Source organism: Apium graveolens, chromosome 3, assembly GCF_009905375.1.
Source record: "Apium graveolens cultivar Ventura chromosome 3, ASM990537v1, whole genome shotgun sequence".
Lineage (NCBI taxonomy): Eukaryota > Viridiplantae > Streptophyta > Magnoliopsida > Apiales > Apiaceae > Apium > Apium graveolens.
The window spans coordinates 19,488,612-19,632,790 of NC_133649.1; the positions used below are offsets into that span (position 1 = coordinate 19,488,612).

Below are 144,179 nucleotides of genomic sequence, written 5' to 3' on the forward strand. Positions count from 1 at the left end.
CTTATTATGTTGCACCTGAAGTACTACGCAAACGTTATAGTCAAGCAGCAGATATCTGGAGTGCCGGAGTGATCATATACATTCTTCTAAGTGGGGTGCCTCCATTTTGGGCTGGTGAGGCATATTTATCTAAATTTTACAAAATGTATGTATTACTGTTCATGGCACTTTAACAGAGTAGCATATGAACGCCTTCTTGTTTTCAACATCTACAGAAACTGAGCAAGATATATTTGAAGAGGTTCTGCGTGGTGATCTTGACTTTTCTTCTGATCCGTGGCCTAAGATATCTGACAGTGCAAAAGATTTGGTTAGGAGAATGCTAGTTAGAGACCCCAAAAGGCGGATGACTGCTCATGAAGCATTGTGTGAGTTATTAATATTTAATCTTTTTACATTTTATTTACCTATCAAGCTGTGGAACTAGTATAGGTCCGTGTCAATATTCGCGTTTCTAAAAGTGATTGCTATTGTTACATGAAGTCTCTTATAGGTTGATTCAGAGTCCTTTGATTATGCGACTCCTTTTATTAAACAGTGATCATTTTAAGCTGTTAGGATGGTTATATGACTTAACAGCAATCTTACGTCTGGCTCTCTGGCTATATAACCAGAGTGACTGGAGAAAAGAAGAGATTACAGACCTCTTAGAGCCTATATAAATCTCATGCTCTCTCTACTATTTATTAGAATCTTGAGTTGAGAAAATTGAGTTGATTATAGTCAGGAGCCTCATCTTCTTCCTATCTGTTGCATGCAACTGGGCTTCGTTCTAACTAGAATTTTTGTTGATCTGTGCCAATCAGATTAGTAATAATATAGTATATTTGCAGTTTGATATTCAAAATTTATACCCCTATGCTATATTTTAGAAGGAATGTACAGCGAATGTTAATTAGTATATTGTATCCTCTGCAGGCCATCCTTGGGTGCGGGTTGATGGTGTGGCACCTGATAAGCCTCTTGACTCGGCAGTCTTAAGTCGCTTGACTCAGTTTTCTGCTATGAATAAGCTTAAAAAGATGGTTCTCAGAGTAAGTTTTGGATGCTGTTTTTAACCACCGTAATATAACAAAAACTTAATAATGAGTGACATTTGCACTACTACTTTAAGATCTTCAATTTTTAACATCCATAACTTCTTAAAGATTCAGCTTAAATGTCATTATATATTTTTAAATATTTTTTGCTAAGCATATTTTTTTTTAATTTCGTTTGATCACAGCTGCAAACTATTATTGCTAAGCATATATTTTTTTTAATTTTGTTTGATCATAGTTGTAAACTATTATGGTGCTTATACGATCTTTACTTTAACATCATTGTTTTGTTTGCAGGTCATCGCAGAGACGCTCTCACCAGAAGAAATTGCTGGTCTAAAAGAAATGTTTAAAATGATAGACACAGACGATAGTGGCCAAATTACTTTTGATGAACTCAAGGTTGGACTGAAGAAGTTCGGAGCTAATCTTAAAGAGTCTGAGATTTATGATCTAATGCATGCTGTAAGTATCACATCTAGAAAATTCTTCCATCGTTCTTAAACTAAACAATTCCCACTCGTCAATTTATTTGTAACTCAATTTTAATTACTCTGGATATCGAAAAATTGTCATGAAAAGAAAGCATATATTTCTGCTGTATTGAAAACATAAAATAGTTCTTTTGGCAGCTGATATATTTTCAGACAGCAGTATTCTTGGCATTAATTTATCCTACATTGATCCTTCCTTTTTAGTGTGCTTACACATAATTATGCTTGAATCGATGACCAGTATTCACTCGAATGTTACACAGTCTTTTAGATTAAGTAGTGTGTACATAAACACTGGGTTTTTTTTAGTTCAAATAGAGTTTTATGACTTAAAAGTTGAGTTCAGCACATGAAAGTGTTTGAGGATAGATAGGGAAAGAACTATGGTGTACTTCTTTACATTTGCAACACAAGTATCAGTTATTTTAGGCTTAAAATGCTTTTTCGTATATAGGCTGATGTCGACAACAATGGCACTATTGATTATGGGGAGTTTATAGCTGCAACCTTGCATCTGAATAAAGTTGAGAAAGAAGATCATCTCTTTGCTGCTTTTTCGTACTTTGATAAAGATGGCAGTGGTTACATTACCCAAGATGAGCTCCAACAAGCTTGTGAGGAGTTTGGCATTGATAACACTCAATTGGATGAAATGATCAAAGAAGCTGATCAGAACAATGTAAGTGCTTCAATCATCTGGCACAATTCCACTTCATATATTTTTGTTATTCTTTTTAATCAATACGTATCCTTCATATGAACACTGAAGCTGAACAACCTAACCCTTGCCGTTTAAATAAATGAATTTGAACTACTAAAAGACTGCTTCTTTATATATTATTCGATTGTCCTTATTGCCTCGATACTGGACTACTTTATAAGAAAGAGGGATGCCATTTCATTGGATGTATATAAGATCTGGTACTGATATAACTTGCACTTGCTTTTCATATCTTTCAGGATGGCAGAATAGATTACAATGAGTTTGTGGCAATGATGCAGAAAGGAGACAATGATATGGGTAAAAGACGACAGAGTAATTTTAGCATGGGATTCAGGGAGGCTCTACCTGTCTGCTGACATAAGGACGATAACAATGTTTCTTTTTAATAATTCTTTGCTATAATTTACACGAATTCACTAGGGTTGAGAATCGCAGCATTGTCGTATGATAGCAGATGCCAAAACGCTTGCCAGGTTGAGAGTTGAATAGCATAGGTAATTACATTGTTGGTTTGTGTCTGGACAGATTGCACAATACCATGTTACATTGATAATTTATTGTATAACTGTGAAGAAAAGTCCATTTGTTGCTCTCTCCCCCTCCCTCCCCCCTCTCTCTCTCCTCCATGGTCCATGCACAAATGTTAAAGGAACAAAACGCTTGAGCTACGTTTTTGTTTCCTTCTGGAAGACTATCAAGCAATTCCAGATATTTACCTATGCTCTGCAATCTGCAGCTCAACAAATATGATTCTTTTTTATTAAAAATAATAATAAAGATAATTTACATGGCTTAAACCTAGATATGATGATGATAGAATTCTGAGCATCTCCACTAGCCTCTTTATATTGGCTCTTAAATTGAAATTTGAAGAGGATGGTAGTTTTACTTGCTCCAACAAGCTCCAGTGGGCTATAAATTGATCCGGATTATTCGATATCTCGGCTTATATCTGACTCGAAAATATAATACACGTCTTATATTCGTTTTATAAATGATCCAAATATGGTGGAAAAATTAAGTTCGGATAAAATATGATTCCGGATATGAGCACTCATATACCCGCTCAAATTAGGTCTCATATTATTTTATATAAAATGATCCTACCCGAATATCCAAATATGATTAATGGCTCATGTTCGATTCGACCCTATATGTAAATATATTTTCAACCCATTATATTTGTAAGTAAATAATCATTTAGAATTCTTTATATCTTATATAAGTTTTAATTTCCTATAAAATATGACTTTTATAGTTATTATTTTTATAGTATTATATTTATTTTATACCAATAATCATGTGAATAGTTGAAATAAAAACGATACTTAATGTTAGTGGATCATATTTGACTCATATCCGGTTGATCATAAACTACCCGGTTAGAAAATGTAAACTACCCGGTTAGAAAATGAAAATACGGCACCGGCTCATATTCGGTTTGGATCCGGTCCTCATATACCCTGGATCAGTGTATCCAAATAATATGATCCCGGACCCAAATCTGCACACACTAAAAGCAAAATGATACGATACTTGAGCACGGGGGTGTCCGGTTCTACCGATTCATTTTACAGCCCTATCCTAGTCACTCTTAAATTCACATTCACTAAATTTATCTTCTCTCTTTTCGATTTTAAGAGCTGCTAGTCACTCTTGTCTTGACTAATATTATATAATAAATTTATATGCAAACTTTCACTCTCCATCCACTTTCCTTTGTATTTTTATAGACATATCTTACTTTTAATAATATGAAATAAAATAAACAGTTAATATAAGAAATATTGTTGGAGTTGAGCCTACATTAAATCACTAATAGCCAGTATTAATAATCTTTATTAATGAGTGGAATGAAAAAAATTCATTAATAAAATTTCGAAATACAAAAGAGTATATCTTCCAATCACCAAGTTCATTATCTAAGCGAAAGGCACGCAAGTTGCCTCCGGACGTTTAGACAATAAAAACTTAATGTATGAAATAAATAACCCACAAAAAATGCCTCGTTAAAACCTCGCAATAATAAAATCCTGTGGGAAAAAAACTCAGGGAGGAAAAAGAGAGTGCCCTCTATAACTCACATTTATACAAAATTAATCTATTGTCTTCCGATAACTGCAAGAAACTCTCGTATCATCATTCTGAAACTAAACTGTTATGTGCTTCAAGATCCCTTGTTAAATTATTGAGACATAAAGTCTGAAAAAGAACCAAATTACACTCTTCCAATTATCGTGAAAATAAGAACAAAATGAAACAAGAAAAATTTATTAAAAAATAAAAGTGAATCTACATATAATACGATACTAAAAATAAAATAAGATCTAACCAAACGATATATTTGGTTAGACACAAATTCCCATAATAGGAAACAATCAGTCATTAAAGACTCATAAAACCAATAAATGGTCAAAAGCCATCATATATGGCACTCCCGTATTGGCACAGAAAAGTCATCTGACATGACACATCATTCGATAAATTGAGTTTTGTAGTCCATTTATTTTAAAATATATGCCCCTTAAACTTTTTAAAATCATAATAAAGGCACAATTTGAAAAATATTTCTTAAAAAATTATCAATTAAAAAACTGGAACTGAAAAAATTAGCTCCATCCAATTCAAAAACCAATATAATTAAAAGACGTTAATTAATAAAATATAAAGTTTTATTTAAAAAAAGTTAACTCCTTTAATATGAACATTAAAGAAATAATAACTACTATCCTATTAAAATCTAAAAAATCAATTGACATAAATTTTCCTAAAAATGAATGTAGCCAAGAAACTTTTATAAATTAAAATCAATTAAGGAAATTTTTTAATCCTAATTAATAACACATTAAAAGCATATAAACACATCAGTTACCAAAATAAAGAGAAATTATTATAAAAATATGAAACTTCCACTAATAAAAGCTACATTAAGGCACAAATATATATAAGGTAAATATATCTACATTTACATACACTAGAGTATTAAAAGTAATTAAACCACATAAAAGTCACTCAATAATTTGAAAGCAAAATTCAAATTATGTAAACCTTAATATAAATTAAAAGACAATAAATGTATCATTTAACATAATGTCAATCGTAACTGAAAATTAAATGCATTTAAATTTCATAACAAAAATCATAATTGCTCTCAAAAAAATAATACGAAAACCTAAGAATTTGAGTTACAATTGTTAAACAAAACATGATAGAAAAATACAGAAAAATAAAGTGTTTGTAATCAAACGGATAATGACATATAAAACAAATAACAGTCATCTTACAATAAGGCCAAAATCAATAATAAAATCTCCATAATCATCACGAACGTTGAGAAACAAAACTGATATTCAAGGGTCAAGGATGTACATTATTTTTAACAAATATGTAACAAATATAATCTATTAGCAGTTACGAATGATAAAAAGAAATAAGAAATGGAGATCTATACTATTTACGAAAAAATTAAGATAAATTCGCAACAAAACAATTTGGAGGGCAGTAAAACCTCACTAAAAATAGAAGATCTAAACTAGAGAAAGGAGAAAAAGGAAATCTATGATATTCCATAATATTATATAGCTAAATGGAGAACGTAATATATTTATAGTCGATTATAAATATTATTTTAATTTCATACCTGATCTGTGCATTACATACAAGATGCTACCTGTAATTTAAGATCACCACGAATGAATGTTGATCTTAGAGCCAAATATAAAGCAAAAATGGCTGGAATGGATGTTCCAATTGCTAAACCTATATATTCCATTTTCCACCATTGCGAAGTTAAAAGGCGGCGTGTACTGTTCATAATCTTCGTTGTTCTCGCCGGTAGGTGATGATCCCGATATCACGGCGATCGTTTTGCACGTGTCAGCGTCTCCGTCGTCTGTCACAGTAACTGCTTTTAAGTGTTATTTTAGTTTCACTTATTTTTTGTTCCACTACCTTTTGATTTCACTTTTTATGATTCATGTTATAACTTCTAAGTATATTATTTTATCATTTTTGATTCATATATGAATTATAACTCTGTATGTATTATTTTTACCTGTTTTTCATTATTAATAAATGAAACATATTTTTAAGTGGTACTTTGTGTTATGCCCAAAAATTGGTATAAACATTATTCGGGTCAAAATCAGATAGAATGGTTAAAATTGAGATATGTATGCCTAAAATGAAAGAGAAGATAAGGCAGGTTTCCTTTTTATGGATATAATTGGGCCCTTTGAATAGGGGAAGACGCGCCCTTTAAATAGGGGAAGACGCGCCCTATGTTTATGAAAGATGGTTGGATGTATATATTCTGTAGATGTTGAAGGCGCGCCCTCACAAAATGAGGGAGGCGCGCCCTGTTGCTGGATAATAGACTTTGAATAATTCATCATAAGTTGGCCCATAAACCTGTGGAAGGTACGAGGGTGCGCCCTAAGAAGAAGGATAGTTTGGACAAGGTTTTAGCATGGTTACTTGGACGGATTCTTTGGATGATTCAAGGAATAAGGAGATTATTATTACTAATGTATTTGTTGCAGGTACTCTATTGAAGAACTCCTTCCTGTAATGCAACCACAGAAAGGCGGTGTCCGTGGTCAGAGACCTCCAAGGGTATGCCTGGACAGAAGGCCTCTTCATGTAGTCAATGAGTGTCCTCATTGGGGATGTGGGGTGAATACTGGTGTGTGTTTTGGGAGCTCTATCTCTGTAGTCCTTGTTGGGAGACTTCGGAGTATCCTACACTTTGCACCCAAAAGCTTGGGATCACTTGTCCTGTAATCTGGTAGGGGCTCCTTATCCCGGGGATAAGGATGCGTCCAATATTTGGGGTGAACCACGGCTAAACCTGCGTCCACGAATTAGAGAAATAACTGGTAGTGTGGGGTTATACTTGGCCAGGGAGATGCCTTATCCGTGAAGTCTCGAAGCCATGGACGAGCCTTGGACCTTTGTGGTTGGGCCTCATCGGCGGACTTTTCTAAAGCTAGTAGAAGACGGTTTCTAGTAGGTTTCCTACTGGGCCTCAGGACAAGAGATCTAAGCCCATTAAGTTTCTTGTTCCCCAAGAACTATGTTGGCTTGATTATAGGGATACGTAGGCAAATTGTAAGGGGTCAGAAGCGAGAGCGCAAAGAAGCCACCATTAACGCTAAACAATCTCAGCCACCAATAATCACAAACACCCAACACTGTTCGTAAAATCGGAGGATCACTGTTCACGTTTTCCAGCGAAGAACCATCGTCACATATCTTGTTTCCAGCTACGAACCTCAAACTTTGTTGCTCCCAAATTCCTCCGTAAACACTTTTTTTGACTTATTTTTTGGTTCCGCCAGATTTTGATTTCACCTTTTATGATTCATATTATAACTCTAAGTGTATTATTTTTACTCTTTTTTATTCTTATATGACTTATAATTCTATGTGTATTATTTTTACCCATTTTTAAATTTTATAAGCCATACTTTTTTATTATTTTTATAGGTTTGAATCTTATTTTTATATATATTTTAAAATAAATAAGTTCATAAATTGGCCAAACTAAATAGATTCCGAAAAGTATAAATCACGACAAAGTAAATAGGTCATGTGTTTAAATTGGAATATTTTTTAATTTGTTGGTGGAATTTTATTTTAATAAAATGATACAAATATTATAGAAACTGTATTTTGGTTTCACCCTTAGAAAATAATAAAAAATTTTAAACCGTGATACGATTGCAATTCTATTTTCTTAGAACTCTAAATTATTTCTTGATAGGGTACTTGATTTCATCTTAGCACGATTACGCCGTATTTTGGTTTCACCCATAGATTTCCCTTTCATTTAGAGTTTTATGTTATTTTTTAACAAAGTATAGATTGTGGGAATTATATTATAATTACGATATTCCTATTTTCCGCAGAATTTGTTTTTATTGTTTATTAAAATAATAAAATGGAATCATTTATACATTGTGATTATTAATTAACAAGGGAACCATCTTTTAAGTGGTACTTTGATTTCACCCGTTTTCGATTTTACGAACTTTTGATTTCACCTTTTTTTAAATCTTACGATAGCTCTAAATATACCATTTTTTATTCCTCTATGACTTATAATTCTATATGTAATATTTTATCCATTTTTTGATTCTTATATACCCATATTTATATTATTTTATATAAACAAAATCGTATGTATATTTTAATTTCTAGATTCATACCTATAAAATTCTATTTTAGCACCAAATGCAGATTTGTATATACAAAAATAATATTTATTAGGAAAAAAATATGTGATCGCAATTTATATAAAAACACAAATCCAGCTAATAATAAGAAATTTAATATGCAATTACTTAGTAATGTTGATTTAATATTTTGTTAAATATCAGTAAATCGTGTTGCTCTATACTTGGCTAAAGTTTCGATATAAATGTTCGTTATATCTTTTTGAACAACAGATATATAATAACGTTTGAGTTTGTTGTTCTAAAAACATTTGAGTTAATGAAAATTATATATAATTTAAAAATTAAAATTGTAATAATCGTACAATTTTATTTATTATATATTTTAATAATAATTTAGAATAAATTTTTATAATTACTATTTAAAATTGTTATTTTTATACGGGTTATCAACTAGTTTTATATAAAAAAAATTTGCCAGAAAAGGTCGAATTCCATTAATATCGTAAATCATTCGACAACACATTATTAAACTCTAAGTGGACATCTCCTACCCTCCAACTAGATCAGCTATTGAATAACTATACCTCGCTAAATAGTGAGCTACCTTATTCGCGGACCGTTTAACAAATCTAAACATAATGTTTTTGTGCACTAAACTTGCAAGGATATTACGGCATTCCTCTATCACCCTCCCTAGATAAGAGTAGCAGACAAAAGAACTTCGAATAGCCTGGACCACTTGCAAGCAATCGGATTCGACAACAACATCAACTCTCCATGTTTCTTTCACCCAGCTTAAAGCTTCATTAATCCCAATGGCCTCAGCTAGTTCAGGACTAGGATTTCCTCTCCTGCACTTTGATCTTGCTTCAAGTAGTGCTCCTTCATGAATCCGGATTACTAAAGCATGGCTGAAACAGTTTAGATATTCGAAAATTGTTGTTTCACTATTAACCTTAACACTATTTATCACAAGAGGTTGCCAGTGTTCACTTCCGTCCTCATGGGTCATGTAACCCATAAAACAATCAAATGTGTTATCTTGAACACCCTTCCACTGGTTAAGGATCGAGAAAGATGACTCTACCACTTCAGAGGGCTCCAAACTATAATGGTTCCAAACTAGATCATTCCGGCTTTTCCACAACATCCAACAAAAAATGGCGATAATACGAACCTCTTCTCTTCTTTGTTGTTGAAAAACTAAATGAAGCCAGTCAACAAAAGAATAATAATCGCCAGTAATTGAGAGGATGCTAAGTTTATCCCAACAGGAGGCAACAAAAGAATACGAAACTAGAGAATGCAGAATTGTTTCAGAGCATATATGACATGCTGGACAAGCATCATTCACCTGGACCATTTTAGCTCTCAGCATGTCCTTTGTTGGTAAGCAATTAGCGGATGCTCGCCAAAGAAAATTCTTAACTTTAGGAGGAATTTTCAAGTTCCACAGGGTACGCCAAAAGCCAGAATTTGCTTGAGTGTCAATGCTTGGTTTATTCTCCTGAATTAACATGTACGCACTCTTGACTGAATACTTTCCAAGTTTTTCGCGTCGCCAGTACCAAGAGTCATTGACTTCAGAGTTCAGAGGAGTAGAAAGGATAATATTGGTGTATCGACTTTCAAAAACATCGAGAACTAAATCTACATCCCGCTGTCCACTTTCAGGATCTAGAATAGATGAGACCATTTGATTTTGCAGAGTTGCATTGTTAGAATGGACATAAAGGTCAGTGTCTGAAGGCAACCAAGGGTCTTCCGATATCTTAATACTTGCACCATTACCAACTCTACAGCCAATACCTTGTCTCAAGAGGGGCTGCGATTCAAAGACGCTACGCCATATAAAACTAGGATTTCGGCCAAGCTTGGCATGCAGAAATGACCCTTGAGGATAATAACGAGCCTTGAAAACTTTACTGACCAAGCGATCTGGATATGAAAGCAAGCGCCATCCCCGGTTGCCTAACAAGGCTTTATTAAAATCTCTAAGGCTTCTAAATCCCATGCCACCGGCAGATTTTCTCTTACACATATTTCCCCAACTCATCCAGTGGATACATCTCTCTTTATTCGAACTGCTTCTCCACCAATATTTGCACATTACTCTCTCCAGATCTTGGCATAAATTGAGAGGTAAATGAAATACTGACATAGCATAATTGGGAAGAGTTTGCGCTACTATTTTTAAGATAATTTCTTTACCACCTTCGGACAGAGTTTTCTTGTCCCAGCCTTCAATTCGATCTTTCAACTTATCCTTCAAGTAGCCCAAAAGAGACGACTTTTAGCTTCCAATTATATTGGGCAGACCCAGATAAGTGTTATTCTCATTTGCTTCCTTTAGATTGAGTTGATGGCACAGATTATTTCGAACAGAAGCAATTGCATTTTTACTGAAAAAAGCTGATGACTTGTCAAATTTAATATGTGGCCAGAAGCACTTTCATACCTTTTAAGCACTTGCAAAACTTGATTTGCACTGTTTGCATTAGCTTTATAGAAAATATAGGAGTCATCTGCAAAAAATATATGAGAGATGGGGGGCTAGCCAAGCTACTTTTATACCTGATATCTTCTTCTGATGTTCATAATCATGAAGTAAAGTAGTGAGTCCCTCTGTGCATATCAGAAATAAATAAGAGGAGAGGGGGTCTCCTTGCCTGAGACCCCTATTTGGAATAATTGGACCAACTCTTCTGCCAGCATGAGAAATTTGATAGGTAACTGAAGAGATGCAGCTCATGAACAAAGATATAACTCTGCTATCGAATCCCAACTTCTCTAAAACAGCTTCCAAAAATCTCCACTCGACCATATGCTTTAGACATATCCAATTTTAAGGCCATCTAACTTTCCTTTCCCTTATCCTTCCGCTTCATATAATGCATAACTTCAAAAGCTATCATTATATTGTTTGTAATCAGCCTACCGGGGATGAAGGCAATAATTAAGTCAATAATTTGCTTCAGCTGGTTTGCCAATACTTTAGAGATGACCTTATATACTACATTGCACAACGAGATAGGACGAAGGTCTGTCATGAAGATCGGATTCCGTTTTTTCGGAATAAGAGCAATATTGGTAGGCTTGAGCTGGTCATCAAGAACTCCGGTTGTAAAAAACTGTCGCACTATCTCCACAATATCACCTTTTACTATTTTCCAGCACTTTTGATAGAATCCCGGGCTCATTCTATCAGGGCCTGGAGATTTGTCAGGGTGCATATTAAATAAGGCCGCTTTGACTTCCTCTTCGGAGACCTCTGCTAGCAACATATTGTTTTAATCCTGAGTCACTTTACGTTTCATACAGTTAGTAACATTGTCACAGTCAGAACTTGACGCTGCAAATAACTGATTAAAATAGTTCATCATTAGTGACTCCAGACCTGATCCCCACTCCATCAAATTACCATGATTGTCCTGCAGAGAGGAGATTTGATTCGCTCTTCTTCTGTTCTTTGTTGCAGCATGAAAGAACTTGCTATTCTGGTCACCTTCCTTTAACCAGAGTTGTTTTGATATTTGCCTCTAGAAAACTTCATATTGAGCATATGCTTCCGAGAGTTTCTTATTCTCTTTTCTAACGGTTGCAATAGAATATTCATCTCTTCTACCTTTGAGATCTTTTAAAATACTTTTGCTTTGATTTATGCGTTTTTTAAAGTTGCCAGTAACTTCATGACCCTATGCTGACAGAACCTTATAGCATTGTGAAAGTTTTTCATAAAAATCACGATTAGAGTATTTATACCAAACATCAGCCACCAATTGATAACACATAGGCTCTCTTAGCCAGGCATTCTCAAATATGAAGCTTTTCTTATAAGAACCTTGGACTACGACTTGAGGCTCTAACCATAGTGGACTATGATCAGATGTAGACACTTATAAGTTCGTAAGCTTAGCATCCTTAAACATGTTGAAAAAAGAAGGACTGACAAGAGCTCTGTCAAGGCGCACCTCAATAAAATTTCCTGCATCAATCTTTCGTTCCCAAGTGAACTGATAGCCGCGTAGAGGCATGTCAATTAAATCACAATCAGCTAACACATCTCTAAAGTCTTGCAACAACTGTTGTGGGTAAGGCCTCCCACCTCTCTTGTCATCCTGAGAAAGAACATTGTTCATATCTCCAATTAAGCACCATGGGAGGGTATTCAGATTGGTAAGGCATCTTATCAAATCCCAAGTCTCTTCACGCTTTGATCCATCTGGCTCACCGTATATCCCGGTTAGTCTAAAATATGACCTTCCTTCGTAAGCAAATCCACATCAATGTGGTTTTTACTAAAAGATCTCAGACTTATTTCCTCCTTATGCCTCCATAACAAAGCTATTCCTCCACTATGGCCTTGCGAATCTACCACGATCACTCCTTTGAATCCTAATGAATTCCTAACTCTTTCAGCAGTATTTTTCTTACAGAGGGTTTCACACAAGAAAACGTAGTTGGGTTTCTTTTGGAGTACGACCTCCTTTAGGAATTTTAAAGCCCACGGGGTCCCAAGCCCATGATAATTCCAACTTAAAATACTCATAATACTAGGCGAGCACTCACGTGAGTACCCGCCTCTTCTCCATTTTTTGGACTGTGGTTTGTAATTGGGCTTTCTTTAGGTGAATCCTGATTCTCAGTTGCATCTGTTTCCATCATTATCACATTATTTGGGCCCATTGGATTGTTTGGGTCAGTATTATCTTCAGTTCTACGTTTTTTATTTTCAGTAACTACTTTCCTTATACTTCCTAATCCAGATATAGTTGATATCTCATTTGAATGCCTTATCCCTGAATTCCCGCCTGCAGTTGGAATTTGAAAATGATTCCCTCCAAAGATTACTCCCTGATTAACTGCCTCCTGATTAGGTGGAGTAAAATGTGGATCGTGATTGCGATCACCGACACTGCTCTGTGACTGATACCCGCCTGAATTCCAAGTACCGCCTTCAGTTCCGTTACGAAGCCATTTGGCTCCAATAGGCTTGATCTGCCTCTTGAATGGAGCTCTCATCCAATCTCCGTATGGTTTCATTATTTCACATTCTGGAGTTACAAAAAGGCGTTTGCAGAATCTCTCAGAATGGCCTAGCACGCCACAAATAAAATAAAAAGTGGGAACATTCTCGTATTTGAAGTTGATTCAAAAGCAGTCATCTCCCCTTCGAGCCTTCATTCTGCGTTTGAGAGGTTTTGTGACATCAACTGTAACGCGGACTCGAAGAAAATCTCTCCATACTCCCACAAAGTTGCTTGGACATGATGTTACAAACCTTCTAATATAGTTGCCCACCTCCCTGCCTACTCGTTATGTCATGAACACTGCCTTCAAGTCGTGGATTTGCACCCATAAATCCATATGATTTAAATCAACACATCTGGGATTTTCACCTTCCTTCAAGCGAACCATAACCAAAGCTCTCTTGTTGAATGACCACGGGCACCCATCCATTACTCTTTTAATGTCAATTTCATGATAGAATTGAAACAAAAAAGATTGGTTTCAAGATCTTTTATATAAACTCATATTCCCGGTTTCCAGAGTGTTGCTAAAGTTTGCTGCATGGGTTGGAAATATGTGTTCCCTTCAGTCAGAAATCTCCCCATGACACACAGCTTTGCATCAAAGCCATAGAATAATTGATCAGTACCCAAACCTTCATCTCCTTCCACTACCAATCCTCCTTCCTCATCCTCTTCCAATGAAACGTTGATCATAGCACGAACCAGATCGCTTGTAGAATCCATGCTATGACACCAGTAGAATGATAGATATTAGAAGTATAAACTTATATTAACGAGTGACAAAGGACATACGACATTCACACCATGTCAACAGACAAGACTAATAAAAAGAATAAGACTTCAAATCTCATAAAACCCAAGGACTGATCTCATTAGACACATGAAGAGGTAATACTTCTATACTAATAATATAGTTTTATATTATATTTAAGAGTGAATAAGACAGGGATTTACTTTTGTCTCCGCTCGTTTGATTTTATGGTAAACCCGTATAATTTATACACCTAGAACAAATATCGTGTTTTGTTGAGTGTGTGTTGTATATCGACGTTTTATGTTTATGTTTTTATCGAGAAACGGAGGTGAAGCCATCACCGATGATGGTGGTGGCGGTACTGTAATGTTCAGAGACTGGGGAAAAGAGAATTAAGGCGAGAGAGAGACCAGAAAATTATTTTCGGTTCGTATTTGAAAAAATGGGTAGGGCGAAAAGATAGATCGGGGACTGCAAGTAGTATTTCGAGGAAGAAATCGAGTTTTGGGAGGTTGCCGGAATATGGCCAGCGGCAACCTGACGGCGGTGAAGATCAGCGGCATCCATGGCTGCAGGTGGCAGAAGGTTGAAGAAGATGATAATGTCTAGAGGTTGAAGATGCTTAGTATTTGAGTGTATTTTGATATTTAAAATGGGGAGTATTTCGGGCTGAATTTGGACAAACGGGTTGGGTAGATTGATAGATCGGGTAACGGTGAGTAGAACTACGAAGATTTTTTTTTGTTTCGAGCTTGCCGGAATTTGACTGGTAGGAGGCCGGACAGTGATGTCACCGGAAGTAGTCATGATTGTTGGTGGTGGAAGGTTGGAGAAGATGATGGGTATTTTGGGTGTATTAATGTAACAGATTTTATTCATTCAATTTAATTGCTAATGTCATAATTGTTGGAGTAATTTTGGTATATATTTAAAGAGGGAGTTACAAAAATAGAATCTATTTAATTAATTCTTAGATATTTTTATTGAGTGTCTTGATTAAAGACTTTTATGGGTGGCCTATTTGAGGACATAATTTTGGCATTTTAGAGGAAATCTTGTGTCAATTATTGGGCTTATTTTGTGTCAATTTACCGGGCTTGTTTTGTACCAGTTATTTGGCTTGTTTTATGCCAATTTATTGGGCTGCTTGTGTCTAACTAATATTTTGGTTGGATTTTATGTTATTATTATGTATTATATATTTGTATTTGTTTTATAATTTTAATAATCATTTTTTAATATATTTTTTTTGTCTCTTTGGTTTTATTCTCAGAATGGTAAGAAATTTAATGGGGGTTCTCATATCAGATTTAAAGTTCAATTATCAACCAAGTTCTCGGATTAAAAGATAATGTTGAAGATATGCGAGATTGTCCGCACAACTATGAGACTCTAGTTTATACTTAATTTTGTATAATATATTTTTAATGAGTACTCTTTTTCCTAACCTGAGTTTTTTTCCACTGGATTTTACTCTTGAGGGGTTTTAATGAGGCCTATATGATCGAACATTGAAGCGATATTGTCTAAATTTCTGGGAGCACTTATTTATTTTTCGGTTAGATGATATAGTTTGATAAATGAAGGAAATTATGTCCATCCCGATCATATTCTTGAATTTTATCAATTAAAATATTTATATTTCTGTGAAGAAGAAATGAATAAGGAAACTGCTGAAGATGCTCTTACGAAGGCACGTACACAACATAATTTAGCTTTTGAACTCTTCCTAATTATCACCTTAAAAAGAATAGCATGATTAAAATTAAGAGTTTGAACACTTGCAAATAATCACCATTAATCAGGGCGACTTTGAATTACATAATGGCGTAACAAGCATCCACTATTTTTAATTGGCATTAATATAAACCTGGCCCCCCATGTGATCCAATTCAAACACTTTGTACCTTATAAATCCTACGTGATTTATAATTAGCTTAGTTACAAAAGATAATGATTATGAAAATTCAAAATTCAATTTAGCTTCATATCATGATATAAGAACAGTACATACTGAGAAATAAAATAAGCAGTGAAATGAAATTAAAAAAGAAAAAAAAAAGGCATAGGTGCATGTTCCGACACTCCCACTACCAGTTTGTATGTCGTATTAAGCACGTCCTAAGATTATCATATCTTTCTTTCTTTACACTTGCTTGCGTTTAATAGTTATAATTATTTTAATTAACGACTACGACACGCTATAAATTAGAGGAGATATTATGTAATTATACAATTTTATACTTTCCTAAAACGACAAACAAATCCAGTGTGATCTCTTAACATGTACTGCTCCCTCGTTCTCATTACATACTAGATAGTATACACACGGACATTAAAAAAGAGTGCAATCAAGGGGTGAAAATAAAAAAATTGGATGGATATTAAAAAAGAGTGTAATCAAGGCGGGGAAAATAAAAAAAATGGGTGGAAGGGTGAGATTAATTAATATTTAATATATAAAATGGGTGTATTATAGAAAGATAGTGGGTTATGGATATAAGTGAGTGTAATTAATTTTCATATTACAAAATTTTACTATTTTTGATATGTAAGCATAGAGTGAGTACTAATTAACTCTGCAACATTATTAAATTCATTTTATATCGGTATTCAAATTGGTTCCTAAATATCACTTGTCTTGGTTTGTTTGACTACAACTCATATAAATTCCTTCAATCACATCTATCTTTCTAAAAGGGGTGTATTCAATAAGATTAAAAAAAATGCATTCTTGAAATAAAAAGTTATTCAATTTGGATTTTAAAAAATATTTTAAAATCTAATGATATTCAACAAATATTAGAAAAAGTTTTTTAAAATCTAAGTATATTCAATTTAGATTTTAAAAAAATTTATTGAAATCTTGCAGTATTTAATTTAGATTTTTAAAAATTTATCAAAATCTGATTGTATTCAAAATTTCGTTAATATTTTTTATTTGAAAAAGTGGTGAATTTTGATGGATTTGCTAGTTCTTTTTTAATCTTTTAAAATATTTATAAAATACATGAGATTTTGAAGAATTCCCGGAAAACTTCACAAAATCAGCAAGACTCTGCAAGATTTTTTATTAACTCCGTCAAAATTCAGGAACAAGTAAAATCAACGAAAATCTTTTAAAATCAATGGATTATTATCAATCCTTTAAAATCTGAAATGAATACACTCAAATTGTCAAGTAACCATTATCTAGACCCGACAATTTTGAACACTACATGACTTACACGACACGAAAATTTAATATTTTTATTTGTCTTTTCAGTACACGACACGAAAATACACGAACACAGAATTACACGACCGAGATTTAGTGTTGATTTTGTGTTTTTCCTTCGATTACACGACACAACACGAAGTATACGACATATATTAATATTATAATTAAATATTAATATTTATAATGAATATATGTATATTTATAATAGATATATGCATATTTATTTTAAAAATAATTACTTAATTTTATAATATGTATATAAATGTGATCTAATATATATTTTTAATATATTTCGTAAAAATTTTAACTAAACATCTTATATTTTTATTTATTTATTTATTTTAATTAGTATTAATATTCAGTTTTACATGAAAAACACGACATGAAGCGACACGAAACGAAAGTACAGGAACCATAAACATGTCGGTTTTGTATTTGACCTTCAAGTACACGAAACATGAAAATGCACGACACGAAAAAATTGCTAAATCTATCTAGGGTTGTAAACGAATCGAGCTGATAGTTAGGTTCGACTCGACTCGACTCGTTTAACTCGACTCGACTCGTTAAGTAATCGAACTCGAGTTCAAACAAGAAAATATGTCCGTAAAGCTTATCGAGTCGATTCGAGTTTTACAAGTGGTTGACTGGAACTCGACTTGAGATCGACTCGACTCGTTAAACTCAACTCGATAAGCAATTTGCATAAAAAAAATCTAAATATATACATGAGCATGCTCTATTCTAAATATATACAACATTATTTTATTTGGGTTGGGTTTTGTTTGGATTCTAATTGTGAAAAAAGACCCAAAAAAAATTAATGACCAACTCGAACTCGACTCGAACTCGATCCAACACGAAAAGTTCGTGAACAACTCGAATTCAACTCGGTTGTTAACGAACTCGAATTCGAACATTAAAATCTGATACTTAAAGTTTTCGAACTTGACTCGACTCGTTAAGAAAAAATTCGAACTCGACTCAACTCGTTTTGTTTACTGCCTAAATCTATCATTATCACAACAGTTGGACCAAATTTTAATATCCAATGTTAAACCTCAAACACTACTCTTAATAAAATATCAGTATCAATTTAAAGTTTTGTTGCTGTATAATTTCAATACGGGGCAACCGCTTGACAAAAAAAAGTACGTGGCAACCGCAAAAAATACTGGTAAAAAAACAACCCCCATGATGCATGCAATTAGTAACAGAACGGTGGTTGCACATGACAGCTTGTACCGGAATACACCCAGTCGTGGGTGGGACCCTCTCACACGTTTCTTGGTCGTGCCATGTAGGATGACCCCAACTACGTTATTATCTTTAAAAACTGTTTTTTTTCTATGACTAAATAAATTAGAAATTCTAAATATTAATTAAACCACCCTAACATTGAAAATATAGAAATATAAATAAAATGTATTGTACACTAGCATAATCACAATTTGGTGATAAAAACCCCACATTTGCCAGTTCATCCGCTCCCTTGGAAAGCTTGTCCCTTTTGTAAGTCTCTGTCACTATTTCTATTTCAATTTCAATTTCAATTTTAAAGTGCTTGTGTTTGAATACTCAATTACATCTACTAATTCTTGGCATCAACTTGATCAAACTCTAACTTGATATCTATTTACAAAGGTACCAGAATTGTTCTCTTGTTTATACTAGTAATTATAAGTAACTGCTACTTACTTTCTTCAGTTTCATTCCTTTTCTTGTTCATTATAATACTGTCTGATCTTTGTGTTTTATTGATACTTTTTGTGTTATTGTCTATGTTTTTTTTTCTGTTTTTAGTTGAATTGTATGCTATGTTATGTGTTTGATCTAAATTGTTTCATACTTTCCCATTGTTTTCTTGATCAAATGTAGGAAAATCTTGCCACCCTTTTCAAATCTTGTTTGTTTTCCTGATATTAATTTCTACATTGTATTTGTGATTAGATAGAATACCAGTAAATCACTGATATTTGTACAAGTGTAGTTAGTAATTAGGCTATTGGTTTTGTGATAATTTCTTGATTGAATTACTGAATCCTGTATTAAGGTTTGTCGTTTTTGTGTTTGTTTTTTAAGATACACTGATGGAGTCTGTTAACGGGGTTCGGTTAGAGGATCAAACTGATGTAAGTGAGAAAAATAATGTGGAAGAATCAGTAGTGGATTTTAAGAAAGAGGAAGATGGTAAAAAAGTTTGTAGTGAAGAAGGATCGTTGGAGAGTGTAACAATTGTTGAGCAAGTCAGTAATGTATCTGTAGGGGATGTTGAATCTAACAAGACCCTTACTGGAAGTGCATTGTCAAAGGCCAGTAAGGCTCCTGGCGATAACAATTCAAAGAACAGCAAAGTTTCCAAGGATAGGATTGAAGTGAAAGGATCAACAGTATCAATGAGTAAGGGAAAACCAAAACTGACCCAGAGTCAATCCTTTACTGCTAATGGACTTCGTAAAGAAGGTATGAGTAATAGCACTGATGGGCTATCTCGGAGATCCAGTGCCAAAAATTCTCAAACAAATGGATCAAAAGTTGAGGCTACCTTATTTAATGGAAAAACTACTTTAGTCACCTGCAAGAATCCTGCAAGTAGGCGAGCATCCACGGGACTAAACTCAAAGGAAGCAAACGCAAATGGTGCAAATGGTGGTGGGGCTTCTTCTAGGCGAAGTACTTTAGCATCTATGCCCAATGTTAGTCATTTCCTCGATCTGTTGCCGGTGTTTTATTTACTTTAAAGTTTTTTGTTCTTTACATGGTTTCATTGATGTTTGGTGATAACAGTCCGGTAGGAATGTGGAGACAAATGGAGCTCCAAGATGCCCTCCATCCGAAGGCTTTCTGTAAGTGGCAACATATACCAATGTGTTTTTAACCCTTACACTAGTAACAGGAGTGCAGACCTCAAAATTTCATGTTACTTGTCTATTATGGTGATTCTGTAATTGATTTCTTGAATTTTATTGCATTTGTAGCCCAGTTGATCAACCACCAAAACCTACTAAAGCTGCCCTGCTGTCTGCAGAGGATGATGACTCCCGTTCTGCTACTTCATCGTACTTTACTTTATCATAAGACTTCCACTTCACATCTTGATACTCATATCAGGCATATGCCTTTTCTTGTGCTACTCATAATGTCTCTTGTACTACTATTAGGATCCTCACTCCTCGCGGAACTAGCAGGAGCAGTGCCTCTGGATTTTCATTTCGATTGGATGAGCGTGCTGAAAAGAGAAGAGAGGTAAATACTTCTGATCTATTCGCCATATAAACCTGTTTTGTTGTCATTTGTAGATAGAGCAGATCGATATTGTGACTTTTTTCTTACAGTTCTATTCAAAGATTGAAGAAAAGATACATGCAAAGGAAGTGGAAAAGAGCACCTTGCAAGAAAAATCTAAGGTTCTTGTATTGGCAATATAAATGGCTCAATACTTGCTTCTTTAAATACTTTTGATCTTAGTACTCTGTTAGATTTCAAGTTACTCATTCGTTTTGTGGGATTCATTGTAGGAAAGCCAGGAGGCTGAAATTAAAAGATTGAGGAAGAGCTTGACTTTCAAAGCCACTCCTATGCCAAGTTTCTATAAAGAACCTCCTCCTAAAGTTGAACTAAAGAAGGTGAACATTTCCCTGTCTCTGTAATTACTAACTAATACTAGTTGAATTTCTGTGTGTGTCTCTGTCTTTTGTAATATGAGTGATGTAGTCGGACTCCTCGTTCACTTTTATACAGTTCGATACACAACTATTGATACTTGAATTGAAGAAACTAATATCCCAGAGCATTGGAAGCTTTTTGTGTCATTTATATGCTCTTAATTGATAAGACTAGACTGTAATTCTCTATTCTAAAATTAAAAATACTTTCGAGACTTTTAATTTAATGTTGATCAGCATCAAGCTTCACAGATGTACACAATCAGAAATTTTGGCAAATACAATGAACACTGCTATATGGTGTTTCCTCTTTGAAAGGAAATACACTGATACTTTGAATTTATGACAGAGAGCTGCATAACACCGTCTAAATTATAGGTTGTGTTGCAAATAATTTCGGCCTCTTATTTCCATTCAGCTTCTTATATCCTTACGACGAGTAACTTTTGTGGTGTTTCCATTAATCTTTTTAGACGCCAACAACGCGTGCTAAATCTCCAAAGCTTGGAAGGAACAAGAGTGTCACTGGTGGACTAGTTAACTCTTTGGAAGTAAGTGGTTCAGGTCCTAGCCACCAAGAACAGGACAGGTCTCCCAAGCTTAGTCAGGCAAATAATTGTAAGGATGTTTCTGTATCAAAGAAGTTGCTTAGGAAATCCTTTTCTAGTCTTCCAGTCTCTAAAACTGGGGAAAAGCCTGCCAAGTTGAGACAGAAGCCTACAAACGAGAAAGATCAAGCAGTACTTGTCGAAGAAAGCAATAAACAGCCCTCCAACCCCTCCGGAGATAAGGATTGTTCAGATGTTGGAACTGAAGAGAATCCTGTTCAGGACAATGACTCATTCATGAACTCCTCCAATCCAGAGATGATGCCGCATGCTGAATTAACAGTTGGTTGTTAAGAAATATGCTTTGGATAATTTAAAACTTGTACTTTGTAGGTGTTCTGAATTTCAAGCTCGGGTTCTTTGTGCATAATTTTGTTTATATAATTGTTGTGAAAGCTATGCAATCATATCTGCACAGTTCTTGTGAAAAATGGTGCACATTTTCTGTACTACATATTTCTTGTAATTGTGTGAATGAATATATTGTTTGGTAAAGCAAAGTTCTATCATGCACTGAAGAATCCATCTGTGCAATGCTGTTACAGATTTTGTAGCACTGATTGAGATATCTATATCTAAATATATCTTTTGCCTTTGTGTTACTGAATGAGATGATATGAGAACATTTGCCCTTTTTCTTGTTGGAACGTTCTACTAACATCTTTATCATCATTGCTGATAAATGAGCGCTTAATATCACTGTTTAATAAAACACTATTGTTCAATTTTAAATACAAGTATGTATCATCATTATGGTGAGAAGAATCAAAATAAAATTCTAATACACTTTTATTCTCGTACAGTCCGTACTCATTTCTTTTATATGTGAGGTTCAGGGGAACCCTCCTGGAGATCATTGAAAAACTACTAAATAATTACATATAGTAAAGTTCTATGGAGTCCACCTTTTAATTGGAGTCCTCGGAGTCCATATATGTTCTACAAGTAAAATATAGCTTAAAATATTGCAAAATATATTATTTTTCGACAAACATCACTATTCTATTAAAAATTTTGTAAATTGCATACATTTTACAAGCAGAACATTGTAAAAATATATTATTCTACAAAACATGTTTAGTTTGCAGAACATAAATGTTCATGTTGCAGAACGTATTGCAGAATATACATATTGTACTGTAAATATATGAGATTTGCATGATTTTGTTAAAGTTATGCTATTTGTGTAACATGTTTTGCAAAATAACACGTTTTACAAGATATTTTATTTGCAGAACGTAAATGGACTCCGAGGACTCCGACAAAAAGGTGGACTCCATAGAACTCAGTCCTTCTAACAAATTTTTCGAGACAGGGTTTTCTTTCTAACATAGTTCTTTCTTGAATGTTATAGTGCCGTAAATAGTAATTATCTATGATGTCACTTTTTAAAGATCGCTTGTTTTTATAAATATTTTTTAAAAACAAACTAGATATATTTATGAAACATATCCTCCTACATAATAATTAATTAACAACATTTCTTAAGCAAAAATTAAAGATATATAGACAAAATGTTGAGCAAGATAGAACAAAAAAATTAGTGGAAAAGGTGAAAGACCAACTCGGAATAAATTATGTATATAGAAAACATTAAGCTGGGGCCTATGAATATGGCCTGATTCTTTTGTCCTTGGCTTCTAAACAAAAATGGCCTTGTTTGTAAAGAAAAGAATACAAAATAAGAATGAAAAGTCAAATGAATCCATTACCAGCAACACAACATATTCGTGGTGGTGGCAGCTCATTCCAGCTGGTTATATTCCAGCTGGGTTATTGATATCAAATTATAAACCCACAAGCCAATTACCCATGGACCATGGTTGTGAAACAGAACATGCCTACAAAATACTAACAATAGACATTGACAAATGACAAGTCTCTTCAGTAACAATAATCAATAATACACTTCCCCACCACAATATATAATATGAAGTAGTAATTAAACTTCTTTCTTCTTCATAAAATCAGCAAATGAAATTACCTGCTGTACCTCTGGTAATAAACATAAATACATACATTCATGAATTCTGTATAGGCAGGTGTATTATAGCTGTCAAGACTAGTGAAACATCTGTATCACAAATAATGATCTTGTTTCTTGGAAAAGAATAATGCATCACCCAACCCATAGCCCACCCCACACTTCAACTACAAACCTTTATTCTGAATAGAAATTAGAATGAGTCTAAAATATATGAAAACAGGGCATACAATTACTTGATAGCCAAAAGGTTTCTTCTATTACAGTACTATATACATGTGCACATTTCATAAAAGGAAGTACTGTAACAAAGAAGAATCAAAAACACCTAGAACCAAAAAATTAGTAATTACAGAATAATAATTTACTAATGAACAAATAAAAAAATATCTCTTTTCCTGAGAATTCAGCTTCAATTTGAGCACACCTCCTTTCTTCATACCTAGCACTGCCTTCAGAGAGTACCGAGATCAGAAATTGCATTAATCGACTACTAGGCTATAAAAATTCACAAGAATTAGCAAGTTTACCTTGGCGCAACTTTATAGCATGATTATAATTTCTTTGTGTATTTCTTTAGCGTGAAATTTCAATGACAGGTAGAAAGACGGGTAAAGGGGCCAAGCAAACTACATGTTACTTCCATCAGCTTGCCTGTAACAATTTTTACTTATTAGTAAAGTTGAGATATATCAATCGGATGTCCAGTAGAATACCAACAACACTCAATATTAATCTCAGACTTTCACATAACTAATACACACTTAATATCAGTCCAATGCACAAAACAAACCATCAAGTGTTGAGCTTATCTGTCACATCTCTTTACAATAATGAAATTTGGTCCACAGGGGTTCCTACCACTGATGAGAATAATACCATAATGGAGAGGCCACTAAATTAATTCACACCGACACTAAACACACCAACTTCTCAAGGCTAAAGTAATCAAAACAATGACAGGTAAGAAGAAGCGTATACAGTAGTAGTGATGGGCAATTATTTACCATGAACAGGAAACTCTCATAATCTGTCAAATTTTAATTAGCCTGTATTAGATCAAAAACCATAGATGTTTCATTGCCCTAAAATTTGTTACCCATACAGAGAATCAGAGTGGCCAGCGGTCGCAACTTGTTACCTACACAGAGAATCAGAGTGGCCAGCGGTGGCAATGTTTCTCCTGATGCGGACCAGAAGAATTCTAGAGTTCAATTTTTCCTCCCCTAAAAATGGACTGCATCTAAAATTATGCTCGCTACCCTAAAGAAAGTTTTCATCCACTTAGACCCACAACCACCATCAAGAATAAGTAAACAACAATCAAACATCACATTCAGTCATTCACCATTCACCACAATCCAGCATACGATTAGATGTATTGCCTTCCAGCACATTTACACTGGAAAAGGGAAAAAGGTTTTCCTTCTCTTTACTCATTCACACAAAATTCTCATAACAAAAATACGTTAAAAATATATTGGAGTAACTTTTTTGTTCATCCAATTTGCATAAATTTGACAAAGAATGAAAGAACCACCGGAAAAATTCCCCGGCTATTTTCTATTTTCACTCAAATCGGAACAATACATAAGAAACATTCATCTATGTATCCACATATTCATCTACTAGTATAATTTACACAACAAAATTTATAATGTTACCAAAACAAACCTCTTCTTGGCTTGGCAACAACTTTCGAAACACCCGTAGTAGGAACCACCTTCTTCACAACCTTACTCTCTTCTTCCTCAACAGGAAACAAAACCCCATCAATCCCTTGCACTGAAATCCTCCCATCAGTATAAATATCAGGATCAAACAAATAAGCCGAACCCTCACCCTTCCCAAATTTAACCGAACCATCAGCTTCCTCGGCCACGACTTTATGAGGTAATCTCAATGTATCGTAATTCACCTTACCAAACCTTCTAACAGAATTATACATACTCTCTTCGGTTTGGTACTCTGGGATAATATGATAGTACATTATCTGTTCAGGCGCACCGGGCTCACTTAACTGATCAGTAGTTAATTTTGCCATGGCTTCGTCATTAGGGGCTAACACAGTTATAACATATCCTTCGGAAACTAATCTCCCCATTTCGGAAGCTAACGACGTTAAATTAACTAAAATATCCGCCATTTCATTGTATCCACCGTAATGTAGTAGTGTTTGAATGAAGTCTTTTACCTGACTCTCGCCGTCGAAATGATGACGTGGACCTCCAGGTCCAGGAGCTGGAGCAGGAGCTAGAGATGGACCGGGAGCTAACGCGTCGTAAACCGGAAGAACCGGTGGCGCGCCGACAGGTACTTGAACGGGTTTTTTCAACCGGTTAGTTCTCGGGTCAACTTCCGGAGCTCCTTCGGGTAAAACAGCTGAAATGGATCTTAAACTCCTCCGTGAATTAAAATCTTCCTGCACTGATCGCGGGATTAAAAACCGCTCAATCCCGTGAATTAACCCGTCGGGTCGGGTTATGTCCTCGGGTCGGGTAACTTTAACCCGACCCACGAATTTGTCATTGGAGTTGCTACTGGTAGTCAAAGACAAGAACTGATTGTTGTTGTTATTACACAAAGTCTTGTGTTTAGCAGGCCAATGAGAAGAGTGAATGCGAGAAGGCACGATATGAAACAGGAGCAAATTTTGAAGAGATTTAAGATTACGAGGTTCGAGGAGGAACAGTTTGAACTCAGGGTCGAGATTGTGGTTAAGAGCCTGATTGGTGGGAGCGAAGATAGTGAGATTGTGTTGAGTGAGGGTTTGTTCGAGTGTTTGTAATAAGAGGGCTTTTTCGATGAGTTCGGAGAGTTCGGTGTATCGGGAGTCGAGTAGAGCGACCAGGACCGAGTTGGAGTTGATTTGAGGTTGTAATGCGGTGGTTGTTGTTGTAATAAGAATGGAGAGGAGGAGAATGGGGATGCAGATCTGGTGAGAATGAGATGCCATTGAGGATGTAGACAATGTTTGTGTGAGTAAAGGTTGTTTGTGTTTATGTTGAGTTGTGTTTGGTTTTGGTGTGTGTGTATGTTGTAATAAAAGGGGGTGATTGTTGTGGTGGGAAATGAGGGAGAGAGAGAGAGAGAGAGGGGAGGGAGAGGGAAAAAGAGAGGGGGGGAGGGTTGGTTTGGAGAGGGACAAGAGACAACTGGATACAAGTAGTAGAATAGCCTAATAGGAGTGGTGATGTAATAAAACAGCAACGAGAGTTTAAGTAAAGATAAAAATACCACTGTACTTACTTTTTGGTAATAAAGGTGTGATTGAGTTGTTCATTATTAGAGAGGTGGTGGCCTAGGGAAGCAACTAAGCAAAGCCCCATTTGGACATGGTTACAAACTTACACCTCACTTTAATTTCTTTTTTTCCCTTTATATATTCATTTTTTGTTTTAAGTAGCATGACTTACATTAATGCTCTGCCCCGGAGATTTGTAGTATTGAACAAGAAAATTGTACAATTTATTGATATTTTTATGCCCTTAAACTTATCAGAACATTTTCGATGTAACAAAACTCTTAGCTATATTATCTATGAGGTATGATATTTACGTGACAATTTTAAAGAATTTGTAAAAACTTGAGCACTCCAATCATGTTAACCTTTAGCAAAAAAATATAAATAATCATATTTGGTTGGATATATTTTTGGTTGGATATATTTGTTGAACCATCAAAATTCTTAGGTATAATTTTACCTATCATATTAAACATAATACATTGGAGTGGATACCCTTTCCCTTAACTAAAAATTTACATAATTATTATTTTATCAATTTTTAGCTAATAGATTTTGTTATCACCATTGGAGATGCTCTTATATAATATTGGACAAATATAAGCGTATTTGCAAAAAATAGTGTTACTTTCATGTTGTTACATAGATCATGATCGTATATTCGTATTTCATTATAATAGCCAAGATCTAATCGGATGATATATGATTATATCTTATAATTCAGTTGTGTTTATATTTTCAAATTTAGTTCACTCGAATGTTATTTAGAAAATGAAGTAATTTAGTATTTGGATATCTTTTGTATCAGTTTACACCATATGATGTCGTCTTTAGCATAAAAATAAATGTAGATACAAAAAGAATGAATCTCTTCAAATTATCTAGATATTTATCTAAGATAACATGATAATTATCTTATTTTCACTGGCTGTCTACATACTTTAAAATAAAAAATATTATTTTTTCTTTAACATATGTAACTCCTTAGTTTTGATGATCACAACACAGCAAGCCATCATGTTGTTATTTGAGGATGTTTGCAGGATATAACAGATATTTGAGGGGTCGAACCTGGCTAAAATTCTTGTGTGTTCTATTTACTTTCCTGCGCATTATTTTCTGCATTGCATTTAGTCATCTCAACTTACTATCATTGTCAGATTATAGTTCAGTTGATAAAATCTCAGTAAGCTATTATCGGGTAAAATTTAAAAGTAATCCTAATTAGCCATAATCACCTATTCACCCCCCTCTAGGTGTAATTTCAGTTGGTATCAGAGCTATGGTATACTAATCTTTATGTAACAGGAATAGTATTCGATCAAAATGGCTGACAAATATCCTGAAGGAACCTCAGATTACCGAGCACCTCTCTTGCTTGGTACAGAAAACTATAACTGGTGGAAAGGTCGCATGGAAGTGTATCTATCCAGGGAGCCACTAGCTTTGAGAGTTGTTCAGAAGGGTCCTTTTGAGTTCAAGGACAAAGAAGGCAAAGTGAAAGACGTTGATGATCTCACAAAGGCTGAACTAATCAAATACAGCTTCAATGGAAAGGCTAGGAATTCTCTCATGAATGGGTTATGTCCTAGTGAATCTGATAAAGTCTCTTCATGCAAATCAGCTAAAGAGATATGAGATACTCTGGAATTGTATCACGAAGGATCCAAGAGCTTAAGGAAGGTGAAATTGAGCAAACTAATGAATGAGTTTGGAAATTTCAAGCTTCAAGATGGAGAAACTATTCGAGAAAGTCAAGCAAGATTCCAGATAAATCTGAATGCCTTAAAGCAGCTTGGCAAACATATCCCACAAGAGGAAATCAACATGAAGATACTTGGTGCTGTGTCATTTATCTATGAACCAAAGGTAACAGCTCTAGAATCCTCTCCAACTATAGATACTATGGATCAATTGGTTGTTTTTGCAGAATTGGAACAATTTGAAAGCAAAATCAAGGAAAGCCAATCAAGTTCTATGCAAGCTCCAGTTGCTCAAATGAAACAATTAGCTCTTCACACTGATAACAGCTTACTGGAATCTGAAGATGAGTCAGATGAAGAATTAGCTTTAATATCCAGGAAGATCAGAAAGATGATCGAGAAGAAGAACAGGCTGAAAAGAGATAAAGACAGATTTTCCAACAACAAGAAGCCCAACAAAGATTCTAAAGATCAGACATGCTTTGAATGTGGAAAGCTTTGAATGTGGAAAGTCAGGTCATTATAAGCGGGATTGCTACAAACTGAAGTCAAAACAGCAAACTGTCTTCAAGGATAAGAAGAAAGCTAAAGCTCTAATGACTTAGAGTGATGATGACTCGGTTTCTAGTGATGATTCAAGTGGAGACATGATTAATCTTGCCCTAGCTGGACTTGATAAAGATTTTGTTTGAGGAAATTCAGAAAGTGGCTACCTAGAAAGTGATTCAGAAGAATATCAGAGTGAGGTAAACTCTTGTAAATATAATTTATCTTCTGAAAATATTATTTTGGAACCACTAACTATGCAGGAATGTAAGAATGTATCTATGGGAGAATATTATTCTCTTAAAGCTGAAAATAGCAAGCTAAAAGAGAAGAATATTTATCTCAAGACTATGGTTCAAGATTTGATGAGCAAAGTGGATACTTGGATTGGCAAGAAGGTACCTACACAAGCTGACAAAGAGGCTGAAATCAAGGATCTTCAAGCTAAAGTTAGTCATGTGGAAAACTTCAACGAAATTCTCCTCAAAATAAACAAGACTCAATTAATGGAGATCACAGAGTTAAAGAAGGAGATTGAAGCAAGGGATGAATGTTTGGAGTTGTTCAAACTCAGAGAATCAATAGATGCAACACCTTCAAATCAAGCAGAAGAACCATCTCAGCAAGCTGAAATCATAAGTCAGCAAGCTGAAAATATTGATCTGCTCACAAAGGAAGTTGAGGATTTGAAAAGGGGCATGTGAGCTTTTGTTCAAGGTGAAGAGAGTCTCAAATCAATGATGAACAACACAAATATTCCATTGGTCAGAGAAGGACTTGGAATGAATGCCAACAAGAAGGACAAAGCTCTAAGATATGAAGGAAAATATGGCATACCCTATGATTATGCTATGCCTTGGAAGATATGCAACAGATGTGGAAATAAAGGGCATCTTGAAAAGCATTGCAGAGTTCAGAATGGACAGACATCTTACCATGGAGGAAACAAACAGAAAACAGCTTACTATGGTCAGAATGGCAGAACAAAGACAGCTTACTATCATCAGGCTGGCAGAGTTAAATCACCTAGATTTATCTAAAAATGGATAAAGAAATCTGATTTACATGTTTTATATATTTTATCTGCTAACCATGTCGGACCCAACAAACTTTGGGTACCAAAAGGTTGAGTTATTTTATTTGTTTTGTAGATGTGTCTTGCCGCTCGAGTCAAATCAACTCAATGGATTTTAGATAGCGGATGTACTAGACATATGAGTGGAGACAAAGCACAATTCTTGAGTCTTCAGATGAAAAAGGGTGGAAGAGTGACTATTGGCGATAACAAAACTCTTCAAATCCTTGGAAAAGGTAAAATAGGTAATAAACACATTTCAATTGATAAAGTTCAATACGTTAAAGGCCTTAAATATAATCTGCTTAGCATAAGTCAGTTATATGATGATGGTCATACTGTTAACTTTGGTATTGATAAGTGTATTATTACTATTGGTACTAACAAAGTCCCCCTAGTTGCTAGAAGGGAAGGAAATATATATATTTTGGACTTTGAGTTGCAGAAAACAGCGTGTTGTCGTGCTGCAATAGACGCTGATCCTTATGTTTGGCATAGAAGATTAGGTCATGCTCACATGGACCTGCTTAACAAGCTTTCAAAGAAGAAGCTAGTCAGAGGTTTACCCAAAATCAAGTATGTCAAGACCGAGGTGTGTTCGGCATGCCAATTAGGCAAGCAAATTAGAAGTTCTCACAAAGCAAAGAAAATGGTATCTACTTCTAAACCCTTAGAACTTTTACATTTAGACTTATTTGGTCCAGAAGCTTATAAAAGTATAGGAGGTAAGCAATATGGTTTTGTAATTGTTGATGATTATTCTCGTTTTACATGGGTATTGTTTCTTATAACTAAAGATGCTGCTTTTAATGAGTTTGAGAAACTAATTAAATTACTTGAGAATAAGATCAATACAAAGCTTGTAGGAATAAGGAGTGATCGAGGTAGTGAATTCCAAAAAGACTTTGTTACTTATTGTGAAGAAAGAGGAATATCACATGAATTCTCGGCTCCAAGGACTCCACAACAAAATGGTGTGGTGGAACGCAAGAATAGGTCACTGCAAGAGACATCAAGGATATTGTTGCAAGAAAGCAAGTTACCTAGAAGTTTTTGGGCAGAATCAGTCAACACAGCATGCTATGTTCTGAATAGAGTATTGATAAGACCTATTTTGGACAAGACTCCATATGAATTGCTCAAGAAAAAGAGGCCCAACAGCAGTTACTTCAGAATCTTTGGCTCAAAGTGTTTTGTGCTCAAGACAATTGGTAATGATGGTAAATTCGATGCTAAAACTTATGAAGCTATTTTTCTTGGTTATTCTATGAATAGTAAAACCTATAGAGTTTATAATTTGTCTAAGCATATTGTTGAGGAATCTATAGATGTTACTTTTCAAGAACCTAACAATGATCTTCCAAGAGACGAGGAAGATGATGCAGGTCAAGCTGGACAACATCAAGCTGAAACAGAGAAGGCTACTCCAAAACAGCAAGCTGAAATAGAGACTGATTCTGGAAAACAGCAAACTGAAATTGAAACTGCCTCAGGAAATCAGCAAGCAGAAAATTCTAGTCCAGTTGATGATGCAATTGTAAAGATGGCAAATATGACTCTTGATGGTCCTAGAGGAAATACAGCAAAGGATAAAATGCCAATCTATGATGGTGAAGACTTAGCTCCTCCATCGAAGATGGGGAAGACCTCACATGAAGATATTGCAAAGCATTCATTGTCGAAAGCTACACGGACAGTGAAGAATCACCCTCTAGAACAGGTTATTGGTGATATTTCTGATGGTCTCGAGACAAGAAAAGGCACTGCAAATTTTTGTGCTTATGCTGCATTTTTAGCTCAAGAGGAACCCAAGAATGTCAAAGAAGCACTTGAAGATGAAAATTGGATCACGGCTATGCAAGAAGAACTCAATCAATTCGAACGATGTGATATTTGGGAACTGGTCAAGCCACCAAAGGGTGCTTCAATCATTGGTACAAAATGGATTTTCAAGAATAAAGTGGATGAATTTGGTACTGTTACTCGAAATAAAGCAAGGCTCGTGGCACAAGGGTACAACCAACAAGAAGGCATTGACTTTGATCAAACTTATGCTCCAGCAGCTAGATTGGAATCAATTAGGATGCTTCTTGCTTATGCATGCTACAAGAAGATCAAGCTACATCAAATGGACGTCAAAAGTGCTTTTCTTAATGGATTTCTGGAAGAGGAAGTTTATGTCAAGCAACCCCCTGGTTTTGAACATGAACAACATCCGGACTATGTTTACAAGCTCAAGAAGGCATTATATGGCTTAAAGCAAGCACCAAGGGCTTGGTACAAGAGGCTTAGTAAGTTTTTGATCAAAAATGGCTTCATTCGAGGTAAAATTGATCCTACTTTATTTACTAAGCAAAATGGTAATGATATTTTGATTGTCCAGATATATGTAGATGATATAATCTTTGGATCCACTAATGATTCTATGTGTGAGTGGTTTTCTAAGTGTATGAGCAGTGAATTTGACATGAGCATGATGGGTAAGCTCAATTATTTCTTGGGGCTCCAAATCAAACAATATAAAGATGGAATTTATGTGCATCAATCAAAATATGTCAAGAATTTGCTGACCAAATTTGGTTTTGATAATGTCAAGCCGAAATCTACTCTAATGAATCAAAACAACAAGCTGACATCAGATGAAAAAGGTAAAGATGTTGATATCAAGAAGTATAGAGGTATATTTGGTAGTCTTTTATATCTTACTGCTTCTAGGCCAGATATTATGTATAGTGTATGTGTTTGTGCTCGTTTTCAAGCTAAACCTAAGGAATCACACTTAAATGCAGTTAAAAGAATATTTCAATATTTAAGTGGGACTATTAATCTTGGGTTATTTTATCCTATTACAAGCACATTTGATCTTGTGGGGTATAGTGATGCTGACTATGTAGGTTGTCAAACTGATAGAAAGAGCACAAGTGGTGTTTGTACATACTTAGGACAAAGTCTCGTATCTTGGCAAAGTAAGAAACAAACTTCAGTTGCATTATCCACAACATAAGGTGAGTATTTAGCAGCTGGTAGCTGTTGCTCTCAAATTTTGTAGATGATTCAGACTCTACGAGATTTTGGAATCAAGTGTGGCAAAGTTTCAATCTATTGTGACAACACTAGCACCATCAACATATCAAAGAATCCAATTAATCACTCAAGAATAAAGCATATTGATGTGCATCACCATTTCTTGAGAGATAATGCTGCCAAAGGTAAGATTGAATTAGTTTTTGTACCTACTGAATATCAATTGGCATATATCTTTACAAAACCCCTTGACGAAGCAAGATTTTCTACCATTCGAAGGGAACTTGGCATGTGCAGTGTATAATGGCAAGCTATCTTTGGAAATTTGGTAATGTTGGCTTACTATCATCTTTCATGTTAGCTTACTATGATTGGTTATTTAAATTATATTTTTTGATTAATTTTGTTTTATATGTCAGTATCTGTTTAATTATGTTTAAATATTTGCATGATTTGCTGATTTAATTGTTAAATGATAAAAATGCTAAATGTGGTGTTTTAGATAGATTTAAACTGTTTTAATGATAAGTGTTAGATTTTAGGATATGTATAATTTGTTTTTAATTTTGTATCCTAAACTCTCCCCTAAATATCATTAAAAGAGCACGGGTTAGGGTTTTATTTCACACCGCGACTCAGCTTTCTCTATCTACCACCGCTTCGATCAATCAAGATCACCAGTTCAGTTCCACTCAAAATGGTTCGTGCTACTAGAAATTCTGGTATTCTGGGCAAGCATACTTCCTCGAAGATGGATACTACAGTGGTCGATTTGGGTCACGAGAGTGATGAAGAAGTCTCTCACACCCCTGATTCAAAGAAACTCAAGCAATCTTTGGCGTTTGATTCTCCTGATCTCCAACAACGATTCACTGAAAATGCTTTGGATGTTCGTCCTGTTATCCCTGGTATCCCGATTGTTGGTAAGCTTTTTCAAAACTCCGGAGCCTTACTTTTGTTTCAGAATTTGGGTATGGATTCTTTTATCGTCGAAATGCCTAAGGTCTACTATCCCGATTTAATTTGTGAATTTTATGCTAATTTGATTGAAGATAAGTATGGGAACTGTATTACCACTGTGCATGACAAGAAAATTAGGCTTAACCCTCCCATTTTAAGTTCTATTATCATGTTTGAGAATCCCTCTGAGATTGACATTTTTACTGAAAAAGGTTATGTGTCATTCCCTGATTTCTCTGTGATGGATCAGTTTAAGTTGTTATTAGGATCTGTTGATAATATTGAAGAAAACCCTCAGCCCCCTCCACTACTCAAGTATCTCCTATGGCACATTTGTTGTTTAAAATCTGTAGGGCTAATGTTTGTCCTAGGGGTTGGAATAAATCAACCTTTAGTTGTCAAGATGTTACTCTAGTTTCTATGCTTCTAGTTGGTAGGGCTTTTGATCTGTCAAATCTGGTTTTAAAGAATATGATTGTTGCTGTTAATCAGAAAAAGATTGGACTTCCTTATGGTTTAATGCTTACCAAGGTATTGAATTCTTTAAGATTGAACTTAAGAGTGTTGTTAAGGTGAGTGTTAAAGAAGTTTTGGATGTTAAAGTGTTAGCTCAGTCAAATTTACAAATTGAAAATGGAGAGTTAGTTAGGATTTTGCCTACCATTGTTCCTGAGTCTCCTGCTGTAGTTGGGCCTTCATCTTTTACTCCAACTGCTGAGATGATGCAGCTGCTAAAAGGTATTCAAGATGATAATACCTTGTTGTTTGGTCATGTTGCTGCCACTACTGAGCAAATCAACCAGCTCAAGACAGAGGTTAAGGGTTTAAAGGATATTTTGCTGAACTTCATGTCTGCTCAGAAACCTTCAGCTTCTCAGTCAAATGCAGATTTAGACACTGGCTTGGATGATCTTGTGGATGCTGCTGAAGACTTGGAACAACAGGAGAAGCAAGATGAGTTTCTTTCACTAAAAGAGGATGCAGCTGTCAATTCTGCTCAGGAAGACTAATCTGTTTTTGATGATATAAGGGGGAGAACTTAGGAGAATTTAATTTCTTTTGAGTACTTAGTTTCTGAAGAACTTGATTTAGTTTCTGAACTTGATTTAGTTTTTGTTGAAGTATCTGTGGTTTTTAAGACTTGTTGCATCTGGTACTTGATTTGATTTTTATCTGTTTATTTGGTGTGGTAAAACTTGTTGATGGATGTTTTGGTTTAAGACTTTTTTATGCCGATGTTACTGGTATTTGAAATCTGATAAGTTATTTTTGCATTTTTGAAGTTTATTATGCTAATTGTGATGTCTTAAGTTTTAATTTATATTTTGAGATATGCATAGATTTAGGGGGAGTTTTATAATTCTCCTAAATGTGTGTAATCATCAAAAAGGGGGAGATTGTAACTCCTTAGTTTTGATGATCACAACACAGCAAGCCATCATGTTGTTATTTGAGGATCTTTGCAGGATATAACAGCTTAATGTCATTGGTGTTTAAGTATCATGACAGCAAGATATCATTAGACAGTGATCTATTTCAGCAAGCTATGATCACGATTTTCAGAATAACAGCAAGCCAAGATGCACAGTCCAGATTCAACAAGGAAGTCGAATTTCATGGAGATTTTATAGGATCTTCATATATATCAGTTGTAAGGACTTCTCTAATATAATATATGTGCATGATATATAGAGAGCTCATTTATAAAACGTTTTTACTTATTCAAATTGATTTCCTAAAGAATAGGAGTTTGTTTCTCTTTCAAACTCTTTCTTCTATATTCTGATTAAAATGTTTTATCCTCTACAAAATAGAAGAGATATTTTCCGTATGTTGGACATCTTTCTTTCTCTTCTATCTAACGTACACATGAACGTTGGAAACCATCCCAACGATCTTAAACGGTATAATTGGATTCTAGCCGTTGTAAGTTGTTGAGAATGTTTCAAACATTAATGTGTGGTTATATATGTGGTTTCTTGCAGTTTTATGACTGACGAATTTGCAAGCAAGAACACATACAACTCCTGATCTTTATTGTTCCTAAAATACTCTCGACCTCTAATTATATACACGTGTTTTTATCTTAGAGAGAGTTTATAGTTGAGTTGTAATCTTTATCATTGATTTGTATTGTTCAAATTGTATTAATTAGTTGCTGGATAAGTTGGCTAAGAGAAACAAGGGTTTAGTGGTACTTGCTAGAGGAGTTTGTACTACGGGGTAGTATAGTACTTAGAGAGTAGGTTCTTAAACAGGGTTTCAGCAAGCCATTATCAGCAGCTGGGATAAAGGAAGATATATTGTTGTATCTTGTAGTTGTAACCTTCATTGATCAATAATATATTCTCTTACCAAGTTGGTAAAGGACCAGGACGTAGACCATAGGGGCTTAGGGGTCGAACCTGGCTAAAATTCTTGTGTGTTCTATTTACTTTCCTGCACATTATTTTCTGCATTACATTTAGTCATCTCAGCTTACTATAATTGTCAGATTATAGTTCAGTTGATAAAATCTCAGTAAGCTATTATCGGGTAAAATTTAAAAGTAATCCTAATTAGCCATAATCACCTATTCACCTCCTCTAGGTGTAATTTCAACATATACGTACATATACATTTATATTCTATTCTTATATGTATGCATATTCTTACGTGTATTCATCCACTAATACATGTCGTGCAAAATATGCGCTCTCTTTATATCATTTATTACTAGTTTTGTACCCGTGCGATACACGGATGATTATTAATTTTTTTATATAATTTGTTTTTTGAAATATTTATTCTTTATTTAACTATTTTTTAATAAGATAATTTTATTTTCTAAATAAATTTTATGTTTTTCATGAATAATGCAATTTTCAAAATATTATACTTTTTATACTTATATATTTAGTTATTATTGTATTCCAATATTTGATATTGATAACTTAAATATAAAATATATGTTATAATTTATTTTATATCTTTCATTGTTTGATTTTTTTTCACAATATAAATTTGTAAATAGAATATTTTAATCATATCACATAATTTTTTTACGTAATTGTTTATTTATTTATATATATATATATATATATTTTTCTTAATCTTGTGGAATTTGATCAAAAATTAGAAAATTGTTTTGATTTGTATTTTACGACATTTGTAATAATATTTTATAATTTTCCGGTTGTAGTAATGATTTTGAAAAAAATACTTAACACTTAATTGTCATAGTACTTTTAAATATATTTTATTATATTTCTATTTCAATTTTGAATTATAATAAATTATTATTATTATTATTATTATTATTATATTTTTTCCTAATTTTTATGTTTTATAGAATTCACGTGCTATAAATTTTTTAAAAGACAAACTATAATTTTTCCTTAAATTTTATAAGATTCATGTGCTCTAAATTTTTTAAAAGAAAAACTTATACATTCTGTTTTTATAAAAAAAAATGATCTAATTTAAACCGATTAATAAATACCTTATTAATTCTTACTTATATTTATTTTATTAAGATAGTTGTTGATTGTATTATATGTAAAATATTTTTAATATAATTTTATATCATTTAAGAATATGTAATTATAGTTTAATTTCTTAATTAATTACGTATTGTGTTTGTTATACAGATTATTAAGTATTATAATCGAATATTAGAATAGATAAAATACATATAATATATAATATATTTTATTCGATTTGTATTTTAACTTTAAATTATAATAATTTTATTATTATTATTATTATTATTATTATTATTATTATATTTCTTCCTCGTTTTTATGTTTTATTGGATTGATGTACTCTATATTTTTTAAAGGACAATCGATTAGAGTTTGCATCTTACCGTGTTTATGACAATATTTTCATAATTTTTCGGTTCTAGTAATGACTTTGTAAAAATACTTTACATTTTTTTTGTCATAGTACTTTTAAATTTATTTAAATAGTTTGTTTTTCAATTTTGAATTAGAATATTTTTTTATGAGTATTTCTTATATTTCTTCCTATTTTTTATGTTTTATAAAATTATGTACTCTAAATTTTTAAAAGACAATCTGTAATTTTTGCCTTTTACAAAATAAAAATTCAAAAATATTTTAAATCAAACTAACATATTTCAATTTTTTATATAAAACAAAGGTTTCTACTTTAACTTGATTAACATATGATTTCTTGTTACTTATATTTATTTTTATTAAGATAATTGTAGCTTGTATTAGATATTTATATGTAATATAATATTTTTTATTATTATTTAAGAATATATATTTATAGTTCAATTTGTTAATTAGTTTTCTATTTTGTTTATTATACAAATTATTATTATAATAGTATATTAGAATAAATGAAAAACCCACCCTTATTTTACCTACACTTTAGCACATGCAACCCAACTATAATTCAAATTTCAGTTCATTATTGGATATAATAATCTAAATATGTTTCTTATTTTATATAATAAAAATTGAAATTATCTTTTTACAAATTTTTTATTCAAACTTATCCATTCCAATTGTTTTTTAAAAATGATCGACTTTAAACTGATTAACAAATAATTTGTTAGTTCTTACTTATATTTATTTTTATTAAAATAATTGTTACTTGTATTATATATAATATTTTTAATATTATTTGATATCATTTAAGAACGTGTAATTATAGTTTAATTTCTTAATTAATTACTTATCGTGTTTGTTAAACAAATTATTAAGTATTATAACGGAATATTATAATAAATTAAATAAATATAGTCTATAATGTATTTTGTTAAATTTGCATTCAATTTCAGATAATAGTTTTATTATTATTATTATTATAATTATATTTCTTCCTTGTTTTTATGTTTTATTGGATTAATGTACTCTAAATTTTTTAAAACAAATAAAACACATGTAATATTTATACTTAAATATTATCTAAATGTGTTTCTTATTTTATAAGATAAAAATAAAATGATCTGTTCAAAAATATTTTAAATCAAACTAACATATTTCAATTTTTTATAAAAAATGATTAATCTACTTTAACTTGATTAACTGATAATTTTTTTAATTTTTACTTATATTTATTTTTATTAAGATAATTGTTGTTTGTATTAGATATTTATATATAATATAATATTTTTATTATTATTTTATAACATTTAAAGATATATATTTATAGTTCAGTTTGTTAATTAATTATCTATTTTGTTTGTTATACAAATTATTAGCTATTATAATGGTATATTAGAATAAATAAAAAATTAAGTACTACACTTTAGCACCTGCAACCCATCCCTGGTGAGGACCAAACCGTACCACCAAAACTCTCTTACTCAAGTTATATATAGGATATAATATAATGTTCTATTTTAACTTTTAAAATTTTAACAATCCTAATTTTAACTAATATTTAATAAATATTGTTAAGCATATAAGTTACAAGAAATATATTATAAAATACTTTATATATATAGTATCAATATAAAATCTTCAATCAATTAAAATATTGATAAATAATTTCTAATTCATAGTCAAACTGTACTAAATCGGACTTTCAAAAATAAAAAATGTGACACAGTGGACGGAAGGAGTATTAATTTTTATATTACCTTATATTTATATTACCTTGAATAACTTATTTGAGATAACCTTTTAAATTTTATTTTCAAATATAAATATAAGTAAATAATTAAATAAATATAAATATAATCTTTAGCTCATCATTTACAAAATAAATTATATTTATTCATTTAAATCATATTAGTTCAATATTATAGAATTATTAAAGAACAAAAAAAATGCATGTCTAATATAAATATTAATCTAATTACAAAAAAAATATTTAATTAAAAGTATATGAATTTTGTGTATTTCATGTCGTGTTTTGTAAACGAAGATAAATACATAACTGACGATAAATTTCGTTCATATAATATTCTTGAAATATAAACATAAACACAAATATCAAGTTTTCAGGAATAAATTATTGAGTCCATAAGTGGTATTGACATTGTAACTATATTGACATTAAAAATCGAGACATGTTCTAATTATTAAAAAAAACACTAGATTTGATTTCAAAAAACCAAGACATGATCTCATAATTTTTATATATCAAGTTACAGAAAATGGAGACACGAAAATTGATGATAGTATTTCACGATGAAAGGTTAGGAATACAAAAATGGTCGATATTATTTCACAATGATCATATAAGTATGATCTTGATTTTATAATGTGTTTTCCAGGAATGATGAGAATGTCATGAATTTAAATGGAGAAGTTTGTGCTAATTTAGTTGCATATTAAATATATTTAAATCTTAAATTAGTTTAAAAGGCAAAAATAGATATTCATAATTTTTTGGAACATGTGATGAGTTTGTGAAATACTCAAATTGCATATACTTGAGCCATTTTATTTCAACTTATATCATCTTATTGTTGTCAAAAATAAAAAAACACGATATTTATATATTTTATATTATTTCATTATTGTCAATATAAATCACAAAATTATACGGTCAACCCAAGGGCGGAACCGGAATCTAACATGGGGGGAACAAAATAAATAAAAGTAGAAAACATACCGATTTATTTGAGATGTGCACGCCTTTCTTTGATCAAATAAAAGAATCAATGATCTCCTCGACAGAAATGATCTCCGCAATCTCCTTTTCAATATACACTATCAAATAATCCCTAAGAAATTCATCTTCCATTCGATTGTGAAGACTTGTTTTCATAATTTTCATAGCTAAAAAAAACTCGTTCAGATGTTGCAAGCCTTAATAGTCTATTAACTAATGGATACATGTCAGCTTTCTCTGTGGTTACCAATCCATGACATAAATCACCAAGAGTAGACAGATTCTTCAAATCTGGATGAACCAGAACATCTAACCCATAATGTTGTAGTTCACACTGTATATGGATTTTTTCATCTCCCAAAAAATCTTCTGGATAAAACTTTTCAGCTAACTTGCAAATGTTCTTTATGTTGAAAGACCTGTAACCATCCATAGGATTTAGTGATGCACTTAAAATGAGAAGCTCCGTCATTTGTTCACTGAATTTATTGTTTAACTCCTGTAATTGTTGATCTATGGCAGCTGTAAAGATTTTTACTCGGTAATGATGTTCCATTGTCACCATTTGCTTTTGTTTTCCTTGTCGACGAAGAGATTTAATCACATCAAAGTAGGGAGCATTCATATCTGGAATCAAGATAGTATGTCGTTCACAAAATGATCTCACATTTTCTAAGAGACTCTCCCAACCATCACTTCTCAAATTTTGAATCAACATCTTTGTAGTAGAAACCAGATGCATGGCATTTAAAATATCTTGAGACTTTTGTTGTAATGCTCGACAAAGTAGATCAGTAATAGCCATTATCTCCTTAACCACATGTAAAATAAACACAAATTCATAAGACATTAAAATTTTAATAGCACTTAAAGCATCACCTCGTTGAGAAAAAGTTGTCCCTTGAGCAGCAACGTCAATTAAAACCGAGCGAGTAGCACCATACATTCTTATCAAACTACATATAGCAGTGAAATGTGAACTCCATCTAGTATCTCCGGGACGTTGTAATGTTCCAATTTGATTGAGACCTTTACCTGTTTGAATCTCTTCTATTTCCTTTAAATGTTCAATTCAGCAATTTGATTAGCTTGCAACTCATCATGCCGCTTAGAAGAACTAGTAACCGCATTGATAATAAAGACTATATTTTGAAAGAAAGTGTGAATCTGAGGTACTTCTCTTGTTGCAGCCACAAGTGCTAATTGTAATTGATGTGCTAGACAATGAATGTAATATGCATAAGGACAATCTTTAAGAAACAAGGCTTGCAGCTTATTCCACTCACCACGCATATTACTGGCACCATCATATCCTTGACCTCTTATGTTTTGGACATTAAGATTATGATGAGACAAAATATCACATATTTCAGTCTTTAAAGTTAAAGAAGTTGTATCTTTAACATGGACTAAATCCAAGAAACGCTCCCTCACAAAGCCGCTTTTATCAACGAACCTAACCACAATAGCCATTTGCTCCCTTTTAGAAATATCTCTAGATTCATCCACAATCAAACAATATTTTGCATCATCAATCTCATCACAAATTAAATCTTGCACTTTCCTAGCAAAAACATGTAAAAGTTCTTTTTGAATTTTTGGTGAAGTGTATTTGGCATTTTTGGGGGCTTTATCTAAAATTATTTCTTCTACTTGAGAATTGTAAGAAGTCAAAAGTTTTAAAATCTCAAGAAAATTACCCTGATTCTTCGAGTTGCGGCTTTCATCATGTCCTCTGAATGCACAAGCTTGGAATGTCAACCATTTGATTGCATCTATCGATGTTTTAAGACGCATTCGATTTCGTTTGATCTCTTCTGCACTTTGTTTCTCAACTATCTTCTCCAAGTGACAAGGCTGATTTTCAAGATTATAATAATATTTAGCCGCAAAATTATGAGCTGAATTAGAACCATCTCATTTCCCAACATGACATCTAAAGCACAATCTTTTCTATTGTTTACTTTCCTCCAACCGTTAAACCCCTTGACAGTAAAAGTATTCGAACCACACCTTCCTAATGGATTTTTAGCAAAAAGAAAACAATAAAAACAATATGTTGCATCTTCTTCTGGGGAGTACTCTAACCAAGGAAATTTATCAAACCAACTCTTTTGAAATCGACGGGGATGATTTTCTGGACCAGAGAAGGGATAAACTTGCACAGGTTGATATGAGTCAAGATCAATGTATGCTCTCCTAATTAAATCTTTTTTATTTGGATGATAAGTCTCAATTTGTTTCCGCAAACCAGGATCACGTACTAACGAATTGAAATCAATAATTTCATTAGTGTTCTCAGAATCAATACCTTCATTAACAATCTCTGGATTTTGAGGATTTTGCTCGGAGTTTCTGTTTATCCCACCAAAAATCAGAGGCTCAACTCCATCTCCAGTGACTTCAATTGAGGCGACAGAAGGTTCTTCATCTTCACAAGTAGTTCTTTGCTTCTTCTTGGGTTGAAAATAAGATTTAATCTCTTTTCTCATACTCATATTTACGGATTATATTCAAAGGTAGAGTAGATAAAGAGAGATGATATTATGGATTGTAATTTTGTAACTTGTATGTATAGTGTGTATTGGGGGTTTTGGGACCGGAGCAGAACAACTGAACAAGTATGTTCTGTTTTTAGACTTTAGTTTTAAGCATCTTTTTTTTGTTTCAAATTGTACTATCTTTATCTTAAATGTTTATTTATTAATTATTAAGATTAATGAACAAATTCCATGATTTCCATCTAATCAATATTATTTTGAATGAAATAATTAACAAAATCAATAAAATTTTGTACAAATCAATTCTCAATTTCAATTTTTTTTTTAAATCTAGGGGGACCAAAAAAAATTTTGATAGTAAATTTTAAAATTTTATATTAAAATTTTGGGATTATTCCGCAGTTGGCGGGAATCAGGGCTCCCTTCGGTCTACCGTAGTTCCTCCCTGGGCCAACCTTTTCGATTCAAATAGTGCTTCAAAATAGTATCAAATATATTTAGAAGGATTCATATAATAAGATTATAATCTCTTAAAATCGGAACGGTGCTTCAAAATTTTGCGTTTATAGCACACACAATTCGTCGGTTAGGGCCCTTCGGCCCTTTCAGCATCACATTTCAAAAGAGTGTACTTATTTGCATCCCTTCGACTGGTCAGTCTATTTAACTTTTTTATTGTCTTCTGAATAATGATAAGAAATCGCTTCCCCGTCTAAAAAAACAAAGTTGCTAAATAATTTAGACTGTCGGCAACTAAACAAATCGTAAATACAATTATTAGTTTTTTCATTAGGTAAGCTGTTAGTCAAATTTATTAGTAGTTTTGTACACCGATATTGCCTTGAATAAACAATTAGCCAAAAAAATTAATGTACCATATATAAACGCAGAGCCTACCAAAGACGTAACGTTAAAAATAATGACGGGACAGAGCACGCAAATAACAAGTACAGACGTAGAACAGAGAATATTATTTGGTCAGAGGTCCATATGCATAAATTCATAGAAACCATGAATATGGTTGGTGAATATTAAAAACGTAATCATAATTACACAACAATATTAGGTTAAGACTTTTAAGTAGGAGTACATTGTTAAAGAGGGTAGATGGCTGGGGTAGCCTTGGTAATTTCCTCACTTCCATTCCATTGACACGTAGTTGGATCTATTCTAAAAATTACCGATTTTATCGATTAATTATTTCAATATATTTTATTAATTTAATTTTATAATCTGAATAATTATTATATTTTTTAAAATTTTATATATTTAATTTAATAAATTAAATATTCTTATATTTTATTAAATACATCCGATTATGCTCTTGATTAATTAATCTGATTAATCATCAATTATCTGATTAATTACTAAAAAGTTGTTCTAGCAAATAATATCTATTTCCGTTTTTTAGAACAATGGCAGCTGGCAGATACTCTCTTTATAACGCTCTAATCTCAAATTACTTATACATTTTGATTTTTAGGACCTATTTTAAAGTGTAGTAAGTGTATAATTTTTGTTAATTAATTTTTTAAAAAAATTGTAAGTAAAAATTTCAATCTTAAATTTCTATTTTAAAAAGCAAATTTTCAGAAAAACTAAAGAAATTTTGTGATCAGTTTATCTTAAATTACGTAAAAAACTCAATATGAATAAGTAAAATGAGACGAAGTAAATATCAATAATACCAAATATCAAATACACGTAATTTAAGATACGTGCAAAATATTTGGGAATAATGTGTAAATTAAAGTTAAATCTCTTTAAAGTAATAAAGTTAAAATATTATTTTAATAAAATTATTATTTTATCGATTATTAATTAATTGAAATTCAATTATATAAACTAAAAATCAAAGAAAACTTATTTCAGGAGCAAAGAGTATTCTCTTTTATAAAACTACATATGAAAGGCTAGATCATACAAATGATGTAGCCAGTACTCAATAGTTACTTCATTATTTGTGTAATTGAAATTGTCGATTAACCTTGTATCATCACTAAAAAAAGCACTAACGTATAAATAAAAACGAGACACGATATACAAATATAAAAAACTAATATACGCAGCAAATATTGGGTGGACGATTCATTTCAACGGGACAGATAGATCCAAAATGATACAGTGATGTTTCAATATAAACTATGCACACCAATATTATAAGGTAGACATATCTACAACTAGGAAAAGGAATACAAAAAATATCATGTTTTAAGGCATTCATAATAGTAGCATTAGTATCCTTTTTATTGATTGTGGATATCTATATTGATTGTGGATATCTATAATATCTATATCTATAATATCTATACTATATTATAATAACTGAAATTGAATTATAATTTGCAATGCTTTTTTTGGTTAGTTTGATTATCTACATTTAGACCGTCAAATATTTTAATCTAGTGATCAGCACCGTTAAATTCAAATACAAAAATAATATACATTATTTAAGCTCCCGAGTTTCAAATATTTATATTATTATTTATACAATATTAAAGGTCCAGGTTCAAACCCAACCAATAACAAATATTTATATTATTATTTATACACTACCCAAGATTGAGGTTCGAATCCCGGCAATAACAAATATTTATATTATTATTTACAAATTTACTGATAAGGTAATGATCCAAAAAAAATATTATAATTTTAAATAATATAAAATATTAATAAAGACCCGTGCATGGCTACTAATTTAATGCTATACAAATAAATAGAGAAATATGATATTGTTGGCTTTGAAGGAGAGCCAAAGCCTAAAACAGCCCATAAATTAACGTGGCCATTTCTTGCTATTGTGATTTCTGTCGGTGTGTCAATTGCTTCCTATCTTTCTCTACGCGTTTCTCCTCAATGGTTTGTTGTACTTTATAATATTAAAAACATACATATAGACATATAGTAATACAAAAAGTAACAGCTCACTCTGCTTTCCTTTTTCACTAATAATTCACAACCCAAATCAAACCAACTCAACAAGTATATAATCTCTTAATTGCTTGTAAGTTGATAAACTAATACCAATCATCCATGCAGATTAAAGAACACCCGCCAGATATTAACGATTCAGTTGATTAATGAGTTAATTGCATTTTGTATTTTGTATATCTAAAGTATACACTTGCTGCACTTTATATATCTAAATTATTAATTAATCACATTGTGTATCTCAATTCTCAACTAAGTGAGATAATTCACTTTATATGTTTCCCTTCCTGTTTGCTTTCCTCCTTCACCCATATTTCTTCCAATTTAAAACATAATAGCTATATAATATGAGAGTATAAAAAGAGAAAAGTGTATTGCTCTACTTTGAATGTCTGGTGAAGATGTTGTGCTCATTTGGACAATTAATTGTGAACATCATGTACTAATAAAAATAATAATTATGGACATCAATTTGTTGGACGTGTATATGATTATAATGGTTGTAATTTTGTCCATTGGGTTGATCCACCCATATGCCCTCGGTGTTGTAATATAATGTTATTAATCTTGTATAATATAAACATTATTATATAGAGTAAAGTTCTATAGAGTCCACATTTTAATTGGAGTCCTCGGAGTTCATTTATATTCTGCAAATAAAATATCTTCTAAAACGTGTTATCTTGTAAAAAATGTTTCACAAATATCATTATTTCAATAAAATCATGCAAATCTCATATTGACTTAAGAACTCTATGAAGCTCAAATTGGCTCACAGCTACTTTACAAGTGAACAAACAAACTACAGAGAATTTTTTGACAAGGACAGTTTTTTCTATTTCTCTTCTAAAAGTGTTTTGCTTAGTTTGATAGTTGTTGTTGTATATCTGCTTGCTACACTTGGTTTATATATCACCAAATTTACATGGCAATAAGACAGGATAATAAAACAAAACCTATCAAGTCTAACTCCATGCTACTTCATTACTCTATTCCAACATCTTTGAATATCTTCATAATAGCATGAAAATGTTAATGTTTCTTTGTTCTCAATTTCCTACTAAACAGGCTGCCACATTCCTTTTGCAAACATCCAACGCATGTGAATGTGTTGTCACTGTCAACAGATATTTGAATTGATCATCCGTCGGGTACATGCTTGTTATCCGTCAGGTGTCTTTGTTGATCATTCGTCGGATAGCTTTGTTGATCATCCACCGGGTAGCTATTTGACACTTGTCTCCATTTCATTTATGCAGAATTACAAGACATCTCATATTTACAATTAATCAACCTATTCTGCATATCTACTAGTAGTCAACATGACTCATATGCTACTACAGAATCTACACAAAATTATTTGCAGAAATGTGCTACAATACTTATTGTTACATAAGCTACTCACTCGATGTATATCAAATCATCATCCGTCGGGACTATATTGAATCATCCGTCAGGACTATATTTGATCATCCGTCGAGTGCTATAAAATTCACTAAGTAAAATCTACTAAGGTGTTTTGTATAATTTATCACCAAGTTTACAATACATTCCTAACAATCTCCCCCAATTTATGTCTACTGGAATTGTAGCCATAAATTAAGAGAAACTTGATGATAACAAAATACTTCTAAGAATACAGATTAAAAATAGTAGATAAAACTGATAAGTGTTGCAATATTTACTGAAAATTGAACAATACAAAGTATACAAAGAATAACTCACAATCATTATCAAGGTGCTCCTCTAGTCTGAGCAGATAAGTCTATTTCCTTGATTATCTAGGTTTCTTCCCAAGCCTCCTGTTGTTCTCTTCAATCTGGTTCTGGAGTTGTCCGTGGAATTCAACTTCATCAGCTTATGAGAGATCTAGCATTCCTTGCATTTTCAATAGAGTCTCATTGCTAGAGATACTCAATTGGTCCTCCAATCTAAAAAATCTTCTAACTCCCTTTTCATCCATGAATTCCATCAACCAATAAGGCCTCAAATGCACTCTCTTTCCTGTGAAGGGAATAGATAAAGTTTTTGGAAGTGCATCTTTGGCTCTATTACTCCTCAGCTCCTATATCTTCTTTAGAACTAGTCTTTTAGCAGTAACATGGTATCCAAAGTTCTTTTTAAAAGATGAGTAGATCTTTATTAGCACATATTGGCTTTCTAGAAGAATCCTGTGAAGTGGTCATATGACCTCTTTTCTTCCCTTGTATTTGAATATCAGTCTTTCAGGGAGATGTCTGTGAGCATCAATTCCTCTAACTTCTTCCAATTCATCTAGGTAGAGGTTAATGTCAGAAAACTCTTTGATGTCACAGATGTACAACATATCTCTTTTGTTGACTGTGGATTTAAATTTGACTAGGGTCTTGGATTTGAGAATCACTTGATTCACTTTCTTGCTAGCTCTTGTCTTTGTCTTCTTTGTCTTGAAGATAGGTAAATTTAGCTTAGGAATTGGCAAACTATCCCAGTTTACTGGCTCATCCTTAGGAACAATTGCCTCACCATGAATATTCTTTGTTGGATCAACCACCTTGAATTTTTCAAATACCTGAGGGTTTTGATGTCTGAGTTGTAGTTGTAGGCTTTTTTGGAATTTGGTCTTCCTTTTTCTCATCATTAAAGTTCAATTTCCTATTGGAATGGAGTTTGTATCTGAATTTTCTTTTCTGCTGGGGTTCTTCTTTTACTTTCTGATCCTTAGGTTCGGCAATTACAGTTGGTTGTACAGGAATTTCTGTTGCGGTTTTTATAGCTTGAAGCTTGGCCAAGATAACAGCTTGCTTCTTCTTTTGTTTAAGCTTTTTAGCATCTAGAGCAGCTTGCTTCTTTTCTTGCCTGATTTTTTCTTTCTCTTCCTTCTTAGCTTCCAGAAATATGGGGTATCCAACCACCACACAAATTTTCTTACCATTTATGTAGATCTTGGCTAATCTTCTTTTGAGTGTTGAATCAGCTAGATCTTTGTAGAATGCAATTGACCTAGCCAGCAGCTTCTTCTCATCAGGCCCAGGTGTCTCATACACAGTATCCATATGATTCTTGTCTGAAAACTTTGAATAGTTTCTTTTAGGCTTCATGATGAAATCTGCTTTTGGAGATTTGATGCAAGATGTTTGGCCTTTTCCAGATAATTCATACTCATTTCATTCACAGAAATGTTCTTGACTTGAGAGTGATGAATAAATTTTTTGTCTGGCTTCTGAATTGGCCCAAACTTTTGTTGAATTTCTCCATCTATATTTCTCCACTTTTCTTTCAACTCCTTCTCAGCTGCTGCTACATCAATCTTTAGCAGTTTGTTATCTTTGTTTAGTTTTGCTGCTGCCAGATTTATGATATCAATATTGTCCATGGTTGGTGGCTTTGTGAAAGCAATTATCGGCACAATTACTTTGCTGACCTGGATGTTTAGCACTTTCTGCTCCCCCTTACTCCTTGATCCCTCTTGACTGACTGGGATAATAACACATTCTTTCTCCCGCTTTTTGTTATCAGCAAGTTGAGTAGAGGAAGAGGTTTGTGCTGCCACTAGATTTTGAAGCAAGTCTGTTTGTTGTGCTTGATGTAGATGTATAGCTGTTAGAGAGGCTTCGATAGCAGTCATTCTTTTATCCAATGAATCCATCTTGGTTGCAAGATCAGTGTTCTTCCTTAGCTGTCTTTTAATATCAAGCATTGTGGCTTCTGGAAATTTGACATCTATTCTTTCATAAATATCCTTCTTTACTTCATTGATCTCTGTCTTGATAGAAGTGATATCCTGGTTGTGTTGGAGGCCTTGGATTTGATGCAGTTGTAGAGAATTTAGATGTGCCTGTAAGAGTTGTCTGGTGCCTACATCTGTGGTAGATTGAATAGCATTGTGTATTTCCTGAATTTGATGAACGAGAGTGACCTTAAAATGTTGAGATCACAGTCCTTGGAAAATGCCCATGAAGGAAGGCCAGATCTAGTGCTGGTGCCTGCTTCTCCCCCTATGTCCACGAGCTCCTCATTTTTACCATCATCTCCAAAGAAATCAGCAGATTCCTCAGTCTCATAGTCAACATCATCATCAGCTCTAGGTGGCATAACTATGATGACATCTTTAGCTCTTTGCATTGACTGGGTGGTATGTACCAAGTTCAGCATTCTTTCTGCATTTTTATTTCCCTGTCCAGCCAAAATTTAATATGTTGGAACATGATGAGTAAATTCCTCAGCATCCAAAGAGATGGAACCTATAACAGCTTGATCATGCTGAGATAGTCTCTCTATGTTTGCATCATTGGCATTCATTGACTCACTAACAATGATGTCCATCCTTATTTCTCCTTTACCTGCATTTCTCTCAATTTCTCTCTCTTTTTTGCATCAAGGGCTCCCCTTGGCTCCCCACCCTCACACCCTCACCTTCACCATCTAAGGTGGGACTCTTCTCACTCACTGTTGCCGGTGAAGAAATGAACTGCATTTGTTCACTCTTTTTCTCTCCTTTTTCCTGGGAGCAACCCAAACTCTCACTCAATTCACTCCCTTCCCTCAGTCTTAAGAGTGATTGTATTACTACTAAGTCTTCTGCACTTGTGAGAATTGAAGAAATTTTAAGTTGTGCAGAGACACCCAACGGATGAGGAATATCCATCGGGATAGTAGTTTGGCTATCCGACGGATGACTGCTGTTAGGCTTATCCGTCGGGATATAATTACTACTCGACGGATGATGAATATCCATCGGGATAGAAGAAATAAATAAGTTTGGAGTGGAGACTATTATAGACTCTGTACAGATTGATGATAATTTAGGCACATAAGTTTCAACAGTCTCAGAAAGAAATGGCAAGTGAGCCAACAAATCATCTAAAAGATGATACTCACTTGCTTGGATTTTTGACTTCTCTAAGAGAGTTAAAGATGGAGAATTTGGAAGTGATGTATTTATCATGTCAACATCCAGTGAGTGTGTGGGAGAATTTGATGTATCTGGTGCTTCAATTATAAGAGATTTTGGTTGTGACCCCACATTTATTGGAGCCACATCAATCTGACTTTGAGATGGTGCAGTGACTGGGTCTTTAGCACCAGTTTGCACTGTGTGTGTGCCCTGTGCATCCCCAAGGATTTTTGATCTTTTCTTTCTGGCATAAGTTTGTGGTGAGCTAGTGTCCCTACCCCTTTTGGTCTGTGCTCGTGATTGGGAGCTTGTTTCAATAGTGACATCCTTTTGGGAGGATGAAACTAGTACTGAGCTTATTTCCTTATTAACAACCACAGTTTGTTGGGAAACTGTCGTGTGGCTAGGTTTGGGTACTCTCTTCTCTCCAGCCTTATCCTTAGGGTTTCTTTGATTTTCACCCTGTCGCTCACCTTTCTCACCCACCGTCACACTCCCCTCTTTTTGTTTAGTGAATTTTGCAACTGGTTTCTTATGAAAGAAACCAGAGGGGGCTTTCTTAGATTTGGTTTTTGAAATTTATGATTTAGTAGCTTAGGTAGGCATCTGTTTGGTCATTGACACAGATGTCATGGCTACATTTGAAGGCAAAGAAATGTGTTAGGTTGGAAGAGTGGAGACAATAGAAATTACCTCACTTACATGAGGTCCCTCCATGATTGGGAAATAGAAGAGGGGCACCTCTTTGTGGTGGTCTGCTCTGTTAAGATCTGCAATTATTCTTCTTTCTTGAACCCAACAATTTAGCTTGTTGGTTGGGTTCTCAATCACAATATTCTCAATGAGATGGTTAGCAAGCATCATGAAAAATCTAGCATAATAGACACTTTTACCTCACTTGTTGAGTTTTCCTAACTTAAAGCCTAACTCAAACAAAACCAAGTCACTGAAATTAAAGTACTTATCAGTAACTAGCATATAAAACATGTTAAGCATGGATATGTTAATAGAATCAAAGTTGCTAATTTTACCAGAAAACAATTTAGTTACCACATCACACAGATAACTCCATACTTTCCTAAGGCCCAACCTTCTAATTTCACTTAATTTAGAGGTAGTGAGTGCATAGCCCATGGAATTAAGCATGTTAACTATATCAGTGTCTGTGTGTGGAGCAGTAACAGTATTATCAGGAATTCTAAAGCATGCTTTGACAATATCACTGTTAATGCAAAACTGCTTACCTTTAAGAGTGAATGTGATGGTCTTATCAGTTGAGTTGTACACTGCAATTGTCCATATCTCCTCTACAACCTCACAGTAGATGGTGGGAGATTCCAACATAGCATAGTTAAGTTTGCAGACTTTCACAAAATCCATCATTTTGTGATAGTTTCCAGACTGTTGAATTTCCTTGTTCACTAGAGCTATGAAATATTTCTTTTCGTAGATGTACCCAGTTTGAGACATGATTTTGACGATCGGTGCCATTGTTAGAGATTGAAATTTGCAGAGAGAGTGATTGCTTTTGAGAAGAAAGAAGTTAGAGCAATTGAAAATTGAGAGTGATAAAAAAATTGAATAAAAGTGAATTCTGCTTTTATACTCTCTCAGAAATAGACTGTCAAAAATAATAAAGTAAATAAAGTGACCAATGAAAATTACCCAAAATAGCCGTTTAAAAATGAATAAACTATAAAAATTCTGTCACTTATCCATCATGTCATGCTTACAACTGTAAGTATACTCGAAGGATAATGTCCAGAGTTTTAACGGCTAGGATTGAGACAATTCGACGGATGAGGATAAATCAGTTATCCGTCGAGGTATAAAATACTCCAGAAAATAATTAATTATAGTAATAATTAATATACCGACGAATGATCAAACTCGATGGATATTGAGCATCCGTCCGGATGTGAATTTTGACTTAGCCAAAATTTCATCCAAAGCAGAAAATTCAATTAAGTTTCTGGCTGCATTTCAACTTACAAAATATCTGAAATGATTCAAGAATAATTAAGCATACCTAACTAACTTACCAACCTTGAAAAGGTGGATTCATCAAGTGGCTTGGTAAATATGTCTGCAAGTTGCTTTTCACTTGAAACAAAAAGAAGTTCCACAGTACCATTCATCACATGTTCCCTTATGAAGTGGTACTTGATATCTATGTGCTTTGTTCTTGAATGCTGCACTGGATTTTCAGTGATGGCAATTGCACTCATGTTATCACAGAAAATGGGAATTATTTCCACTTGTAGACCATAGTCCAACAATTGGTTTTTCATCCACAAAATCTGTGCACAACAACTACCAGCAGCAATATATTCAGCTTCAGCTGTAGAAGTAGAAACTGAATTTTGCTTTTTACTGAACCAGGACACAAGCTTGTTCCCTAGAAATTGACAGGTTCCTGTTGTACTTTTTCTGTATATACTACAACCTGCATAATCTGCATCTGAATAACAAGTTAGATCAAAACTAGAAACTCTAGGGTACCAAATGCCAAGTTTTGGTGTTCTCTTGAGAGATCTGAAAATTCTCTTAATAGCTACTAGGTGAGATTCTCTAGGATCAGCCTGAAATCTAGCACAAAGACAAGTAGCAAACATTATATCTGGCCTACTAGCTGTTAAGTACAGAAGTGAGCCAACCATGCCCCTATAACTTGAAACATCCACAGACTTTTCAATAGTGTTTAATCCAAGCTTAGTTGTAGTGGCCATAGGAGTTTTTGCAAATGTGCAATCCATTAGATCAAACTTCTTTAAAAGATCATGAATGTATTTAGTTTGACTAATGAATATTCCATCACTAAGTTGCTTAACTTGTAAACCAGGAAAGTAAGCTAATTCTCCCATCATGCTCATTTTATACTTACTTTGCATCAATTTGGCAAACATTTTGCAAAGTTTTTCATCTGTAGAGCCAAAAATCATATCATCTACATAAATTTGAACAAGTATACTAGAGACATTAACATTTCTAAAAAATAAAGTTTTATCAACAGTACCTCCTGTGAAGTGATTTTCCAAAAGAAACTTTGATAAAGTGTCATACCAGGCTCTAGATGCTTGCTTCAATCCACAAAGTGCTTTCAAAAGATAGTAGACATGATTTGGGAAATTTAGATCTTCAAAACCAGGAGGCTGACTAACATAGACCTCCTCCTCCAAATCTTCATTCAGAAAAGCACTTTTGACATCCATTTGATAGACCTTGAAATTGGCATGAGCTGCTTAGGCTAAAAAAATTCTGATGGCTTCAAGTCTTGCAACAGGAGCAAAAGTTTCATCAAAATCTATTCCTTCTTGTTGACAATAGCCCTAAGCAACCAATCTAGCTTTGTTCCTGACTACTATGCCATTTTCATTCATCTTGTTTCTGAATACCCACTTGGTGTCAATTGGATTCTTTCCTTTAGGCTTGGCTACTAGCTTCCATACTTTATTCCTTTCAAATTGGTTTAGCTCTTCCTGCATAGCTAAAATCCAATCAAGATTCAACAAAGCTTCTTCTACCTTCTTTGGTTCTTCCTTAGATATGAAGCTGCTACATAGACATTCTTCTTAAGTTGCTCTCCTTGTTTGAACTCTAGAAGATGCATCACCAATGATAAGCTCAAAAGGGCGATCCTTAATCCATTTTCTTTGTTGAGGTAGATTAGCTCTAGATGAAGAGGCATCATTGTTGTCTTCATGTGAGACTGAGTTTTGATTATTAGAAACTCCCCCTGAGTTTGTAAATATTTGATTTAAGAAAGGAGAGCTTTCTGTAAGTGATATATTCTGACTTCCAGCTTCTCTTGATGACCCGACGGATGGTGCACTTTGTGTTCCGACGGATGAAGCTGATTGTCTCCAGACAGATAAGGCAGATTGTCTCCCGATGGATGAATCATTTTATAACTCAACAGATGTTGAATTATGTGCTTCATTAGTTGTAGATTTTTCTGCATTATCCTTATTCATTGTTTCTTGATCACTTTCATCATCACTGTCATCATTAACCATCTCCACATTATCAAACTTGAGGCTTTCACGAGAATCTTCATCTTGCAGTCCTTCAATCTTTTTATCATCAAACACAACATGTATTGATTCCATAACAATGTTGGTTCTAAGATTGTAGACTCTATATGCTTTTCCCACAGCATATCCAACAAAAATTCGTTCATGTGCTTTAGCATCAAACTTCCCATGTTGATCAGTTTGATTCCTTAAGATAAAACATTTGCAACCAAAGATATGAAGAAAATTCAGAGTTGGTTTCTTGTTCTTGAACAATTGTTGGGGTATCATACATTTTGCTTAATTAATCAAGGAAATATTCTAAGTGTAGCAGGCAGTGTTCACAGCTTCAGCCCAAAAATATGTTGGTAACTTTAATTCTTCAAGCATTGTCCTTGCAGCTTCAATAAGAGATATATTCTTTCTTTCCACTACTCCATTTTGTTGTGGAGTTCTAGCTGTAGAAAACTCATGCATTATCCTATTCTCTTCACAAAATGATCTCATCACAGAATTCTTGAACTCAGTTCTGTTGTCACTCTTGATTCTCCTTACTTTAAAATCAGGATGATTGTTGACTTGCCTTTTGTGATTGATGATGATTTCACTAGCTTCATCTTTAGACTTTAGGAAATATGTCCAAGAGAACTTTGAGAAATCATCTACAATTACTAGGCAAAATCTTTTTCTTGGAATGGACAACACATTGACTGGTCCAAATAAATCTATGTGTAGCAATTACATAGGTTCTTCAATTGTTTAATCAAGCTTCTTTCTGAATGATACTTTAATCTGCTTTCCCTTTTGGCAGGAAACACACAATCCATCCTTAGAAAACTCCACTTGAGGAATGCCTCTAACCAGTTCTTTCTTGACAAGTTCATTCATGGTCTTGAAGTTTAGATGGGATAACTTCTTGTGCTATAGCCAACTTTCATCTTGACTTGCTTTACTGAGAAGATAAGTGTCAGATTCAGTATTAGATGAGTTGAAGTCAGCTAGATACACATTTCCTTTTCTCACTCCGGTGAGAACCACTTTGTTGCTTCTTTTGTTTATCACAACACAGGCTTCTGAATTGAAGGTTACTGAATTGCCCTTATCACAAAGCTGGCTGATACTCAACAGATTGTGCTTGAGACCATCCACTAGGGAAACCTCTTCAATGATGACATTGTCTTTTGAAATCAAGCCATATCCCACAGTATAACCCTTGCTGTCATCTCCAAAAGTAATACTTGGGACAACTCTCCTTGAACTCTATGAGCAGGGTAAAATCTCCAGTCATGTGTCTTGAACAACCACTATCCAGGTACCAAAGATTCTTTCTATTTCCCTGCACACATCAAAACCAAATCAAGTTGATTTTGGTACCTAAGTTTCCTTGGGTCCTGCCTTGTTAGCTTTCTTCTTTGGTTTCTTAGGTTTGATCTTATTTGACTTGGAAATTTTTGATTCATCCTTAGTCATTTAAGTTGGACCTTTGAAACCAGTCATTTGAACAGAAATATCATGCACATTTTGATTAACAGGAAAAGGGATGCTGATTGCAAACATGTTATTCCAGTAAGGCATGCTAAATGGCATTTGTGGCATACTAAATGCAGCATAATAAGGATTAGGTAAAAATGGCATATTAGCAAATTGTGCATTCATATACTGAGCAGACATATCATTCATAGGCATAGAAGGCATGGAATTCATGTTGGGAAAAGGAGAGGGTACAGATGTAGAAGTAGGCATGGCAAGTTTGCAATTAACAGACAAATGATTAACACTACCAAACTTAACACCGATTTTTTCTTGGAGCATACTTATCAGGTGTGTAGTTGTTATGTTTGTTAATCCCTACTTTCCCATTTCTATTGTTTTTCTTTTTAGTTTCTGTTTTAACCTCAATATTTTCTAATCTGTCATTCAATTGCTTGATGGACATATGACCAACATTCACTTTCTTCTCCTTCTTCACTTGACTTGATTCTCTTGAAACAAAGTTTTTGGAAACTGATCCATACTTTTCATTCAACTTGGAAAGTTTGGCTTTGCTCAAAGGTTTGCTCACAACCGACGGATGTGGCTCTTTGTCACTCGACGGATAATCCTTTTGATTATCTGACGGATGACTTTCATCATCCTTCGAGTCCACATATGTTAGCAATCCTTCAACCAAATTGGATTCCAGCTTCTCCATACTCTTTTTCCAGGCTGCGTCACAAAAGGACTCAATACGTTGAACTTTAGTGATTTGAGCATGAACATCTCTGGATGATTTCCATGCTTTAATCACTTCCTATTCTCGTTCAAGCTGCTTCTTTAAAATCTCTTCTTTCTTCAAGGACTCAGTTAATTCATCCTTAGCAATCTTACACTCAATTCTCAATTTTTCAAATTTAATAAATTGAAACTCTAGCACATTATTCCTCTCACTAAAAAACAAATTATTTTCTTTAATTTTAGCAATTTCCTTAGCGAGGGACTTAAGTGTAACACGCAAGTGATATAATTCTGTAGTCATGTCATTGATTGCATCATTACACTCAGATTTAGATAAATGTGCTAGGTTAGTGGTGATTACCTGATTACTTGAAGAACTTGTTTCTGTTTCATCAGACTTGACCATCAGGGCTAGATTGACATAGCTTACATCCTCATCTTCATCCAATCCATCAGCTGCCCAATCATTTTCCTGTGTAATGAAAGCCATTTCCTTTTGCTTTAGCAACTCAAAACATTTATGTTTGTAATCAACAGGCTCAAATTTCTAAGTACTGAAATCTAACTTTCTACACTCACTGGCAAAATGCCCTGCCAAGCCACATTTGAAACATTTGAATTTAGATTTATCCACCATGTTTCTACTTGGCTTGGCTGCTCCAAAGTTCTTTTTGAACTTGAGCTAGGCAAATCTTCTGGAAAGGAATGCTAACTGCTCATCAATATCATATGTGTCATCTTGGCTCAAATGATCTTCATTTTCAGCTACTAGCCCTTTGCCCTTGTTCTTACAGACCTTTGAAGTAAACTCAGCAGCTTCTACCTCCATCTCTTTCTCTTTCTCTAACTCAGCAACCAGTGCTATGGACCCCCATTTCTTCCTTCCTTTCTCCATCCTCTCATCTTGCTCTATTTCAAGCTCATAAGTTTTCAGAATGCCATACAGTCTCTCCAAGGTAAACTCCTTGTAATCCTGAAAATTTCTCAATGAGACTGTCATTGGTTTTCACTCCTTTGAAAGATATCTAAGGAACTTGAGGTTAGAGTCTTTTGTCTGATAGACTCTTCCATGCAACTTCAGAGCATTTAGTAGTTTTTGAAATCTACTAAAGATATCAGTGAGAGACTCGCTATCTTCACAATGGAAATGCTCATATTGCTGAATTAGCAGCTGAATCTTATTCTCCCTTACTTGCTCAGTACCATCACAAATAATCTGGATAGTGTCCTAAACCTCCTTGGCTGTTTTTCAGTTAATGATGTTATCAAACATGTCAACATCAAATCCATTGAACAATATTTTCATGGCTATCTTGTCTTTCCTGACTTGCTCAATATCAGGATCTGACCATTCATTCCTAGGCTTGGGAACATATGGTTCATTGCCAGTTGCAGCTCTCATTGGTACATGAGTTCCTCTCTCTATGCAATCCACATAGGCCTCATCTTGAGAAAGAAGATGTAGATGCATTTTCACCTTCCAGTGGTGATAATTGTCTTTTTCAAGAAAAGGAATTTTAACTCCAACATCCTTCTTGTTCATCTTGCGGTTTGTTGTGATCTTTACACTTTTTGTACTTCAAGAGCTTGCTCTAATACCAATTGTTATTCCCTAACAGTACAACAAGAATTACAGAAGGGGGGTTGAATGTAATTCTGGATTCTTTTCGAGATTTATAAAAATGTTCTAACTCAATATATATATAAGTGTTTTGATTTGCAAAGTGCGGAATAAGAAATTAAGTAAATCAAACACAAAGTAATAAAAATACAAGTCTTTAAAATTTCTGGTGGATTTGAATGTATCCACCAGAGATATACATACATATATATATATATATATATATATATATATATATCGATTTGAGAACTCTGTGAAGCTCAAATTGGCTCACAGCTGCTTTACAAGTGAACAAACAAACTACAAAAAAATTCTTGACAAGTACAGCTTTTTCTATTTTTCTTCTAAAAGTGTTTGCTTAGTTTGATAGTTGTTGTTGTAGTTCTACTTGCTACACTTGGCTTATATAACACCAAGTTTACATGGTAATAAGACAGGATAATAAAACAAAACATATCAAGTCTAACTCCATGCTACTTCATTACTCTATTCCAGCATCTTTGAATATCTTCATAATAGCATATAAATGGTAATGCTTCTTTGTTCTCAATTTCCTGCTAAACAGGCTGCCACATTCCTTTTGCAAACACCCAACGCATGTGACTGTGTTGTCACTGTCAATAGATATTTGAATTGATCATCCGTCGGGTACATGCTTGTTATCCGTCGGGTGGCTTTGTCGATCATCCGTCAGGTAGCGTTGTTGATCATCTGTCGGGTAGCTATTTGATACTTGACTCCATTTTATTTATGCAGAATTATAAGACATCTCATATTTACAATTAATTAACCTATTCTGCATATCTGTTAGTAGTCAACATGACTCATATACTACTACAGAATTTACACAAAGTTGTTTGCAGAAATATGCTACAATACTTATTATTACATAAGCTACACACTCGATGTATATCAAATCATCATCCGTCGGGACTATATTAAATCATCCGTTGGGACTATATTTGATCATCCGTCGAGTGCTACAAAATTCACTAAGTAACATCTACTAAGGTGTTTTGTTTAATTTATCATCAAGTTCACACCATTTTTCTAACAGATCCTGTCTGCCTTTGTATAACCAATGTCTAGTACATCAATCCTAAATCTTGTGAATTTGCCAGCTTTAATGTTTAGAAACTTTCCATCCTTAGAGATTCTGCTCATTCCTTTTGCTTTCAGATCTTCTGATCTTTTTATGAACATGTCAATCTGATAGGATATATATTTATATATATTTTATATGATTTTATTCCTCATATTTATTATATTTTGCATTGATTTGGATTTTTATTAATTAGAGTTTAATGTTTTATTGTAGGAAGCAAGGAAATCCTAAACTTGGATGGATTGGAGAATTAGAGTTTAATTTGGAGATTTATTAGAAGGAAATTCGGATTTGTTGGACTACGTGCGCGCAATTCACTGTTTGGGCCATATCTTGAGTTCCAGAAGTCAGAATTGGACGATTTAACAGCCCACGTGAAGCTAGAGAAATTATCTTGCATTCTACAGAGGTCCAAGTATCAAATTACAACTGGAGTGCCCCATAATTATTAAAGAAAAGTCAGCTGCGAATTTTCCTTTAGAAACCCAATAAGTTTAGGAAACGTACTTGTATTTTCCTAGAAGCATTAAAAGACTTCTATTATATACATATATATACATATATACAAGGGGAGGATCACTACTTTTCTTCTTATAAAATATTGAAGGTTTTCTTCTCTATTCTCATCAATATCTATTATGTGTTTTTATTATATTATGTGTTTTGTTAATCTAGTTATGTGTGAGTAGATTTTTAAATCTAGGGTTAAGTTGAACCTTAGCTATGATTGATGCATGATTTTCCCAATTCCCCCAATTTAGTTATATTACAGGCTCTTGCTTATTGAGTAGTGCTTAATTAACAATTACATGTCAGACGTGATTATGTGTATTGTTTGAACCCAATATCTATTTATCAGCGAAAGTTGTATTTAGGTGATTGTGATTTATCCAATAAGGACATGAAATTCTCCATGAAAATAGGTAGAACAGATTGTTAGGAAGTTAGGATGCTGTGTTTAATGTCTCTAAATTGCATGATACCATGAAAATAGGCTTGATTGTATTTTAGAGAAGCCATTAATACTCGAGAGGTTATTGGTATTTTATAGGGCGCGTCTTTCCTCTTGAGTAGTATACGATTGATTTGGGGTGGGAAATCATAATTGCATTGATTTATGCTAGTGGGGATACTTAACTCTGGATTTTTTAGTTATTTGATTCAAATACAACTTAATTGCTTTAGTAAAATTTTAGTTAATCAATCTCTCAATATTTATTGTGTAACTTGCTTAGTTAAATCAAGTCAAAAATTACTAGTGATTGGTATACTTGTCTCTGTGGGATCGACTCTGACTTACCCTACTACATAGTTAGAAGGATTTATTAGATATTATTATTTGATAGGCACGCGACAGCCTTGTCAAATTTTTGGCACCGCTGTCGGGGACAAAGCAGTATTAGATTAGTAAATTTTTGAGTTAGTTTAGCTAAGTCTTTTAGTTCTGTGTTTCGGCTATTATTCCCTTGTTATTTGATATTGGGTTTCTAGTTTTCTTGTTGCATGCAAACTCGAAGTTCAGGTACTGAAAACTTGATTGCTTTTAATCTTGAAATTGAAGCAATAACAAGAAGACAAGCAGGTGCACGAAGAAAACAAAAAGACAAGGAAGTTATCGGTGAACCAACTAAAGCTCTCAATGAGCAGGGTATGCCGGATACTAAGGACGTACTCTCCAGTATTCTCAGACCAACAGTCACTGCTATTCACTTTGAAATCAAGCATCAATTCATCCAATTCAACCAAAATGATTCTTTCGCAGGATTGTCCACCGAAAATCCTGTTGATCATCTTGAGAGTTTTCTGGAGAAGTGTAATACAATAAAGTTGACTAATGTTAGTGATGATGCGATAAAGCTGCGATTATTTCCATTCTCTCTTCGAGATATAGCAAAAGATTGGTTGAAAGATGAAGTGCCAAACAAGTTCACTACTTGGGATGGTTTAACAAAGGCCTTTTTACTCAAATTTTTCAGTCAGAAGAAGACTGCAAAGCTCAGGAATGACATATCTAACTTTCATCAATATGATGAGGAGTCTCTTCATGATGCGTGGAAAAGATACAAAAGGCTTCAGAGATAATGTCCTCACCATGGCATTCCTGACTAGTTGTTGATCCAAACATTCTACAAAGGGTTAACACAAGAATTTCGAAAAAAATTTGATGTTGCTTCTGGTGGATCTATTATGAAGAAGAACACTGAGGATGCAAAAGCTTTGTTAGATGATATGGCGTACAATGATAACTATCCGTACAGTGACAGAAATCAACCTAAGAAGAGAGGTAAATATGACGTTGATACTCTAACCATGTTGAATACTACTATGCAGGCAATGGTGAAGAAGATTGAGCAATTGGATTCTAAAACTTCATCTACAGTTGCCTCATACGAGATTTGTGGTGTAATTGGACATACTCAAAATATTTGTCAGTTTAATCCCTCCGGATTAGCAATGGAACAAGTAAATGTCCTTTACAACCAAAATTAAAGGCAATAATATAATCCTTACTCTAACATGTACAATCCAGGTTGGAGAGATCATCCTAATTTCTCCCACAGATATACTCAGGCTCAAGCTCAACTTCCACCAACCCAGCCACAAAAATTGAACTTGGAAAATATTTTGGAAGGATTTATCTCTACACAGTCAAAGAAGAATGATAATTTTGATGCAAATATCAATGAGATAAAGGCTCACAACAAGTTGATGGAAAATTCGATTACTCAAATTGCACAGCAGTTGAGCCAACATATTCCTAACAGAACTAAAACCACTTCCTACATCTTTGAAATATGTATTCATGGGCCCTAATAATTCATATCATGTTATTGTCAATGTTGCGCTTGATGACATTCAAATTGAGTTGTTGCTCGGTATTTTAAAAATATATAAAAATGTCATTTGGTACACTATTGATGATATTAAGGGCATTAATCCATCATTTTACACGCATAAGATAATTCTTGAAGACGAGCAAGCCTCCTCAATTGAACCTCAACGAAGACTTAATCCTAATATGATGGATGTAGTCAAAAAGGAGGTTTTAAAACTTCTTGCTGCATGCATAATCTACCCTATCTCGGATAGTAAGTGGGTTAGCCCTGTGCATGTAGTTCCAAAGAAAGGAGGAATGACCGTTGTCAAGAATGATAAGGGTGAGTTGATTTCTACTAGAACTGTAACAGGGTGGTGAATGTGCATTGATTATCGAAAATTGAATAAAGCCACTAAAAAAGACCATTTTCCTCTCCCTTTTATTGATCAAATGCTTGAAAGGTTGGCAAAACATTCTTTTTTCTGTTATTTGGATGGATATTCAGGTGTCTTACAAATTCTCATCCATCCAAACGACCAAGAAAAAACAACTTTTACATGTCCATATGATACGTTTGCATATCGTAGAATGCCATTTGGATTATGTTGTGCCCCACCATCCTTTCAACGATGTATGATGGCAATTTTCTCTAATTTTATTGAAGATATAATGGAAGTTTTTATGGATGACTTCTCTGTTTGTGGAATATCATTTGATGCATGCTTACATAACTTGGAAAAAGTGTTGCATAGATGTAAAGAAATTAATCTAATTTTAAATTAGGAAAAGTGTCACTTTATGGTACAAGAGGGAGTTATTTTGAGTCATGTTATCTCGAAAAGATTAATCGAAGTCGATAGAGCTGTTATTCCCTAACAATACAACAAGAATTACAGAAGGGAGGTTGAATATAATTCTGGCTTCTTTTTGAGATTTATGAAAAATAGTTTTAACTCAATTTATATCTAACTGTTTGATTTGCAAAGTGCGGAATTACAGAGTTAAGTAAATTAAATATAAAGTAGTAAAACCTCAAGTCTTTAAAACTTTCTGGTGGATTTGAATGTATCCACCAGATATATATATATATATATATATATGATATATATCAAGAGAACCCTGTGAAGCTTGAATAGCTCACAGCTGCTTGTACAAGTGAATAAACAAACTACAGAGAAATTCTACAGAATACAGCTTACAAATGTTTCTCTGCTAAAAATGTGTTTGCTTAGTTAGTTTGTTCTACTAGCTACACTTGGTTTATATATCACCAAGTTTATATAATAATAAGATAAGATAATAAAACAAAACCTATCAAGTCTAACTCTATGCTGCTTCACTACTCTATTCCAGCATATTTGAATATCTTCAAAATAGCATGAAAATGGTAATGCTTCTTTGTTCTAAAAACCCTGCTAAACAGGATGCCACATTCCTTTTGCAAACACCCAACGCATGTGACTGTGTTATCACTGTCAACAGATATTTAAATTGATCATCCGTCGAGTAGCTTTGTTGATCATCCGCCGGGTAGCCATTTATCACTTGACTCCATTTCATTTGTACATAATTACAAGAAGTCTTATATTTACATTTAATCAACCTATTCTGCACATCTACTAGTAGTCTACATGATTCATAAGCTACTACAGAATCTATACAAAGTTGTTTGCAGAAATGTGGTACAATACTTATTGTTACATAAGCTACTCACCCGGTGGATATCAATTAGTCATCCATCGGGACTATATTGAATCATCCGTCGGGAGTATAATTGATCATCCGTCGGGTGCTACAAAATTCACTACGTTAAATCTACTAAGGTGTTTTGTTTAGCTTATCATCAATTACACAACATATTCCTAACAATCTCCCCCAATTTATGTCTACTGGAATTGTAGCCATAAATTAAGAGAAACTTGATGATAACAAAACATCCTAAATATATAGATTGAAAATTAGTAGATAAAAATGATAAGTGCTACAAATTGCTGAAAGTTGAACAATGCAAAGTACACAAAGAAATTGCTCACATTTGTTATCAAGACGCTCCTCTAGTCTGAGCAGATAGATCTATTTCCTTGATTGTCTGGATTTCTTCCCAATCCTTCTTTTGTTTTCTTCAATTTGATTCTGAAGTTGTCTGTGGAATTCAAGTTCATCAGCTTCTGAGAGATTTAGCATTTTTTGCATTTCCAAAAGAGTCTCATTGCTAGAGATACTCAATTGGTCCTCCAATATGAAGAATCTTCTAACACCTTTGTCATCCATGAATTCCATCAGCCAATAGGGCCTTATATGCACTCTTTTTCCTGTAAAGGGAATAAATAGAGTTTTTGGAAGTGCATCTTTGGCTCTAGTACTCCTTAGTTCCTCAATCCTCTTTAGAATTATTCTTCTTGCAGTCACATTATATCCAAAGTTCTTTTTGAAGGATGAGTAGACTTTAATCAGAACAGATTGGATTTCTTGGAGAATCCTGTGAAGAGGCCATGTTGTCTCTTTCCCTCCCTTGAACCTAATACCAGTCTTTCAGGATGATGTCTGTAAGCATCAATTCCTCTTACTTCTTCTAGTTCATCCAAGTAGAGATTCAAGTATGAAAATTCCTTGATATAAAAAATATGCATAAGATCTCTCTTGTTGATTGTGGGTTGGGATTTGTTAGAGCTTTGGATCTGAGAGATACATGCTTCACTTTCTTGCTAGCTCTAGTCTTTGTCTTCTTTGTCTTGAAGATGGGTAAATTTAGCTCAGGAATTGGTAGGCTATCCCGATTTATTGGCTCATCCTTAGGAACAATTGGTTTAACATGAATATTTCTTGTTGGATCAACCACTTTGAATTCTTCAAATACCACTGAGGGTTTTGATGTCTGAGTTGTAGTTGTAGGCTTTTTGGGAAATTGGTCTTCTAATTCCTCATCATTAAAGTTCACTTTCCTCTTAGAATGGAGTTTGTATCTAAATCTTCTTTTCTGCTGTGATTCTTCTTGCATTTTCAGATCCTTAGGTTCAGTAATTACAGTTGGTTGTACAGGAAGTTCTGTTATGGTTTTTACAGCTTGAAGCTTGGCCAAGATAGCAGCTTGTTCTTTCTTTTGCTTTTGCTTCTTAGCATCCAAAGCATATTGCTTCTTTTCTAGCCTAATTCCTTCTTTCTCTTCCTTCTTAGCTTCCACAAACAGTGGGTGTCCAACCACCACACAAATCTCCTTACCATTTCTGTAAATTTTAGCAATTCTCCTTTTCAATGCTGAATCAGTTGGATCCTTGTAGAATGCAATAGACCTACCCAGCAGCTTCTTCTCATCTGGCCTAGGTATTTCAAACACTGTATCCATGGAGTTCTTGTCTGAAAACTTAGGATAGTTCCATTTGGCCTTCATAATGAGATCTTTCTTTGGAGATTTGATGCAAGAAGTTTGACCCCTTTCCAGATAGTTCATACTTATGTCATTCACAGAGATTTTTATGACATGAGAGTGATGATTGAAGACACTATCTGGTTTCTGAATTGACCCAAACTTTTGTTGGATATATGCATCTATCTTCCTTCATTTTTCTTTTATTTCCTTCTCTAAAGCTGTAACATCAATCATCTTAGAACTCGATTTCAATTCAAGCTTTTCAGCTGCTCTTTGGATTAGATCAATGATTTACAACACTGGTGGCTTTGGGAAAGCAATTGTTGGCACAATCACTTTGCTGACTTGTATATTTAGCATTTTTTGCTCCCCCTCACTTCTTGATTCCCCTTGACTGAATAAGACAATTGAGCTTGCTTTCTCCCCCTTAGGAGAGGTTTATTTCTCCCTTTTTTGTTATCAGCAAGTTGAGTAGAAGAAGAGGTTTGTGCTGCCACTAGCCTTTAAAGCAAGTCTGTTTGTTGGGCCTGATATAGATGTATAACTGTTAGAGAGACTTCTATTGCTGTCATTCTGGTATCCAAAGAATATATCTTTGTGGCAAGATCAGAATTCTTCCTGAGTTGTCTCTTAATGTCAAGCATTGTAGCTTCTGGAAGTTTAGAATCCAACCTTTCAGAAATGTCCCTTTTCATGTGTTCAATTTTACCTTTGATAGAGGTGACATCCTGAGTATATGTTGAAAACCTTGGATTTGTTGTAATTGAAGAGAAGCAAGGTGTGCTTGTAGGAGCTTCTTGGTGCTGGCATTTGTTGTATATTGAAGAGCAGAATGTGTCTGACTTATAAGTTGAATCAGGGTAGTCTTGAAATGGTGTTCATCACACTCCTTTGAAAATGCTCAAGATGGCATACTAGATCTAGAACTAGGTCCTACTTATCCCCCTATATCCAGTGACCCCTCTTCACTTGTATCACCAAAGAAATCAGCAGATTCCCCAGTCCCATAGTCAACATCATCATCAGCTCTAGGTGGCATAGCTGTGATGGCATCCTTAGCTCTCTACATTGACTGGGTGGTGGTGTGCACCAAGTTCAGTTTCCTTTCTACATCTTCATTGCCATGTCCAGCCAAAATTTGATATATTGGAACATGATGAGTAAATGCCTCAGCATCCAAAGAGATGGAACCTATAACAACTTGAGGATGCTGAGATAGTCTCTCAATGTCTGCATCATTGGCATTCATTGACTCACTAGCAATGATATCCAACCTTATTGCTCATGTACCTGCATTTTCTCTCATTTTCTCTCTCTCTTTTTGCATCAAGGGCTCCCCTTGGCTCCCCACCCTCACACCCTCACCTTCACCATCTAAGGTGGGACTCCTCTCACTCACTTTTGCCAGTCCTGAAGAAATGGACTGTATTGGATCACTCTTTTCTCTCTCGTTTTTCCTGGGAGCAACCCAGACTCTCACTCAAATTATTCCCTTCCCTCAATCCTAAAAGTGATTGCACTACTACTAAGTCCTCTACACTTGTAAGAATTGATGAAATTTGAAGCTGTGTAGAGACACCCGATGGATGAGGAATATCCATTGGGTTAGCAGTTTGACTATCCGACGGATGACTGCTGTTAAGCTTATCCGTCGGGATACAATCACTACTCGACGGATGAACAATATCCATCGAGTGAGTAGAAATGAATGAGTGTCGAGTGGAGACTATTGTAGACTCTGTGCAGATTGATGAAAATTTTGGCACAGATGTCTCAACAGTCTCAGAAAGAAATGGCAAGTGAGCCAATAAATCATCTAGAAGATGATGCTCACTTGCATGGATTTTTGGCTTCTCCAACAGAGTTAAAGATGGAGAATTTGGTTGAGATGTATGAATCATATCAACATCCAATGAGTGTGTGGGAGAATTTGGTGTTTCGGGTGCTTCAATTATGAGATATTTTGGCCGTGACTCCACATTTATTGGAGTCACATCAACCTGACTTTGAGATGGTGCAGTGACTGGGTTTTTAGCATCAGTTTGCATATTGTGTGATCCCTGTGCATCCCCAAGGGTTTTTGGTTTCTTCTTTCTGGTATAAGTTTAAGGTGAGCTTGTGTCCCTTACCCTCTTGGCATGTGCTCTTGGATGAGAGCTTTTTTCAATAGTCACATCCTTTTGGGAGGATGCAACTAGTAATGAGCTTAAATCCTTTTTAAGCACTACAGTTTGTTGAGAAACTGCAGTATGACTAGGCTGGGAAACACTCACCTCTCCAACCTTATCCTTAGGGCTTATTTGATTTTCACCCTGTCCCTCACCTTTCTTGCCCACCTTCACACTCCCCTCTTTAGGTTTGGTGGATTTTACAAATGATTTATTTTGAATGAAATCAGAGGGGGCTTTCTTAGCTTTGGATTTAGGAACTTTTATTGGTTTAGTAGCTTGGGTAGGCAACTGTTGGGTCATTGACACAATTGCCATAGCTACACTAGAAAGCAAAGAAATTTGTGAGGTTGGAAGAGTGGAGACAGAAGAAATTACCTTACTTACCTGAGGTCCCTCAATTACTGAAAAGTAGTATAAGGGAACCTCCTTGTGATGGTTTGCTCTGTTTAAATCTGCAATGATCCTTCTTTCTTGAAAACAATTTAACTTGTTGGTTGGGTTCTTAATCACAATATCTTCAATAAGATGGTTAGCAAGCATCATAAAGAATCTAGCATAATAGACACTTTTACCTCTCTTATTGATCTCTCCTAACTTAAAGCCTAACTCAAACAAAACCAAATCACTGAAATTAAAGTACTTATCAGTGACTAGCATGTAAAGCATGTTAAGCATAAAAATGTTTATAGAGTCAAAATTACTAACTTTACCAGAAAACACCTTAGTTACTACATCACACAGATAACTTCATTCCTTCCTAAGACCCAACCTCCTAATTTCACTTAATTTAGAAGTAGTGAGTGCATAGCCCATTGAATTAAGCATATTAACAATGTCAGTGTCTGTGTGCGGAGCAGTTGCAGTATTATCAGGAATCTTGAAGCATGCTTTAACAATATCACTATTTATGCAAAACTGCTTACCTTTCAGAGTGAATGTGATGGTCTTGTCTGTCGAGTTGTACACTGCAGTTGTCCATATTTCTTCAACAACCTCACTGTAAATGGTGGGTGATTCCAGCATGGCATAGTTGAGTTTGCAGTTTTTCACAAAATCCATCATTTTGTGATAGTCACCAGACTATTATATCTCCTTGTTCACCAAAACTGTGAAGTTGTTTTTCTCATAGATATAAATGGTTTGAGACATGATTTTCACTACAGGTGCCATTGTTAGAGGTTTGGAATTTGCAGAGAGAGTTTGCTTTTGAGAAGAAAAAAATTAGGCAATTGAATCTTGAGAATGATAAAAGAAATGAATAAAAGCGAATTTGCTTTTATACTATCTCAGAAAATAACTGTCAAAACTAATAAAGTAAAATAAAGTAACCAATAAAAATTGCCCAAAATAGCCATTTATAAATAACTAAACTGTAAAAATTCCATCACGTATCCGTCGTGTCATGCTTACAAGCTATAAGTATACTCGATGGATAATGTTCAGGAAATTAACGGCTACGATTGAGACAATTCGACGGATGAGGATAAATCAGTTATCCGTCGAGTTATAAAATATTCCAGAAAAATAATTGATTTTATTTACAAATTGTATTCCGACGGATGATCAAACTCGATGGATAATGATCATCCGTCCGGATGTAAATTTTGACTTAGCCAAAATTTCATCCAAAATAGAAAAATCAATTAAATTTCTGGCTACAGAACCACTTGCAGAAAATATCTGAAATAATTCAAGAGAAATTGAGCATACCTAATTCACTTACCAACCTTGAAAAGGTGGATTCATCAAGTGGCTTGGTAAATATGTCTGCAAGCTGTTTTTCACTTGGAACAAAATGCAGTTCCACAGTACCATTCATCACATGTTCTCTTATGAAGTGGTACTTGATGTCTATGTGCTTTATTCTCGAATGCTGTACTGGATTTTCAGTGATGGCAATTGCACTTGTGTTATCACAGAAAATAGGAATCCTATCCACTTGTAGACCATAGTCCAACAATTGGTTTTTCATCCACAAAATATGTGCACAGCAACTACCAGCAACAATGTATTCAGCTTCAGTTGTAGAAGTAGAAACTGAATTTTACTTTTTACTGAACCAGGACACAAGCTTGTTTCCTAGAAATTGACAGGTTCCAGTTGTACTTTTCCTGTCTATTTTACAACCTACATAATCTGCATCTGAATAACCAGTTAGATCAAAACCAGAATCTCTAGGATACCAAATGCCAAGTTTTGTTATTACCTTGAGATATCTGAAAATTCTCTTAATAGCTACTAAATGAGATTCTCTAGGATCAGCGCCTGAAATCTAGCACAAAGATAAGTAGCAAACATTATATCTGGCCTACTAGCTGTTAGGTACAGAAGTGAGCCAACCATGCCCCTATAACTTGAAATATCCACAGACTTTTCAGTAGTGTTTAATTCAAGCTTAATTGTAGTGGCCATGGGAGTTTTTGCAGATGTGCAATCCATTAGATCAAACTTCTTTAAAAGATCATGAATGTATTTAGTTTGACTAATGAATATTCCATCACTAACTTGCTTAACTTGTAAACCAAGAAAGTAAGTTAATTCTCCCATCATGCTCATTTTATACTTACTTTGCATCAATTTGGCAAACTTTTTACAAAGTTTTTCAACTGTAGAACCAAAAATAATATCATCTACATAAATTTGAACAAGTATACTAGAGCCATTAACATTTCTAAAGAATAAATTTTTATCCACGGTACCTCTTGTGAAGTGATTTTCCAAAAGGAACTTTGATAAATTGTCATACCAGGCTCTAGGTGCTTGCTTCAGTCCATAGAGTGCTTTCAAAAGAGAGTAGACATGATTTGGGAAATTTGGATCTTCAAAACCAGGAGGCTGACTGACATAAACTTCCTCCTCCAATCTCCATTTAGAAAGCACTCTTGACATCCATTTGATAGACCTTGAAATTGGCATGGGCTGCATAGGCTAAGAAAATTCTGATGGCTTCAAGTCTTGCAACAGGAGCAAAAGTTTCATCAAAATCTATTCCTTCTTGTTGGCAATAGCCCTTGGCAACCAATCTAGCATTGTTCCTAACCACTATGCCATTTTCATCCATCTTGTTTTTAAATACCCATTTGGTGTTAATTGGATTCTTTCCTTTAGGCTTAGGTACCGGCTTCCATAATTTATTCCTTTCAAATTGGTTTAACTCCTCCTGCATAGCTAAAATCCAATCAGGATCCAAAAAAGCTTCTTCTACCTTCTTTGGTTCTTCCTTAGATAGGAAGCTGCTATATAGACATTCTTCTTTAGTTGCTCTCCTTGTTTGAACTCTAGAAGACACATCACCAATAATGAGCTCAAAGGGATGATCTTTTATCTATTTCCTTTGTTGAGGTAAATTAGCTCTAGATGAAGAGGCCTCATTGTTGTCTTGATGTGTGAATGAGTTTTGATTATTAGAAACTCCCCCTGAGTTTGTGAAACTTTGATTTGAGAAGGGAGAATTTTCTGCAAGTGATCTATTCTGACTTTCAGCTTCTTTTGATGACCCGACGGATGGTGCATTTTGAGTTTCGACGTATGAAGATGATTGTCTCCCGATGGATAAAGTAGATTGTCTCCCGACGGATGAAGCATTTTGCAACTTGACAGGTGTTGAATTTTGTGCTTCATTAGTAGTAGAGTTTTCTGCATTATTCTTTGATACTATTTCTTGATCACTTTCATCATCACTGTCATCACTAATCATCTCCACATTATCAAATTTGAGGCTCTCATGGTAATCTCCATCTTGCAGTCCTTCAATCTTCTTATCATCAAACACAACATGTATTGATTCCATAACAATTTTGGTCTTTAGATTGTAGACTCTATATGCTTTACCAACAGCATATCCAACAAAAATTCCTTCATCTGCTTTAGCATCAAACTTTCCATTTTGATCTGTTTAATTTCTCAAGATATAACATTTGCAGCCAAAGACATTAAGAAAGTTTAGAGTTGGCTTCTTGTTCTTGAATAATTGGTAGAGTGTCATACACTTTGCTTGATTAACCAAAGAAATATTATGAGTGTAGTATGCAGTATTTACAGCTTCAGCCCAATAGTATGTTGGTAACTTTGATTCTTCAAGCATTGTCCTTGCAGCTTCAATAAGTTATATGTTCTTTCTTTCCACTACTCCATTTTGTTGTGGAGTTTTTGCTGCTGAAAAGTCATGCATAATCCCATTCTCTTCACAAAATGCTCTCATAACAGAATTCTTGAACTCAGTTCCATTGTCACTCCTGATTCTTCTAACTTTGAAATCAGGATGATTGTTGACTTGCCTTATGTGATTGATGATGATTTCACTAGCCTCATCTTTAGACTTTAGGAAATATGTCTAAGAGAACTTTGAGAAATCATCTATAATTACTAGGCAAAATCTTTTCCTTGAGATGGACAACACATTGACTGGTCCAAGCAAATCCATGTGTAGTAATTGCAGAGGTTCTTCAATTGTTGAATCAAGCTTCTTCCTGAATGATGCTTTAATCTGCTTTCCTTTTTTGGCAGGCATCACACAGTCCATCCTTAGAAAACTTGGCAAGTTTAGCTTTGCTCACATGTTTGCTCACAACCGACGGATGAGGATTTATGTCACTCGATGGATAATCCTTTTGATTATCCGACAAATGACTCTCATCATCCGTTGAGTCCATATCTGTTAGCAATCCTTCAACCAAGTTGTATTCCAGCTTCTCCTTACTCTTTTTCCAGGCTGCATCACAAAAGGACTCAATACCATAAACTTTGGTGATTTGAGCATGAACATCTCTAGATAATTTCCATGCCTTAATCACCTCCTGTTCTCGTTCAAGTTGCTTTTTCAAAATCACTTATTTCTTCAAGGACTCAGTTAATTCCTCCTCATCAATCTTACATTCTATTCTTAATTTCTCAAATTCAATGAACTGAGACTCTAGCACATTATTCCTCTCACTTAAAAACAGATTGTTTTCTTTGATTTTAGCATTTTCCTTAGTGAGAGAATTAAGTGTAACACGTAAATGATATAATTCTGTAAACATGTCATTAATTGCATCATTACACTCAGCTTTAGATAAATATGCTAGGTTAGTGGTGATTACCTGATTACTTGAAAAACTTGTTTCTGTTTCATCAGACTTGGCCATTAGGGCTAGATTTACATAGCTGACATCTTTATCCTCATCCAAACCATCCGCTGCCCAGTCATTTTCTTGTGTAATAAAATCCCTTTCCTTTTGTTTGAGCAACTCAAAATACTTCTGTTTATAATCCACAGGCTCAAACTTCTTCTTGCTGGAATCTGACTTTCTACACTCACTGGCAAAATGCCCTGCCAAGCCACATTTGAAACATTTGAATTTTGATTTATCCACCATGTTTCTATTTGGCTTAGCTGCTCCAAAGTTCTTCTTGAACTTGAACTTGGAAAATCTTCTGGAAAAGAATGCAAGATGTTCATCAATATCATCCATATCATCTTGGCTTAAAGAATCTTCATTTTCAGCTACCAGCCCCATGCCCTTGCATTCTATTCTTAGTTAATTCCTCCTCATCAATCTTACATTCTATTCTTAATTTCTCAAATTCAATAAACTGAGACTCTAGCACATTATCCCTCTCACTTAAAACAGATTGTTTTCGTTGATTTTAGCATTTTGCTTAGTGAGAGAATTAAGTGTAACACGCAAATGATATAATTCTGTAAACATGTCATTAATTGCATCATTACACTCAGCTTTAGATAAATGTGCTAGGTTAGTGGTGATTACCTGATTACTTGAAAAACTTGTTTCTATTTCATCAGACTTGGCCATTAGGGCTAGATTTACATAGCTGACATCTTTATCCTCATCCAAACCATCCGCTGCCCAGTCATTTTCTTGTGTAATAAAAGCCCTTTCCTTTTGTTTGAGCAACTCAAAATACTTCTGTTTATAATCCACAGGCTCAAACTTCTTCTTGCTGGAATCTGACTTTCTACACTCACTGGCAAAATGCCCTGCCAAGCCACATTTGAAACATTTGAATTTCGATTTATCCACCATGTTTCTATTTGGCTTAGCTGCTCCAAAGTTCTTCTTGAACTTGAGCTTGGAAAATCTTCTGGAAAGGAATGCAAGATGTTCATCAATATCATCCATATCATCTTGGCTCAAAGAATCTTCATTTTCAGCTACCAGCCCCGTGCCCTTGTTTTCACAGACCTTTGTAGTAGACTTAACAACTTCTACCTTCACCTCCTTCTCCTTTTCCAACTCAGCAACCAGTGCTATGGACCCTCCTTCTTCTTTCCTTTCTCCATCCTCTCATCTTGCTCTATTTCAAGCTCATAAGGTTTCAGGATACCATACAGTCTCTCCAAGGTAAACTCCTTGTAATCCTGAGAATTTCTCAGTGAGACTGTCATTGGTTTCCATTCCTTTGGAAGAGATCTAAGGAACTAGAGATTGGATTCTTTTATCTGATAGACTCTTCCATGCAACTTCAGAGCATTTAGTAGCTTTTTAAACCTACTAAATATGTCAGTAAGAGTTTCACTGTCTTCACAATGAAAGTGCTCATATTGCTGAATTAGCAGCTGCATCTTATTTTCTCTAACTTGCTCAGTACCATCACAGATAATTTGGATGGTGTCCCAAACCTCCTTGGCTGTCTTACAATTGATGATGTTGTCAAACATGTCACCATCAAATCCATTGAATAAAATATTCATGGTCTTTTTGTCCTTCCTGACTTGCTCAATATCAGGATCTGACCATTCATGCCTAGGCTTGGGGACTGAAGGCTCATTGCCAATAGCAGCTCTCATTGGAATACGAGGACCTTTCTCTATACAATCCACATAGGCCTCATCTTGAGAAATAATATGTAGGTGCATCTTCACCTTCCAGTGGTGATAATTGTCTTTGTCCAGAAATGGAATCTTCACTCCAACATCCTTCTTGTTCATCTTGCTATTTTGTTGTGACCTTTAAACTCTTTGTACTTCAAGAGCTCGCTCTGATACCAATTGTTATTCCCTAACAATACAACAAGAATTACAGAAGGGGGGGGGGTTGAATATAATTATGGCTTCTTTTTGAGATTTATGAAAAATAGTTCTAACTCAATTTATATCTAATTGCTTGATTTGCAAAGTGGGAAATTACAGAGTTAGGTAAATCAAACATAAAGTAGTAAAAACTCAAGTCTTTAAAATTTTCTGGTGGATTTGAATGTATCCACCATATATATATATATATATATATATATATATATATATACTCACAGCTGCTTGTACAAGTGAACAAACAAACTACAGAGAAATTCTACAGAATACAACTTACAAATGTTTCTCTGCTAAAAATGTGTTTTCTTAGTTAGTTTGTTCTACTAGCTACACTTGGTTTGTATATCACCAAGTTTACATGATAAAAATACAAGATAATAAAACAAAACCTATCAAGTCTAACTCCATGCTGCTTCACTACTCTATTCCAGCATCTTTGAATATCTTCAAAATAGCATGAAAATGGTAATGCTTCTTTGTTCTCAAAACCCTGCTAAACAGGCTGCCACATTCCTTTTTCAAACACCCAACGCATGTGACTGTGTTGTCACTGTCAACAGATATTTAAATTGATCATACGTCGAGTACATGCTTGTTATCCGTCGGGTAGCCTTGTTGATCATACGTCGGGTAACTTTGTTGATCATCCGTCGGGTAGCCATTTATTACTTGACTCCATTTCATTTGTGCAGAATTACAAGAAGTCTTATATTTATATTTAATCAACCTATTCTGTACATCTACATGATTCATAAGTTACTACAGAATCTATACAAAGTTGTTTGCAGAAATGTGCTACAGTACTTATTATTACATAAGCTACTCACCCAGTGGATATCAATTAGTCATCCATCGGGACTATATTGAATCATCCATCGGGACTATAATTGATCATCCGTCGGGTGCTACAAAATTCACCAAGTTAAATCTACTAAGGTGTTTTGTTTAGGTTATCATCAAGTACAACACATATTCCTAATAAGAGCTAAGGCAGAGGTTGTTGAGCGCTTACCACCCCCAACTTCGGTTAAGGGAGTAAGAAGTTTTCTTGGGCATGCGGGATTTTACCGCCATTTTCTATAAATGATTTTTCAAAAATCGCTCGACCTCTAACTGAACTCTTAGGCACAGATGTCCCTTTTGTTTTTAATGATGCTTGCATTAAGGCTTTTGACAGGTGTTATTCCCTAGCAATGCAACAAGAATTACAGAAGGAGGGGTTGAATGTAATTCTGGCTTCTTTTTCAAGATTTAATAATAGTTCTTAACTTGACAAATATATATATATATATATATATATGTGTTTTGATTTGCAAAGTGCGGAATGAAAGGATTAAATAAATCAAACACAAAGTAATAAAAACACAAGTCTTTAAAACTTTCTGGTGGATTTGAATGTATCCACCAGATATATATATATATATATATATATATATGTATATCGATTTGAGAAATATGTGAAGCTCAAATTGGCTCACAGCTGCTTTACAAGTTGAACAAACAAACTACAGAGAAATTCTTGACAAATACAGCTTTTTCTATTTCTCTCCTAAAATATGTTTGCTTAGTTGTTTGTTCTACTAGCTACACTTGGTTTATATATCACCAAGTTTACATGGTAATAAGACAGGATAATAAAATAAAACCTATCAAGTCTAACTCCATGCTGCTACATTACTCCATTCCAGCATCTTTGAAAATCTTCATAACTTGGATGGAAATGGTAATGCTTCTTTGTTCTCAATTTCCTGCTAAACAGGCTGTCACATTCCTTTTGCAAACACCCAACGCATGTGACTGTGTTGTCACTGTCAACAGATATTTGAATTGATCATCCGTCGGGTACATGCTTGTTATCCATCGGGTAGCTTTGTTGATCATCCGTCGGGTAGCTATTAAACACTTGACTCTATTTTACTTATGCAGAATTACAAGACATATCATATATACAATTAATCAACCTATTCTGCATATCTACTAGTAGTCAATATGACTCATAAGCTCCTACAGAATCTACACAAAATTGTTTGCAAAAATATGCCACAATACTTATTATTAAATAAGCTACTCACTCGGTGGATGTCAAATCATCATCCATCGGGACTATATTGAATCATCCATCGGGACTCTATTTGATCATCCGTTGAGTGCTACAAAATTCACTAAGTTAAATCTACTAAGGTGTTTTGTATAATATATCATCAAGTTCATAACATATTCCTAACAATCTCCCCCAATTTATGTCTACTGGAATTGTAGCCATAAATTAAGAGAAACTTGATGATAACAAAGTACTCTAAGAATACAGATTGAAAATAGTAGATAAAACTGATAAGTGCTGCAATATTTACTGAAAATTGAACAATGCAAAGTATACAAAGAATAGCTCACAATAATTATCAAGGTGCTTCTCTAGTCTGAGCAGATAAGTCTATTTCCTTGATTGTCTAGGTTTCTTCCCAAGCCTCATGTTGTTCTCTTCTATCTGGTTTTGGAGTTATCTGTGGAAATCAAGTTCATCAGCTTCTGAGAGATCTAGCATTCCTTGCATTTCCAATAGAGTTTCATTGCTAGAGATACTCAACTGGTCCTCCAATCTGAAAAATCTTCTAACTCCCTTTTCATCCCTGAATTCCATCAACCAATAAGGCCTCAAATGCACTATCTTTCCTGTGAAGGGAATTGACAGAGTTTTTAGAAGTGCATCTTTGGCTCTATTACTCCCCAGCTCCTCAATCTTCTTTAGAACTAATCTTCTAGCAGTCACATTGTACCCAAAGTTCTTTTTGAATGATGAGTATATCTTTATTAGAACAGACTGGCTTTCTAGAAGGATCCTGTAAAGTGGTCATATGATCTCCTTTCCTCCCTTGTATTTGAATACCAGCCTTTCAGGGAGTTGTCTATGAGCATCAATTCCTCTTACTTCTTCCAACTCATCTAAGTAGAGGTTTATGTCAGAGAACTCCTTATGTCACTGATATATAACATATCTCCCTTGTTGACTGTAGATTGAGGTTTGATTAGGGTCTTGGATCTAAGAGTCACTGGTTTCACTTTCTTGCTTGCTCTAATCTTTGTCTTTTTTGGCTAGAAGATAAGAAAGTTCAGCTCAGGAATTGGCAAACTATCCCAGTCCACTGGCTCATCCTTTGGAATTATGGGCTCATCATGAATATTCCTAGTTGGATCCACCACCTTGAATTCTTCAAATACCACTGAGGTTTTGATGTTTGAGTTGAGGTTGTGGACTTTTTAGGAGTATAGTATTCCATTTCTTCATCATTAAAGTCCAATTTTCTCTTAGAATGGAGCTTGTATCTGAATCTTCTTTTCTGCTGTGGTTCTTCTTACACTTTCTGATCCTTATGTTCAGCAATTACAGTTGGCTGTGCAGGAATTTCTGTTGTGGTTTTTACAGCTTGAAGCTTGGCCAAGATAGCAGCTTGCTTCTTCTTTTGTTTAAGCTTTTTAGCATCCAGGACAACTTGTTTCTTTTCTTGCCTGATTCTTTCTTTCTCTTCCTTCTTAGCTTCCACAAATATTGGGTGTCCATCCACCACACAAATTTCCTTACCTTTTCCGTAAATCTTGGCTAATCTTCTTTTGAGTGCTGAATCAGCTGGATCTTTGTAAAAGGCAATTGACCTAGCCAACAGCTTCTTCTCATCTGGCCTAGGTATCTCATATACAATATCCATAGGATTTTTGTCTGAGAATTTTGAGCAATTCCTTTTAGGCTTCATGATTAGATCTGCTTTTAGAGATTTGATGCAAGATGTTTGGCCTTTTTCCAGATAATTCATACTCATTTCATTCACATAAATATTCTTGACTTGAGAGTGATGAATGAATGTTTTGTATGGCTTCTAAATTGGCCCAAACTTTTGTTGAATTTATGCATCTATTTTCCTCCATTTTTCTTTTAACTCTTTCTCAGCTGCTACTACATCAATCTTTAGCAGTTTGTCATATGTGTTTAGTTTTGCTGCTGCCAGATTTATTATGTCATGACTGGTGGCTTTGTGAAAGCAATTGTTGGCACAATCACTTTGCTGACTTGTATGTTGAGTTGTTTCTCCCCCTAACTTGAGCCTTTCTCCCCCTTACTTGAGCCTTTCTCCCCCTTTTTGTTAGCATCAAGTTGTTGAGTGGGAGGGAGTTGAGCAGCCACCAATTGTTGGAGTAGAGCAGTCTGATTTTCTTGATTAGTGAGTATTTTGGCCATTGACTTCTCTATATCAGATAATCTTGAGTCCATGGCCTCAACTTTTCTATTGAGATTAGCCTCCTTCCTTAGCTTTTGAGCTATTTCAGTCATGGTGGTTCCAGAAATTCTAGCATCAAACCTTGCTATGAAATCCTGTTTTACTTCAGAAATTTCTTGCTTGCTTTCATCCACACTCTGACTGTGTTGGAGGGCTTGAATTTTGTGCACTTGGAGTGCTTCAAGGTGAGCTGTGAGTAGCTTCTTTGTGCTGGCATTAGTAGATGCTTAAATGGTTGTTAGGGTGTCATGGATCAGCTTGAATAGTGTGATTGGAGATGTGAGTACGAACATTCTTTTGTTAGCATCCAGGCAGGAATATATGCATCTCCCCCTATTCTCATGTTTTCTTCCTCATCATCCCCACCAGCATCCCTAAATGAGTCTTCAGCCAGTTCAAAATCACAGCCAGTGGTGGAAGGCATAGCAGTGATTGCATCATTTGCTCTTTGAAGAGATTGTGTAGTGTGCACAAATTTAGCATCCTTTCAGCCTCCTCATTGCCCTGCATAACTAGAGTTTGGTAAGCTGTAACATGATGAGTAAATGTCTCAGCATCCAGGGAAATAGAATCTATGACAGCTTGATATTCTTGCTGAAATAGCCTTTCCCTTTCTGCATCATTGACACTCATTGACTCACTTGCAATGGATTCCATCCTTATCACTCATGTACCTACTTTTCTCTCATGATCTCTCTCTTTTTACATCAAGGGATCCCCTTGGCTTCCCACCCTCACACCCTCACCTTCACCATCCAAGGTGGGACTCCTCTCAATCACTTTTGTCAGTCCTGAAGAAATGGAATGCATGGATTCACTCTTATTCTCTCCTTTTGCCTGGGAGCAACCCAGACTCTCACTCAATTCACTCCCTTCCCTCAGCCCTAAGAGTGATTGTACTACTATTAAGTCTTCTGTACTTGTGAGAATTGAAGAAATTTTAAGTTGTGCAGAGACACCCGACGGATGAAAAATATCCATCGGGATAGTAGTTTGGTTATCCAACGGATGACTGCTGTTAGGCTTATCCATCGGGATACAATCACTACTCGACGGATGATGAATATCCATCGGGATAGAAGAAATAAATGAGTTTGAAGTGGAGACTATTGTAGACTCTGTGCAGATTGATGAAAATTTTGGCACAGATGTCTCAACAGACTCAGAAAGAAATGGCAAATGAGCCAACAAATCATCTAAAAGATGATGCTCACTTACTTGGATTTTTGGCTTCTCCACAAGAGTTAAAGATGGAGAATATGGAAGTGATGTATTTATCATGTCAACATCCAGTGAGTGTGTGGGAGAATTTGGTGTATCAGGTGCTTCAATTATTAGAGATCTTAGCTGTGACTCCATATTTATTGGAGCCACATCAATCTGACTTTGAGATGGTGCAGTGACTGGGTCTTTAGCACCAGTTTGTACTGTGTGTGTGCCCTGTGCATCCCCAAGGGTTTTTGATCTTTTCTTTCTAGCATAAGTTTATGGTGAGCTAGTGTCCCTACCCCTCTTGGCCTGTGCTCCTGGTTGAGAGCTTGTTTCAATAGTAACATCCTTTTGGGAGGATGAAACTAGTAATGAGCTAACTTCCTTATTAACAACCACAGTTTGTTGGGAAACTGTGGTGTGGCTAGACTTGGATACACTCTTCTCACCATCCTTATCCTTAGGCTTTCTTTGATTTTCACCATGTCCCTCACCTTTCTCACTCACATTTACACTCCCCCCTTTTTGTTTAGTGGATTTTGCAACTGGTTTCTTTTGAAAGAAACTAGAGGGGGCTTTCTTAGATTTGAATTTTGAAATTGTTGGTTTTGTAGCTTGGGTAGACATCCATTGGGTTATTGACACAGATGTCATAGCTACATTAGAAGGCAAAGAAATGTGTGAGGTTGGAAGAGTTGAGACAGTGGTACTTACCTCACTTATCTGAGGTCCCTCAATGATTGGAAAATGGAATAAGGGCACCTCCTTGTGGTGATTTTCTCTATTAAGATCTGCAATAATTCTTTTTCTTGAACCCAACAATTCAGCTTGTTGGTTGGGTTCTCAATCACAATGTTCTCAATGAAATGGTTAGCAAGCATCATAAAGAATCTAGCATAATAGACACTTTTACCACTCTTATTAAGTTCTCTTGACTTAAAGCCTAACTCAAACAAGACCAAGTCACTGAAATTAAAGTAATTATCAGTAACTAGCATGTAAAGCATGTTAAGCATAGAAATGTTAACAGAATCAAAGTTACTAACCTTAACAGAGAATACCTTAGTTACCATATCACACAAAAAGCTTTATTCCTTTCGAAGACCTAACCTCCTAATTTCACTTAACTTAGAGGTAGAAAGTGCATAGCCCATGGAATTTAGCATGTTAACTATGTCAGTGTCTGTGTGTGAAGCAGTAGCAGTATTATCAGGAATTTTAAAGCATGCTTTGACAATGTCACTATTTATGCAAAACTCCTTACCTTTTAGAGTGAATGTAATGGTCTTGTCAGTAGAGTTATATACTGCATTTGTCCATATCTCCTCTACAACCTCACAGTAGATAGTGGGAGATTCCAGCATAGCATAACAGAGTTTGCATTTTTTCACAAAATCCATCATCTTATGGAACTCACCAGACTGTTGAATCTCCTTGTTCACAAGAGCTGTGAAGTTGTTCTTTTCATATATATATCAAGTTTGAGACATGATTTTGACTACTGGTGCCATTGTTAGAGATTGGGAAATTTACAGAGAAAGTATTTGCTTTTGAGGAAGAAAGAAGTTAGAGCAATTGAATCTTGAGAATGATAAAAGAGAAGAATACAAATGAATTCTGCTTTTATACTATCTCAAAAACAAACTATCAAAAATAATAAAGTGAAATAAAGTAACCAATAAAAATTGCCCAAAATAGCCGTTTAAAAAAAATAAACTGTAAAAATTCCTTCAATTATCCGTCGTGTTATGCTTACAAACTGTAAGTATACCCGATGGATAATGTTCAGAGTTTTAACGGCTAGGCTTGAGACAATTCGACGGATGAGGATAAATCAGTTATCCGTCGAGTTATAAAATACTCCATAAAAATAATTGATTTTTATTAATAATTAATATCTTGACGGATGATCAATCTCGATGGATAATGAGCATCCGTCGAGATGTAAATTTTGACTTAGCCAAAATTTTATCCAAAACAGAAAAATCAATTAAATTTTTGGTTGCATTAAAACTTGCAAAAATATCTGAAATGATTCAGGAATAATTAAGCATACCTAACTCACTTACCAACCTTGAAAATGTGGATTCATCAAGTGGCTTGGTAAAGATATCTGCAAGCTGCTTTCACTTGGAAGAAAAGGCAGTTCTACAGTACCATTCATCACATGTTCCCTTATGAAGTGGTCCTTGATATCTATGTGCTTTGTTCCTGAATGCTGCACTGGATTTTCAGTGATGGCAATTACACTCGGGTTATCACAGAAAATGGTAATTATTTCCACTTATAGACCATAGTCCAACAATTGGTTTTTCATCCAAAAAATCTGTGCACAGCAACTACCAGAAGCAATATATTCAGTTTCAGCTATAGAAGTAGAAACTGAATTTTGCTTTTTACTGAACCAGGACACAAGCTTGTTCCCTAGAAATTGACAGGTTCCTGTTGTACTTTTTCTGTCTATTCTACAACATGCATTATCTACATCTGAATAACCAGTTAGATCAAAACCAGAATCTCTAGGGTACCAAATGCCAAGTTTTGGTGTTCCCTTGAGATATCTGAAAATTCTCTTAATAGCTACTAGGTGAGATTCTCTAGGATCACCCTGAAATCAATCACAAATACAAGTAGCAAACATTATATCTGGCCTACTAGCTGTTAGGTACAGAAGTGAGCCAACCATGCCCCTATAGCTTGAAATATCCACAGACTTTTCAGTAGTGTTTAATTCAAGCTTAGTTGCAGTGACCATGGGAGTTTTTGCAGATGTGCAATCCATTAGATCAAACTTCTTTAAAAGATCATGAATGTATTTAGTTTGACTAATTCACTAACTTGCTTAACTTACTAACAGAGAAAGTAATTTAGTTCTCCCATTATGCTCATTTCATACTTACTTTGCATCAATTTGGCAAACTTTTTGTAAACTTTTTCATCTGTAGAGCCAAATATAATATCATCTACATAAATTTGAACAAGTATACTAGAGCCATTAACATTTCTAAAAAATAAAGTTTTATCAACAGTACCTACTGTGAAGTGATTTTCCAAAAGAAACTTTGATAAAGTGTCATACGAGGCTCTATGTGCTTGCTTCAGTCCATAAAGTGCTTTCAAAAGATAGTACACATGATTTGGAAAACTTGGATCTTCAAAACTAGGAGGCTGACTTACATAGATTTCCTCTTCCAAATCTCCATTTAGAAATGAACTTTTGACATCCATTTGATAGACTTTAAAATTGGCATGAGCTGCATAGGCTAAGAAAATTCTGATGGCTTCAAGTCTTGCAACAGGAGCAAAAGTTTCATCAAAATCTTTTAATTCTTGTTGACAATAGCCCTTAGCAACCAATCTAGTTTTGTTCCTGACTACTATTCCATTTTCATCCATCTTGTTTCTGAATACCCATTTGGTGTCAATTGGATTCTTTCCTTTAGGCTTGGGTACCAGTATCCATACTTTATTCCTTTCAAATTGGTTTAGCTCCTCCTGCATAGCTAAAATCCAATCAGGATCCAACAAAGCCTCTTCTACCTTCTTTGTTTCTTCCTTAGATCGAAAGCTACTATATAGACATTCTTCTTGAGTTGCTCTCCTTGTTTGAGCTCTAGAAGATGCATCACCAATGATGAGCTCAAAGGGGTGATCCTTAGTCCATTTTCTTTGTTGAGGTAGATTAGCTCTAGATGAAGAGGCCTCATGGTTGTCTTGATGTGTGACTGAGTTTTGATTATTAGAAACTCCCCCTGAGTTTGTGAATCTTTGATTTGAGAAAGGGAAACTTTCTGTAAGTGACCTATTCTGATTTTCAGCTTCTCTTAATGACCCGACGGATGATGCATTATCTGTCCCAACGGATGAAGCTGATTGTCTCACGACGGATAGGGCACATTGTCTCCCGACGGATGAAGTTGAATCATGTGCTTCATTAGTTGTAGATTTTTCTGCATTATCTTTATTCACTATTTCTTAATCACTTTCATCATCACTGTCATCACTAACCATCTCCACATTATCAAACTTGAGGCTTTCATGGAAATCTCCATCTTGTAGTCCTTCAATCTTTTTATCATCAAACACAACATGTATTGATTCCATAACAATGTTGGTTCTTAGATTATAGACCCTATATGCCTTTCCCACAGCATATCCAACAAAAATTCCTTCATCTGCTTTAGCATCAAACTTCCCATGTTGATCAGTTTGATTCCTCAAGATAAAACATTTGCAGCCAAAGACATGAAGAAAATTTAGAGTTGGTTTCTTGTTCTTGAACAATTGGTAGGGTATCATAAACTTTGCTTGATTAATCAAAGAAATATTCTGAGTGTAGCAGGCAGTATTCACAACTTTAGCCCAAAAATTTGTTGGTAAGTTTGATTCTTCAAGCATTGTCCTTGCAGCTTCAATAAGAGATATGTTCTTTCTTTCCACTACTCCATTTTTGTTGTGGAGTTCTTGCTGTGGAAAACTCATGCATTATCCCATTCTCTTCACAAAATGATCTCATCACATAATTCTTGAACTCAGTTCCATTGTCACTCCTGATTCTCCTTACTTTAAAATCAGGATGATTGTTGACTTGCCTTATATGATTGATGATGATTTAACTAGCCTCATCTTTAGACTTTAGGAAATATGTCCAAGAAAACTTTGAGAAATCATCCACAATTACTAGGCAAAATCTTTTCCTTGAGATGGACAACACATTGACTGGTCCAAATAAATCCATGTGTAGCAATTGCAAAGGTTCTTCAATTATTGAATCAAGCTTCTTTCTGAATGATGTTTTGATCTGCTTTCCTTTTTGGCAGGAATTACACAATCCATCCTTAGAAAATTCCACTTGAGGAATGCCTCTAACCAGTTCTTTCTTGACAAGCTCATTCATGGTCTTGAAATTTAGATGGGACAACTTCTTGTGCCATAGCCAACTTTCATCTTGACTTGCTTTACTGAGAAGACAAGTGACAGATTCTACATTAGATGAGTTAAAGTCAGCTAGATACACATTTTCTTTTCTCACACCAGTGAGAACCATTTTGTTGCTTCTTTTGTTTATCACAACACAAGCTTCTGAATTAAGGATCCTGAATTGCCCTTATCACAAAGCTGGCTGATACTCAACAAATTGTGTTTGAGACCATCCACTAGGGCAACCTCTTCAATGATGACATTGTCTTTTGAAATCAAGCCATATCTATAACACCCTCCAAATCCGGGGTATAGATTTGGGGCATTATTAACAACAATTACCAACTATACCTGCACAAGCGGAATATAAATATAATAATTACCCCGAACTATCACTACTCAGGATCTTTTAAGGTCTGAGTTTGAAAATAAGAATCACGCACTACACTTTATTACAAACCCAACTAAATAAAACCTGTCTCAAGAACTATCTTTGATACAAAACTTTATTCTATCTACAGTTTCACTACACAACTTTTATTCAAACTACACAAGACTTTTATTCAACCCAACATTACTACTTATCCTGCTACACCTGATCTGGCAATTCAAAGCTCTCTTCGGGAATAGGAAGGAACACTCTTGGTATAAGAGGGTCCCGCTGCTTGACTCGCTTCTTGATTATGCGGGTCCTGATGGGTTTCATTCTCTACCTTAACTGTAAAACAATAGGAGTAACAATAAAAAGGGATGAGCCAAAATTGCTCAACAAGCCTGCAAAAATATTATATGGTATAGAGAAAGAGAAATGAGAGAAACAATAAGCTGCTGGTTGTAACAACCATCTTTATCTGTATCGAATAGTAATTTGCCAATGATGGCGAGTGCCAAATGAACAAGACTGGAAACAAGAACCAACATATGCACTATAATATGCTGATCAGTCAGAATATAGTGCAGATCTATACCCAACTGCATAGACCCAACCAACATAAGGAGTACTCAGGCAACTATGGCCTATTAATTAATGGTCTGGGAAAACCCCAGCCTTTATAGTAACCATCCAGTCCAAGGCTGAGCATCTGGAACAATCGGTATGCTATTGATATATCCCAACACCAGGATATACCAGAGTATATGTAGGGTAAAGGAATTGAAATATGAACAGGGAATTCAATAAATTGGGTAAATCAAGAATTGAAATGAAACTGGAACAAGCAATAATAAATGGGTAACAGTGTATATGAACAATGATTATCAAAGAGAATTGATACGATAGAAAAGAAATATAAATCACTATTCTGAATTTAGAATAGGGGAAAAACTTGCCTTGCGCGTACTTAACCTGGTTTAACTCACTGCCTTCTGACCCTAGCTTGCTCTGCCTTGCTAACACTGAACAAATCATGGAAAGATAGGTGTTTAGATAACTTACTATATACGTGTATCTTGAATTGATATCACGCAACCTTATCAGTCTACCCATACGTTTCTATCTGACTCGCATATATATACATACATTTATACAGCACATCTATTCACATAATCACATAAAGCACGTAGCACGTAAAACACATAATTAATTTCTAGATTTATAATTATTTTTAGTATCAATTCTAGGCTTATACCTGCATTACTAGTCTTATCTGATTTTATTATAATTTTTTTCGGGATTTATTCGGCTCAATTATACCCCTATTAGGACTTACGAACTATCAGTTATCACCAAACCACTCTTTTTCAGAAGAAATTATAACTTACAACTATTTTTATTGGATCCGTCTCATTTTTCTAAGTCTAGGGGTCTTCGTTTCACTTATATCGGACTAACGGTTGAATTGTTATGAATTAAACACCGATGATTCAATTTATTATTCAATATAAATAATTATTACAACCTTTTAAATCCTAAAATAATTTTTAAATAATTATTTAAGAAAAATCAAAGTCAAAAATAATTTTTTTATAATTTTTGGAGTTAAAATGAAGAAGTTATGATTTATTGAAAATCATGTGATTAATTATCAAAATAATTAATCACTTTTTAAATATTTAATAAATAAATAACTAATAAATAATTAATAAATACTTATTTAATAATTTAAAATAATAAATCCCTAATTATTAGGATTAATCACAATTTATTATAATATTTATAACTTATCGATATGTATTCGATTAGATCGATTATTTACAAATAATCAATCAACTTAATTAACCGATACGCTATTTATCGAATAACTACGAATTATTCAAATTATAGATCACTTAACGATTAATTACTTGTATAACTACGAATTACTCGCAATTCCCGCATAATTATCGAATATTAAATTACTACCGAGACTTATACGATTCGCTAATCAATTAGTTACTAATATCTAATTATACGATACGAATAATTATTACAATATTAATCGAATAACTAGCGCTCGAATAATAATTCTAATTATCGAATCATTATTTGCACTATTAACTAATTATTAGATTATTAATCACATTTCTTAATTATTTCTAATCCTTATTTATTAATTAATTACCTAATTACTAATTAATTATCCAATTATTAATTAATTAAATAATTAATAAATAATTAGATAAATAATTAAATAATTAAATAAATAAATAAATTTGAATTTATAATTTAATAAAATAATTTAGAAATTAATAATACTATTTTCAGAATTCAAAATTAATTTTTAATTGATTTTTAGAATTAATAAATCTAATTTCTGTTTTTATAAAATAGAATTAAATAATAAAAATTTAAAAACAGAAATCAGAAAAACAGATTGGGGGTTTTTGGATCGAAACCGGGTCGAAACCGGGTTGCAACCGGGTCGTCTTCGACCCGATCGGGTCACGAAGAACACCGGCCACTGCCCAGAATCCGACGCCGGCGGAGATTTTCCGGCGAGACGAAAACGTTCGATTCCATTCGTTCCTTCTGCGTTTTCGACGCACAGCAACACAATGACGCTCCCCTTCTGTTCCTCCTTCGTCCTCGTCGACTACAACAGCCGGAAACCTGAGAAACGCGGCGGCGGCGGCGGAACTCCGGCCAGCTCAAAACGTACACCAACCTCGACGAAACCGGTGCCAATCGACTCACAAAACGACGATCTACACGCTCGTAATCATCAAAACATCAAACAACAACCAGAAAATCAAACCCGAGTTCGCGATTAAAAACCCGAAAATATAAACTTTCAGTTCGATCAATCAAACATCAAAAACACTTACATAATCGAAAACTACAGATCATAAGCTTCAAAACGAGTACTTACACTAACGATTTGGACTCCGGAATCACGATGAAAATCAGCTTTGATTCTGTTGCCCTGTTCTTCACCAAACCCTAACCCTAATTCCTTTTCTTTTTCTTTTTATTTTTTCCTGATTTTTAATTGTAATTAACTGATTTAATTAATAATAATTCAGGTATTTATATTTATGAAGATAATACCCCTAAGTAAAATTAAGGGTCTAATTACACTCCTATTAAAAATATTTGGCCCCAATTTTTATAATTTTTGGGTATTATTATTGAATTTTTAAATATCCAATAAATACAAAATAAATACTAAAAATTCCCAAAAATTGTGAAAAATACAAAAATACAAAGAAAAATGATATATGATAATTTCATGATCATATAAAAATAAAAATATAATTTTTGTGGGGTTTCTGGTACCCGAAGGGATCCGGAAAAGTCGTTTTTCGCGAAAAAGGTCAATTGGTAAAACGTCTAGGGGTTCAGAATAGCGATATGGTATAGGGCATTTTTGGCAAAATAGGGCCAATAATTTTGTTTGAAATACGGGCTTTTAAAACATAGTTTTGAGCTGTACAGTTTTGATATAATATATATAACTGACGATAAAACGTTCAATAAATATCCAAAACACGTTTGGATCAAAACAGCCAACACATAACACATAGCAGTTAGGGTTTAACAACTTACACATTTAATCACATCATAATACACATAATTTATCATTATTATAATATAATATCAGCGTAATTCCTCGGTCGTTACAATATCCCACAGTATAACCCTTGATGTCATCTCCAAAAGTAATACTTGAGCCAGCTCTTTCCTTGAACTCTGTGAGCAGGATAGAATCTCCAGTCATGTGCCTTGAACAACCATTATCCAGGTACCAAAGATTCTTTCTGTTTCCCTGCACACATCAAAATTAAATCAAGTTGATTTTGGTACCCAAGTTTTCTTGGGTCCTGCCTTGTTAGCTTTTCTTCTTTGGTTTCTTAGGTTTGATCTCATTTGACTTGGGAATTTCTGATTCATCCTTAGTCATTTGAGTTGGACCTTTAAAACCAGTCATTAAAACAGAATTAACATGCATATTTTGATTAGCAGGAAAAGGCATGCTGTTTGCAAACATGTTATTCCATTAAGGCATGCTAAATGGCATTTGAGGCATACTAAATGCAACATAATAAGGATTAGGTGTAAATGGCATATTAGCAAATTGTGCATTCATATTCTAAGTAGACATAGCATTCATAGGCATGGTAGGCATAGAAGTCATGTTGGGAAAAGTGGGAGGCACAGACATAGGAGTATGCATGGCAAGTTTGCAATTAACAGACAGGTGATTAACATTACCACACTTAACACAGATTTTTCTTGGTGCATATTTATCAGGTGTATAGTTGTTATGCTTGTTAATTCCTACTTTCCCATTTCTATTATTTTTCTTTTTAGTTTCTGTTTTAACCTCAATCTTTTCTAATTTGTCATTCAATTGCTTGATGGATAGATGACCAACATTAACTTTTTTTCTCCTTATTCACTTGACTTGATTCTCCTGAAACAGAGTTTTTGGAAACTGATCCATATTTTTCATTCAGCTTGGCAAGCTTAGCTTTGCTCACAGGTTTACTCACAGCCGACGGATGTGGCTCTTTGTCACTTGACAGATAATCCTTTTGGTTATCCGACGGATGATTCTCATCATCCGTTGAGTCCACATCTGTCAACAATCCTTCAACCAAGTTGGATTCCAGTCTCTCCTTACTCTTTTTCCAGGATGCATCACAAAAGGACTCAATACCTTGAACTTTAGTGATTTGAGCATGGACATCTCTGGATGATTTTCATATTTTAATCACCTCCTATTCTCATTCAAGCTGCTTCTTTAAAATCTCTTCTTTCTTCAAGGACTCAGTTAATTCATCCTTAGCAATCTTACACTCAATTCTCAATTTTTCAAATTCAATAAACTGTTTTCTTTAATTTTAGCATTTTCCTTAGTGAGGGAGTTAAGTGTAACACGCAAGTGATATAATTCTGTAGACATGTCATTGATTGCATCACTACACTCAACTTTAGATAAATGTGCTAGGTAGTAGTGATTACCTGATTACTTGAAACTTGTTTCTGTTTCATCAGATTTGGCCATCAGGGCTAGATTGACATAGCTTACATCTTCATCTTCATCCAATCCATCAGCTGCCCAGTCATTTTCCTGTATAATGAAAGCCCTTTCCTTTTGCTTGAGCAACTCAAAATATTTTTGTTTGTAATCAACAGGCTCAAACTTCTTTTTGCTGGAATCTGACTTTCTACACTCACTGGCAAAATGCGCTGCCAGGCCACATTTGAAACATTTGAAGTTGGATTTGTCCACCATGTTTCTACTTGGCTTGGTTGCTCCAAAGTTCTTTTTGAACTCGAGCTTGGCAAATCTTCTGGAAAGGAATGCTAAATGCTCATCAATATCATCCATGTCATCTTGGTTCAAATGATCTTCATTTTCAGCTACCAGCCCTTTACCCTTGTTCTCACAGACCTTTGACGTAGACTCAACAGCTTCTACCTTCATCTCTTTCTCCTTTTCTAACTCAGCAACCAGTGCTATGGACCCTCCTTTTTTCCTTCCTTTCTCCATCCTCTCATCTTGAGTTCCTCTCTCTATGCAATCCACATAGGCCTCATCTTGAGAAAGAAGATGTAGATGCATTTTCACCTTCCAGTGGTGATAATTGTCTTTGTCCACAAATGGAATCTTCACTCCAACATCCTTCTTGTTCATCTTGCTGTTTGTTGCGATCTTTACACTTTTTGTACTTCAAGAGCTTGCTCTGATAGCAATTGTTATTCCCTAGCAATGCAACAAGAATTACAGAAGGGGGGGTTGAATATAATTATGGCTTCTTTTTCAAGATTTAAAAACAGTTCTTAACTCGACAAATATATATATATATATATATATATATGTGTGTGTGTGTGTTTTGATTTGCAAAGTGCGGAATGTAAGGATTAAATAAATCAAACACAAAGTAATAAAAACACAAGTATTTAAAAATTTCTGGTGGATTTGAATGTATCCACTATATATATATATTGATTTGAGAACTCTGTGAAGCTTAAATTGGCTCACAGCTGCTTTACAAGTTGAACAAACAAACTACAGAGAAATTCTTGACATATACAGCTTTTTCTATTTCTCTCCTAAAATGTGTTTGCTTAGTTGTTTGTTCTACTAGCTACGCTTGGTTTTTATATCACCAAGTTTACATGGTAATAAGACATGATAATAAAACAAAACCTATCAAGTCTAACTCCATGCTGCTTCATTACTCTATTCCAACATCTTTGAAAATCTTCATAACTTGCATGGAAATGGTAATGCTTCTTTGTTCTCAATTTCTTGCTAAACAGGCTGCCACATTCCTTTTGCAAACACCCAACGCATGTGACTGTGTTGTCACTATCAACAGATATTTGAATTTATCATTCGTCGTGTACATGCTTGTTATCCGTCGGGTAGCTTTGTTGATCATCCGTCGGGTAGCTTTGTTGATCATCCGTCGGGTAGCTATTAGACACTTGACTCTATTTCACTTATGCAGAATTACAAGACATCTCATATATACAATTAATCAATCTATTCTGCATATCTACTAGTAGTCAACATGACTCATAATCTCCTACAGAATCTACACAAAGTTGTTTGCAGAAATATGCTACAATACTTATTATTACATAAGCTACTCACTCGTTGGATGTCAAATCATCACCCGTCGGGACTATATTGAATCATCCGTCGGGACTATATTTGATCATCCATCGAGTGCTACCAAATTCACTAAGTTAACTCTACTAAGGTGTTTTGTATAATATATCATCAAGTTCACAACATATTCCTAATAACAGGTTAAAAAAAAGCTCTTATCTCTACTCCAATCATGCAACCACCAGATTGGAATTTGCCATTTGAGATCATGCGTGATGCTAGTGATCAAGCTATTGGTGCAGTCTTAGGTCAAAGAAAAGATGACAAGCTTCATGCCATATATTATACAAGCAAGACCTTAGATGGAGCTCAGATCAACTATGCAACAACTGAGAATGAATTATTGGCAGTGGTGTATGCTATGAAAAAGTTTTGATCCTATCTCATTGGTTCTAAAGTTATTGTTCACACAGACCATGCAGCATTGAAATATTTGTTGAGCAAGAAAGATGCTAAACCTCGTTTGATATGTTGGATTCTACTTCTTCAAGAATTTGATTTGGAGATTAAGGACAAAAAAGGAGCTGAGAATGTGGTTGCGGATCATCTTTCACGCCTTGTTCTTGGTGGTGATGATAGTAAAAATATTTCAATTAATGACTCATTTCCAGATAATCATCTATTTTCTCTTATAAGTATTGAGGTTCCTTGGTTTGCTGATATCGCTAACTATCTAGCTAGTGGTACTATTCCTCATGGTTATTCATCGCAGTAAAGGAAGAAGTTTTTCTATGATGTGAGGAAACACTTTTGGGATGATCCTTTTCTCTATAAATCTTGTGTTGATGGAATCATTAGAAGATGTGTTCCAGAAAATGAGCTTGCCTCAATAATCTCACATTGTCACGATTTACCATGTGGTGGTCATGCAAGTACTACTAAAACTGCTGCCAAGATTCTTCAGTGCGGTTTTTATTGGCCAACTCTCTTTAAAGATGTCCACCAATACGTTCAATCTTGTGATCGTTGTCAAAAAACTGAAAATATCTCAAGAAGAAGCGAGATGCCTCTTAATAGCATACTTGAAGTAGAGACTTTTGATGTTTGGGGAGTTGATTTTATGGGACCATTCCCTTCATCTTTTCAGAACAAATACATTTTTGTCGATATTGACTATGTTTCGAAGTGGGTTGAAGCCATTGCAACTCCCACTAACGATGATTGTGTTGTAAGCAAGTTCTTTAAGAAGATAATTTTCTTTAAGAAGATAATTTTCCCCAGATTTGGAGTGCCGAGAATTTTAATTAGTGATGGAGGATAACACTTCTTGGAGAATCGGTTTGAATCTATGTTAAAGAAATATGGAGTTCATCATAAGGTGGGGCTTTCTTATCATCCCCAAACAAGTGGTTAAGTGGAGGTCTCTAACCGCGAAATCAAGACTATCTTGGAGAAGACGGTTGCAAAATCAAGGAAAGATTGGTCTATGAAGCTTGATGATGCACTTTGGGCGTATAGAACTGTATTTAAAACACCTATTGGCACAACTCCGTATAGATTAGTCTATGGAAAAACATGTCATTTACCAGTTAAATTGGAACACCGAGCATTTTGGGCTATCAAAAGTCTCAATTTTGATTTATCAGCAGCAGGCAAGAAAAGACTTTTCCAACTTAACGAGCTAGATGAGCTTCGTTTGAAGCTTATAATAGTTCCAAGCTGTACAAGGAGAAAACAAAAGGATGGCATGACAAAGGGCTATTACGAAGAGAATTCAAAGAAGGAGATTTAGTTCTTCTTTTTAATTCAAGGTTGAAACTTTTTTCAGGAAAGCTTTGTTCTAGGTGGTTTGGTCTGTTTAAGGTTATTAAAATGTATCCGTATGGCTCTGTTGAATTGTTGGATACACACGGAGGATCATTTAAGGTGAATGGACAAAGAGTTAAACATTACAGAGCTGTTGAGCCGATCGAAGAGAAAGTGGATATTCCGCTTTCTACCCCTTCTTCGGAATGATTGATAAGGAGGTCGAGTTAAAGACCTTAAAAAAACGTTTCTTGGAAAGCAACCCAATGTGTTGGTAATGTAATTTATTATTATTATTATTATTATTATTATTATTATTATTATTATTGTACTATTATTGTTATTAAATATTTTTATATTTTTAGGAGATTAGTTTATTTTTGTAATTATTTTAACTCCCGGTGCCTTGATAAATTTTATGTGAAGTGTTTTAGAATAGGAGTGATGTACATATTAATTTTGGCTGAGTTGCAAGATTTTATCGATATCCTTGGTGCGGGTTTACAACTCGCGGTGTGCATCCTCACTGTTTAGCCAACTTAATTCGCACAACTCCCGTCAAACTTCTCTTTGTTAAGCTGGGAGTGCACCGGACTATGTGTCCTGTGGTTTCTTCTGTTATTATACATACATAACAGACCTACTTATTTCATTCAAGGCCCGGTAACAGGCCCATCTCCACAAGCCCATCACTGTCACCTGCCACATGGTTAGCTGTTTCCACGCGGTCCGCCTAGTCAACAGCTTGGTCACAGCCTCGTCAGCGTACACTTCATCACATAGTCATCATCCAAGTCAGCGCCTCATCAACGTCCACAACATGCCATGCCATGCCACAGCCTCGCCAGCGTCCACGTCATCGCCTCGCCAGCAGCCTTGTCATTGCCAAATCAGCTACCATCTATATTCCATGTCAGCATCAGTACCTAGTCAGGCGCACAGTCAACATTTCCACGTGAGATGATCTCTTGGCTGCTGTTATAAAAATTTTAAGAAATGTTGAAGGATAGATTTGAACCCCTGAACTCACACTTGAGGAGGGGAAAATTTCTATGAGACACCTCCAATCACTTGGGCTGCCTCTCATTCATTATTATTAATGGACTCAATTTTATATATCCTTATGGTGGGCCTGAAGCAAGCTAAAGCATGGGAAGCTTATCCTTCTCCATTATTTTTGGGCCACCACTTCGTACTTATGCACTAGGGGAGTATTTCTAAACTTTTCTTTGTATATATTTTTTTTATTCTTTTTGTATTTTTTTAGGATTGTATTCGTTAAATATTATATTATATATTTTATTCATTGAGGACAATGAACCATTTAAGTGTGGGGATGTGTTATTAATATTTAAAAAATCCAAAAAAATATTAAAAAAAATAAAAAAATGTATATAATTGTCTTGTCTCAAGAGTATGATAGTATGGATAAGTACACATGGCGTAGATTTATTTCGCATGATTATTCTGAGTTTTATATCCATACAAATCATTTGATGCATGATAATTCCTCGTGTGTGTTTGCGAAAATTTTAAAACTTGAGATGCTTCTCAGTCAATTTTAGTGAGTCGAGTATGCTTTCACCTTGTGAGGATTTGAGCCTAATTTATGATTGGTACACTATATATCAATTCATTTTTTGTCGTGTGATGTTCATCATTAGGCATGTTGCTCTAGAATTTGCTGTTTTGAGACTACATGATATGTGTATGCATGAATATGATAAAAGCACTAGGATTAACCTTATTATACCTAAACATTACCCATGATAAATAATCCTTAGTGAACCCCTTGAGCTTATATTTGATTCTTTCGTATATCACAAATCTAAAATTCTTGAGCCTGTTTGTTTTTTCTTATCTTGATTTACTGGTAGAGCATATTGATTCAACTTCATGGTTGGTGAATATTTAGTGTGGGGATTTCTTTTGTTAAAGAGTTACAATTTTGTGGAAATTAATATGATGGAGCAACTTGATCTTAGAAAAAAAATTAAGGTATCAAGTCCTCCTTTGAGATCAATGGGTAGCAAATGCAATGTCATATGAAAAGGACGATCCATGTACATGTGCTGATATTAAGCGCAATCTTGGTGACTTTTCACTGCCCTTGATTACTGGAGAAAGACTTGACTTGAGAAAAAAAACTTGAAAAAAAATGAAAAAAGAAGATCAAGTAAGATTTGTGTTCATTGATTATTTCAATGTGAAATAGGGGAAGTACATGGTTATATGTACATAACTTTTACATGATTTGCTTTTCATGTTGGGTGCTTAAATTAAAAGTGAACATTATGCTCTATTAGTTTATCAAGTTTAGCCACTTGTTAGCCTATTTCTTTGATTCCTTACCCCTTTACCTAAGCCTCATTACAACCTTTGACAAAGACCTTTTGATTCATGTATGCATATATTCAAGGTAATGGAGATTTGGTGGACAATCAAGCATATGGTAGCACATGTAAATTGATTGAACTGGAGTGAAACACTTACACCTATACACTTGTGTGAGTTGAGAGTTATGCGAGATTTATATCTATAGCATGCTTACTTACTGAATGCGGCTTTGATGTCTATTTCATGATATTTTTGTCTACCAAGACATTGTGTGCATACTTGGATTATTATGTGTTAATGATGCCTAAAGTGAGAGTACTTGTACTTTCAGACAGTTTCAGAATGTTATGTGAATGAGATTTACAATGTGTGGAGTATTGTGTTATGTTTCATACTTTAGAGACTTGGTGATTGAAAATATTTGATTTTGTGGGTATATCTTCTATAAATCCTCACGAGACAAAACTCGTCCTACTGGGGCTGCTTAGGGGTTTAACGGCTTGTTGCATGTGCTCAATACAATCGTGTCATCTACGAAAGTGGAGTTACTTAGTTAGTTAGTTAGTTAATATTAGTTTTTATTTCTTCTTTGCCCGAGGACATGCAAAGTGATAAGTGTGGGGATGTTTGATAGGATATATATTTATATATATTTTATATGATTTTATTCCTCATATTTATTATATTTTGCATTGATTTAGATTTTTATTAATTAGATTTTAATGTTTTATTATAGGAAGCAAGGAAATCCTAAACTTGGATAGATTGGAGAATTAAAGTTTAATTTGGAGATTTATTAGAAGGAAATTCGGATTTGTTGGACTACATGCACGCAATTCACTGTTTGGGCCATATCTTGAGTTCCAGAAGTCAGAATTGGACGATTTAACAGCCCACGCGAAGCTAGAGGAATTATCTTGCATTCTACAGAGGTAAAAGTATTAAATCACAACTAGAGTGCCCCATAATTATTGAAGAAAAGTCAGCTGCGAATTTTCCTTTAGAAATCCAATAAGTTTAGGAAACGTACTTGTATTTTCCTAGAAGCATTAAAAGACTTCTATTATATACATATACATACATATATACAGGGCGAGGATCACTACTTTTCTTCTTGTAAAAAGATTGAAGGTTTTCTTCTCTATTCTCATCAATATCAATTATGTGTTTTTATTATATTATGTGTTTTGTTAATCTATTTATGTGTGAGTAGATTTTTAAATCTAGGGTTAAGTTGAACCCTAGCTATAATTGATGCATGATTTTCCCAATTCCCCCAATTTAGTTATATTACATGCTCTTGATTATTGAGTTGTGCTTAATTAACAATTACATGTTAGACGTGATTATGTGTATTGTTTGAACCCAATATCTATTTATCAACGAAACTTTTATTTAGGTGGTTGTGATTTATCCAATAAGGACATGAAATTCTCCATGAAAATAGGTAGAACAGATTGTTAGGAAGTTAGGATGCTGTGTTTAATGTCTCTAAATTGCATGATACCATGAAAATAGGTTTGATTGTATTTTAGAGAAGCGATTAATACTCGAGAGAGGTTATTGGTATTTTATAGGACGCGTCTTCCCTCTTGAGTAGTATATGATTGATTTGGGATGGGAAATCATAATTGCATTGATTCATGCTAGTGGGGATACTTAACTCTGGTTGTTTTTAGTTATTTGATTCAAATACAACGTAATTGCTTTAGTATAATTTTAGTTAATCAATCTCTCAATATTTATTGTGTAACTTGCCTAGTTAATTTGAGTCAAAAATTACTAGTGATTGGTACATTTGTCTCTGTGGGATCGACTCTGACTTACTTTACTACATAGTTAGAAGGATTTGTTAGATATTATTATTTGATTAGCACGCGATAGCCTTGTCACAATCTCCTCATCATGTTTCCTTTTTCTTTGCTCATATTCAGCCTCATTTATTTTTCTTCTTTCTTCCCTTTCAATCAACCACTTAGCCAAAACTTATCTCCATGCTCTAGTAGCAGTATCCTTATCGTTTAGCAAACTTATCACTCTCTTGATTTTTGTTGGAAAGAGAGTGTCCATCAAATTGCTGCCTAGAAAAGTGAAAGACCCATCTTGAAAGTAGATTCTCACTTCCTTTAGAGTAACAACCCAGACTCTAACTATTTTCTCAGCCAGTTGTTGAAAATAGTCTTCATCTGAACTGCACCAGTTTAAGGGTAGAAAGTCATTCTGCTTGAAACAATTCCAGATGGCCCTTTCAGTAACTTCAACTATTTCAGTAGGCTTAGTTTTCTTAGGTTTTCTCCCAACATACTTGAAATAAGTTTTGTGTGATGGTTTACAGAAGGTAAGGTTGAGATTTTCTTAAGAGATATTTGGCTTGTGGTGATTGGAATTTTTAGAAAAGAGTTAGCAGTTCGTCTGTATAAAAATTTGGGCTTAGAGGTTTGAGGTGGTTTGATGTTTGAGATTTTTGACTTTGAAGGTTGAGCTAAAGGTTAAACTAGAGTTGTTTGGATTTCTAGGGTTTGTTGTGGTTCTGAGCCATCATGTCTTTGTTTGCTCCTCCTTTCTCCTCTCCTTTTACTTTCACCATCCTTCTTTTCATCCCCCTTCCTCTCTCCACCCTTGCTTCCAGCTGCCTTACTGGATTGACTTGGATTTGAGCCAAACGGATTTTGATCATCTTTCTTTTACTCATCATCATCCAAATTATCCTTGTTGATTTGAGTTTTGGGCAAGTTGGCTTCAGCATCCCTTAGATATCTCCTCAATAGCTTAATCATTTCTTCATCTGCAAAAGTCTTATTCTTCTTTACTTTTAAACTCAGTTTCCAGAGTCATGATAAGCTTCTTGTTGGCCATGACACATTATTTAGGGATTTGGAAGTGTTTGAAGTGTTTGGTGGTAGGACAGATGTATGCCACTCCCTTGCTTGGCTGTAGGTATGCTTCAGGAAAAGCAACCACTTGAGCATTTTTCAGTTCAGCTAGCAATAGAGTGTCTTCATGGATCACCTCTCTGACTTTGTTTATCAGAATATCCAACTCTGATGCCCTGATTGAGATAAGATAATTGAGGGACACCTGCATACACCTATCTATCCCAGAGTCATTTATATTGACCACTATCCTCTTCTCCTGAAACTTGTCTTTAGTCACCAAGATCACCCTTAAGGAATTTATTGTCCTGTCCAAGGCCTTTTTGTAGATGAAGAGGTTATTGTTGAGAGAAGCCCTTAGAGCCTTGAATAATTCATCAAATTCCCTGCTCAGACTTGGTCCTTCAGCAGCCCTAATGAGCCTCTCCATACCAATATCTACTTCTTGAACTAAGCTCTTTTCAGCACCTTGGATATTTTGAGTAGATGGTCTTGATCTTGATAGCCTAACCTCTATCTCCCCTTTAGTCTTGTTGGCAGGCATGAGAAGGGGAGTAGGAATTTCAGGCCTCACAGCTTCAGGAAGTGCAGGCAATGGAATATTAAGTTTACCCATGATGGCTCCCAAAGCAACTGAATTTTACATTTATAGGTGCTTGTGGGAGTCCACCAAGGCTTGAATGTCTTCCTGTTGACTCTTCACCAGTGTAGTGAGAGCATGCACTAGAGCTGTGAGTTGGTCATTTGAAGCTTGCAAAGTGGAGACTTGACCTTGAAGAGACTGAATTTGAAGATTTGTAGAAGTTGATCCTGGCTGATGAGAGATTTGTAGAAGGCTCATATCTTGATTGGTGGAGCTGGTCCAGCTTCACCTTGGCATCATTTGAATGAGTGATTTGTTGTTGGAACACTGTATGAAGAGAGATGAAAGATTGTTTGAGATTTTTGACTTCCTTTTCAATGGTAGTAAGATCCATCCTTGACATTTGATCAGCAAAATGCTTGAACTTGGAGGTGATTTGTACTTGAGATAGTATAATCTCATCCATTTTCTCCTTCACCAGCTTCCTTATCTTGTCTTCATGACCAGTCAACTTGAATCTAGAGATTTATCAAATAGGTGAAAAGCCTTGAGTTGAGCTTTATAGACCCCAGTTACTGCATCATAGACATCCTGTGGAGTCAAGACCTTGGCATTGCTTCCAAGAATAGTAACATATTCATCCTTAAACCTAGCCAAGACTTGATCCATCTCCAACACAAAATTCTGTGATATTCATGCATTTACATTCCCATCTTGCTCTACATTATTCACAATCTTCTCCTTCTGTTTTTTAACTTCTTCATTGTATGTGAACATTATGGCTTGATAGTCTTGATTGCTCATGTCAGAAGTGAGTAGATGCTGTGAGATATTTGCTAAACCAGAAATCTCCTCTACAAGAAGATCATCTATAAATGTAGATTGAGAGCCAGATTCTTACAGCCATTGAGAGAGAATGTGTGGTTGTTGAGGTTGTGAGGTGGATGGTTGAGATGGTGAGGGATCAGAACCACCTGTGACTGAAGTCACAGTTTTACTCACAGATTGCTCTGTGTTTATGACCAGTTGTTGTTCCACACTAGTTGTGGGAACCTCCAATTGAATTGGAGGGGATTTGACCGGGTTACTGTCATGTGCACCGGTCTCAAACCCTTGTGCTTCTTGCAAATCATTGTCACATGAATGTGATAAACTTGCCTCTCCCATAGCAGGGTCATTGGCAATTGTACTCCTAACATCAAATGCTAATAAAATTTCTGCTAGGGTTTTGAGGGTAGTTGTTCCTACATGAGGAACCTCCAATTGAATTGGAGAAGATTTAGATAGATTCCCCTCAGGAGAACTACCCTCAAACCTAACAGTCTATGAACACTGATTTGCACATGAAGGTGCATTTGTGACATCCATGGGGTCTTCAGTAAAAACTGATGAATCCCCCATGGTTTTGATGGTGTCATCAAGGTCTACCCCAACTAGTACCCCTCACCATCTGATTGTAGTGTCTGGGTGGCGAGCAAGGTTTCTTGAACCAAGTCACTTGATTTAGCTTGCACTTGAGAATTGGATTCAAGTGTATTAGGTGGAGAAGAAATTTGTGAGATTAGAAGTTGTTGTTCAGAAGTGAGTGTTGGCAGCTTCCCCTAAATGGATGAGGGAGCTTCAAATGATGTGCCCTCATTGTGTGTGCCATCCCTATTTCTTCTACCATACACTTGGATTTGATCAAGTGTAGGCTGTGCAGACTCTATACATGATGCATTGGGAGAATGCTCTTTTCAATAGACACAACCTTTTGAGAGGATGTATCTAGAGTCTGTTTAATCCCCATATTTACAACTGCATCCTTTTGGGAGGACACGGAGGCGGTTTGAGTGGTCAGCTCAGATTTCTTACTCTTCTTTGTTCTCTTAATGAAGGGTGACTCAACTTCTATTTGGTCCTCATCACTCTTATTCATAACTGTTAAGGTTACCTCCTTTCTCTTCCTTTTACTCACCTCATCCTTTTGAGAAGATGAGGTGGTTAGTTTCCTAGCTACTAATGGTTTTGAAGAAACAGGCTCAATATGGGTAGGTTCCTGTGGGTGTGCCTGTGTTTGTGCTTCCACAGGCTCAGGAACCATTGTTGCACTAAGTTGACTTGCACTAGTTCTCATGTCTGGCATAAAATAAGGGTAAGTCTTAAATCTTTTAATCATGAAAGGTGTTAACTTAAGACTTACTGAAACCTTATTTTTAGTAAGAAGTGATCCAAATAGAATTTTGGATAATTGCTTACAATTGCCAAATAGTGACCTATTTACTCCTTCTAAGATATGTATGTCATTAACTTTATAGTTTAAAGCTGATATAATAAATCTAGGTAGAAAAATTTCCTTTCCTCTTGACTCCAATAACATTGTTAGCCTGATGCTCAATTCCTCAAGTATGTAGTGTCCTACATTGATCTGTTTATTGTGGGCCACTGAGTAGACCAACTTTTGGACAACACTTGATATGTTCTCAAATCCTGACTTCCTGCAGGTGAAGGCCCTTATTACTGAGTCAAAAAGAAAGGACCATTCCCTCCTTAGATGCTTCTTGTTCATTCTGGCCAGGTTGATCTTCTAAGAATAAGTGATGAAGTCCATGAATTCATACAGCTCATCCTTAGTTGGAGTCTCCACCAGCTTGTCAGTAGGGATTCCTAATGCCATATTGACATCATCCTCAAGGATCTCCACTTGTTTCCCTTTAATTGTGCGGCTTATCACAATTATTGTAGCCTGGTTCTCATGCACAACTTCCTTGTTGTTGCTGTGTTCCAAAAGTCCCCCAACACATCCAAGTACAACACAGGATCAACAGTAAGTGCTCCTACAAAGTAGGTCTCAGATAGGAACTTGACAAAATATTGGAAAAATTCAGGTGTTTGGTTTGCATCCAGAAATGCAAGGAAGTTAGTCTCCTTTGGGATGAAGGGTACAATATTGTTGATTGTCATTGATATGAGTATGAACTTTAGTGGGTAAAAGAAATTAGTGAGAAAGAAGTGAAAACGAGAGAGAAATTAATTTTGGATTGAAAAGCTAGGTCACTTGAGATCTCGAAATTGTAAGTATGTATATGTATCGAGATGTCTGGGTATTTATAGTAAAAGTAAATGACTTGTTGAGAAATCAAAAATAGACGTTTGGAATTAGTCTATCGAGAAGTCATTTTAAGAAATGAAATACATATCGATAAGTCAATTTATTTATTCTTGTAGAGAACTAAAAAGAAGCTTATCGAGATGTCAAATAAATACCCAGTTTGTCCAAAATGGACTGAATTTGATTCCAATTTTTATTTAAATAAATTCAAAATAAAATCTGAATAATTTTGTTAAAAGTATTTGACTAAAATAATTTTTGAAATTAAATTATTTCAGTTCTGAATTATTTATAAGTCTAAAAATATACTTGTAGAGAATTCTGTAAGTTTACACTACTAGAGAACTCTACAATGACTTATCGATAACTTATCGAGAAATCACTCGAGAAGTCTAAAAATGACTTGTCGATAAATCAGTTAGACTTATTGAGAATTCAGTTTTCTATATACTTTTGATCATTTTAAATCTGCCTTGTGATAATTTTACATATTAAAGATGTAATTAACAACTTAGCAGTTTACTTAGAATTTAAAAATTTTCAAGTTTAATTTTTGTTTTAGAAAAATAAATATGCAGAGATTTCTGAAATATTTATAATTCATTTTTCTGGTTAATTTCCAGTTAAATCAAATTAATTTTGATTTACTAGAAATTAATCTGCTACAACACATTAGCCGAGTTCTTGCCTTATGATGAAGAATTAAACATTCCAATTTCACCTACAAGTCTAGTGAAAGTTGCTCCATCCAAAGGTTTAGTAAAAATGTCAGCTAATTATTTTTCTGTTGGAACAAAAATGAGCTCAATAGTACTATTTGTAGCATGTTCTCTAATAAAATGGTACCTTACATTAATGTATTTTGTTCTAGAATGATTAACTGGATTATCTACTATAGATATAGCACTAGTATTGTCACACATGATAGGAATTCTGTGTAACACTAGGCCATAATCCATTAGCTGATTTCTAATCCAAAGCACCTGAGTACAACAACTTCCTGCAGCTATGTATTCAGCCTCCGTTGTAGAAGTTGATACATGTTGTTATTTCTTGCTATTCCAGGATACAAGTCTTTGTTTAACAAAGACACAGCTTCTACTGGTACTTTTTCTGTCAACCTTGCATCCAGCAAAATCTGCATATGTGTAACCAACAACTTCAAAACCGGTTCCCTTAGTATACCATAATCCCAAGTTTAGAGTCCCCTTCAAGTATCTGAAAATCCTCTTTACAGCCATCAAATGTGGTTCTTTTGGAATGCCTTAAAATCTTGCACATAGACATGTTGCAAACATGATGTCTGGTCTACTTGTAGTTAAGTAAAGCAATGATCCAATCTTTCCTCTATAGCTTGAAATATCTACACTCTTGTCTTTCCTATCTTCATCCAACTTTGTTGCTGTAGACATAGGTGTAGAAGCAGGTGAACAATCAACCATACCAAACTTTTTCAATTAATCCTTGACATACTTAGTTTGGCTGATGAAAATCCCATCACTTCTTTGACTAACTTGAATTCCAAGAAAGTAACTTAATTCCCCCATTATACTCATTTCATATTCACTCTGCATAAGCTTAGAAAATCTCTGGCAAAGTTTCTCATTTGTAGAACCAAAGATAATGTCATCCACATAGATCTGAACTAGGGTCATATCATCACCTTGATTTCTGTAGAAGAGAGTCTTGTCTATGGTAGCTCTAGTAAAACTATATTTAAGTAGGAATTCTGACAATGTATCATACCAAGCTCTAGGTGCCTGCTTTAGTCCATATAGAGCCTTGAGTAACTGGTACACAAAATCTGGAAATTCTGGATTTTCAAAGCAGGTGGTTGTTGCACATACACTTCTTCTTATAACTCACCATTTAGGAAGGCACTCTTAATATCCATTTGATACACTTTGAAATTTGAATGTGCAACAAATGCTAGAAAGATTCTTATTGCTTCAAGTCTTGCAACTGGAGAAAAAGTTTCATCATAATCAATTTCTTCCTCCTGTGAGTAGCCTTTTGCAACCAACCTTGCTTTGTTCTTGGTAACTACACCATTTTCATCCATCTTGTTCTTGAACAACCATTTTGTTCCAATTACACTTCTATTCTTTGGTGCAGGAACTAACTCCCAAACTTTGTTCCTTTCAAACTGATTAAGCTCCTCTTGCATTGCAGATATCCAATCAGGATCTATTAGAATTTATTCAGTTTTCTTGGGTTCTACTTGAGACAGAAAGCATGCATGTAGGCACTCATTAGCAGTTGCACTTCTAGTTCTCACACCAGCAGTAGGATCACCAATAATGATTCTCTAGTGTGACTTCTATCCCACTTCCTTGTGTGAGTTTGTTGACTTGTGCCTTCATCATTTACTTCATCATTAATATAATTTATAGATCATTCTTCTCTTTCTCCCCCTGAGTTTGTGTTATCAAATTCAGGTGTTTAAAATGAGCTTCCATTCCCATGATTTTCCTGTTCAGTAGTCTCTTCATTCAACATCTGTTGTGTACTGACTTCATCTTCACCATCAGAATCACTATCAATATTAAGGTTTTCAAATACAAGGGCTTCAGCTTCATTTTCATCAAGGCATTCCAAGCCTGGACACTTGTCATCATCAAAAGTCACATATGTGCTTTCCATAATCTTCTTTTGATCAATCATATAGACCTTTTAGGCAGTCCTCTCCAATGAATATCCCAGAAAAATTGCTTCAAAAACCTTTGAGCCAAATTTTCCCACATATTCAGAGTTGTCTTTTAAAATGTAACACTTGCTTCCAAACACATGAAGATTCTTTACAGTATGATTTCTCTTAGACATGATTGAGTAAGGTGATTTGTCATGAGCCTTGTTAATGAGATATCAGTTTTGAGTATAGCATGCAGTGTTAACAACCTCTTCCCAGAAACTTGTTGGCAACTTGGCATCTTACAGCACTGTTCTAGCAGCTTCAACTAATGTTCTGTTCTTTCTTTCAACTACTCCATTTTCTTGAGGTGTTTAAGCAATTGAGAATTATTGAACAATGCTTTTGCTTTTGCAGAATTCACTCAATGTTGCATTCCTGAATTCTGTTCTATTATCACTTCTCAATCTTTTTACACAATTATGATCTTCGGCCTATTTTTCTATCTTCCTGATGTGCTCAATTATGATGTGTGGATTCTCATCTTTAGAGTGCATGAACTCTACCCAAGTGTATCTTGAGAAATCATCCACCATCACAAGTGCATATTTGTTCCTTGAAATTGATAAGACATTTACTGGCCCAAACAAGTCCATGTGAATAAGTTTTAATGGTGCACTTATAGAATTCACAGTTTTTGACTTGTGACTTGATATTTTCATTTTTCCTTTCTGACAAGCTTCACAAACTTCAACTTGAGCAAACTTCAGATTAGGCATGTTTCTTACTAACTCCTTTTTGACCAAGGTGTTAATTACTTTAAAATTTAAGTGAGACAACCTTTTATACCATAGCTTGCTTTGTTCTTCTGATGCCTTGGTGTAGAAGCAACAAATACCATCCTTATTTGTTGAGTCCAAGTCTGTAACAAACAAGCTTCCTTTTCTTTCTCCTTTCAGAGCAACTTCACCAGTTTCTTGCTGACAAAAGTGCATTCTTCTTTGTTAAATAAAACTTCAAAGCCTTTGTCTGCAAATTGGCTAACACTGAGAAGATTCACTTCAAGACCAGCTACCAATGCTACATCATCAATGACAATATTCCAGAAATAATCTTGTCATATCTCATTGTGAATCCTTTACTGTTGTCTCCAAAGGTCACCAAAGGGTCAGCCTTCTCGTCAAACTGTGATAGCAAAGCCTTATCACCTGTTATATGTCTGAAACACCCATTGTCTATGATCCATATGACTTTCTTTATTTTGCCCTGCACATAATGAGTTTCAAGTGTGTTTAGCAACCCAAGAAGTGTTGGGCACTTTCTTCTTGTTAACTGATTTAGCAGAAGTAGAATGAGTTGTTTTAGATAAAATAGAGTCAATGATTGTTGTGCATTTTCCCTATCTGCTGTAGACCCAATTTTTGTTTTTTGAGCTCTACTCTCAGCTTGTGACAACTTTTCATCACTTTCAAGTTGCAAGAGATTCAATCAAACTTGTCACAGAATGAGTAGGGATCATTTGCATCTGTTTCATAGTATTTGCAGGCTCCTTCAGCTGGCTTGCTAATAATCTTTTACAAAGATGAGTTAGGTGATTCACAGAGCCACATTTCTCACATTTCTTTCTTGGAGCATCTACAACATAAGCAAAATTATTGCTTTTGTTTATCCCAATTTTCCTATTTCTATTTTTCTTCTTCTTTCTTGCATCATCAGTTTTGGTTTCTTTGACAGGTGTCTTGGAACCTTGGTTATCCATGAGCTTCTCTTCAGCTTTGAAAGATTGAGTTCCTTCTGCATCTTTCTTCTCATTGTCTTCATCAGCAATTTCTTACTTGATAATCAACTCTTCTTTACTGAAGTTAACTTCACATGCCTTGAACATAGGTGAAACAACCTTTTTCAGCATTGCTGGAACATTTTCATTTTATGTTGCTTTTTCTTTATCACCTATATTTTTCTTCTTTTTGTTCAAGGCATCATAGTCAAGACCAATAGCAATATTTGCACATGGTTTGTTTTTCTCATGATATTGCCCAACTAACTCAGATGCATTCTTGAACGACTTCAACTTCACTTCATTCTTTTCCAGCTTCTCCCTTAACACCGCTTCAATCTCATTTGCACACTTGAGCTTGTTCTTTAGATATGTATTTTCTTGTCTCACAGCTTCAAGCTCTACCAACAATAATTCAGCTTCTTGTTTCTCATTTTCAAACTTCTCATTTATCTTTGTCAGTCTGCTAACCTCTTCATTAGCAACAACCATACTTGTATGAATGTGAAATATTTTTGTGCTCATTTTTTCTACAGTTTCCTTATATTGACTCACATTTAAATCAATGGTGGTGAGAGTTGGTACTTGTGATTTTGATGACGATGATTCTCCTTGCTCCAAGGCCATTAATGCATAATTTCCAACTTCCTCATCTTCATCTTCATCATTATCAGAATCATCCCAACTTTTCATTCTGCAATATAAGTTTCGCTTTGCTGTTTCTTCAGAAGAGCTTCATACTTTGCTTCCAGTTCAAGATAAGCTTTGTCTTTTTTTACTTTCTTGGGTTTCCTGCATTCTGTAGCAAAATGGCCTAGTTCATCACAATTGAAGCACCTTATTTTTGATCTGTCAGCAGATCCAGTTTTGTAACCATTCTTGCTATCAGATGTGTACTTCCCTTTTCCTTTCCAGCTGCTATCTTTGTTGAATGATTGTCCTTTACCCTTGAAGAATCTTGGCTTCTTTACTCTAATGTTAGAGAACTTTCTTTCCAGATAGGCCATTGATTGATCAAGCTCATCAAGTTCATCCAGGGTGTAGAACTCATCTTCTTCCAATTCCAGAATGAATTGTTCCTGTGAATCATTGTGTTCCTGTGAATCATTGTCTCTTTGCTCACTTGTTGAAGCACCTGGAGTCTGGAATCTTGGCTCATGATTAGAGGTCTGGCCTTCATTGACAATTAGAGCACTTGAACCATCCACAATATGCCTTTGACCAGTTCTTAATGATTTCATTTGAATCATCTCTAATTCATATGTTTTTAGAATTCCATATAGGACTTCCAGTGTTATTCTGCTCAAGTCTCTCCAAATGATCAGGGAGTGTAAGCAAAAATTTCAAGTTCACTTCTTCAGCTTCATAGTATTTGTCATGGAGCTGTAAGTCATTTATCAGTTTGTTAAACCTTTCAAACACATCAGTGATACTTTCTTTTGACTTAGCCATGAAACCCTCATACAGTGAAATCAGTATCCTTCTTTGATTAGATCTAACTTCCTCAATTCCTTCACAGAGTATTTCAATCTTTTCCCAGATTTTCTTAGCAGTGTCACAGTTGACTATGTTGTTGTACATTACATTGTCAAGTGACTCTATCAATATCAATTGTAGGCCACTATCCAGGGAAACTTTCTCTTTCTTAGGCTCAGTGTACTCAGAAGGATCTTTTGGAGAATAATGAGCTGGAATGACCATATCATCATCCGTAGATTCCTCAACTCTAACCATAGGAGTGAAGGGCCCATTTTTTAGAATCTGAATGTAGAGTGGATTGGCCATCCTGATAAACAACAACATTTTTCTTTTTCCAAAGAGTGTAGTTAGCTTTGTCAAAAGTAGGAAATTTGATGCTACTGATTTTCCGTGTATTCATTCTTCTAGGATCTTGAATCCGTTCACTTTCAGATTTTGCTCTGATACCACTTGTTAGGTAATGAATTACACAAATATGGGGGGTGAATGTGTTTATGTGTTTTTATGCTTTTCTTAAAGTATTTATGGTTTGAACAAAGTAAATGTAAATCTTGCAGTGATATGTGTTAATACTGAATTTAAACAAGCAATAATAGTGAACACAAATCTTTTAAAACTCACTTAATTTTATATTAAAATTAAGAATATTTTGCTACAAAATTTCTAGGCTCTTTGTTGATAAAGAGCTTAGCTTCTTCCTTGAGAGAAATACAAGATATTCTTATCTAAATTGTTACTACTAACAAAGGACCAGTGTTAACTTTATATCTCAGTTAACTGCTGGTTTACAAAGTGTATAAAAAGAGATGTTATTCACTTTAGTAAACTGTCACTTATCATTTCCATTTTAGGAAAAGTATATCTTCCATTTCTAGCTTAACATATCTTTGTATACTGTGTTATCTTTAATCTTCCTTTGTCAGTTAATATACACCCTTGATCTTGCACACTCTTCAAGCTGTTTTTTGTAGACTTGTCAATCCAACTGCTTGGATTGTTTGTTGATTTTTAATCTTGGATATTGAACAGGTCTGCAATTTGTACTTTGAGATTTTACCTCGAGATCTCCAGTTAGGCATATAGAGATCTTGACATCTCGATAAGTATATTGACTTATTGAGATCTCTAATACTCCATAGTTGATTTGACTTGTAGAGGTCTCTGAGTTCTCTATAAGAGAATTTAGCTTATCGAGATCTCTCATCTTCATATCTTCACTTTGGATTATCGATATCTCTGAGTTCTCTAGTGACTTATTGACTTGTCGATAACTCAGAGTTCTCTAGTCAAATTTGACTTGTTGATAACTCAGAGTTCTCTAGTAAATTTTGGCTTGTCGATATCTCTGAGTTCTCTAGTGAAATTTGACTTATCGATAACTCAGAGTTCTCTAATGAATGTTGACTTGTCAATAACTCTGAGTTCTCTAGTGAAGAAATGACTTGTCGATATCTCCAATCTTCATGTCTTCAATTTGGTTTGTCGATATCTCTGAGTTCTCTAGTAGCTTTCCTGAGTTCTCTATAAGTCATTCTGGAGTTCTCGATATGACTTCTCTATAACACTAAATCTGTGACTTGTAGAGATCTTGACTTGGAATATTTTTCCCAAAACAGATTTATTCAACTCCAAGCTTCTTCATAATTCTTCTAAGGCATGATATTCTTGATCTTCTTCCAGATAGAATTCTTAGGCTTGATACTGTTTAAAGAAAAAGACTCCAGTCTGCTCTTGATCATTTTTACAGACTTTAAGTATTACAATACAAAATGCAAACTAAAATTATAATACAACTTACTTAGGGCTGTCAATTTGACTTAGTCTTGTTTAAAGTACAGGCATGTATTGCACAACATCATACACCATCACCAGTGCATACTTCTTTCTGTATATAGACATGACATTGACTGGTCCAAACAGGTCCATGTGAATAAGCTGTAATGGAGAACTTATTGAATTTACAGTTTTACTCTTATGACTGGACCTCTTCATTTCCCTTTTTGACAAAGTTCATAAATTTCATCTTGAGCAAATTCTAGAGTTGGCATGTCTCTCACTAATTCCTTTTTCACCAAGGTGTTAATTTCTTTATAATTCAGGTGCGAGAGTTTCTTGTGCCAGAGTCTGCTTTGCTCACTGGACACCTTGGTGTAGAAGCAAAAAATTACATCCTTATTTGTTGAATTTAAATCTGCAATAAATAGGATTATTTTCCTTATTCCTTTCAGAGCAACTTCACCAGTTTTCTTGTTAGTGATTGAACAATCTTCTTTGTCAAATATTACTTTAAAACCTTTGTCTGTAAATTGGCTGACACTGAGAAGACTCACTTCAAGACCAGCAACCAGTGATACATCATCAATGACAACATTACCAGAAATCAACTTACCATATCTCATTGTGAATCCTTTGCTATTTTCTCCAAAAGTCACCAATGGGCCAACCATCTCCTCAAACTGTGATAGCACTTGTTAGATATTGAATGTAGTGAAATATAACACAGAGGGGGAGGGGTGAATGTGTTTTCTTAGATTTTAATTAACTTGAAAGTGTTTGGCTTATAATTGAACAAAGAATATATGAACTTGTATTGATAAAATATTTAATTACAAGCACACAAACATATTATCAAAAAGTCACTTGATTGTATTAATCAAATTTGTTTTGCTACAAATCTGTGTTCTAATAAAATAAGAACTCAGCTACAAATTTTGAGAGAGAATCCAAGATAATTTTCTAGATCTATTTGATACATCTTAACTAAGGATCCGTGCATGCTTTATAGACCCACAACATGGGTTTACAAAACTTACACTAAATTGTACTAACACAGTTTCTAAAACTATCTTGTTTATTTTCATTTCCAGTGTTAACAAATATGTGCAAAATCTTCTGGGTCTGTGACCCTCCTTTGTCCAGTGAATCTTGACCCTTCATCTTGAATTCTTCAAACTTCATTAGTAGTATTTCCAATTCAGTGATAGAATTGTTTGTTGACAGATAATCTTGAATATTGAATTTTTCTGCATTCTGAATTTTGGGATAGTTTGTCGAGATCTCTTTTGTTTTGTAGAGATGTCACATATCGATAAGTATAATGACTTATCGATATCTTAAGTTCTTTACATATGTCTTTGGCTTGTCAATGTTTTTAGTTCTCTACAAGTAGAATGACTTGTCAATATCTTCAGTTATCTACATAGGCTTTTGACTTGTCGATATCTCTAGTTCTCTACATGAAGATTTGGCTTGTCGATATCTCTTGGTACTTCTCTACAAGTCATTTTGAACTTCTCGATATCCCTTAATATGTGACTTGTCGATATCTAACTTAGAACAATTTTCCTAGAACAGTATTATTCAAATCCAAACTGCTACACTTCTCTCTGAGGCATGATCGGGACTTGATCTTCTTCCAGAGTTTATTCCTTAGCTTGAAGGTTGTTCACAGAAAAATCCTAGTCTAATCTACTTAATATTTCTACAAACTCAAGGAATACAATTACAAAATACAAATTTAGATTTATCATACAACTAATTCTTAGATTTGTTAATATGACTTAGTCTTGTTATGTACATGCATGTCTTGCACACCAGTTTCTTCATTAAAATTAGGGTATTTCCTCTCATCATCTTCTTCATCAGTGGTGTTAAAACCATTCTCTCCCCATCACTATCAATTTTATCATGAATCCACAACGTCCATATTTCAACCTAAGGTCTCTATTGGAACATCAACCATCTTAGATGCCTTGTGATCCCTAACATCCTCTCAGTGCTATCAATTTTAGAGATTTTCTGATGAAAGCTGAAATTCTCATCATCATTAACCTCACTAGATTCCTCAATATTGGGTTCGTCACAAATAGGGTCTTTCACAACTGATCCATGTCTTACATGTCCTCATGTATGCCTTCAAGGCGCATTAGGTCCTCTAACTTTTGTCTTTCAAATTCAATGGCTTTAGGGTCTTTAAGATGTTGTATTTGTAAAAATATGAATAGGTCTTGCTAGGTTTCTTCTATTATTTCACAGTACAAATACATAACCTAAGAGCCATATACCATATTGGACATTTCAAGAACATGTTTGTTACAATTTATAGGAAACAAACCATCATCCATTACACGCTCACCTTTTTTTATAAAAAAATTCAGTCATGGAAGCATTCAATTCGCAGTCGGACAACATGCTATATAACTCAAGTAAGCTTAATTCATCTGCATCACTTTTATCAATATATCTAAAAGTCCCACCAACATAATTCTTGGGATTTAATGTAAATAAACCCCAAAATGAAGATTTTTGTAAAAAAATCTATATCTCCTGTAAGTCACCCACATAGACAATTATACCTTCATAATGCTAACTTTATTAAAATAAAACATCTTCAAATTGAAGTAAAACAAGTAAATATGCAAAAATTTATATGATCATTTTAACATATCCATAATCGAAGCTTATAATGCAACCCTGCCAAACAAAAAACAAGTGCATGACCTAGAGAGTTTTACCTCTGTATTCAGGAGCTTCAGTGCCAAAACATCCGCCACTATAATCCACATCACGTATCAACCAGGTCATGCCCTTCAACCTCGACAAAACGAAAATTCACACAAGCTGATTGTATAGCCTTAATTAAACACCGAAAGAGAAGAAAAATTGCTTTGTTGCTAATACAATAATGAAGGTGAGAGTTTTATGTATGTTCATGTGTGTAAACAAGAGGAAAAGACAAGAATACCCCTGTCATTTGAACCTATTCACTAACGACCGTTACTTTGAATTAACGGTTGTACATAATGTGTACAAAATTGTATTGTTCAGTTACACAATGTGTTTAATTGATTGTATGAGTACACAAAGTGCACAAAGTGCATAATTTTGGTACACAAAATACAATTAACTCTTGATTAATATAATTAATTATCGAATTTGATTTATATTTTTCTTTGCTTGTTTTTCACTTTTTATTTTTGTTGATAACGGTTTATTATGACTTTACATATATTTTTTTGGTGTAGCATGTTTTTATTAAATGTATTTTGCTATTATTTGCCTTCATGATGGTGGAAGAGTACTGTAAGACTATTTTTTAACAATTTTAAAAATGTAAGTGACCTTGATGTTCATTTTAAAGCCACCGCCAAACTCGCAAATGTCACTATTAACTGAGACCAATGCAATATATAATAATTCTATATTTTTAAACTAATTACAAATTAGTAAAATGAGATGCCGAATTTTGAAAAAGCATGACTATATGACAAGCTCGGTTGGGCCGCAGTATATTATTCACCCCACTATTTAACCCTCGAAGCATGCTCAAATTTTGCTCGTTTATATTTGACATTATTATGATTCAAGATTTTATTGAATCAAACATCAAATACTTATAATAAATGCACTTATAGTATTGCATCTCGACACATTTGCATTTGCCATGTATCTGATTTTTGAGCTAAAAACAAACAAGCTATTTTTTAAGTATGAGAGAACTTGGGAGAAAGGAAAACGGGGTGATTAATCACCAAATAAGAACAATCTCATTTTTCATCATCCAAATAAACTCTTGTACATGATAGATATAACCGGAAATATGTAGATAAAAATATAAAAACTCCCCACTTGTCATAATAATATACCACACAAGGTTGTACATCATAAAAAAATCAACATATATACAATGACGGAAACTGGAAAGGCCAAGCATTCCACCCCGTTTGACCATAAAAAAATAGAAAAATATTATCTTTTAACCTTGGCAAAATCAGAGATTCTTTCGAAAATATCTTAGTCGCGATGAAAATTCTCAATCCGCCATTGCATATATACATATTATAATACTCATGATATTGGCAGGTGGCTAGTTTTTTAAGCATGCACCTGACGGTCTGATTTAAAAGGCAAAATCAAGAGCCAACAGTTACAATTTTTGCCGAATTACTTCTCCAGAAACCAGCCCCATGAAATTTGTCCCACATCTCCTTTTCCAGTTGCATTAGATCATCATCCTTCTCCATAGCCTCTGCCATCATCACTGGGTCTTCTGTTTGAAACTCCGATTCCATGCCATCACAATAACTGCAATAACACATTTGATCATGTCCGACAAAGGGTAAATTTAAGCTTCCTTTCTTCATCAGTCTACGTCGTCTCTTCTGTCTAATTGCCTTCCTACATAGACCTGTCGGAACCTTGTACACTGCCAACAAAACTAAATCAGCAATGCCTAATGGTGCACATGCAACTGCTGCGATATCCGCCGTGGTCCCGCCTACAACCTCATTAAATCGACGATTGTTGTGGCGCGCATGCGGTGACGACGACCACAACTCTTGTTCTGGGAGTAACATTTGTCTACGGTCAGCAGAAGATGAATCGAGTAACGATTGACTCCGTCTATGTAGCAGACTCTTCCTGTTCGGAAAAGAATGACCGGAAACGAGTGATGTAGACATAATTGATCAGAAAGAAGGTGATTGTGGCATAAGCAGATGGAGTTGGTCGACAACCGTGCGGGAAAATAAGGTGGGGAAAATTAGGTTGAATATAGGAATCAGATGTAATTTCAAATTTCAATTATGTTTTAACAGTTTTTAATATTGTAATAATAAAGTGGGCGCTAGAATGTAGCATTGTTAATACATGATTGTCGTTCATTCTTCTATTATTTAGGCTCATACCATCTTTTACTAATTGTAGATAAAATGTAGGTTGTTGAAATGACTTACAAGTTATTCATCACCCTTGTTAAAATGGTCAACGAATTATCTCTTAACCTGCTAAATAGTTTGTAATCTTTTTCCATAAACAAATATTTTACAGGGTTATCTTTATACACCTATTTTGCATATTTTTAAACAAACATTTTATTTAAAAAACCGGAATGTAGTTCTCTTCAATTTTTTATGAACCTATTAATACTAATGTTTATATGTATAATATGGATTCAATTTATCATGATAACAAATTTTAATCATCGAAGTATTATTTAATTAAATAAAATGTTCATGGTTTGTTTTGAAGTTTTTGTCATCTATAAAATATAATCTATCATATAATTATAAATTGTGTGAAACATAATAGAGGTATCAAATACTGTGTGCTCGAATTTTAATTTGTCATGCTCATGTTCATTGTTAATCCAGCCTTTTTATTAAAGGTGACATTGAGCAATTAAATGTCTTGCTATTTTGCATAATTTTCAACTGCATAGGTTACTGAAAGCACAAATTTGTTAGCTAATAAGTTAGGGTCCATTTTTCTTTAAAAAAAGTTAGGGTCCATAATATATAATTTTAAGGAGAAACAATTTTTTTTTCCAATTTGATGAGACATTCTGGCGCCTAATCCGATATTCTTTTCCAAATTCTTTTTGTTGCTTACCGCTTCTTTTTGAATCCGCTTTCCGGATGGATTCAAAACGACGTGTAAATGAATTACATATTAGTGTTGCATAAAATAATAAATGAGTTAACACTTAATTTTAAAAAAAAAATTCAATCTTTCTTTAAACAGTTTTTATTCATACATTTTATATATTTACCTAATGGAGGTGGTGTCTAATACTATTTTCGAATACATATATTTCTTAGATGTAAATTACTTCTTACTTGTTATATGTTTTTGTTAATTTTTTTGTATTTTCGGTGATTTGTATACCTTCATGGGCATGAATGATGTCTGTAATTTGTAGTAATTTAATTTCAATTACATGTTATGCGTACTTTATTTATATTTAATTTTGTTTTGATATATTTAATTTATTTAAAAATGATATTTCTTGTCATTTTATATTCATAAATATTACTTTAAATTTCTCTTGATGCCCTATAAGATTTTTTTGATGATTTTTTTAGGTGAACGGCGACTTAGATTTTAGATATACTTTTACGGACATTAAAGTTTTATTGTTTGAATTTCTAAGAAAATCTTTAATTTTTACCAATATTAAAATTTTATTGTCCAAATTTTGGGAAATATTTTTATACATTTTTTGGTTAGATAATAAACTATTGAATAAAAGAAACTCTATCTGGCGGGTATTATATTTCGGTAAAATCGTATACTTAAGCTCGCACGACAAAAAAGAGTAGAGAAGGCACAAAATGAATTACTTCTGAGCTCAGAATAGACATGGCCGGGTAATATAATTATTTCAACCATCCAGAATATTTTTCTACCTGTATATATTTATACAATGTAACTAGCAAGCAGAACTCAGCAGGCTGACATCATTAATCACCGGACATTTTTATGTGTGATGGTGATATATTTGTTCAAGTAAAAAGAAAAAGTAATACATAATTAGATGTTAAAGGCTAGCCTTTGCCACAAGCTAGAAGAACCAAAGTGACTGATCCTTTGGAATGGCTTCCCCCAACCATGTCTGATGCACTTGGAGCCAAGTGAGCCCTTCTGAAACACTCACATCCTGAGAGAAACCAAAAGGAATTTCAAGTACAATTATTTGTGCAGATTTCGATCTTGTAGTTTTGACACCTCAAATTTTTACCTTTGAACTTAATAGAGCTGTGGTCAAACAGCCATACTGCTCATCATCTACACAAGTGGACCACGTCATAAGGGAGGTAATGATCCCAACAACAGGATCTAAACTACATATTATAACATGAATAAAGAAAATTTCCTGTGTTAGCTTGGTAATTTCTCAATCTCAAGAAACAACAATTTCGCTTACAACCATTAGAAATTGTGACTCATAGAAGGAATAGCTTCTAGAGAAATACATTTTTTTGCTAATTAAATTTACACACGCAAACACTGCACCCATATAACACCAGGAGTCGAATTCTTGACCTCACTGCACCAACCCTTCGTAGGCAGAAATACATTTTCACCGTTGCACTGGTCCTCTCAATATAAAAAGGTAAGCCAATGATACTCAATAACTTGCTGTACTTATTTCATTTACTTCGTAATGAAATTATGAAGTTTTTGGCACGTCTGCACCACCTATATCATCTCCTCTTTGTCCTTTAAAATGACTTCCTATATACAATCAGAGCAGATGGTATGCCCCAAGTGTCTCCTGATAAATATTCTCCAACAATGGTGCAATTCATAAACAATTTAGCAGATACATTATCTTTGACACAGATACTTATCACTGCAAAAAAAAACAATTGTGCATACCATACTTGTGCCAAGTGCTATGCGCATCAGTGCATATTTTACTTGTTCATGATTAATTTTATGTGTATGTGAGTTGTCTTGGCCTAAGTTTCAGAGCTCACGTAATTTTATACTACACTGCAGACCTTACTAATTAAGGAATGATGGTTAAACACAGAAGGTTATATTTTTACCAATAGTATAAATATACTTTTTTATTATTAAATTTTCTCATATTGTCCCTATTCAAGGTAACATTTGCTAATATACCTGAAGAGAGCCTGTGAATATCTTCTATGATCAGCAAATATAATTACCAAGGTGATGCAAACTTGAAATTTCTTGTGCTACCAATATGAGAAATATAACAGTGTACAAATTTTGAAATCAACTAAATATATAGAATACCACAGCAATGAGCAACAGGGAATATAACCTACAGCTGGGAAAAGTTAGCTTACCAAATAGCTCCCATTTTTTAAATCTCACAATCCATGTCTCTGAACCAACCTGAGAATAGAAAACTTGATCTACCCAAACCCGAAATTGTTTCCCCCGGTTGTCTCCATAACATCGTCTCAGTGCATCTACACAATCGCGAAGAGGCTTTTCAAAACCAGATGGGTGGACAAAATAACCACATGGGCCCTACGGAGCAATATAAAAGCATTATGAAATGTTAAACCACATCTACATAAAAACTCTAGCAAGGCCACTGCAATTTAAGATGCACTGGGAAAGAAATTAAAAAGAACAATCAAATTGGGCAGACATAATCGTTGCTAAAATAGCTCAAAATAAATAAACAAAAAATTACAGAGACAATTGTGTAGGAATAAAAAATGCATAGACAATCTGCCAAGTCGAAGATGTACAATTGAATTGAAACATTGTATAGTTGTACATTTCAAACAATCTATATGATGCAAATAAATAATTGTTCTTGTCTTAATACTCGGATGAACTTAAAATAAAAATTGATATAACTGTACAACCCCAACCCTTCTAAATTTTTTTTCTTGTTATATCCAGGTAAAGCTACTATAGTTGTCAAACTCGGACATCAAATTTTATCGAAGCTGAAGCCTGAAATCCAGTACACACCTAATGAAAGAGTAATTAAGGGTACTTGTAACAGATAAGTACATAAACGTTAATGTACCAATCTAGTAGAGCACCTGAGTTTAAATAATAACAGGCATGAAGACATCCAAAGTTCATATATGTTATTTTATGGCACATGTATAGTGTTTAATATGCAGATAAACAAAAGAGCATATACATACACAAACTGCTTTCAGATTTGACAAATATATCTCAGAATTTTCAGCCTCCGCACGCCTCCATCTCTCAAGAAACAAGTAAAATTTTACAACTTCATATGCAGGATCGAACTTCTCTAAATTGTTATCTGACAGATCAATGATATCTCTTGGTGATATATTTGGGCCCAGACTAAAATGACCAATGGCTTGTATAATACCCCCTGCACACCTCTCACTTGCATGAATTATATTGGGGTTGCCTTTAGCATTTACAGCATGCCACTGCAGCAATTCTTCCTGGGCATTACTGACCTTTAAAATAATAAATTCCATTCATAAACATAAATATAAAATCTCATAAAGAAGAAGAGTAGATGACGAGGGAGAAGAAACACTAACCATAACTCCGTATACTTCTGGAATGCTAAAAAGTTCAGCATCATTACCAGAGTCACCACAAGCAAGAGTGTTTTTAGGAAGTTTTCCCTCGTCATTTAACTTTTTTAGCAAATAAGCAAGAGCTTGTCCTTTCCCAGCACCTTGTGGCAATATATCTAGATCTATCCCTCCACTATAAATTATTTTGACATCCAACTACATAAAAGCAGACGGTACTCATATGAAAAAGGAAATTCTTTCTCAGCAACACATGGAGTAGGAGAAATTCTATAGAGTTGAGTGATCAGTGAAGTAAAAAAAAAAACTTAACAACATCAACATCACGGTAAAATGCCACATAACAAACAAAAAAAAAGACAAAATAAATTGCAGTTCAAGAGTTCAACCTTACCCCATGATTTATAAAACATTCAGAGAGAGCCTTTGTTACTTCTTGTGCCTTGTCTTTCTGGACATAAAAACTAACCTTGTGTGGTCGTTGTTCAGTTTCAGGCTGCATAACCCCAAATAGTACTACAATAAAAGAACTGATGCACAAGTACAACACTTTTAAATTGGAAAATCATATCATTTTTATTTTCACATTTAAGTAGATGATATCAAATTAGTATAATGCAGATGCACATTTCAAATGCTGAGTACGTCTGAATGCCGAAAATTTACAGCCCGCAAAACACAGATTATACCTGAAGAGTAAGCTCAGGATACTTGCTTGCTTCCTCCAAGACAATCTTCTTGTCCCACTTTTGATTTAGAATTTCAACCCAACCATCATCTGGCACCATAAGATTTCCATACGTGATCTCGGTTCCAACAGACATTATAGTAATATCAGGGGTTAGCATGGGCTTCTCCTTCCTCAACTCTTTGTACAATGTAAGCGACCTTCCAGTTGAAAACACTAGCAAAGAATCCTGACGGTATTTAGCTTCCCATAGAGCATTAAACATTAACAAAGAAAGATTTTCAGGGTCATGATGATCGACCTGCAAAGCAAATATCCCAATAAGTTACACAGGTGCAGTAATCGACTAAAATAGCAAGTGGAACCCTCGTTCCTCACCATTGTATGGTCGAGATCAGAAACTATCATAAGGCGGGGAGCAGTCGTAGACCTGTCCATGATTTACCAAGATCACCGTAACCTGTAAAGAGTAGGCAATCATTTTCAATAAAAAGCATAACATATTAACATCGGATATCGGTTATGTTACTAAAGCAGTTACACTTACATAATAATGCTAGTAGTTAAGTAACAAGAATGACATTTGAATAAGTACCGATATTGCTTAGTTTCGAAATAATTTACATAAATCACCAAGATTATCACAATTGAGGGCAAGAATGAACACAATCAACATCAAACATTTGCATATATGAATACCAAAAAGCTACGTAAAGGTAATAATTGACACAAAAACTAAAAGGACAAGGGAAATCAGGACATATTAACCTAGAAATAGTAGTGTAAATTGAACAATATAAACAGAATAAAATCCTGTTTATAATCGGAAAAATAAATTGAATATGAGAAATTGAAAAGTAACGCGAATCAAGTGATAATTATCTCCTGTGCGTGTGTGTGATAGAGAGAGAGAGAAATGGCAAGTGTACCAGGAGAGATTGAAGAATGAAAACTCGAAATGCTTATCAGGTTTTTTTTTGGCGCTTCTTCTCTTGGGGGCAAACAACTAGAAATAACTGACAACGAACTTCTCAAATCTCACCCAATACAATGGGATCCAGATAATCTCCTGTTAATAAATTTTTGTATTAAAATATAAATTTTTAGGACATGAATTTCGAAATTAATGAAAATTGAATTTAAATTTAAATATTTGAATAAAATTATCTCAAATTCTTAAATGAGCAGAATTGAATCTGCATTCACTTAATTTTCCAAATTCTTAGGCCTTCAATAGCACATCACGGATAATCAAACAAAATTTGATATTAAATTTAGTACCTCTAAGAATTTTTTAAAATAATATAATATTATGTCCAAATTTGAAATGTATCCAACGTGTTAATATTTATCTTACTTTTTTTATACATTTTGGAGGTTTCAATTTCATGAATTGGAAATCACATTATTTTCATGTGAAATCGTAAAATAATCATCAAATATATATACAGATAATTCTTGCTTTTTATAATAGAACTTGGTTTCATTATAGCTCATATTTAAGCAAAACAAAATACATATGAATATGTATACTACTTATATTCGGTATATTACAATAAAATTATTAATAAAATAAGATATTAAAAAATAATAGTAATCTATATATTTACATATGAGTGTATTTATAATAAATATAATTTAATTATTCTTTGAATACTAATAATGAATATTAGAATATAAATTAAATAATATAGTCCTCTTTACATATATATAAGTCATATTTATTAAAAAAAACTGAATATAATCCATCTTAAAACACAATCTGCCAAAAGAGAAACACTGATACAGGACAAAACAATGAGATAAAATGGTCGAGTCAAATTTATTCCCGTTCACTAAAATATACCAACTCAACAGCAAAACCAAACTCAAAAGTGTTGATGCCAAACTGTTTGCAAATGAATTTGATTATTTATACATACACACAGAGACCGACCTTCTTTTGTCTCATATGCTCAACAGAATCATGTTTTTGATGATGTTAGAATCCTTCTATAACATAATCCATGGCATCTTTTCTTATGCTATAAAACCATACTTACACTAATCTTTTACTACCTAATTAAATTTATTCTTCATTTTTCTTGATTTCTACACCCACAAATTGATACCCAGAAGCAAAAATTGAAGATATAGTATGTCTACTAGCATTTTAGAAAGCCCATTATCAAGAAGTAATCTTTTTGTATGCAACACCTCTTTATTGTCTCAAAGTTCCAATCTTTTTGATAATTTCAAGACTTTAGAGTTGAAAAGCTTCAGACCCAGATGTCAGAAACATAAAGTTTCATGTTCAAAGCTTTTGAATTTGAATTTGAATTTTCAAGATGATGACAGGAAATTTGGGTTTTTAAGGTTAAATAGGAGAAAGAGAAAGTCCAATTTTACATTGAATTCTGTGTTGAATGTGGATAAAGAAGTGGAAAGTGTGGAATTGGGTAGGAGTAGAGAGTATGATGCTATTGTAATTGGGTCAGGGATTGGTGGTTTGGTTGCAGCAACACAGTTGGCCGTGAAGGGAGCTAAGGTTTTAGTTCTCGAAAAATATTTGATTCCTGGTGGGAGCTCTGGATATTATGAAAGGGATGGTTTTACTTTTGATGTTGGATCATCTGTGATGTTCGGCTTTAGCGATAAGGTTAGCTACTAATTATTGTGGTACTTGAGAATATTTATACGCTAGGTTGTCGTTATAAGAAATTTGCGCATATTAATTTGATGTCATTGTGAAATATTTCAATGGCATTTTTATATATATGATGAAGTAATATTGGTTTTACCATTGGGCATTGATTGAACAATTTTCTCCCTGAAATTGTATTGTTCGGAATTTGTTAGGGAAATGGATATTCATAGTGATGTTTGGAATCACATTCTTTTAGTTGTCACCAGTAGCTATATTTAATGTTTTAATCTTCTGCATTATATGGACATAATCCTTTAGGCCTAGGTGTTGCTAAGTAGAATTAGCAGTTAGCTATTGCAGTCTTGCTCAATGTTAGTGACAAATTCTTTTTGCTCAGAGTTGACACTACAGATGTGTTGTAGTGCCTGTACCTGTGGGAACTAGTTTCATATTACTTTCTCGTGATGTACAGAAAACCAGTACCTCCTGCAGCATATGCAATTATACATGCTAAATGAACTTTTAATGGACACTAGCAACTTGAGAAATTAGATTGGTTCCATGGTCATAATTTTTAAGATTAAGAACGACTACTTTATTGCTTTTTGAGTAGAACATTAATTAATGATTTCATTGTTTGTTTTAAATGATCCACATGCATAACTAAGCTAGATACAGTTTTTCTACCAAATTTCCATACATGTACTACATATATATAATCTCATATATAAAATGTAGAGACAAAGTTTCGTAACTCGCTATTCAACCTTGTGTAATTATTAAGTAACGAGTATTTGTCTCCATAACTCCATTTAGTACTTTGGCAGGGGAATCTAAACTTGATAACTCAAGCATTGGCAGCAGTTGGCTGTAAGATGGAGGTGATAGCTGACCCCAGTACTGTGCATTTTCATCTACCTAGTAATCTTTCTGTTCGAGTGCATAGAGAATATAATGAGTTCTTCACCGAACTCACAAGCAAATTTCCACATGAAAAGGAAGGAATATTTAAATTTTACGGTGAATGCTGGAAGGTTTGTTTTTCTTAAGGTGACTGCAATTTCGTAAGGTTCTTTTCATAATGTAAGTAGCGCATATGCTTACCAAATTACATGTAAGTTTCCTAGATTTTCAATGCCTTGAACTCATTGGAACTGAAGTCACTTGAGGAGCCAATTTACCTATTCGGGCAGTTCTTTAAAAAGCCTATGGAATGCCTAACACTAGGTAATTGCTGTTGTACTTATCGACATTCCGTTAATTTAAGTTCATGAAAATTTAAATAGCAACCATATTACAGCCAGATTTACGACACATTTATAGATTAGCAATCTCATATATTGTAATTAGCGATATTATAGCCACTCAAAATTGCCTGTCCCAGAACTTACTCTTGATATACCTACCTGGTTCTTGATCTTCATTAATGTTGTTGTTATGTTTCTAACAATATCCATGGACAGTCATGGTTTCATATTATCAAATTTGTATGAATTTCTGTTTTATTTAGTGGCCGACAGTAGTTTAGTATTTCCAATTCCTTAAGCTGCAAAAGTGAATTGATAACCAGTCCCATAACCGCTGGAGATAATATTTAACATGATATGTTATGCAGCATACTATCTGCCTCAAAATGCTGGAGATATAGCTCGGAAGTACATTAAAGATCCGGAGGTGCTGTCCTTTATAGATGCTGAGGTAGGTCGGAGCTGTCCACTCGAAGTTTATGATTTACCTTTGATGCTTCTACTGTTTCAGAATTTTCCTGACAAGGTTTTTGAAATAATACTACATATATCTATACTGGTTATTATGCAGTGCTTTATTGTGAGTACCGTCAATGCTTTGAAGACACCAATGATCAACGCAAGCATGGTAACTTGTTTAACTGGATTTGGCTGTTCATTTTTTTCCTATTATGAAATTCAAATGCTGTATATGCCAGGTTCTATGTGACAGACACTACGGGGGAATTAACTATCCGGTTGGTGGGGTTGGCGGGATCGCAAAATCATTAGCAAAAGGATTAGTCGATCAGGGAAGCGAAATACGGTACAAAGCAAATGTTAAGAGCATTATAGTTGAGAATGGAAAAGCTGTAAGTAAAACCTTTGTCTAGAATTGATGATACTGGTATTTGTATATCCATGATGTATAGAAAGAGAACTTTAACCTTCATCTTGTAGGTAGGAGTTCGGCTGGTGAATGGAAATGAGTTATTTGCGAAGAACATAATTTCAAATGCTACCAGATGGGATACTTTTGGTTAGTCTGCAACTATTTTGATCTATGAGTAATTTTATATAAACAGAGGTTTCTCCGACTCTCTGTAAAAATTGCCTATTCATATAAATAATGACACTGCAGGGAAACTCTTGAAACAAGATGAATTACCTAAAGAAGAAGAAAATTTTCAAAAACTTTACGTCAAGGCCCCATCATTTCTTTCTATTCATTTGGGAGTTAAGTCTGATGTTTTGCCACCAGATACGGATTGCCACCATTTTGTTCTCGAGGTATTTAGTTATTTCAGCAACTCTTGTCTTTGACTGTGTTGGGAACCTGATCAAGCATGCATGTTGATAATATATAGTCACTTTGTTTTTTCCTGTAATTTGATAGGATGATTGGTCAAATTTAGAGGTGCCATATGGTAGTATATTCCTGAGCATTCCGACTGTCCTGGATTCATCGTTAGCTCCAGAAGGAAATCATATTCTCCACATATTTACAACTTCTTCTATAGAGGACTGGCAGGTGTGTTGTATCTTTATATCCTATGCAACGGTTCACATGTTTCCTTTTTGATTCTTTTGCAGTAAATAACATGGTCTTGATCTTCAACGTATCAGGGGATCTCGCAAAAAGATTATGAGAAAAAGAAGGAGCTTGTAGCTGACGAGATTATAAGCCGACTTGAGAAGAAACTTTTTCCTGGTCTTAAGACTTCCATTGTTTTTAAAGAGGTACTTCACAAGATCATTTGTAGTGTACTTGATGATGTTTAGCTGTGCCATTTTTGATGAAAATTGGTGCTCTTTCTGTCTCTCTTTTATTCCAAGGAACTGGTTAGCTATATTTTTCATTCTATTATTACCATTCTTCGTGGTACAAACTTATGTAACCATTGTCTGTGCATATTCTAAAAGTCTATACTTCAATAGATAAGATTTGACATTAACAGTAAGCATTACAGGTTGGGACACCAAAGACACACAGGCGCTACCTTGCTCGTGATAGTGGTACCTATGGACCAATGCCACAGGGTACTCCAAAAGGGTTATTGGGGATGCCATTTAATACAACTGTAAGTTTAATCACCTTTAGATGATGTCTTTATCAGAAACTTCAGAGGATATTATGTGATTTTTGTGTAATGAGATCTGCAGGCAATTGATGGTTTGTACTGTGTTGGGGATAGTTGCTTTCCAGGACAAGGTGTTATAGCTGTTGCATTTTCAGGAGTGATGTGTGCTCATCGAGTTGCTGCTGATTTAGGTAAGTATGATGTTGACCTTTCCCTGCAATAGAATATTCTTAAAGTCTTTGGTTGAAGTTTTATATTCGAGTTTTTTGAGGATAATCTAAATGCATTTTGGTGTATAATAAGTTTCTTATTAAGGGCTGGATAAACCGCATGAGTATTTCATCTAATTTATTATGTTTCCTTCTGCTAGGAATTGAGCAAAAGTCTCCTATACTGGATGCTGCTCTTCTTCGCCTACTGGGTTGGTTCAGGACACTGGCATAAAGAGTTTGAACACAAAATGTGACTTATATGAAGGGCAGAAGTTTGCATCAGGGATGAGGTCATGATGATTTTGATATATATTATTTTCTCTCCAAAGAATTCAATCGAGGTATCATGGAACTAGGGAAAGTTATATTTTATTTTGTGAACTACGGCAGATTAGTTTTTCTTATATATAACAAAGATTACTTTTGATGTTAAAATCTTGTGGGTTATATGCATTTCTTCCCCTAATTCTCATTCTAACAAATTCATGAGTAACCAAGCTTCCTTTGATTTAAGCTGCCATATGGAAATATGTTAAGTTTAAAATTTGAAGTGTAATAAACCGCTACCCAAGCTTCTTTAAGTTCATCAATGCAATTAAACTTCCACGATCCTTAGGAAAGAAAATCCCATACGGTTTATTCAGGAGAAAGTAATAGCAAAAAATACGTACATAAGTTTGAAAAATTGCTTGGTATAGTTTCTTGTTCAGGAGATTATCCTCAGTTGTAAATGAAAAGGGAAAATGAACACAAAAACTTACCCAAAATAAATAATATTGAAAACAAAAACAGAAAAGAAAGAATTTCTATTATCACCAGAAAACCAGATTCTTTCTATAATGTATTTTCCCCTGATCGGACGTATCCCATCAATCTGCCATCAACTTAAAGAATACTGGTGGTGGTATCTTAAATTCGTAGTTCAATCTGAACAGCAGTAAGGACATATAAGATACCAGATTAAGAGGCACATTTGGCATCTACTTTGACACTGCGAACTGCAGTTAAAGTTTGTCTAATCTCCTAGGAAAATGGTACTAGTTTATTGGATAGAAACAATGGATTCCCTTCCTTTAGTTTCTGGATTCATATCTCCGCCGAATTGCTCTTTAAGTTACACAAGCCAAATAGCTAACTTGGTCTAGTTTCCATGCTAATTATTATTTATTAAATAAGCTCATTTATTATAGCATATATTGTGTGATGCATTATTATTCAGTGGAGCTTCATCCTCCGCAAAGATAGATATGCCAATAGACGATATCCAAAAACCATGGCTACCAGGGCACAGATGTCAGTTACACCGTCCTCTAATTTCATTCCATCTATTTCCCGAATCACATCTTCATAGTGCACTTTTAGGAGAAGTTTGTAAGTGTGATAGTTAAAAGAGATATAGCGGAGCCATGATATGAATTTTGGAACTTTCTGCAAAAGAAAAATGTGAAATATCCTGAATTAGGTACATCTGTTACCCAAGAACAAGATAAAAGGCCACTACTTTAGAATATAATTTAGCAGCATGCTTACCCCAACAAAGTACCCGCCTGCCAATATGAATGTCATCACTATTACAGAGGCCAAAGTAGTTGCCTTCTTCAAGTCCATCAGTGTAGCACCAATAGCTAATCCAAGTCCCTGCGATGTTATCCTAGTTGTAGTTAATAATAGTAGGAACTAGGATATGTTGTCATTGTACTATAATTCATTATGCAGACGAGGGAGGTGTATAGTGTACCTGAGCTGCGACTATGCAGACGAAAACTATAAGCATGGTAAGGAAAAATGCTTTTGCACTATGTTTCAGGCCTGCCATGAAATAGACTATACTAAGGAAAAGTAGCGGCATCAAAAGGTCAAGTGGAAGGTCGCTTGTAGTTCTAGCGACAAAGTATGCACTTAATCTGTACATGTCGGCTGCTCGTTCTTTTTTTAGCATAGCTCTTTCCTGTGGAAATGTGTAGATTGCTGTGAATACTGGAAAATATCCCCAGAAAACAGCAATGAAGAACAATAGACCTGCCTGAAAGTAAAATTTAAAGGTTGAAATCTGAGTCTTTTTTCTTAGACACGAAGTAAAGATATGTATAGAAGGCAACTGGATTTTAAAACTTTTTAGAGAATCGGAGTTGTAAATTGAGGCTCTAATCTAACTTCAACCATTTTTGAGTCGTGCATCCAAAAGGATGCACATGTAGACTACTGAGAGAGGACAAGCAAACAATTTTATAGAATGTCAGATACAGGATTGTCTACCTGATCGTGCAGTTCTTCAGCTTTATCACCACCCGATTGCCACCAAAGCAGCCCCACAATTATTGCAGTTATGACTATTTGGCCTAGTCTTAACCAGCTAAAGTAGTCATGTTGCCGTTCTTTAAGTCCTCTCCAGAATAGTATGCAGAACTGATTCCTCCAGCTTGCTCCCCATTCTCGTTTTTCAGAATACACCCTTGACTTTGTTTCTTCATCAATGGTAATGGGGATCATAAGTCTCATCTTCTCATTTTCAGCTACTTGTGTCTCATAGGCCTCCACGAGATACTGTTCAGAAATTTTATATTATCATTAATTAATAGCTTTCTCGCTGCCAATTTTCAGCTTCTCATTCTTGCTATTGATCACATATTATCATATATAACGGTATAATTCCTGGCGTTTAGATCTAGTCACAAGTGTTGATCACTTGAGCTGTAGGGTTGTTTCTTAAACTAAAATTTTTATGAGTCATTAATAACATTTACACTCTTTTGCTTGTACTACACCCTAGAGACTGTGATTCTTGATTGACATATTTTATAATATTCACCTCATGAACCATTGTTGGAGATGGTTTTCCATTCTTGCTTTCTCTCTCTGAATTCCCTATGTGCACTCTGTCCTTCAATTCCGATGGGAAAGAAACATCATTCAAGTTTCCATTTGCAAGGTCTATCAAGAACTCAGCTGGGTTCATAGCAATCAGAGGAGAGCATCCTATGGATGAAAAATATTTCATAACTTCTGATGCCTTGCCGAAGTAAAGCATGCTGCCTTTGTCAAGAAGAATCAACTTGTCAAACTTGTGAAAGAGCCTGCTTGATGGCTGATGAATAGTAGTAATAATTGTTTTCCCACCCTGCCACATTTAAATATTTGTCCACCATTAGACTGAAAAGATCAACAACTTCATTGTTCACAAGGATATTCCATGCTTTTGAACAGTTTAAGATAACAAATTCAACTGAGATATACCTCAGCTATATCTTGCAACACCTGAATGATTCTCAGAGCAGTTGTAGAGTCTAAACCGGAGGTGGGTTCATCGAGGAACAAGAGAGAAGGGTTCATTATAATTTCATTTCCAATGCAAACACGCTTCTTCTCTCCACCTGAAATTCCCCTTACATAGGAACCACCTATCATGCTGTCTTGACACCTGTCCAAAATGTTATACTTACTGAATAGTTTTACGCTGAAGACGTATAAGTTTTCAGGTCATTACGAAACTAATGAACTTACCTCTCCAAGCCAAGTTCAGAGATTACATTTGCGGCCCGTTCCTCCTTTTCCTGCTTTGTTAGTGTTGTTGGTAGCCTTAGTAGAGCTGCATATGTTAATGTTTCCTTTACTGTAAGATGCGGAAATAGAACGTCGTCTTGTGCCACAAATCCTATCCTGCCATATGTTCCATGTTAGACGAAGTATAGTTTGGTGTTCACTAGGCATATCAGAGTTCTCGGTTAAGTTATTTCCGCTTCTTCCCTCTCCCATATGCCCGACTAAAGGTCATGGACTCAATTTCCCACCTCCCCGACTTCATAAATTCTAATGCAGTGAAATATTTGTAACATACAACACTTCTCCCCCCCTCCCCCAAAAGAACAAGGAAAATAAATAAATAACAAGTATGAATTTGGTGATACTTCGATATTCTATCAGGAAGGTAGTAGAGCTGCTGTTTTTTACTCTTGCGGCGGAAGACCTCGTGTTATTGTAATTGTATCTGGAGTCTGGACCTCCCTTCACCCTTTCTTGAATGGGCTAAGGTAATACCTTACATCTAAATCTAGCCCTTTTTTTATTTATCTTCCGGTGGTAAGTTCATTTGTCTTGTTTTATATTTTTAGTTCAGGCGCATTCTTGTTCTTGCTAAAGTAACCCTGTTACGCACCTGCTCTTCAGAAGCTTTGTATACAACTGATCATTATAAGTGACCGAACCTCTTGGATTGATCTCTGCCACCCTGCCTCCTAGGACACTTAAGAGTGTAGTTTTGCCGCATCCTGTTGGTCCCATAAGTGCCAGAACTTCTCCTGGGTTCACCGAACCAGTTATTCCATGTAGTATATTCTTCTCTTCTGTAAATGTCACTCCTTTGATAATAACCTTGTAGGTCACTTCCGTGAACTGCAGAAGTACAGAGAAAAGAATATCCAAATTAATGACTACCTTCTTAGTTTAAAACGGTCTTGAAAAGTGAAAATATAAAACAAAAATCAAGTAATGTAATTTATGATTTATGTTCGATTTTTTATACTTTCATTTTTTGTAAACTTGTGCTTGCATATTAGCTTACTTTCTGATGCAACTGAAGTCAAGTTAACAAAGGTATGGAGTACTGTGTGGTTATATGTGTAACTTGAATACATCTTTAGTCTGTTTCACAGAACATGACTTCTCTTTTGAGTTATGACATTATCGTTTGAAGCTTTGTGGAATGCTAAGGAAAGTTTTATATAGTACTGTCGAACATACAAGATGGTGAGACTCAAAGATAAGCATGTTCACAGGGTTTTCTTTATCTAACCAAACAAACACCTCCATGTTTTTCTGTTCAAATATATAGCAGCAAACACGTGCCTATGTTATGCATTTGTATTTACTTTTCTATTGCTTAGTGTGAATCAAAATGCAAGTAGCATAAATGGCTTTATATCAGAAGATATATCACCTTGAGGTAAAATGGCAAGGTTGGATCTGTTTGAATCTTCTTCTTAAGTGTACCAGCCTCAATATCTTCTGCTGCAAGAACATGCAAGGTGTTTCTCAGTTAGCATGGATTTTCTTCACAGCTTGTTTAATGCTATACTTTCTACGTTCTCTATTGTGGACTTTCTCAATATATTTGTCAATCAAGCATATGCACTTTGAAATGTATATATTATGATGTCTATGCATGCTAGGTGACATATATAGGTGATATATAAACGTCGGAAAGATTAGTTTAAAAATATGAAGTAATAATAAGATCTTACTAATATGATTATAATCGTCGTTGTCCTCACTTAAGAGCCTAGAATCAGCAATGTCATTGGAAGGGACATTGAAGGCACTGAATGAGAATTCCATGCTGGCACTTGAAGCTCGGCTTAGAGCAGAGCCATTGTTCAAGTCATCAACATCAAATTTCATCTGAGCAGACCTTGATCTCCTTGTGTGCCTGCCGCTAGTACTCCCCCCACCTCCAGGTGATTCACTTAATCCTCCTCCTTTACTCATCGATTTTCTGGAGCAGTTCACTGTTCCAGTGACCCCATCGGCAAACACGCTTGACATTATCTCGATCTCTACTAGTTGTTCAGACTGTGTCCTCGTCAACCCCGTCACTGAGCTTTTAGTATCCATTTATAAGTAATATCTGTTAATTTGCAAATGATATATTTCACATAAAACATAATTAAATTAATAATACGAGCATAGATTAATCTAATTTCTCGTTGCATGTAAGATACTTCTATACGTGCGTAAGGTTAGGTGCATGTAAATATAGTTTGCTAAATGACTCTCAGTCTCTAATGATACTTTCCTTTGTGCCTACACAACTCATAAGTGCCTTATGCTATAACACGTACGGAATAGTACTCATACTAAGTAATGAATAGTACCCTACGTTGCGTTGTCGATAGGAAAGGGCAGTGAAGAGAGTGAACTCTTGAGCCCTAAGCTTGATCAGATAAGAGCTAGTGTTTATGATTTGCATTGGAGGGAACTTGATTCTACTTCTTTATATAGAGGCTTGCCAATAGTTACGAAAAGACCCCTGTACCAGGCTGAATTATTATATACGCACCACTGCATATACCGCGAGTTGAATATAGTCATCATCAATCATACTGAGGGAGCCAACGTACACACTACACATGTTGAAACAGTAGATTGCGATTTCATGTTTAATGATATATTAACGTTACTGCATTCATATGGCAAAAAAAAAAAACGTTACTGCATTCGAATTGATGGTAATTGCATTGCGACATTGCCGCCAACCTATTTGAAGAGGACTTGACAGCAGACAACCCTCCGGAGTTGCCTGTTCTGTAGGCAACTGAACAAAGTTTTTGTGGTTTTCCTCGTATCGTCCGACGTCCACATCTCGAAACTTTTTCCGGGGCCAGCCTCGTACTGCATCATTGCCTTTGTTTTTGTTTGCTAATGCTAGCAACTGGTTTACAATATTACTAATTACAAGCTTAAGTACAGTCCTTAATGAAGCTAAACATACCCAATATATCTGAATTCTTCAGAAAGCTTCTGCGTTGTATAACAATTACTCGGTTCAGTTTACATGATACGAAACAGTTAAAGAAGCTACTTATCTTTACCAAAAATATGGAGAGCAGCAGAGTTGTAAGAAAGCCGAAAATGGTAAAAATAACATAAATAGAATGCAGAGGCGGTGCCGGAGCAAAGAGGGAATTGAAGAGGAAGACAGTATGTGACAGTGTCCTAAGAAACCTATAGAAGCTTGAAGACACTTAATTTTTTAGGAAACTGTTAAAGAACTCACTACCAGTTTATGCCTTCTGTCAAAAAAACTAGCAATTTATGCCATGCATCATGGTATAACTAGTTTTACATATTTTATACGGGTTCTGCTCTCTAACAAGCCATTGTTACACATTAATATATACATATATTTATATTACACTTAATATATATATATATAAATCAAAATATATTAAAATTCTTATTTTATATTTAATATTTAATATTTTAAATTTTATTATATTTATTTTAATATACAATGCATATTTTTATGAATACAAATAGAATTACTCATAATATAATATAATATAATTATATATTTTATAGTAGATATATAAGTAATGTTATTTAATTATGTGTTTGACACTAATCTTTTTTAGGGAAATTATATATTATACAAATAGAAATAATATAATATAATATAATTATATATTTAATTAGGGAAGCTACGTTATCTATCTAGTTTAATTTGCCCCTTTCGAAGAGTGATTAACAACAATAAAAACCAGTTTTCATGTAATTAAACTGCATAGTGTCATGATTTGAGTGTAATATCCGAAATGGCAAGAACATTGTGAGAATAGTAATGCCGTACTCGTCAATAATTAACGTTGAATATCAGATATGGATGGACCTCCATAACTCATGCATGGATCGTTGTAGTCTAGCTTATACATTGGCTGAAAATTGTTTGCAGTTTAACATGGATTTCTTTTTTACTAATTAGGCTTACATATTTTACAATTGAGTATCTGTTCAAAAAAAATTCGGGGATGAGCAAAAATCGAATTTATAATCTAAGACAGACAAAAAATAAGCCCTTAACCACAACTATCTTATCGCACTTGTTTAACACGGATTAGAATAATAACAAATGGTCGATCTGTTTGTTAGTAAGATATATATTTCCAGTTTTAGTGTGAATTTTGGGTTCAATTTCGGACTCCACTCTAACTAAGAATTTTTCTTCAGAGGTTCTCTGTCATGATCTGGATATGTGCGTAAACCGGCCAATTTGCCGGCCAATTTGCTGTTCCGGTATATGTCAAGCTTGTAGACAAGGAATTAGATTATAACATTTTGATTGGTTCTTCAAATGTTCTGTAAGATTAGTGGCGTACTGACGTTGACAATACAGAAGATGACTTGTATCAAAATTGTTAACAGTCAGGCATCGTTCCCCAACAGACGTGCATTTGTCCAAGAAGATCCAATCGTGCAACGTATGATTTCGTTATGTAAAACGTAACGAAATCTTTACATAACGAAATCATACCAGAAATAGTGCAATCATAGATGGACTAATGCGGGATCCAAATCCGCCTGCTGACATCAAATTAAGGCCTCATAGCAATCATTCTGCCATTCTGGTGTGTACAACAACTAAAGGCAGCAGTAGGGTTCTCAAATTACAAGTATGGAGCAATAGACTACACTAAAATGCCTCCTTAATTAAGCACTACTAAGAACTAGCCGATCCATATGTATATCACTTATTCACTTGGTAATTTCCAGGTAGGTATAATATACAGATAATTTAACAGAACTATGAAAAATAACCGGAAGCCTTGAGCAGAGCTCCTTGTACTGCTTTTTCAAAAAAGGCGAGGGGCGGGGGATTAAGTTTATACATTGACAGAGAATACTGTGTAACACCATGGCAGGACAAAGGTTTTGCTGATTCTGTTATAAGCCGCTGTACACCTATCAAAACGATTGTTAAATACCGATAATCAAGAATGACCAACCTTAGGCATTCCTTAACCCTATGCTTTTCATTTTCTGAAATCCCTTCTTGTCAAGTCCAGTATCTTGCATCATGGCAACAAATTCACTGTAATCAATGCGCCCATCCTGAAAAGCAACTTCTAATCAAATCATGCAATCTTATTCTAGAGTAATATGAATAATGTGGGAAGGAAAAAAAATGAACAAGATGAGTACATTGTCCTTGTCAACTTCATGCATGATTACTTCGAGTTGATCACTTCCTAATCCAAACTGCTCGCATGCATGTTGAAGCTCATCGGCAGTAATGTAACCACTTCCATCTTTGTCAAAATATGTAAAAGCTGCAAACATGTGATCCTCCTTCTGGGCCTTATTTAGATGTAGCATTGCTGCTACAAATTCAGTGTAGTCGATGGTGCCACTGTTGTCAAGATCCGCCTATAATGTTATTATGAAAGGGCCAGTAATTAATGAACATCAAAATTATGGCAAAATGATGCAAACTAACACTGTCTGCGTAAGCTAAATTTCACATTGAATGTTATCATCAGTTCAAATACTGCAAGTACTAGCCCCATTTCTGTATTTAAAGAAGCATTAAAAATTTGAGCCTCGACTCCCACAGAGTCAAATTAACTTTCATAGATCATCTATATTTAATTATGCAGCAGAAATCTTAGATTGTATGTGAAATATTCTATAATAGTTGGATCTAAGTAAATTAAACGGGAAACTTGAGTATACACTTACAGATTCCAACAAATCACTGATTTCTGACTCCATAAGATTGGCACCCACTTTTTCCAAACCTTTCTGCAGCTCTTCAAGTGTGATATGTCCACTATTGTCCGTGTCTATCATCTTAAACATTTGTTTCAATCCTGCTATTTCATCTTCAGACAAACTCTCTGCAATTATCTGCAAATAATACAGGGTCTGTTGTAAGTCGAAATAAATATGAATAACAAAGTGAACAAGGATTTGGAAATAGTAAGGTGAGAAACGCAAATCATATAAAACCAAAGAACTACATGACATGTAGTTATATGTGTGAAATTATTATAAATGAAGAACCGCTAACAAATTTGCAAGAACTACCATCTTACTTATCTACCTGAGCAGATAAGCTAATTTTAATTCCTGTGAACATGATCTTTGATTATTGAAAACTAGTTACCCTGAAACACTGTACATAACAGTAATTTAACAGTGATTCGGAGATTGAATGGACACCAATAGAAAAGAGGTGCTAACAGTAATAAGAGAAATAATTTCATCTAATCAGAACTCAAATATAAGTACAAGCCTAAAATTCAACAATGCAAGAGAACTGGAATATCAGAAGATATAAACATTTTCAAGGCTTGCGTATACTTACTCTGATGGCAATCTTCTTGAGTTTGTGCATTGCAGAAAATTGCTTCAAACGACTTAAAACAGCAGAATCAAGAGGTTTATCTGGAGCCAAACCATCAACTTTCATCCAAGGGTGGTCTGCAATGGAGCAATTTATCATGCTCGCATGGTATTTTGATAGAATCAAATGCAATATGACCTAAAATTCTGGACAACACTCTACACAAGTTTGCTTCATGGATCATAAAATAATAGCGTTTAAAAAGACTTCAAACGAAATCTGCTTTGAATTATAACTGAGAAGCATTGTCAAAAAGAAAGATTAGTCATTAATAAAAAAAAACTATTATATTATTAGAGGAGGTGATGGTACGAGAGAAGGAACATCCTGGACTCCTAAGCAATTCTGATTATATAATTAGTTGATGCACACAGATGGGATAGTGAGAATTCAGATATACTAACGGAGAACTTCAGGAGCAGTTAGCCGCTTTTTAGGATCTCTCACAAGCATTTTCCGAACCAAATCTTTTGCACTGTCAGATATACTTGGCCATGGTTCTGAGGCGAAGTCGAGGTCACCTCTTAAAACCTGCTCAAATATTCCTTGCTCCGTCTCTGATTTCCAGAATGCCAAACAAATATTCATGTTAAACACTTCAAATTGAAGCATACAAAAACAATGACAGTAAACATGAAAAGAACACAAGGATCTTACCATCCCAAAATGGCGGGACTCCGCTAAGCAATATGTAGATGATAACCCCAGCACTCCAAACGTCACACTCTTGGCCATAAAGCTTGCGCAACACCTCTGGCGCAACATAATATGGGCTCCCAACCACATCAGTAAACGTTTCGCCTGAATAAAGAAATGTCCGTAAAAGAAAGTTTTTGAGGCCCAGCATTGTATCATTTTCAAGAATCAGAGCTCACAATAAGACACATTGAACAGGTTGCCAACTTGTACTTGTTTTGACATAATGAAAAACAGAATGATCATACTTTAAGCTGTTAAATGTGAATTCTGTTCGATATAAAATTTAAATGAACAACAATGTGGATGAGGAAAGGATATAAACACAGCATCGTGAGGCAGATTGAACAAGTTCAATTAATTTAGTTTTGAATCTTGTTACACTAGCATTGTGCAGCTACTTTGAGGATGCAGGTTATTTAGGTATATGACCATTACATAAACTAGGATTTGGAAACTGGAAGTTGCTTCTTTCTACTGCAGACTATTAGGATCCGAGACCAGTGCCCCATAAATAATTAATTAATTTTGTTGATTCCTACCGCTCTCTCCACTCTATAGACTATACGAAAGTAAGTTAACCATGCCTATGTCAATCATCATTTAAATTAGGTATATGACAATAGGCATTAACAATTTTCAGACATGCATTCCTGAAAGCACTTCCAGACAATCATCCAAGTCCATTTTCCCAGTTTACTTGATAAAATATTGGAATTCAGAGCATAAAGTAAAACAAAATACCTGGCTTAAAGAAGACTGAGAGCCCAAAATCAATGGCCTTAAGTGGTGCCTCCTCTTCCTCATTGGCGAAAAGAAAATTCTCAGGCTTCAAATCTCGATGCAGAACACCTAAAGAGTGACAAGATTCTATAACACCAACAATAACTCTGGCAAGTTCAGCAGCCTTTCGCTCTGAATAATGCCCTCTCTGAACAATCCTATCGAAAAGCTCTCCACCTGTACATAGCTCCATTATAACATAAACTGCAACAGCATCCTCGTACGCAGCTACAATCGATATGACATTTGGATGGCCGGCTACATGGTGCATTATCTGAATCTCCCTCCTCACATCTTCCACATCTTCTTTAGTAACCAATTTTCTCTTGGCTATAGCTTTACAGGCAAACTCCTTCTTACTACTCTTCTCCACACAAAGATACGTCGTACCAAATTGCCCTTGTCCTAATTTTTTCCCGATACCATAAAAATCCTTCAAATTCCCAGTTTTCCTCTGCAACACAGAATCAACCTGAAGTCCTGCACTCGCCATCCGCTTCATATTTCTATTCTTCGCATCATCGGTTGCAGATGGTTTCGAAGCTGAATCCTCCTCCACTATTTTAACATGTTTATTGGCCACCCCTGCCTTGGAATCATCATGCGCAGATCCTCCTCCTTTCTGAGAAGAATCTTGATTAGAATTGTCATCGGAAACCGTCTCGGGAGGAGGAAGCTGCCTAGGTCGCCAAACTGCAGCTGATACAGATTGAAAGAATCCAGTAGGTTGTGCTTGTGTGGGTTGTGCAGCTTCTTCTGCGGGCTGTGCGGCTTGTGCCTGTTTATTACCCATCAAACTCCTTATCTCCACGTACAGATCCTCTGCATGTGTATCTTAATATTCAAATCCTCTGTTTTGTTAACGTACCAGCAATGATCCACGAATCCTAATGTGACCATATGTTTTGAAATCTTGATTGCAGATATAAAATCATCTTTGCACAGACAATCCTAAATCATATAAACAGAACAATGAGCGTGACAACTCAAAGAGAAATATCGATATCAAAAGAATCGATCATTTGATTTACAAAATACACAAACCCAAACGCATGCGATTCACGAGGGAATTAAAATTACATGAGAACAGTTGAATGACAATATATATGAAATGACATGGAAGCAAAGTTGATTAGTTTATAAAATCCAAACCTAATTTAAACGTCTGTAAGTATTTACATTCTTCTGTGAAAGTAAAACGTGTGACATAATAATAGTAACTTATATTTCTTAAAAACATACTACCATTTCTGTTTCATTTTCGATCATTTTTTAAGGCGTCTGTTTAAATCGTAAAGGCGTAAAATTCTTAGAATGAAGAGAGTGCACAGGTGTCAATCTCAAGCTAGCCGCATTAAACCATTTTCTTTTACATAATATGTTACATGCTTAAAAAATTAAAAAATTGAGTAATTTTAGAGGTTCCAAAAAAAAATTCCCAAAATATTAGGAGTCTCTTCTGAAAGTTATTTTTTATCACTGCTCTAAAAAAGATTTAAGAGAAATGATAAAGTTCTCACTAATTTGTGAAAAATCCCTTTATCTCACAATTTGGAAATAAATTATCCAAAATATCACATATCACGAAAATAGTCCCTTACTATCATTCCGAAAGCAAAAAAAATTATGTGACTAAAATTTTTTTATGCATGCAATTATAATGTTTTTAGTTATATTCTTATTTGTAAATGTTGTATTATATCTAACGTATTTATTGTGTATCATTTTCATACAAGATATTATTAAATTACACAACATTTCCAATATAGCTCATTAAGAAAAATATATATATTATTGTTTGTGTTATATAATTGTATTTAATGAATAAATATAAACAGGTAGTCAGTGCACGTTTAAAATGAAACAAATAAACTTAATATGTAGAATGTCATTGGTATATTTACAAAGAAAATGTTAAAATTAACATACATGTTAAATACAGAGTTGACCAAAATTTTAAATTTTATTTTAAATCAACTATATAACTGGTCTATATTATTACTGAGTTCTTTACTAACTTACAACTAACTTACTCAATTTAAAAAGATAAAAAATGAATAACTGAATTCAGAATTACTTGCAATCATAATATAAAATAATATATAATTTACAATGTTGTTAATATAAAAGTTGATTTTAATGAAAAATGTTAGTTTTTGAAATTTAACATATATATGTTTGGAAAATATGTTAGTTTTTTTACACTACTCTTAACAAAATAAGATTAATTTATATGTGTCTATGTTAGCATGTGAATTATCGTATGTTACATTTCTTAGGAAATTATGATGGTTTCAATTATTTATATGTTAAATATCTTATTTATGTACATGTATAATAATTATTAATATCTAGTGAGACAATTGATTACTTAAATAACATGTATTTATAATTATTCAAAAATTAAAATTATGTAATAAATAAATTGCAATAATTTATATATGGTATTCACATTATCACTGACAAACAATTCATATCTGTTTTTTACGCGACCGAGTATCAAGCATGTAACATAAAAATGAATTATATATTGTAAGACTTATTATTGATGTTCATGATTTTTTTTCAAGATTTTGAAAGAAAAATTGTAATTATATTGTTATTTAAACTATTTTTAAGTTTCTTTCATTACAACTCTAATATTTCTTCATATAATAATTTGATAATATTGTATACTATTCTCCCAAAATTAAATATTTTTTAATTCGATAAAGTTTTATAAATATTAGTTGAACTGGTTATTTCCTTCAAATTATTGAACATTATATATTTTTTTAAAATATTATAAAATATATTGTATCAAATGTTACAATATAGTATAGATATAACTTTTACTTAAATAATTTAAAATATTAAAATAATTCAAAATATTTGTACAATATTATCTTAATCAATAAATATTGTTTATCTAAAATAATTCTTTTTAAAATGCTAGTTTTTTTAAAGTGAAAAATGAAAAAAAAATCGATTTAATATATCATCGTAGTTTTAACAAATCTTGTGAGATCTCATATCAAATTTCAAATATTTTTAAAATCGGGACAAGTCCCAAAACATTATTGCGCTACCAGTGAAGTTAATAATTTTAATACAAATAATCAATTGACTTAATCCTATAAATACCTCAAACACATTAATTTATATTAATATAAGATATCAAAAAATTTCACATTATTGGTAAGATATTCTCGTCGAACTTGTAATTTAAATTTACTAAACGTAAAATGTGACAATATTTTTCAGTTAGTCATATAGTCAAATTTCGAGTATTTTTTGAACAATGGGCCAAATTCTGATTTCAAATTCAAAATAAACTAAAATTCACTGACTCATTATAATTCGAACTTATCTAAATATTTAATACCAATCTAGATTATTTATATATAGGCGATTCTATTTTCAATATTTTTTCAAAAAATTATATATGTACATTTTAATTACTTTTTATAATAAAAAATATGTTAAAAATATATGAGATATATTTTCAAACTAAAAAATAATGATAAATAAGATAATAATCCATTTATGTACTATGCCTAACTTTATATTTGGAATTCAGTTCTTCAAAATTAATTGTACAAATATTCAAGTAACTATCATTTTTTTTACGGAATTCAAGTAGCTATATTTAAAGTTAAATAAAATATTCTTTTAGCACACTTACATATTATGTGTATAATAAAAAGCACATGTGACAATATGGTGTAGTGGTACGAGGTTGTTTAGAAGATTGGAGCAACTCGAGTTTGATTCCCACGAACCACAACTTTTATATAAATATCAAAAATAGGGGTAGTTTAGTCTTTTCAATGAGACTTTTTAATCTCAAAATATTATCCCCTTGTTGTACTATTATATATAGAAGAGATTCAGCCAATTACTTAATGAACCAGCCAACTGGGTCTGTAAGTTTTTTAAGATAAACGCATTTTTATAATGCGTTGGTGACGTAACGCATCAAGATTTTGTGTTTCCTTTTATGAATTTCAAAATCAATCATATGATTATAGCTACTAAACGCAAGAAAAAATTACGTTTTTAAATTTGGAAATAAGATGCAACAATAGTATGCTTTTCTGAGTGATAGTAAAGGTCATATTTCAGCACCTATGAGATTTTGGGTCTTTTATTCTCAAATTGTGATAATAAAAGTCATTACCCCAAATTTGTCCCAAAATAGGTAGCAAATGCCAAGTGACAAGATTTGATTGATAATAATTTTTAAAAATTGATGGACTCATCATTCATTAATATGAGTCCCTACCAGATTACAGGACAAGTGATCTCAAGCTTTTGGGTGCAAAGTGCAGGATACTCTGAAGTCTTCCAACGAGGACACCCGTTGACTACAGAGACAGAGCTCCCAAAGCACACATCTGAGTTTATCCCACATCCCCAATGAGGACACTCATTGACTATAGGACGAGGCCTTCTGTCCAGGCTTATCCTTGGAGTTCTCTGACCACGAATACCGCCTTCCTGTGGTTGCATTACAGGAAGGAGTTCTTCAATAGAGTACCTGCAGAAAATATGTTAGCAATAATCATCTATCGTCTTCTTATCCTCACGAAACGTCTAAAGAATCTGCCTAAAAATCCATATGCTGCCAGCAAAAAAACAGGGCGTGCCCTAACATCTATATAATTTAGGGTGCGCCTGATCTCCTGCCCTGGAGGGCGTGGCCTTTCTTTCTCAGAAAGGGTGCAAGCCCTAATTTGATGTGATCTTCATAATTTTGCCCCAATTTTATCCAATTGACCGGATTTTAACCCGAATATTGCTTGTACCAAATTTTGGGCATAACATTTACTTTTAAGTTAAAATACATTTTTTAACAATAACAAATTTATGGATTGTATTTTATTATATTAAGTAATATTAATTTAAGTATAGTAACATCTATTTACTTTTAATTATTTTTTTTTAATAATTAAGTAATATTAAATAAACTATATTGAAAAAGCTAATTATAAGATAATTATCAAATAATATTACTTAATATTAAATTATCTAAAATAACAAATATTTAGTTCATAAGATAAATATACACTTCGTCTCACAAAAACAAAACTAATATGTTAAATTTTTATATCAAGTAAAACAATGCATGTAATATCCAGGATATATCGTGTAATTATTTTTGCTATTATATACTTATTATGTGTGTTCAGTATCTATTCTGTAAGCTAATTGTTAAGTGTTATCTGTACTTGAATATTCAAAAATACTATTAATTGAGTATTTTAATTTTTATATGTCCAAAATAAAATATAGATAATTGTCATATCTTCCTAATTATTTTTATGATGGTTTATGGATTTATAAGAATCATATGAAATTTCTAAAATCTTTTTCCGGGTAATTAAAATCTATTTTATAAAAACGGGAACCAACCGACGTCAACCGTTGTTACGTTTTTGGAACCCGAAACTCTTTCGAGAACTCCTTCCTAACCTAATTGTAATATTCCGAGCATATTCCATGTTTCGACTTTTTCGATCCGGCATACGGTTTGTCCTGCGCGGGTCCCGGCGCAACATTTTCGATACAATATTTGTTTCGGTAAATCAATAAAACCCGTATTTTCGATAAACGGGAGCTTTTTATTAAACTATCACAATTATCACTTCGTAATACGTGTAACCAGGCGCTGAGACCAAGACCGCAATACAAATTGTACTGATTTGGATAATTATCCCGAAAACCGATACCGATTAGATCAGTTTTTACAAATAAACGTAC

General features: G+C 34.3%; 9 protein-coding genes, 1 non-coding gene and 1 pseudogene across 18 annotated transcripts in view; 4 read left to right on the top strand and 7 right to left on the bottom strand.

Moving 5' to 3' along the window:
• The window catches only part of LOC141711911 (calcium-dependent protein kinase 26-like), a 4,673-nt gene extending 1,833 nt beyond the window's left edge, over positions 1–2,840 (top strand). Inside the window, exons 2-7 of the mRNA XM_074514615.1 lie at positions 1–114; positions 216–368; positions 919–1,034; positions 1,338–1,505; positions 1,989–2,213; positions 2,495–2,840. The exon at positions 1–114 is cut by the window's left edge and continues 30 nt beyond it. Coding sequence (XP_074370716.1) covers positions 1–114; positions 216–368; positions 919–1,034; positions 1,338–1,505; positions 1,989–2,213; positions 2,495–2,614 — 896 coding nt within the window. The 3' untranslated portion in view covers positions 2,615–2,840. The remainder of the gene's footprint in view (positions 115–215; positions 369–918; positions 1,035–1,337; positions 1,506–1,988; positions 2,214–2,494) is intronic.
• A 15,985-nt stretch (positions 2,841–18,825) lies between these two features.
• LOC141711912 (uncharacterized) lies at positions 18,826–22,315 on the top strand. 3 transcript variants are annotated; one of them, XM_074514617.1, is made up of 8 exons: positions 18,826–18,956; positions 19,527–20,140; positions 20,232–20,290; positions 20,423–20,503; positions 20,606–20,690; positions 20,780–20,851; positions 20,963–21,070; positions 21,583–22,315. In XM_074514617.1, exons 2-8 carry the CDS (start codon positions 19,535–19,537, stop codon positions 22,009–22,011), a joined length of 1,440 nt encoding a protein of 479 aa, XP_074370718.1. In that variant the 5' UTR covers positions 18,826–18,956; positions 19,527–19,534; the 3' UTR covers positions 22,012–22,315. The 3 variants fall into 3 exon arrangements, with proteins under 3 accessions (XP_074370718.1, XP_074370717.1, XP_074370719.1); XM_074514616.1 differs by having other exon boundaries at positions 18,952–19,088; XM_074514618.1 differs by having other exon boundaries at positions 18,952–19,088; positions 20,972–21,070.
• Positions 22,316–23,899: 1,584 nt separating this feature from the next.
• Positions 23,900–26,875, bottom strand: LOC141711913 (fasciclin-like arabinogalactan protein 17). 2 transcript variants are annotated; one of them, XM_074514620.1, is made up of 3 exons: positions 25,376–26,875; positions 24,232–24,355; positions 23,900–24,149 (listed from the first exon to the last, which is right to left on the bottom strand). In XM_074514620.1, the coding sequence occupies exons 1-2, from the start codon at positions 26,655–26,657 to the stop codon at positions 24,291–24,293; spliced, it is 1,347 nt and encodes a 448-aa protein (XP_074370721.1). In that variant the 5' UTR covers positions 26,658–26,875; the 3' UTR covers positions 23,900–24,149; positions 24,232–24,290. The 2 variants fall into 2 exon arrangements, with proteins under 2 accessions (XP_074370721.1, XP_074370720.1); XM_074514619.1 differs by having other exon boundaries at positions 23,900–24,153.
• Positions 26,876–40,862: 13,987 nt separating this feature from the next.
• LOC141713960 (uncharacterized) lies at positions 40,863–43,327 on the bottom strand (annotated as a pseudogene).
• An 18,755-nt stretch (positions 43,328–62,082) lies between these two features.
• LOC141715633 (small nucleolar RNA R71) lies at positions 62,083–62,189 on the bottom strand. Its single transcript, XR_012572389.1, has one exon. It is a non-coding gene; the product is annotated as a small nucleolar RNA R71 (small nucleolar RNA).
• Positions 62,190–62,893: 704 nt separating this feature from the next.
• LOC141713961 (uncharacterized) lies at positions 62,894–94,872 on the top strand. The gene is made up of 5 exons (XM_074517516.1): positions 62,894–63,248; positions 63,414–63,662; positions 93,330–93,627; positions 93,715–94,084; positions 94,720–94,872. Exons 1-5 carry the CDS (start codon positions 62,894–62,896, stop codon positions 94,870–94,872), a joined length of 1,425 nt encoding a protein of 474 aa, XP_074373617.1.
• A 20,471-nt stretch (positions 94,873–115,343) lies between these two features.
• On the bottom strand, positions 115,344–115,892 carry LOC141713962 (uncharacterized). Its single transcript, XM_074517517.1, has one exon. It carries the CDS (start codon positions 115,890–115,892, stop codon positions 115,344–115,346), a length of 549 nt encoding a protein of 182 aa, XP_074373618.1.
• A 1,635-nt stretch (positions 115,893–117,527) lies between these two features.
• Positions 117,528–121,980, bottom strand: LOC141711917 (sucrose-phosphatase 1). Of its 3 annotated transcripts, XM_074514626.1 has the most exons (9): positions 121,848–121,980; positions 121,297–121,378; positions 120,920–121,219; positions 120,625–120,726; positions 120,234–120,428; positions 119,856–120,146; positions 119,031–119,217; positions 117,950–117,996; positions 117,528–117,868 (listed from the first exon to the last, which is right to left on the bottom strand). In XM_074514626.1, the coding sequence occupies exons 2-9, from the start codon at positions 121,354–121,356 to the stop codon at positions 117,773–117,775; spliced, it is 1,278 nt and encodes a 425-aa protein (XP_074370727.1). In that variant the 5' UTR covers positions 121,357–121,378; positions 121,848–121,980; the 3' UTR covers positions 117,528–117,772. The 3 variants fall into 3 exon arrangements, with proteins under 3 accessions (XP_074370727.1, XP_074370729.1, XP_074370728.1); XM_074514628.1 differs by lacking the exons at positions 117,528–117,868; positions 117,950–117,996 and adding an exon at positions 118,003–118,486; XM_074514627.1 differs by lacking the exons at positions 117,528–117,868; positions 117,950–117,996 and adding an exon at positions 118,003–118,498.
• Positions 121,981–122,750: 770 nt separating this feature from the next.
• LOC141711916 (prolycopene isomerase, chloroplastic) lies at positions 122,751–127,529 on the top strand. Its single transcript, XM_074514624.1, has 13 exons — positions 122,751–123,556; positions 124,372–124,578; positions 124,672–124,771; positions 125,160–125,242; positions 125,363–125,419; positions 125,490–125,642; positions 125,731–125,809; positions 125,912–126,060; positions 126,167–126,301; positions 126,397–126,510; positions 126,741–126,851; positions 126,934–127,042; positions 127,222–127,529. The coding sequence occupies exons 1-13, from the start codon at positions 123,056–123,058 to the stop codon at positions 127,293–127,295; spliced, it is 1,872 nt and encodes a 623-aa protein (XP_074370725.1). The 5' UTR covers positions 122,751–123,055; the 3' UTR covers positions 127,296–127,529.
• A 325-nt stretch (positions 127,530–127,854) lies between these two features.
• Positions 127,855–133,175, bottom strand: LOC141711914 (ABC transporter G family member 22-like). Of its 3 annotated transcripts, none has more exons than XM_074514623.1 (11): positions 132,931–133,175; positions 132,301–132,683; positions 131,997–132,064; positions 131,217–131,452; positions 130,565–130,720; positions 130,298–130,481; positions 129,873–130,181; positions 129,320–129,607; positions 128,802–129,086; positions 128,594–128,701; positions 127,855–128,491 (listed from the first exon to the last, which is right to left on the bottom strand). In XM_074514623.1, the coding sequence occupies exons 2-11, from the start codon at positions 132,668–132,670 to the stop codon at positions 128,279–128,281; spliced, it is 2,217 nt and encodes a 738-aa protein (XP_074370724.1). In that variant the 5' UTR covers positions 132,671–132,683; positions 132,931–133,175; the 3' UTR covers positions 127,855–128,278. The 3 variants fall into 3 exon arrangements, with proteins under 3 accessions (XP_074370724.1, XP_074370723.1, XP_074370722.1); XM_074514622.1 differs by having other exon boundaries at positions 131,997–132,067; positions 132,936–133,174; XM_074514621.1 differs by having other exon boundaries at positions 131,997–132,067; positions 132,931–133,174.
• A 1,947-nt stretch (positions 133,176–135,122) lies between these two features.
• Positions 135,123–139,393, bottom strand: LOC141711918 (calcium-dependent protein kinase 20-like). 2 transcript variants are annotated; one of them, XM_074514629.1, is made up of 7 exons: positions 138,399–139,393; positions 137,616–137,759; positions 137,363–137,515; positions 136,920–137,035; positions 136,292–136,459; positions 135,755–135,979; positions 135,123–135,664 (listed from the first exon to the last, which is right to left on the bottom strand). In XM_074514629.1, exons 1-7 carry the CDS (start codon positions 139,228–139,230, stop codon positions 135,560–135,562), a joined length of 1,743 nt encoding a protein of 580 aa, XP_074370730.1. In that variant the 5' UTR covers positions 139,231–139,393; the 3' UTR covers positions 135,123–135,559. The 2 variants fall into 2 exon arrangements, with proteins under 2 accessions (XP_074370730.1, XP_074370731.1); XM_074514630.1 differs by having other exon boundaries at positions 135,123–135,678.
• Between the last annotated feature and the right edge of the window lie 4,786 nt (positions 139,394–144,179).

What these genes read in the sequence shown, in the direction of transcription:
- LOC141711917 (XM_074514626.1), bottom strand. Translation starts at nt 121,356, where the DNA reads ATGGACAGGTCTACGACTGCTCCCCGCCTTATGATAGTTTCTGATCTC. An exon ending in AATGTTTTATAAATCATGGG is followed by an intron (nt 120,429 to 120,624) that starts GTAAGGTTGAAC and finishes GCTTTTATGTAG; the next exon opens with TTGGATGTCAAAATAATTTA. An exon ending in CAGCTCTATTAAGTTCAAAG is followed by an intron (nt 117,869 to 117,949) that starts GTAAAAATTTGA and finishes GGTTTCTCTCAG; the next exon opens with GATGTGAGTGTTTCAGAAGG.
- LOC141713962 (XM_074517517.1), bottom strand. Translation starts at nt 115,892, where the DNA reads ATGTCTACATCACTCGTTTCCGGTCATTCTTTTCCGAACAGGAAGAGT.
- LOC141711918 (XM_074514629.1), bottom strand. Translation starts at nt 139,230, where the DNA reads ATGGGTAATAAACAGGCACAAGCCGCACAGCCCGCAGAAGAAGCTGCA. An exon ending in TCAAGAAGATTGCCATCAGA is followed by an intron (nt 136,460 to 136,919) that starts GTAAGTATACGC and finishes TATTATTTGCAG; the next exon opens with ATAATTGCAGAGAGTTTGTC. An exon ending in ATGAAGTTGACAAGGACAAT is followed by an intron (nt 135,665 to 135,754) that starts GTACTCATCTTG and finishes GTTGCTTTTCAG; the next exon opens with GATGGGCGCATTGATTACAG.
- LOC141713961 (XM_074517516.1), top strand. Translation starts at nt 62,894, where the DNA reads ATGGGCCCTAATAATTCATATCATGTTATTGTCAATGTTGCGCTTGAT. An exon ending in CGTTGTCAAGAATGATAAGG is followed by an intron (nt 63,249 to 63,413) that starts GTGAGTTGATTT and finishes ATGGATATTCAG; the next exon opens with GTGTCTTACAAATTCTCATC. An exon ending in CCTCATGGTTATTCATCGCA is followed by an intron (nt 93,628 to 93,714) that starts GTAAAGGAAGAA and finishes TGGAATCATTAG; the next exon opens with AAGATGTGTTCCAGAAAATG.
- LOC141711912 (XM_074514617.1), top strand. Translation starts at nt 19,535, where the DNA reads ATGGAGTCTGTTAACGGGGTTCGGTTAGAGGATCAAACTGATGTAAGT. An exon ending in CTTTAGCATCTATGCCCAAT is followed by an intron (nt 20,141 to 20,231) that starts GTTAGTCATTTC and finishes TGGTGATAACAG; the next exon opens with TCCGGTAGGAATGTGGAGAC. An exon ending in CTAAAGTTGAACTAAAGAAG is followed by an intron (nt 21,071 to 21,582) that starts GTGAACATTTCC and finishes TAATCTTTTTAG; the next exon opens with ACGCCAACAACGCGTGCTAA.
- LOC141711916 (XM_074514624.1), top strand. Translation starts at nt 123,056, where the DNA reads ATGTCTACTAGCATTTTAGAAAGCCCATTATCAAGAAGTAATCTTTTT. An exon ending in TAGTTGAGAATGGAAAAGCT is followed by an intron (nt 125,643 to 125,730) that starts GTAAGTAAAACC and finishes TTCATCTTGTAG; the next exon opens with GTAGGAGTTCGGCTGGTGAA. An exon ending in GGATGCCATTTAATACAACT is followed by an intron (nt 126,852 to 126,933) that starts GTAAGTTTAATC and finishes TGAGATCTGCAG; the next exon opens with GCAATTGATGGTTTGTACTG.
- LOC141711914 (XM_074514622.1), bottom strand. Translation starts at nt 132,670, where the DNA reads ATGGATACTAAAAGCTCAGTGACGGGGTTGACGAGGACACAGTCTGAA. An exon ending in ACAAAGCTTCTGAAGAGCAG is followed by an intron (nt 130,721 to 131,216) that starts GTGCGTAACAGG and finishes AACATATGGCAG; the next exon opens with GATAGGATTTGTGGCACAAG. An exon ending in TCTGCATAGTCGCAGCTCAG is followed by an intron (nt 128,702 to 128,801) that starts GTACACTATACA and finishes ATAACATCGCAG; the next exon opens with GGACTTGGATTAGCTATTGG.
- LOC141711913 (XM_074514620.1), bottom strand. Translation starts at nt 26,657, where the DNA reads ATGGCATCTCATTCTCACCAGATCTGCATCCCCATTCTCCTCCTCTCC. An exon ending in TGTTGCCAAGCCAAGAAGAG is followed by an intron (nt 24,356 to 25,375) that starts GTTTGTTTTGGT and finishes AAATTGTTACAG; the next exon opens with GCAAGCTGATGGAAGTAACA.